The sequence below is a fragment of the Cricetulus griseus genome, chromosome 6, assembly GCF_003668045.3.
Source record: "Cricetulus griseus strain 17A/GY chromosome 6, alternate assembly CriGri-PICRH-1.0, whole genome shotgun sequence".
NCBI classification, from domain to species: Eukaryota; Metazoa; Chordata; class Mammalia; order Rodentia; family Cricetidae; genus Cricetulus; species Cricetulus griseus.
In genome coordinates, this window is record NC_048599.1 from 14199535 (window position 1) to 14319534 (window position 120000).

Here is a 120000-nt window from a genome sequence, read left to right on the forward strand (position 1 = left end):
GGAAGAGAGGGAGCACAGGGAGTGGAGGGGAGGGGGAGCACGGGAAGGGGGAGGGGGAGAGGGAGCACAGGGAGTGGAGGGGAGGGGAGCACAGAGAGTGGAGGAGGAGCACTGGAAGGGGGAGGGAGAGAGGGAGCACAGGGAGTGGAGAGGGAGGAGGCATGGGAAGGGGAGAGGGAGAGAGGGAGCACCGGAGGAAATGAGGAAAGATGGACGCAATGACTATCTGTACAGTTCCAGACCCTTTGCTTGACACTCAAGGCCCCATTTTGTCTCCTGACATACGAAGCTCTTCACCTGCTGAGCCAGATACACCTGCCCCAGCTAGTGTTGCCCCAAGGTTGCCTTCCATCTACCAACTTTGCTGAACCCCTTCAGGTACTCCGAGTGTCCTACCCTTTGTGTCCTGTTGGTACCTGGAGGATCATCTCTCTTGACAGGCTGCATATTCACCACCTGACATTGGGCAAATCTCTTTGACTCCCTGAGCCTCAGTTTCTTCATCTTTACAATGGGGTTGCTGGTGTTACCCCAGGTAAATGAGGTGATGCATACATGGTGTCCATCTCTCACACAGGCACTGGGTACCACTTTAATGAGGATGCCACTGCAAGGCTTCCTGCCTTCCAGAAGAGCAGAGCTCCAGGCAGTAGTTATCTTGAAACATCACAGCTCCCCCGCTGAGGCCTGCTGTGTTCATGTCTGTCCAGGTCTCCCCTGCTGAGTCACGGTAGAGAGGTCTGCGAGTTTCAAGGCAAGAGCTAGTGGGAGGTGTCCTGAGAGAGGAAAGTGAAGCCCAGAAGGTTCTGTTTTATAAGTCATCCCTCCACCAGCCCCGCCCCACACAATGCCTATTTTCTGTCTGGAGGAATTAGGAGAACAGCCAAGAGCAAGAGTTCTGAAGTAGCCTGGTCCTCCTGACTGCCAGGATCTGCACAAGACACATGGCTGACTCGGTTTCCCCATCTGTAAGAGGACGTTGATAATCAGCCTTGATTATCAAGTCGAGGGGGAGTGATATTTGTACAGTGCTTAGCATGGTACCTGGTGCCTCTCTATGGGTTTGCTGATAAAATGGCAAGGGGGCGGAGCCACTGAGTAGACAGCAGGCAAGAGCTCAGAGCTCCAGTGAGGCAGCGGGTTTCTGCAGAGTAGGCATCCCATGGGCACTTTCTGATGGGGAAGCAAGGGTAGTCTCCAAGTCAGGGGCTCTTTTTTGGATCCTACAGGCATCCATCTAGTAAAGGCTGGGCTAGGGAAGGTGCCCACCCAGGTGGCTCTGAGAGAGAAGCAAGGAGTGGGGTGCTCAGAGGCCCCAGGAAACTCGCAGACTTCACTTGCCCTTCCTCTGGTCCAGTGGAGGTTCTGGCAGTGGGAGATGAGGTGGCCTGTGTGTCCTGACAGAAGGGGACCTCAGGGAACTCACCCAGCAGTGAGCAGGGGTAGGAGAGGTGTCCTGGGAGCCCCCTTGTCAATCAGAGGGTGCCGAGAGCCCTGTTCTCACTGTTTGTACAGTGAGCCAATGTCCTTGCCCAAGGGGACTCTAGTGTGCCGCTGTGTGTGTGTGTGTGTGTGTGTGTATGTATGTGTGTGTTTTGCAAGCATTTGAGTGTGCAGGTGTGCACACCTTTATGTGTATATGTGGAGGTCAAATCGGGCAGTGGGTGTGTTCTATTGATCTCCACTTTCTTCCTGAGACAGGGTCTGTCATTGAACCAGAAACTTTGCCGGGGTTAACTGGCCAGCAGAGCCTTTGGGAGCCACTGTCTCTGCCCTTCCTCCCTCAGTGCCTGACTTTTTACACGGGAGCTGCAGATTCAAACTCAGGTCTTTGTGCTTGCATAGCAAGTATTCTTACCCAGTGAGCATCTCCCAAATCTCCCCAGAGGCGATCTTATTGTCTCTTCTCACAGCCTCAGTTTCACCTTCTGCAGAGTCCTCCCACTGGTCGTTTGCTTCCTTTCTTTCAAACCTTTCCCCAAGTGGAGGATGGGAGGGGCCAGAGAGGAGAGTTTGAACAAACTGGGACTGCAGACAAAACTTTGGATTGGTTGGCCAGCACCATTCTTTTTCTCGGTTGCCATAGCAGCCATTTCCCGGGGTTGTCAGTGATGAAACTCATAACATTGTTTTCAAATAATCCGTGTAATTGAAATAACAATTGAGCTGTTAACTCGTCTCTCACACTCAGGCTAGGACAGCTCCTCCCTCCACACCCTCCTCCCCACCCGGAAGTCCCATCCCTTCCAAGCTCCTCTGTGAGGTTCCAGTCTTGGGGTTGGAGGAAGCATGGCTTCCTTGCTACAGTTAGAATCCTCAGAGCTTAGGACCTCCAGGCTGAATTAGAACTTGAAGATAGGATGCCCCTCCTTTTTTTGCAACTCGAGGCTAAAGGAGGAAAAGGACACGGCCAGGGCCACACAGGAGCATGGAGGAGCAGCCCTGAGTTTTGGTGCACATTGGAAGTGTTGTACTGAGAAGTGCAGACATCAAGCCCAGAGCTGCCCCTGATTTTTCATCTTCCATCTTTCTCCCCACTTTTCAGGTAAATAGACTGAGGCCTGCAGAGCTGTTCATACAAGTGTTTTTCTAACTTCAGAAAATAGTGGTCTGAAAGAGTGTATCTCCAAAGCAGGAACTGAGACCTGGGTCCTTAGTCAGGACTTCCTGGAGGAAGATTCATGGCTCAGAGTGAGAGGCAGGAGCCCCTCACAGAGCTGCAGGGGAAGGAAATGGCTGGACGTTGGAAGTGCTCATGTGGTGAGCGTAGGTCCCCAGAAGGTTCTGGGATGGATTGAAGAATGGCAAGTGTCTGGGATCATGCAGGAAGGCAGGGCCGACAGACAGCTCCCTGTGGATGCTTCACAGAGGATAAAAAGCATAGAAAAATGTCTGGTCTCCATCCAAGGTGCTCTCTGAGTCCGCAGACTATGTGGGTGGCTGGGGTGGCAGGCACTGGCTAGCACGGGGGTGGGGCAGTCCTCGGAATGCAAAACAAGGGACAGACAGCAAGAAACTGGCTTCCCTCCCTGGAGTCTTGAGGGTGGCACTGCCAGCCAAGGGCCTTGTTACTCCTCTGTCCCCCATCACTCTTTCTTACTCAGTAGTTACTATACCTACTCTGAGCCAGGAGCAGGGGCGTAAGGATCAGGTAGACTTACAGACTTACACCCTCAAGGATTCTTTCAGTCTAACCGGACACATGCGTGCATGAATACATACACACACACACACACACACACACACTGGAGCAAACGGCTTGGGCTCAGGCTTGAAGGTTGAATAGGAGTTCTCTTATAAGAACTTTCCACTGGAAGACCTGTAAAGAAAGGCAGGGAAGCACTCACAGTTTAGGGGACACCTGGAGGCCTGTGTGCCTGGAGGGTTGGCCACCTGACAACAAATGGCAGATTGAGAGGACTGAGCTGGTAGGGACTGGAATGTCATCTGGAGTTGGGGCAGCAGCCAGGACTGACTGATGAAACTTGGCCTGTCAGAAAACAGGTGAGAGGTACTGGGTTCAAAGTGCCTGTTTCCTGAGTGATTTTCTGTTTGTTTGTTTGTTTGTTTTTATGTACATTGGGGTTTTGCCTGTGTGTGTGTGTGTGTGTGTGTGTGAGTGTCTGTGTGTGTGTGTGTGTGTGAGAGTGTCTGTGTGTGTGTCTGTGTATGTGTGTCTGTGTGTGTGTGTTTGTAGGATCCTCAGGAACTGGAGTTACAGACAGTTGTGAGCTGCCATGTGGGTGCTGGGAATTGAACCCAGATCCTTTGGAGGAACAACCAGTGAGTGCTCTTAACCTCTGAGCCTCCTGGGCTGTTTTCACACTGCCCTACCTGGGCAAAGGACAGGCCCACCTCAGTCAGCCAGGAAGCCAGGGCTGCAGTGTTCCTGGAGGAGGAAAACCTGTGTGGGTTCCTGGACAGGCAGCGGGGGTGGCTCATATCAGTATTGCTGTGGGACACTTCCCTGGAGGACTATGGTTCCAGCAGGAGGCTGGACTGAGCACTTCACTGACCCCAAGTGACCTTGAGGAAGGTGCCTTCTCTCTGATCTGTGGTTCCCATGCTCATCTGTCACATGATTCTCCTCCTGGCCCAGCCTTGGGACCAATATTCCCGTTAAATCAGGGAGCAGTTTGTTCCCCACCACCATCCCTTGGCAATGTCTGGATACAGCTGGAATCATATCTAGCAGACACAGTAGAGGCTGGACAGCTGCTACACATTATTCTGGAACTAGCAAGATGGTACAGAAGGTTCCTTAGGCACCGGCACCTAAGCCTGGTGACCTGAGGTGGATCCCGAGGACCTACATATTGGAAGGAAAGACCTGAATCCTCAGGATGTCTTCTAACTCCACACATGTGCCAAAGCATGCACATACCAACACACACACACACACACCACACACACACACACACATACACACACACACACACACTACACACACATACACACACACACATACACACACACACACACACACACACACACACACACACATACACACACACATACACACACACACACACATACACACACACACACACATACACACACACACATACACACACACACACATACACACACACACACACACACATACACACACACACACACTACACACACATACACACACATACACACACACACACACACACACACACACACACACACCACCACACACACATACACGTAATTAAAAAAGAAATGGCCCAGCCCAACCAGTCCTGGGGCTAGGTGGAGCAACAGAAATCTTTGCCTGCTTGTGACAATCAGATGCAGCTGTGAGAGTGGGCACCGGTAGCTGTCATGCGGAGAAGCACAAGTGGCCTTGATGTTGGCCAGTCCTGGAGGTGTGGAGAGACACTTGACCTCTCTGGGATGTGGCTGCTTCATCAAGGATGATAATCATCGCACCTAAGCAGCACGCGTTGAGAGCTTGGCCAAGATCAGGCTACACATGGAGGGGAGGCGGGGAAGGCAGAGGTAGCACTGGAAATCAGGGGACCCTGACTGTGAGCGCCTGACCTGAAACCCTAGCCAGCTCAGAGCTAGCGTGCCACTCAGACTTTGGGGGCTCGCTGGTGACTTTCCCAGGCTCTCTGAACCTCCGTGGCTTCTCAGTGTGATGGGGAAAATAATGGTGCCCACCTTGTGGGCCTGATGGCAGTCATGTGATCCCAGCATTTGGGAGGTAGAGGCAGGAGGATCAGAAGTTCAAGGTCATCCCTCCAAGACATAGTGAGTTCATGGCCAGCCTGGGCTCCAGGAGACCCTGTCTGAACACAAAGGAAGGGAGAAACAGTGGGTTGTGAGGCTGAACTGGGCTGCAGCTATGCGGACGTAGACGGCTCTGGTCATGAGAATATGAGCCTCTTGAACTATGCTAGACGGGGGCACAGGCTACCTCGGACATCTCCCTGCAGGTCCCCAGCCCACAGCCTCATGGGCCCTGCCCTGTCCCTTTCTTTCTCTCAGCATCCCCTACTTGGCTTCAGTCTCAGCTCCTAGAAATGGCTCTCTCCTTTCCTTCCCTCCATTCTCTCTCCCCTCAGAGCCCCTTGTTCAACCATGGCCATGGATAATGGAGGGAAGATGAATCCATAGGGATCCAGGGACAGATGGCCTCCAAGACCCTCATACCCATAGCCCTGGCCCAGTTAGATGAACCCTTGACTACCCTTTGGAGAATGCAGGAATTTGGGGCTTTTTCTTGACACTGGAGTTGGCCACTGTGGGTTGATTAGAGCCACCCAGCCTCTGCATACATGTCAACATCAGTACCCTCCCTACCTACAACCAAGATGTTTCCAGACAACTGTTACCTAAGTGACAAACTCACCACTGTCACCTAAGTGGCCAACTTACCCTGGCAGACATTGTTGGCTATAAAATATGAGCCCTGTCCCAGTGTCCGACAAGGAGGCTTTGTAATCCAACCAGTGTCCTCCAGTTGAGCCCTTTGTCCTCTCTCTCTCACACTGGAGTTCCTGTCCCTGACAAAGCTTCCAAAGCAGCTAGGATGTCTTTGCTGTCCCAAACACTCAGTCCAGCAAGAAACTGAACTGTGCCCTCAAATCCCAGCAAGCCTCTCCTCATTTTGAGTTCAACTCAAACCCAGTCCTCAGCTTTCTCCCTGTCTTAACTTTTCCAGAACTTAACTTTTCTTTTTCAGGAACTTGAACAGAAATCCCAATCCAGAGGACTGAGGTATAGCTCAAAGGCAGAGGGCTTGCCTAATGCACCAAAGGCCCTGGCTTCAATTAATAGCAGGAAAAAAAGGCGAAAAGAAAAAAAACCCACAAACCCTCCAAACTAAAAACCTAACCAATCAAACAAACATAAACTCAAAACAAAATACAACAACAAACCACCTCCCCAATCCAAACTTTAATTCCAAAACAGACTCCTGGATCGCTCCAGCTCTGCTTCCAGGTCCCATCCCTGACCCTCTGGTCTTGGGGGACTTGGGGGCTCTGAAAAGAGACCGGGAAGGCCTCAGGAGGTCTGAACTCTCTGTCCTTCATCCATGTTTTTATCCAAACCCCTGACACGCTCCATGTTCCACTCTGGAACAATGGAGGAGTGTGGCCCCACTGTCTTCTGGAGAGACAGACAAGCAGTCAGGGTGTGACAACCAAAGACTCCCTTGTCACTTAAGAGATGAACACAGCAGTGTTAGGGAACACTGCCCTCCATGTGGGGTCAGTACGCAGCGAGGAAGGAGGAGCCTTCCTGAGTGTTTACTTCTGGCTTGCCGTTCTCCTGGGTGGGGAGAAGAGGAAATGCACCATAAGGGGACAGCTTGTGAGAAGGGACTGTGCAGGGATCTAGGGTGAGCCATTTAAGCAGACTCCTAAGGACTAGGAGAGCAGGAGCCAGGACGACATAAGGGAGCCTGGAATTCCAGGCCAGGAACCAGCAAGTGCAAAGGCCCTGGGGCGGGATCATAGCTGGTAGGTTTGGAGAGCAGCCAGAGCCTGCTATGACAGGAATAGAGAAGGATGTAGGAGGAGATAGCTAACTCTCAGGAGCCGTTTCATACCGAGTAGGACAAGAAGCCAAAGGACTTTCTGGGGAAGGAATATGGTGGTTTAACACCTCAGCTGAGAGCACGCCACAGGGGCAAGGGCAGAAGCAGGGAGGCCAGCCGAGAGAGTGTCTCACTAACCTAGGTGAGTGATGACTATCCTTGTGACCCAGCTGCTAACAACCACAGTGGTGGGATTGGTCAGATTCTGGCTCTATTTTAAGACTGGAAGGATTCACTGATGGATAGGATGCCGGTGTGAGATGGAACAAAGTCAAAAATGACTCCCAGGGCTTTGGCAGACACAGCTGGGGTAAGAGAGTCACTAGTTACCCAAGAGAGAACAGCAGAAGACAGACCTTTGAGTCATTTCATCGTCCTCTGTGTGTTGGGCATGATGACAAGGGTGGTTTTGAGCGTGCTCGCCACCTCTGCACTGGACAGACAGGTGACTACTGTCTGGGGCTTCGGGGAGAGATATGACATAGACACATGCGTGTGGCTACAGGGAGAACCTCTGGGGTTGCAGTGCAGGGGGCAGGTTAGACTGAAGAGAGAGAGGTGCTGGAGTCCCGGGTTAGGAGGCAGAGGGAGCAGGGCAGGGGGTGGGGTGGAGACCAGAGGGTTCATGAGGCCACTGGGTAGCCAGATGGGCTTCATGTACTGGAGGGGACTGTGGAGCCCAGAGTAAGACACAAAAACTTCATCATCAAACCAAATCTGGGTGGGTATTCTAGAGCAGGTAAACCACAATTGTCAGGGCTCAGAGGCTTATAGCCGTCACAGTGGCTAACTGAGGGCATGGTCCCCAGCCCTTCAGACTACAGCTTACCTTCTTTTTTGAAATCAGTGAAGAGGTCACCCCTCTCCCTACTCTCTGCCTAGAACCTTCTGATCTTGTCTTGAGGATTCTGCCTCCTGTGCATCCCCAGACACAGCACAGACACTCACTGCCCCCAGGCCACTGTGGGTAACCACCTAGACAGTAGCCTCAAGTCTTCACTGTTTCTTTCTGAGCCACACTGTGAGTCCCCAGTAGGTGGGGGAAGGATAGCGCTCAACGGCCGCCCATATTGTCCTTAGGATGAAATTTAAAATTTAACAAGACTGGCGGGATCCTGTGAGCTGCCCTCCCTGTCTTCCTATTCCCCTCTCTCCCACCTCAGCTTGGCTCCTACCTATCACTCAGCTTGCCTGCTCCTCTTAACCTGGTCCAATCCACCTGCCCTGGCCTTTCACCGCTGCTGTTTTCTCTACTTGGTGCCCTCTACCTCCCCAAACATCCTACCCCTAGTCTGAGAAAATGTCGCCTCCTTGGGGATCCCTTCACTGGACCCCAGACTGGCCCTCTGTTTGACACCCCTCCTGCTTATTTGCTAGGCATCACCGTGTGCATGAGCCCCAAGTTAATGACGGCAAGAGCTGACAGTTACTAAATGCTCCGCCGTGATCCAGAGCCTGCTAAGTGTTTTACATACACTGTCTGCTCCTTTATTCCTATGAGGGCTTCCCTCCGGCAGCAGAGAACACTTAGATCCAGAAGGGCTACAGGTGCAAGATCACGCAGTTAGTGAAGAGCTAGCCTGGGCTATGACTCCAGAGGCTCACCGACACTTGTGTTTCCTTCTTGATCCTTGATCCTTGATCCACGAGCACAAGCATGTCTTGCTTACTGCGGCCTTGCAGGTCCCTCAGACGACTCAGTGGGTATTTGTTGAATAAAGCCTCGACTGAGTGAATGAGTATCTAAATGGAGGTTTAAATAACGCTGGGCTCCTGGTGTAGGAATGCCAGCAAGAGGCCTGAGCCGCAGACAGGATGAGAGCCAAGGGCTTCCAGAGCAGAGGGATGAGTGGAGACTTGGCTCCAGGCCTTGGGAGCCACGGGGCTTTCTTGAGCAGAGGAGGGTAGAGCTTATTTGAGTATTTGAGTGAGAGCCCGCCGCTGGCTGTGGAGGAGGGGCCAGAGGTGGGGTCCTTCCCAGCCAGGCAGCCAGGCAGGCCTAGCACCCGCCCCCTCCCACTTGGCCCCATTAGCATTCTGCTTGCGGCTGGGCTCCACAATTAACACAAAGGTACAGTCATTCATTCTGACTGGCGGACTCGGGGGATCAGCCGATGGGGGCTGGCTGCGCGGGGCTTCTGCTGGGAAGGCATGTCACAGCACAGCGGCCACCGAAATGAAAAGCTATTAATAACGATCCCGGAACTTCACTCCCATCAGCTGTTTGTTTAAAGGTGTTCGGTACTCGGGAGCCGCCTGATTTATGTGGGCAATAACGCGCCCCGGTCGGCCCCGCGCTTTTTAAAGCAGTGCTAATGGGGTGCGACGGGGATCCCCGAGGGACGCTGGGGAATAAGGCCGCAGGGCCAGGCCCAGTGCAGCTCTGACCTCAACTCCCGGCCCCGAACCGCCTTAGAAAGGTCTGGAGGTGAAGAAAAAAAAAAGGAGAGCCAAAGAGTTCAACCTAGCTTGAGCGTGGCTCTTTCCTTTCTGACTCAGTTTCCCCATTTTTACTTTGGGTAATTAAATGCCTATGTTGCACAGTTGGTGGGAGGAGCCTGTGAGAAGCATACAGGCATCATTTGATAAAGTCTTCGCTTGTCTCTCTGCTCGTGTGTGTGTGTGTGTGTGTGTGTGTGTGTGTGTGTGTGTGTGTGTGTGTGTGTGTGCACATGTGTGAGAGTGTACACGCATGTATGTAGACCTGTAAAGGCCACTTGTCTACCTTGTGAGGTGTTCTTCCTCAGTGCTGTTGAGCTTGCTTTTTTGAGATACGGCCTCTCACTGAATTGAAGCTGGCTGAGTAGGCTAGGCTAGCCAGTGAGCCCCAGAGACCCCCTGACTCTACCTCTCCAGTACTGGGGTGTTTAACCCATGTCATCATTCCTGACTTTTATCTGGGATGCAGGGTTTTGAACCCAGGTCCTCATGTTTGTGTGGCAAGCAATTTACCTACTGGGTCATCTCCCTGCCTCCAGCCTCTCTTCTCTTTTCTTTGTAAAAAGTAAAAAACAAACAAACAAACACACTGTTACCACCATCTGCCCAGCCCTCTTCTGGAAGGAGAGTCGTTCATACCACACTCTGGTTTACCAAGCAAAGACAATTGTATCTGATTCTGAAATGACTGAAGGCCTACCAGCGATTCTGGGTGAGAGATGGTGTCGTGCCCATTTAATAGTTATGGAGACTGAGACTCAGAAAGAAGAGAGGTGTCAGGGCACCCAGCCTGAAGCCTGCTGTACTGTGAGGATGGAAGATGTGCTGTCTGGCCAGTGCTGCTTCAGGCACTTAGCAAGAACTGCATGCATGTTTGTTGATTGAAAAGAAAGAAGGCATCAGACCTGGATCTCGGTCTTGGGAGGTCCATACACACCCCGACCTGTCTTTAATCCCAGGCGATCCAGATCCTAAATGGGGCTCTGAGTACTTAAGGGGACACAGATTAGACTATTCTAGGGCAGGCCTTCTGAGCCTCAGTCCTACTGATGGTGAGGGTGGACAGTTTTGTGTTGGGGGCTTTCTGTGTGCTTTGGGGTGTTTGGCAGCACCTCTGGCCTCTTCTTACTAGCTACCAGCCACAGATTCCCAGGCATCACCAGAGGAGCTGTCTCTACGTGCAGCAGATGTTCTGTGGGCAGTTAAAGTCCCCCACAATGGAGGACCACTGAGATCAGAACAACGTCCGCCCAGGAGAGGTTTACATTGTGGTTGGAGCTATGGCCACTGACTTGTGTGTGTCATCTGGTCAGTGACCAGAGACCCAATGTCACATAATCTCACCTTCAGCCTCTCAGGAGAACTTCCTCTTTGCCAGAAGCAAACACCAGGTATCTCTGTAAATGTCACTGACCTGGTCTACAGACAGTGTAGTCAGAGGGCACACCAAGATGAGCTTCCCAGAATGTACTGCTGCTACGCATGAAGACAAAGAGTCCCACCTAGGTTCTGAGGTAAAGGAGAAATCTGAAGACTATGTGTGGTCAGGGCTGGCAGAGTGTTCAAGTGGAGGAAGGTGCAACCCAGGCAAAGACAGGAAGACAGGAATGGGACAGGGCAAGGAGATGGGGAATCGGCCTGTGCGGTCCTGAGGTGGATGTCCCCCACCCCCAGTGGGCCGTCCTTCCCATCTGAAATGCTCTGTTTCTGCAGAGGACACACAGTGCCATCTGGCCCCTGTTTCTCCCCAGTCAGCCTCCTCTCAAAGGACTCACTACATGGAGGTGGCAGAGACATAAAAGCCACAGCTTCCAGTCTCAGATTGCAGTTTACAGTCCCGTGGCCTTGGCAAGTCACACAACCCAGTGTGACATCCAAGGTACTTAATAGCAGAGGCATCTACCAGGGGAAGCAGGTGACAGGTGGACTAGCCAATGGTGCTGGCTGGAGATGGGCTTTCGGTCTGCACTTGAATTTTCACTGAGACCATGTAGCTTTAAACATATCCACCAGAGGGGTCAGTGGGTCTAATCGATGAAGAGCCCCAGTACAGCAATGTGTATACAGTAGGCATTCAATAAAACTTCCCAGAGGACTCAGTAGGTTCCAAGCCAGAATTCTCTGCATTAGGCTCCCAGGCTGGCAAGGACTTAGCTGTGTAGATGGTGAGGGCTCAGCTTCCTATAGAACTCAGGCACAGGAAGCTGAGAAGGGCTCCGGGTGCGAATCACGTCACCCACAACCAGAGTGCCTGGATCACCCACTCCACAGCTGAGGCTTCGGACCCTGTATCCCCATCCTCAGGATCTTCACCCTCCCCTGAGGTCCTGAAACACTGACTGTCACACACCAAGGAGGACCCGGATCCATCACTCCATCCTGGCCCAGCTAGGCCCCTCTCAGCATGTTTAGGCAGCTTGTCATTACAAAATCCATTTTCTTATCTCTCCTCCCGTATCTATTTTTTCTAATTCTTACTTAACGAGCTCCCCTGAAAATAAGAAAATCATTGGAACAATTTTCTTAAGTGTGAAAGATTAGTCTGAAATCGGCATTAAAGGGACTAATTGCCTTCATTCTCCCACCTTTCCGACAGCCGTTTGTGAGCCGCGAGCTCATTCGTCTGCTGCTCCTGGGAGTCCATCAACACTGGCGTGCCTGGTTTTGCTTGGGGAGGTGCTTGTGTGTGTCTGTGTGTGCGCTTGTGACTGAGAGGCAGGACACAGAGCAGACCACAGCTCTGACTCTGTGTGAAGTGACTCCCTAGGACTCTGGTTGTCAGGGTGCCAGGGCAGGGCAGTCTCGAGCCAGTCCATCTAGTCTGTCATGCTTCTAGAGGTCTGAGTTCCCAGTTGCTCACACTCTGAGTTACTGTAGGCAGCTCCCTCTACCTCTCCGGGTCTCGGTCTCTTCATCTGTCAAACGGGTAGAATATCTTGTAGCCATGGTATTAACTGCAGTGTGTGGCTGCTGCAGAAGGCAGGCTCTGTCCACCCAGTGACTCCAACCCCTTGATCCTTACTAATAGGTCCCAAGGCATTATTGCCATTAGCCCAGTATGTAGATGAATTAGAGGGTCAGAGAGGCTAGGTAAGGAGACTAGACCATACAGAGTTTGGTACCCCCAGATCACCTGGAGAGACACCTGGCTGGCTTCCCTCTGAGCCTCACTTTTTATCGGTGCTTCCTACGGTGACCTGGTGTGATGAAAGCCACACGCTGCATTGCACTCTAAACAGAACGTGACTTGCAGAAGTAAAGGAGAGCAATGGAGAAACTTGCTTGCTGGCTGAGGGCCTGGGAAAGGGCAAAGTTAGGCAGAAGCACATGGCCAAGTCTGGACAACCCTCAAAATCAGACCCCACATCTGTGCACCCCAGCTCTCTTGCATCTGGCCGGGTGCTCCCAACTCCTGCCGGAAACACGGAAGGACCTCCCTCCCAATTGAGACAGGGGAGTGGGTTGACAAATGGTGATGCCCAGCAGCAGGCAGGGATTCCAGGCTCCATACCTGGGCTCCCCGTCTCCCACCCACTCCCGACTCCCTTCCCCCGGGTGGGGGAACTCACTGGGGGAGGAGGATAAGCTCTGAGAAGACCACAGGAACATCTTCCATTTTCCATTTAACCACCCGATATTGAATTATAAATAATTCATACACCTGCCAAACATTTGATTAAAAGAACCCAATTCGCACTGCATTTGTCAAGGGGTAAGAATTGCATGTGGTGTTTTTATTTTAATCTGTCCTTTAACTCTTTTACGAATATTTATTTATACTTGGCTGTCAGGTTTTATTCTATTTGCCCTGATTTTATTCGGGCTGTAGCTGGCATTTTTTCCTTTCCCTTTTATTTTGTCACCTGTGCTTGGTAGTCGTGCATTTGAGAGCCCAGAGGTAATAAATAAGAAAGCAAGACTCTTTCCCTGCTGTGGTACACTCCTGCCCCACCCCCATCTCCTCCCGGTGTTTATAGACCCCTCTGTCCCTGGTGCCACTCCCCACCCAGCAGGCTGATCTGCTTGCTCCTGGGCAAAGCCTAGGTTTTTGGCAGTACCCATTTCTGTGCCCTGCCCTCACCTCTCCATGGCCTTCTCCTTCCTCCTTGCCAAATGCAGACTAGGTGCTCAATAAGGTAATTTTGCATGAATAAATGAAGCAGCATCATTAAATCATAAGGGTAGAGTATCTCCGGGGATAAAAGGAATATGTTGGTATTCATGGAATTCAATGTCCAGAGTGGACCCTGGTGCTGGAGAAGGTCTAAAGCCAGCAGTGTAGGCTTCAGCATCTTGCAAAAGTGCCTGTGTTCCTCGGTCCGCTCTTCCTCATCTGCAGAAGGTATGTGCATCGCGGCACCCACGTCAGAGATGGGCAGAGGAGTTAATACCTGTGCCCAGCACACAGGCAGCATTGAGAAAATGGTAGCTGCTATTTGATCGTAAGTGGTCGCCTCCCCTCTCATCTTGACAATAGTCTACCCGCCCTTCATGCTTCTCCCTGAGAGGGAAGTTTCAGGCATGCGTGATCTTATCCTGAATGCCAAGTATAGGTCGGCAGATGTGTCTGTGAAAAACAAGAAAGGGACCTGACCACCTCCCTTGTTGGCTACCTGCCTTTGCAATAACACGCACTGTTTGTCGGAGGGCTTACATGGGTCGGTTTGTGAGTTGACATAAAAACTTGTTTCTGCCAAGTGACTCAGGTGAGCTGGGAATTTGCTGGAGACCTGTGTCAACGCTGTCTGAATACAAAGGTACAGGATGTTGCAACCCAAGAGAGGCTGTCACAGTGACAGCAGCCGACCGGGCGAAGGGAATCTTTATTTTCCTTACAAAACATATTCTTTTTAAATTTTTTATTATTGTATTTTATTTATTATTTATTTTTTTAAGACAGAGTCTCTCTATTATGTAGCCTTGGCTACATAATATGTAGATCCACCTGTCTGTGCCTCCAAAGGCCTGGGATTAAAGGCATGCTCCACCACACTTGGCTACAAAAACATATTCTTATGTTTTTGGCTTTTCAAGACAGGGTTTCTCTATATAACAGCCCTGGCTGTCCTAGAACTAGCTTTGCAGACCAGACTGGCCTCAAACTCACAGAGATCTGCCCGCTTCTACCCCCACCCTCCCACCCCTCCACCCCCCATGCTCCCACCCTTCCATCTCCTCACCCCCCACCCCCGAGTGCTGGGATTAAAGGTGTGCAACGCCACCACTTGACTGCAAAAAACATTCCTATGCACATAGTTTCTTCCAATGCCTTGAAATCTCAGTGACACATTAGGTATGTGGCACACACCTATAGAACCAGCACCAGGGAGCCTGAGACGGAGGTTTAAGATCAGCCTGTACTACATAGTATCTCCATTTAAATTTAAAAGAGACTTCTGTCCAGTCACCCCACTGTCCCCTGACCCCTCCTCCAGCTTCCCAGATGGCTCAGAAGACTAGAGTGAGCTCAGAACCCCGTCTGTCACCCAAACTGGTCCCCATGTTCCTAAACACAATCTCCTAGCTTTAGGGCTGCCTCAAAGCCAAACTCCACCCAGTGTGAGAAAAAAAAACAACAACCAAACATTTGTTTGCTTATGCATTTACGGGTTTATGTGGGGGGGGGCACACTTGTGTCCAGAGATCAGAGGACAACCTGGGGGATTGCGTTCTCTCCTTCTACCATGGGGATTCCAGGGATGGAACTTAAGTTGTCAACCGTGGCAATGTGGTGTCACTTCCTTTATGTGATCTTCAGTGGCTGCCTACAGTCTTCCAGGCAAAGCTGAAGATGGCCTCGAGAGCCTGGCGTGGTAGTGCAGTTCTATAACCCCAGGACTCAGGAAGCAGAGCCAATATGATCACCAGAAGTTCAAGGCCGATCTATTCTACACAGCAAATGCTAGGCTATCCAGGGCTGCACAGCCAGACCCTGTCTCAAAACAAAACAAAAGAAAACAATAAAAGATGGTCTCCCCCAAAGATCTGACCCTAGGTACCACCCTTTGTCCTGGGTATGTCACCCACTTAGACTATGGTGGCTTTGGTCAGCCTTGGCAAATCTAACACCACAGATTTCAGAAGTCACACACTCCCGAGCCCCTGCTTCACACCAGGCACTGTAATTGGCTCAGGGATCAAGAGTGAGTCAATCTCTGCCTGGCATGACCTGGGTCTCGGCTTACTGTCAAGGGAGTTTGATTAAAGAAGGAGTAAAGGGGATGGGGAGAGCTCACCATGGACCCCCCTGTCCCCAGAAACCTGCACACTGGGCTATTTGCAGAGGAAGGAAGTCTCTTAGGTGGTGGTGGGGGAGCTTTCTGGTAAATGACAGGGCTGAGACCCCACTTTCCATCCCTCAAAAGCAGCTCTCCAAAGTCAGTACCACACTGCACTGCCTCCAGGAGACAATGTGTGAGAGGAGAGAGAGAGACAGAGAGACAGAGAGACAGAGAGAGAGACAGAGAGAGACAGAGAGAGAGAGAGGAAAGGAGGGAGGGAAGGAGGGAGGGAGGGAGGGAGAGAGCAGCCTAGACTATGCAGTGGAGTTTGGGAACAGATGAGGAGGATCGTAGGACCTCTGCTTAGGGACCACAGGTGTCCCATGAAGCAGCTGGGAGAATGGCACTTTGGCCACCATTATCCTAAAGACAAGGCCTTAGAAGGCCTTTTCCCTCCAAACTTGGGCAATAGAGCGGCCCACATAAGGAAAGGGACAGCCCCAGGTGTGAGTCTCAGTTTGTTGCCTGGGCAATTCAGTTTGCCTCCCTGATTCCTCCCCAATCAGAAATTATACTCTGTCACTCAAAATTGAGAGGAATGGGGCCGGCAAGATGGCTCAGTGGGTAAAGGTACATGCCACTAAACCTGAGGGCCTACCTCCAATTGCTGGCATTCATATTGAGGAAGGAGAGAACAGACTCTTGGAAGTTATCCTCTGACATTCACATGTCAGCCATGCGTGTAACTGTATGCATACATACATGTGCACACTAAAATAAATGTTATATCTTTCTAACATAACTCCGAACAGGTATGTTGGCACATAGCTATAATTGCGGCACTTGCAACACTGAGACAGAAGGGTCATTGTGAGTTCCAGGCTGCCTAGCAAGACCTTGCCTCAAAGCATAGAAGGCAAGGGAGGGGAGGAGGGAGGGAGAGAGGGGGGAGGGGGGAAGGAGGAAAGAAGAACTCATGAACTCTGAGGAGTGGAAGACTAGAAGCAACTTGGCCCCTTGCTTATCACCTCCCGGTCTTGCCTTGTCCCCACTTCCCCAGGAGCTGGGGCTGTGACAAGCTTGTGTGTCATTCTGTACCATTTTTAGACTTCAGCATGCATTCCGTGCACCCACAGCATATAAGTAGCATTGTTTTATGTTTCTTAATGTAAATGCATTCATCCTGGGTGTAGCACCATGCAATTTGGTTTTTCTCTCCCAGTGATGTTTTGAAAGCTATCTGTGTTGACGTATTTAACTCTCCCATCTCAGTGGCAATTTTGTCCTTGTGGAGACTAGGCTCCACCCTCTGCCCACCCACCACCTCACCTTCAAGGGGTGTGTTTTCCTTTCCCTTTCTTATCCACAGTGCTTTGGGGACCGTGGTTTGTGACTATCATTTGTGTTCAAGTTGCCAACACATGTCATTTTCTCCAGGCTCAGGGACATGGCTTTGTGTATTTTCTTGTGTATATGTGTGCGCGTGCGTGCGTGCGTGCGTGTGTGGTAGGGATAGGGGGAGGCATAGATTCCAAGGTATTTGTGTGGAGGTCAGAGGACTACTTACTGAAGTTGGTTCTCTGTTTCTACCATAGGCATCCTGGACATTGAACTCAAGCTTGATAGCAAGCACCTTTACCCCCTGAGCCATCTGACCAGCCTGACTGACTGACTGACTGATGGACTGACTGACTGATTCAGAGACTGGATCTTGTAGCCCACACTAACCTCAAACTTACTCTATATGTAACTGGGAGTGGCCCTGAACTCCTGATTTTCCCATTTCTACCTCTATAGTACTGATTCCAGGTATGAGCCACCTCCATGGGTTTATTTGGTTCTGGGAATCAAGCCCAGGGCTCTCTATACTCAGTAACTCTACCAGCTGAGCCACACACCCAGCCCATCTCTGCAGGTCTCAGAGGAGATCAAATGCTGAGACCAGCAATGCTGCAGGTCTAGGATAGTATCTAGGGGACAAAAGGTACAGGGGACAGGATAGTATCTGGCCCAGCCCTTGGCTATCCTCAACCCAGCACAGCCTTTTCCCCAGCAGACACCTCATCTTCAACTCCAGAGAGTTTAAGACAAGAGCCTCTAGGAAAACAAGCTGGGTGAGGTGTGTGGAGGACCCTGAAGGTCACAGTCTGTGAATGGATCTGCAGCATCAGGCAGCCACCTGGGCCCCATCTGTGGCCCAAAGAATTGAAAGAGGGACCTAGAAACATGGGCTGGGGTCAGAGGTCATCCAAAGAAGCAAAACTGGTCACTGTCCCCCAAAAAGCCACTCCCAAGAGGGAAGATCTAGAAGATGGTCCCCAGAGAACCCCAGGAGCCCTGTTCCCAGCATCCTGGGATTCTCCCTTTGCTCCTGTGTGCCACCTGTGCCCTTGGCCAGTGCCTCCCACCTCAGTCTGCTGAACATTGAACACTCCTCTCCCCCTCCCTCTGGGCCCCAAAGTCCTCTGCAGCTACATCCCCCCTCTCCCTCCTTCCCACAAAGCTTGGATTACCAAGTTGTCCTGTTTCTCTCTCCCACTCACTGCTCAGTCAGCCCACCACCATCTGCTGTCCCCACCCCCATCACAACCCTTCCAAGGTCACCGGCCTCCCTCTGGCTATCGGGAAGGCTCTGTGCTCACCTCAGATCTTTTCTCCCCTCATCACCTGGAACCTCCCTCTCCTCTGCACACCTCCCCTCCCCCTCCCCCTCCCACCCATCCCTCCTCTTCTTTGTCCACTCCTCTGTCATCTTCACCATCTATCTCATCCTCTACCAGCCCCTAATCTGTTTAACATTTATTACTTTAAAAAATACACAAATAAATATAGAGGAAAACAAATAAAAATTACTTGAAGTTCCGCCAACTTGCGATTCTCTCCCTAATATGTTTCAGAGCGCACAGACAGACGTGGCCTGTGCGACGCACACAGCACATTGGCACACTCTCTACAAGGAGAAAGGATGAGAGAATGGGTACCTCCCCGACCTGGCTAGAGGTGACCTCTGTTACCAGCCCTGTGTTCACTCAGCAGCATTCCTGACTGGCCGTTCTGTGTCCTCTATAGCAGTGGCTCTCAGCCTGTGGGTGTCGACCCCGGGATTGCATATCAGATGTTTACTTTATGGTTCAAGACAGCAGCACAATTAGAGTTACAAAGGAGCAATGGAGATCATTTCTCCGTTGTGGTCAGGGGGTCACCACATCATGAGGAACCGTGCTAAAGGGTCACAGCATTAGGAAGGTTGAGAACCACAGCTCTCCAGGGATCTTCCCGGCAGCCTCTTTTGGGGATTGACCACATCTCCATCTTGGGCTGGACATTTCAGTCTCCCCCTCAATCTGGCCCCAGTCCATCTTGCCTGCTGTTGAGCAGGCCCCAGATTCCTCCCCGCTGGCCAGGACTCCCTGCTTGCCTGACCTCTATCTGATTCTCTGTGGGGGTGCCTGCACCTCCCCAGCTGAACACATGCTCCCCAGCCCAAAGTAGGCCCCTGAGAGGGACCCTTTCTGCCTCCCCTGATCATCAGGTTGAGTCCTGGGCACATCACTCAAGCCTGGGGCTCCACTTTCTTTATCTGTAAAATGGAGGGAACAGGGCCGGGTGACGGCTCAGAAGTGAAGAGCATGTATTGTTCTTGCAGAGGAATGGGGTTCAGACCCCCAGCTCACAGCCTTTGTAACCCAGGTCCAGGGGGATCGATGCCTCTGACCTCTTTGGGCTCCTGCACACATGTGCACAAAACCCCACAGACGCTCATGCTTCGAAAATAAAATCAAGCTTTTACAAAATAAAAAAGTGGAGAAGACAATGGCCCTTTATTCCAGGGTGTTCTAGGTGGGCGGCTTGAAGGACACAGCCCTCTCCAGCTCCCGCAGCCGCCTGTCTAAGCATGTGGCCCCGCTCACTGTGCCAGCAGTGGTGTGCCGTTACCCAGAATCCCTCTTACTCCAGCCTCTCACATTAGATCCATCACAGCGACTGTCAGTTCTCCCAGCCTGGCTGACTTAACGGTCTCCCACCCAGTCTCCCTGGATCAACTCAGGCCCCTTCTAAGGGCTCTTCTTTGACAGCTGGAGTGGTCCTTTCAAAGGTAAATCTAATCACTGTCACTCCCCTGTTGAGGCTCTCCAGGGATCACCAGTGTGAGGCTAAAGCCCAGGACACCCGTGCTCAGGGCCCTGCAGACGTGCAATGGGAGCCACCCATATACATGCAGCCAACACCTCTCCACGGGTGCCTTGCTGAGCTGATGTGACTTGCTGCAATGTGCCAAGATCCTCTGTAGACCGGATCAGTGACATCTCTGTCCTGCGCCCTGGTGCCCTGCGCCAACTAGAACAGATATTTTTCTATCCCCCTTAAATTAGAAGACACTTTCTCTCTTGCTTCTGGTCTTTGCACAAGCTTTTCCCTCGGCCTGAACCCCTTTCCTCCCCTGCTCTGGGTTTTCAAGACAGGGTTTCTCTGTGTAGCTCTGGCTGTCCTAAAATTTGCTCTGTAGAGTGGGCTGGCCTTGAACTCACAGAGATCTGCCTTCCTCTCTCAGTCTAGCCCACACATCCCACAGATGTCACTTTCCAAGATGGTTTCCTACCCCCTGCTCTCAGAGCAGCCCTGATAACATTTGGCCCACCCTGATTTCTAAGTGACAGGATCTGACAGTCCCCTCCAGCCCTGTCCTTTTCCTAACAGGTAGTTTCTCTAGAAACTCATCCTCCCAGTGCCATGTGTTCAGCCTCTGGCACAGAGAATTTGGATGTTGTAGAGTTCCTCCTAAATTCAGATGCTCAACAAATATTTGTTGTCAGCTTTCTGTGGCAGTGACTCTTCTATGTCCTAAGAGCATGTGAGTGAAAACAAACGAACAAACCAAGATTTCTATCCCAGTGACACAATGTGCCATCGAGGAAGCACGAGGCAGACGTAGAGCACAGAAAAGGGGCCACTCAACAGTTAAGAGCACTTGCAGCTCTTCCAGAGGACCAGGGTTCAGTTCCCAGTACCCCCATCAGGTGGCTCACAACTGCCTGCAACTCCAGCTCTAAAGGATATGAGGTCTTCTTCTGGCTTCCTTGGACACCTGCTTGCATACACATGGTACACACACACACACACACACACACACACACACACACACACACACTCACACACATACACTCTTAAAAGCACTGTAAACATGGGAGTATAAGACAGGCCAGAAGGTTCAGGGCTGTATAAAAAGATCAGAAAAGAACAAGAGTATTGTGGGAGGCTTGGAGAGAGAGAGGCTGCTCTTCTAGTGTCTGGGTTCCGTTTCTAAAAGGTGATATCTGGACAAGGGTGTTCAAGGCCAGGTGCACTGGCATGCTGCAGATATTAAGGCAGAGCACTGAGCCAGAGGGATGCACTGTGCCAAGGTCCTCGAGTAAGAACAAGGTCAGCAAAGCTGGCCAAAGGAGGGAGGAAAGAAGAGGTGGGGCTGTGGTCACAAAGGTCAAAGGGCAGATCATGTAGGGCCTTGTAGACATTCTGTCTTTGATTCTGAAAGGAACAGGGCCATTTTCCCCTGACAGCTTTACTGAGTATAATTTACATACTATAAAGTTCACCCATTGTAAGTGCACACGTAATGATGTCCAGTAAATTACTCCCGGGCACCTGCCACTGCCATCTATCAGGCTGTCTCTTTACCCCTCCTGCCCATCACATCAGCCCCACCCCCATTACATGTCCCAAGCAACACAAATATGCTTTCTGCCTCTGCAGAGTTGCCTTTCTGGACATTTCTAGAAAGGAAGGCTTTTCGATTGGCATGGCTTTGTTCTGTCTTTTGGTTTTTCTTCCTTCACAGAGCTGAGTGTGTTAGAGATGTCACCATGTTGGCTCTCAGGGGGCCCCTTCGTGGGGATAGACCATGTTTGCCACACCCACCCACCATCATTACAGGGACATGGTGTGTTTCCACTCTTTTTGGCTGAACTGGGAGTGCTGTGTCTTTGTGTGGACTAAAGTTCCCTTGTCTCTGTAGACACTTTGGAGTGGAATGGCTGAACGGTATACAAAAATTCCAGTTGAACTTTTTAAGGCCTTTCTTTCAAACAGGCCACCATGTGGAGCTTGCTCTAAAATGAGTGGATGGGGGCCACCTTTCCTAGGCTTATTAACACAATTAAACAAACGTACCAGGCAGAGGACAAAGTCTGCCTGGCACAGGTACTCTGGTCCCATGCTTAGGCTGGCACTAAAGGCTTCATGGAAGACCTGGTCCAGGCCACCCCACGCTGTGAACCCAGTTTGCCCAGCCCTGGAAAGGAGCAGGGATGCCCGCCTTGCCGCCTCCCTCCATGGCGACCAATCATCAGATCGCTTCCACGTAGCCAAAGCGTGAAAACCTCCAGTTTCGAGAAGCAGCCGCATCAGGCACGGACTGTTGGAAGCTGTGGAGCCCTCTCCCCCAGGGAGATGACAAAATTTTCTTTGCAATTAAAATTCCTTTGAAACTGGGACCAAAGAAAACGCAGAGCAGAGAGCTTTTCAAACGGAAGGGAATGCTCCTCTGTAGCAATTACCATGCCTGCATTCCAACAGGCTGCTTCCTCCTCCCTCCTGCCAGCGGCAGCAGGGAGCTGCCCTGCCTGGGCTCTGCTTCTCCGTTCAGCGAGGCCCCCAGGCCCTTTTTCCTGGATGGTCCCAGCTTTTCTGCTCAGTCTCAGCTTCTACATCCCTCTCTACATCCCTCGGCGCAGGGTTTGGCTTACATGGTCCACTTCCTGTGAGACGCCCTTCCCGCCCATCTCATCTGCCAAGACCAAGCTCCATATGTGCGTTCCCCTAGTCAGTCCTCCCTGCTATCTCTGCCTGCCAGTGCCCTTCCCTCATCAGACCACCTTCCGGCCTCTCACCACCCACCAGCTCTGTTGGAATCTTGGCCTGAGCATGATGAGAAATGCCCTTAAGGAGTTGGGTTGTGCAGGGAGTTGGTGGCACACACCTTTAATCCCAGCACTTGGGGGGCAGAGACAGGAGGATCTCTGCGAGTTCAAGGCCAGCCTGGTCTACAAAGTGAGTTCCAGGACATTCAAGACTGTTACACAGAGAAACCTTGCCTTAAAAAACAAACAAAAAGAGAGCCAGGACGCTGCCATTCTAACTTCATGTCCTTCATTCAATCAACAAATAGTTATTTCATCCATTTTTTGAGACAGGGTCTCATTTAGTCCAGGCTGAACTATAACCCTCAAGGTCTGGCCCCACCCCCGGATCTATTTCCTCCAGCTCATGCCTTCCCTGAAGGTCACAGAGCTTTCCTGAAGTCCTACCAGCTGGGGACCAAGTGTTTAAACCTGCAAAGGACCTTCAAGTTTGCTTGTTTTTGAGCTAAGGTCTCATGTACCCCGGGCTGGTCTTGAACTCAGTATGTGGCTGAGGATGACCTTGAGCCTCTCGACTCCAACTTCAGGGTGCTGCTGGGACCACAGGCATGCATCTCCATGTCTCATGTGTACAGTGCTAAGGATCAAACCCAGGGCTTCCAGCAAGCACTCTTCCGACTGAACTCCATCTCTAACACAACAAATATTTATGAAGCCATTAAAATATGCCACATGTTGTGTCCAAGCCTTAGAGATTAGCCATCTCAGTGTTTAGAAACCGAGCACTGAGGTTTGGGGACAAACCCTTCAGCCAAAAAAGAGCTCAGAATGCTGGATAAAATACAAAAAGCATCTTATTAAAGCATCAAAGAGCTGACAAGCCAGCCCTTTGTAAGGAATTACCAGGAATTATTAGGTCAAAACTGAAGGGAAAACAGAAAGCCAGGGCACTAGAGAGCAGAGAATCAGCGTTCGCCCTCAGGACATGGGCTGATCTCAGGAAATGTGAATTCAGTTTTTAATGATCTCACTTGGAAAGGGAAGGGAAGTCCAAGTTCATGGTCCCAATGAGGAGGCAGTCAGGCTGGAGACCCTTCCCAGAACCACTGGGTCTCAAGGGCTTCGCCCTGGGGGTACCAAGGAAACAGAAGGAAGTAGCTAAGATTCACCTGAGCCACTCAGTCATCCAGCAAACCCAGGACTTTAGTTTAAAGTCGAACCCAGAGTCAAGTGCTGGTGCTTTTAAAAAAAAAAGAAAGAAAGACCACTGTGGCAGGCTTCAAGTTCTCTCTTAAGATAAAAATTAAAATAAATTGGTCAAGAGGAAGTTTAAGATAACCAGACATGTCAGAGAACAATACAGAATAAGCTGAGCAGAGGACACAACAAACCGAACATGACACCCTCGCCTCTCCTGAAGCACAGTCCACAGAGAAGACAGATGACACTCTTCTCCAGGACATCCACAGCACTGCTGTGCCTCAGTTTCCCCAGCCTCTCAGCAGCTCTGCTGTCTGCTCTCTGGTTAACCCCATGACTCAGTGTTTTGGGTGACCCTCAGCTCCCTGCTTCCTTCCCTTCCTGCTCCATCCCCTCTCTGTTTCCTCTCTTATGTGGCTGTGCCCAGAGCCTGCTGTGTCTCTCCTTCATGACCTCAGCATCCCTTTAGCTTTAAATGTCACCTGCAAGCTGAGGATGCCTTGATTTATGTCCCCAGCCTGGGCTCGTCCTTGGAGTTCTTTCCAGATCGTCCCTTGCACCTGCCTGCTATACGTCTCCGTAGGCACGTATCAGGAACATGTCAGGCATAGCCCACCCACATGCTTGCTCCCACCACAGCCTCTGTTTCTCTTGCTAAATGCTCCCACTGTCCACTGTGAAGCCATAACCCTGGATCCCTGGTTGGAATGGAATGGGAGGCAGAGATGGGCCAGGTGGTCATTCAGGTAGAATAATGTTCAGGTGGGAAAATGAAGGCTTCTGTCACGTAGAGCTCCCAGCCTTTTGGCTCAACCACAGGACACATATTGGGGTCATTCGCTGAGGTGACTTTGGGCTTGCTAGTGCTGAGGCTTAGTCGAAGCTCCTAAGTGAGGTGGCCATGGATCTTACCCTTCAACTTCAGACTCAAGACCAAAAACATTAAGGTTGGCAACCACCATGGTGTTGGGGTAACTGAGGCCATCTGCCTGAGTAGGCTTGGCCAGGAATGAGTGAAGCGTTTCACTGGGCACTGAGGAGGCTATGGTTTTGAAGGAGGGCCAGAGGCATTGTGGGAGAGGTGAAGGGTGCCGGCTGTTCAGTAAGGTTTCAAATACCATTGAGGATGAGGAACATGAAGACTGGGGACAGCTGTTGGACTGGGTGGTATGGCAGCCATGGATGATCTCAACATGCTGAGAGTGAACACTTGGTGGTAACGGTTTGACAAGAGCATGGGCTATGAGGCAAAGAGACAGGGGTCTTGCCAACCTGCTGAGTTCTCTAGCCAAGGGAAGAGGTTGGCCCAGGGAGATATGTGCTTAGTTAGTGCCTACTAGAAGTTTCAATGCTGATGTCCAGCAGGGGGCTTGCTGGGAGATACAAGGGAAAGATATTTCTTTGATTTCTGGTCTGGTCCAAGATAAAGGGGCCACTTCTAGTGATGATGGCCTTCTTGCTAGCAGGACCCAGAATAGCTCAGGACATTGTGGTAGGAGATGGGACAGGTGGGACCTAGGCAAAGTGACCCTGAGGCAGCCTGGGTTTCAGATAACCCAGGAGTCAGCCATATCCATTACTTTTCTCATAGCTGTGACCAAATACCTGACCTGAAGCAACTTCTGGAAGGATGGGTCTATTTTGGCTCCTAGTCTGAGGAGACATAGTCCATTGTGGTGGTTAGAGCTTCAGGGTGGTGACTCTGTGGGTTCAGACGCACAAGGCTCCTGCTTAATCACTTCTCTGAGAATTGGGAAGCAGAGACTAAGGAATGCCTGTGCTCATCTGACTTTCCTTTTTTTTTTTTTAAATTCAGTCTGGGATCCCAGAACACCGGAAGTAGTGTCACCCAAATTGATAGTGGGCATTTCTTCCTCAATGAATCATCTCTGGAGCCTCCCTCATAGGTGTATCTCCCAGGTGACTCTAAAGTCTAGTCAAATTGACAGTAAAGATAGCCATCACATCTGTTAAGATCCATCAGTATGATCATGAGGGCACACAGAACACCTTACAGGTCCCATCTCTTCAAATCTCATACTAGGGGACCAGCAAGTTGGATCAGTGGGTGGAGGTGTGTGCAGCCAAGCCTGACAACCTGGGTTTGATCCCTGGAATCCATATGGTGGGAGGAGAGAGCAAATTCTGTCAAGCGTCCTCAGACCGCCGATGATAGGTAGATAGGTAGGTAGATAGGTAGATAGATAGATAGATAGATAGATAGAATGTAAAGAAATCTAGAGAGCCTTGTACTGGGGTCAGGGTCAGTGTTTCACTGTGTATTCCAGAAGTGACTCACCATCTTTATAGGTAGCCACAGGGAAAAGAAGATCCTGGAATGTTGGGTGGGCTTCTGGGAAGCCTAAGTTCTTGAGGTGGATGGTTTTGCTACAAAACCAGGAGCAGGTGCTTGTCCTTAGACAAGACAGCACACATGCAGGGGCAAAGACAAGAATACAGGTGGGTTGTGTTACCTGTAAGGTCATGTTGCCAGGTTGTGTGTGGGGAACTCCTTAGTGAAGATTCACAGGGGGCTCCTCCAGGGGCATGGAATTGGAGGTGAACCCCCCCTCCCAGCAACCACAAGGCTTCCTGAGTGAGTACTCACAGGGGGCTCCTCCAGGGGCATAGAACTGGAGGTGAACCCCCCTCCCAGCAGCCACTTTGTTCCCCTTTCACTCTCAGACTCTGATTCTCTCGCCTGTGGAAAATAATAATCACGGCTCACCTGGTTCCGGTACTTGACTTTCCAGAGAATTACTTTTGTATTTGCCATCTACTCAAGCTTTAAAAGAAAAAATCTTGGAGGATTTATTTTCCCTGTTTTACTGAAGCTCAGAGAGGGGAAGCAACTTTCCTTAAGTCACACAGTTGGCAGGAGCAAAGTTAGGGACTCAGGGTAGCCCAGCTGCGACTCCCACATGGATCCTACCAGTCCCGCTCCTGCCTTCTCTATAGCAATGAGCAGATTTGGGGGCTACCCAAGCATCTCAGGCAGTCCTTACAACAGAGACCCATGTGTGCGTTAGTTGGCTTGCCATCAACAGCATCCTCCGGAGATGGCTACCCGTGACTGCCATCCACAGCTTTAAAGGCAGGAAGGAGAGGATTAAGCCTTGAAGGGAGTGCCAGGCTCGGCTTGCATTCTGGTTCCAGCCTGAGCAGGGAGATTAGGGAGAAGAATCCTTATCTGCCAGTTCCATCGCTTGTCAGGAGAGGAAATGGAGGAACACCCCTCAGGCCTGGCACCGGCATTGTCTATCTGTCACCCCAGATGGGACCTGGCTCACAGTCTGGAGGGCTACTGGGCCAAACTGGATTGCAACCAGCACTCCCAAGTGTCCAACCTGCAGCCATGAGACCTGGTGGTAGCACCCCTGCTCCCCTCCACCAACCCCCCTCCCTGTGCCCTTTGCCTGTCTGTTTGGGACACATGCAGGTCAGTGAGGCAGTTCCTGGTTCTGTGATGAAACCAAGGTGCTGGGTCTAGCCCCATCTCTCCCTCTCAGCTTTCCCTGGGCTGATACATCCTCCCCAAGACTTTACACAAGCTATTTTCTCTGCCCATGATTCCCTTCCCACGGCTCTCTATGCTGAGTTCCTCCATAACTTTCCACGATGCTCAAACGTCACCTCATTCAGAAGTCCACAGGAACTTGTATGTAAGCAGGCTGGACTGAACTGAAGCCTGGGTTAAGCTTCATTTGGGAGATGGACTGGATCCTGGTCCTGCCCTCCAGAGGTCCGGGGCTGCAGTAGAATAGGAATTTATAATCCCAGAAGTCCCCAAGGGTGTGGACAGGAGGGGACAGTCCCTGGTGGCACAGTCTGGGTGAGGGAGCACTTAACTCAGACCAGGCCCCAGGAGAAAACAGGCAGGGCATGTTCCCTGGAATGGCATCTGTTCTTGTGTCTCCCTGGCATGGACCATGGAACCCCAGGTAGAAGTGTGGCTCAAACATCAGACTGTGTGGTCTTGGTGAAGTCATTTGACCTCTCTGTGCTTCATATCCACAGCAATGGGGGCAGGAGCTGCCTCAGGGTGCTGTGTGAGGATTCAGCGGCTTTTCATGTGAGATACTCAGAGCGAGGGTGTTATGCCAAGGATGGCAGGCTTGCGGAAGCTCTTTGTTGGCAGATCCGAGCCGACCGTCACCTCACTCCGGGCCTCTCTATCAGGAAAGCAAGACAGTGATAGGTTTCCAATTCTGCTATCCTGTCATGAAGTGAAGGGAGGAGGTGACAGCAGGGGGTAGGGAGAGTAAGGGGATGGTGAAGAAACCCCCAGAACCAAGTGGAGAAGACCTGGATTGGACAAGGCAGTGTTTAGCAGAAGGCAGAGGGTCTTGAATGCTGAAATAGTGTCAGCAAGGGGCAGCTGAGCCAGGCCCATCATTAGGTAGCTGTGCTAATCATTGGAGAAAATGTTCTCGCTGCCAAGGGAGTGCTCTGGTCGCTAGAGGAACGTGAGCAGTGGCTGAGATCTACAGTGGCTGTCCTGGCCCAAGACTGCCATCACTGGTTCTGGAGCCCTGGACAGCAACTGCAGCTGTCCAACCTCACAGTCCAACCCCCAGGTGTTCATAAACATACTGCAGACAAGGGTGGCACCTGTGCCAGTAGTGAACAGGAGAGATAGGACGTTGGCTGGTGCAGCGGGTCAGCGACGGTGTCTGTGCTGTAGTGATGGGAAGACTGGGTAAGTGGACAGAATTATTCACTATAGCTAGTGTTTGTGTTATCCCAACCCCAAGTTTCTGGAAGCCACACTCCTGGCCTTTCCTCTCCCTGCTGAGGAGGCGGGTGGCCCAGCTGAAGCCTGGGGCTGCGGAGGCTCCAGCCTGCAGCCTCCCCAAGGAGCCTGCCATGGTTACCAGCTGCCTGCAAGGAAAGGCTATAAATCCTGAGCAGGCAGGGGTGGTGGGGGGAGAGCCACGTGGGGGGCGAGAAGGGGGGGCATCTAAGTGGAATTGAATCTTGTTTAAGGAGGAGACCCACGCCTCCCCGGGCCTGTAATTTACTGCGAGGTTGACAAGATGAAAGCGGAATGTTCAGTGGCATAATCGTCGGGACCTCAGGGAGCTGCGGGAGATGAGCCGCGAGGCCAGTGGTGGCGGCCTGGCTTTGAGAGAGATCTGGGGCGCTGATCCTGCTGTGAGCTCAGCAGGCAGCAGGCCTGGGGCTCCCTCCTCTGCGACTGGCAGGGCCTGGCTGGCTAAACCCCGGCTCAGGCTGCATCCTGCCTGCTGTCATCTTGAGAGCTGAGGTCAGGTCCTTGGTTTGTGGTAGATTTGATTCAGTGGAATGCGCCACCCTGCATGCCCGTGACTCACAGCTGCAGACAGTAGGTACTGAGGTCTTGATGAGGAAATGCTGCAGCTACAATGAGCTCCTGACCCCAGGCTGTTCATGGGGTGGGCAATCCAGCACCTGGCAGATTTAGAAGCCAGGCCTGGCCTGGCCTGGCATCAGACCCCCAGAGGCCTCCATGGGGCCTGCTGTTATCAATTGGCACACAGAGCTCAACTTCAGGGCCTGGTCCAGACAGCTGACCCCCCCTCCACCCTCTTCCATCCTCTGTGTGTGTGTGTGTGTGTGTGTGTGTGTGTGTGTGATGGGAACACTCTGCCCCACAGAGGAAAGAGACAGAGTATAGCCACAGAAGCCGGGTCTGTGACTGCCTGCTCCCTCATCCAGCTCCACCATTTTACAGAAGGGAAGAGTGAGACTCCGAGGGTTAGGGATGCAGTCCAGGCTGGGGCAGAGTGAAGGTGTCTCAGGAGCTGGACCCACACTAGAGTGATGGGCACAGCCCTTCATCCCATGTCTTAGTAACTAGAGATGCATGTCTGTCAAATTGTGTGCCAGTTCCCAAAACAATGATAGTAAGTTAGGCATGGCGACTCTTGCCAATGATTCCAGTATTTGGGGGGCAGAGGCAGGAGGATCAGAAGTTGAAGGTCATTTTTTTTCTATATTGTGAGCTTGAGGCCAGCCTGGCCTATGGAGATTCCATCTCAAAAAATAAAGGGCCAAGGAGATGGCTTAGCAGCGCTTGCCACACAGATATGAGGGCCTGCCTTTGTGTCCCCAGCACTCACAGGATGGGCCAGGCACAGCGGTGTGTGTCTGTAATCCCAGCGCTGGGAAAGCAGAGATGGGAGATCTCTGGGGCTTAATGGCCAAGCAGTCTAGTGAGCCACCATCTCCAGTTTTGCTGAGAGATCCTGTCTCGAAAGCATTAAGTGAAAGGGCTGGAGCAACGGCTCAGCAGTTAAGAGCCCTGGCTGCTCTTGCAGAGGACCCAGGTTGAGTCCCCAGCATATACATGGCAGCTTACAACCATCTGTAACCCAGTTCTAAGAGATCCAATGTTCTCTTCTGTCCTCCACAGGCACGTGGTATGCAGACATGTGTTCAAGCAAAACAGCCATACACACTAAAAGGAAAAATAAAAGAATAAAGTAGAAAAAGCAGCTGAGGATGACACTAGACATCAACCTCTGGCCTTTATGTGCACTCCAGTGTGCGTGCACACACAAACACACACACACACACACACACACACACACACACACACACACACACACACATACACACACGCATACCCATACATATATACACATAAACACGCACACATAGAAATAAATAAGTTAATAAGCAGTAAGCACTTGCCCTGGTTATAGGAGTAAGCTGAAACGTGTACTCTTGGTTCAGAGTCACACATACAGTGGATGCTTGATGCCAGTTCCCTGCCCAGAGCTGCTCTGTGTCAAGAGCTGCTACAGAACCTTCCCAGGCCAGCCAGGCTGTGTGACCAGACTTCCTCCTCCAGGTCCTGGCTTCCCTGCTTCCTGGCTAGCTCTCACCCTAGTCAAGTGACTCTACCTCTCTGTGCCCCAGTTTCTAGAGGTGACCATCAACTCCTTGGTGACTTGGACAGCACCGGAAGCCCTGCGGAGGACTCAGCCCAGTAGGCAGAAAGTACAGGCTTTGACTTTCATGTCCTCCAATGTCCATGCCCCCAGCCTGTGGAAAGTTATAGAAGCACTCTGTGTCCTTTACTGATGTGATCGTCACAGTCACCGTTTCAGATGCTCCGGGGCTGGGTGGAGGGCTGTATGCTGAATAAGCTCCCCATATGTGGCCACCATGGTTCTGAAATGAACCCTGGGAATCAATTATGACCTTCTATTGTAAAGAAACCCAGAGACAGCAGAGACTGGCCCGAGGTCACACAGACTGGTGATATCAGAGCCAGGCTCCTGTCCCATCCTGCCCCACCTCCCAGCCCATGGAGCTTTCTCCTCTACTGCAAAGGCACAGATGCCTTAATGTCATCTGCTTGGGTGGCAGTAAAAATTAACTACCCTGAATACGAGCCTCATCATGCAGCCTCTGAGCCCAGGGAGGCTGACAGGAATGTGCCACATGAGCCCCTGGGGTACCCAGGTGCTCCCTCCATAACTCCTAGGTTCCCCCACACACACACCTGCAGCTCTCCCTTGCCTTGGCTTGGTGAGACCCTACTCAAGGACACAGTGGGCAGTAGTTGAGACCTTGAATGGCAGAGCTAAGGCGGGGCTAGGCTGAATTTGGCTGCAAGGTCCCTCGGGTCCCCCCAAGTTTTCTTCCAGTCTGGGAGGTAGGTTTGTTTTGGGGTGACACTTCTTGGATGGGGACCTCTCTGTGCCCCAGGGGACCTCCTCTGGTTGTAGCTACCTATTCCAGCAGCTGTGGAAAGGAGAGAGCACCCATGGGGAGGCATCAGGGTTCTAGTGGCATGGAGAAGCTGGAGCCACGTGTATGCTCAGTAAGAGTGTACAGAGCCCTCAGGGGTAGCAGACAGAACACCAGGACACAGACAGTCTAGGAGGTAAGACAGGAAGAAAAAAAGGGAAGGAATAAGCAAGTCAGAAGGCAGAGCAGAAAGGAAATGAGGAAGAAAAGGAAGACAGCAAAGGGATGGAACAGGTAGAGGAACCGTGGCAGGCTGTAATGCGGCAGTGTGCAAGAGTGGAAAAGTTCCATATCCGAGTAAAGGGGACGCTCGTAGCTACAGTGTGGAGGGAAAAAACCAAAAGAATGTATACAGAAGGAGCTCAAAAGAAAGTAAAACAACAAAGGAGCCAGTTGCACAGAAACGTTTAGTGAAGTGATCCCAGACAAGCAAATCAAAGGGCTATTCTCAAAGGCAGGGCAGGGGGACCTGTTGCTGGGTCTCAGAGGACAGAAGGCAGGGCTTCTGGGGAGGGTGTGGCTTCCAGAGTTTTGATCGAAGGGTGGATCCATTTTTCCATTTTGTAATTATTAGTTACAGCATGTGCTAATGATTTGTGCCGTTTTCAGCACTGAGACTGAAATTCAATTTTAACCGATTATGGAAAGTCCAGAATGGGGGGGGGGAGAGGGAAAGAGATGGCAATCCACTGTGGGGGGGACAGCCTTCTGGGGCTTTGCTCGGCTGGCACCTCAGCGGGTCCCTGCCCCCCATCCAGCCACGTTTGTAAAATGGAATAAATATTGACACGGCCAGGATGGTATTCAATTTGTCCTGATCACTGGGCCGCGGTGAGTTCTGACGGGGCGCGGTGTAAAACAGCAGCCGGGATGTAATTTCTACTGTCAACATGATGTACAGCGAGGCTGTGCCTGCAGCGCTGAATGTGGGCAGGGCGGGGGCGGGGCATGAGGCAGGTGTAACCCCAACACCTGGGACAGGGGTGAACACGCTGGCCCTGGCAGGTGAGCAGCAGTCAGACCCAGGAAGTGCTTGTGTGCGCATGCCGGTGTAAAGTGACGCACCCTCGGAGCTCCTAGCTGACTTCAGGTCAGAGAAGAGTATGGTCCCAACTCGTGTGCCCTTCCCAGCAGCCACCGCAGCCCCCTTTGCCCATCTGTATCCGTCTTCCCATGCCACAGCCTATGGGAATTCCAGATCGACCCCCAACTAGCTGTGTGACCTTGGGCAAGTCCTCAACCTCTCTGAGCCACTGGCCCTCCTTTCTGTAATGGAAATTTGAGAGACAGCTATTTGGAGACTGCAGTGAGAGGGTGGATGTGGAATGTCCTGCGTTTATCTGTCACCCCTTATTATTAGCTAATTGGATGACTCTGTGCCTGGCACGGAGGAGAGGCTCTGTGAGTGTGGCCCAGTCTGCACTGACTCATGCCGCCTGCCTGCTTGTCTTCCTTTTCTGTAGCCATGACCTGCGCAGGTCGTTTCCCCAGAGGACCTGGGTCCTGGTTCCCACAGCTCCTTCCCAGGGAGGAGACCATCAGGAGGAGGAGGAAGAGGAGGAGGAGGAGGAGGAGGAGGAGGAGGAGGAGGAGGACTGAGTTTATGGGGTTACGTGAGAAACAGAGAAGGTGGTGCTTGTGAAGTGCGGGATGTGCCTGGCTCTTAATAGGTGATCAATAAATGTCAGCGAAAACAGAAAAATAAAACCGGGAAGCCGTCCTCCGGCTGCCTCCTCCCACCTCCCCTCAGGTCAATCCATCATGGAGTCTGCTCTGCTCTGCTTCCTAAATATTTCAGAGCTGTCACTTTCTCTCACCCCACAGCGGCCTCCCAGATCTGAACCACCACCGCTGTCTTCTCCAGACACCACCTCTGCCTTTGGACATTGTTCCTCAAGCCCAGGCACAACCACGTCTTTAAGCACAAGCTCACTCCCGTCCCTCTACTTAGGACCCTGTCCCATCTCTGGCTCTCCAGCTCAGATCCCGAGCCCTGGATCCCCTCTCCACCATAGCTAGTTAACTTTTTTTAAAGACAGGGTCTCCTGTAGCCCAGGTTAGCCCCAAACTCACTAAGTGACTGAGGATGACCTTCCAGATCCTCCACCCTCCCCACACTAGGATTGTATGAGTGCGTTGCAGCATCAAACTAGGATACTTATTTTATATTGCATCCTGGCCATGACCTTTCAGCTCACCACCTTGGCCTAGAATGTTCTTTAGACTGTCCCTGATTGTATCTCATGGGCCATGGAGAGTTTTACCTCCAAGTCCTTCCCAGGGGACCATTTTCTAGCCACTTCTCCCACCCGTGATGAGGTCGTGTCTCTTATACACATGTGGGGTGCCTGTGTTTATCTTTACAGCGGTTACTCCAATTGGGAATTTTATATATATTATATATATATATATATATATATATATATATATATGTAGAATCAGTGCATGAGTGAGTGTAACATATACATATATACATACACAGAGTGGGGGGGCAGTCATGGGACACAGACCGAGCTCAGTGGGCTCCTCAGCCTTCAGCAGGGGTCTGGCGTGTAGTAGCTACTCAGTTAATATTTCATGAATGGAAGAGACAGCAGGAAAGGGAACTGCAGCCCTGCAGTCTGGGGAAAGAGATTAAGCAGCAACCACCCTGCCTTTCCTGTCCTTCTTACCCTGGACCATGCAGCCAAGCAGCCATGCCACCTTTATCAAGCCCCCATGTCCCGAGCCATGCAATAAAGTAGAAATGAGGGGCAGAGGGCAGCTTGTGAGGCCCCACAGCCAGCAAGCTAACACTGAAAGCCAGATAAAGCCAGTTCCTGAGCTCTGGGCTCAGGAGACTGTGAACTCCCTAGGCTAGGAGGAGACAGGGGGATTGAATGGGGAGAGTCTCTCTGGGCAAGCCATGCCCAGCCCTAATGACAGGAACAAAGGCCCTGAGGCATGAGCGTCCTAAACGGCAATGTCGGGTTAGTTGCTGTCGGTCAGTGCTTCTTGCTGCTGTGACAGAACACTTCGGCAAAGGTTGATTTGGACTCAGAGGCTTTCCGCCATGGTAGGCTGGTTCAGAGTGTCATGTCAGGGAATGGGTGTGAACCACAGCTGTTCACTATTCAGGGAGCAGGAAACAGAGCAAGGGGAACAGAGGGAAAGTATGTCCTACAGGAAGCTTTCTGAAATGTAGTCGGACTTTTCTTTGTGGGACTGCCAGCTCCCCATGACACAGAGACTTAATAATAATTATGAAAGCTTGGTCTTAGCTTAGGCTTTTTCCCAACTAGCTCTTATAACTTAATTAAACTGTTTTTGTTAATCTATGTTTTGCCTCATGGCCCTGTTATCTCTCCTCTGAACTGTATGTCCAACTTGCTCTACATCTCTTGTATTCCTTCTCCTCTTCCTCTCTCTTCCCTGGAAATTCTGCCAATCCTCTCTGGCCAAGCTATTGGCCGTACAGTGCAGCTCTTTATTAAACCAGTTGTAAGGTGCCTTAGGCAGAGACACATTTTCGCAGCGTACACAAATATCCTGCAATAATGTCCTTCAAAGACATGCCCTGGTGACCTGTCTTCTCCCCACAGCCCACTGAGTTAGTCTAGCAATGACTGGTCACTAAGGAGGTCAGAGCACTCATGATCTAATCGCCCCCCAAGGCCCCGCCTCTGGCCACCTCCTCACTGAGGTTGGAGCCTTGCACACGTGAGCACCTAGCAGGAATTTCAGATCCAGAGCACAGCCAGGGTATCTGCACCTGCAGATGGGCACCAGGCAGTGTTAGTGTATAGAGAATGTAGGTTTGGGTCCTGAGGGGGTGGCCACATGTGTGGTGGCCAACAGTCTGAGCTTTTAGAGCCAACTGATCAGAGTTCAAGTCCAGGCTCCAAAGCAGGTCAAGGTGTGACCCGAGCAAGTCACATAACCACTCTGTGCCTCAGTTTCCTTACCTGAAAAACCAGTGGCCACCTCTAAAGGTTGGGGGTGAGCAGACAAAACCTGTGATCTACATGGGGACAGACGAGCCCATCTTGACTCCACAAGAAGAGGCTGGGGAGGTTTTGAACTCAGTGATTGGTGGGGCACGCTCAGCTTAGAAGAGGTGTCTGAGATCCTGGGCAGCCTTTGCACATGTGAGGTGTGTGTGTCGGAGGGTGAAGGCCCCAGCTCTGACACACTCTCCCTGTCTCTCATCTTTCCTCACTGGGTACATCTGGCTTCCAAGCCAAGAAGTCCTGGAAGACCCTGATCCCACACTAGTACATGCCAACACCACGCCAGCACCACACCATTACATGGCAGCACCACACCAGCCCACCATTACATGCCAGCACGGGTGCTGGGCATGTGACCCTACTCTGGCAGTATCTAGTACTGCCCAAGCTCATGCTCCATGTGTAGCAAGCTTACTAAGGGCAGCACCAGCTGGGTTCTTGTTTACAGCACTACATTGCCTTCTACCTGGGATCCTGAGAGGGGAGCGGGCACAGTGTGGCTGGCGCAGCACCCTCCTGCCTAGGGCACTGGGAACCATTCTTCCCAAGGGCAAGAACTGAGCTGGTGGAAATCATGTCCTCCAGGGAGCAGGCTGCGCTGGTGGACACAATGTGCTCCAGGTCCAGGATCCAGCAGGCATTGTGCCCTAGGACTCGGATAGGGCAGACAGGTGCCAGCCTGCCAGGCAAAGTGCCCACTGGCAACCCTGGGAGCCCTGAGGGCATAGAAAAAGGACACGGGTGAGCCTGCAGTGCCAGGTGGAAGGAGAAAGGAAATGAATGAATGACCATCCCCACCCTGCATCTCCCTGCCCCAAACACCAGCCCTTCCCTAGGGCTCGGGCAGCTGCCTTCCACTCTGTCAATCAAATCTCATCTCCACTCTCCTTGGCACAGGACCCCAAAATCGGTCACATTTGGGCCTGGCTAGCAATTGTTCACAAAATATGTGAGCAAATGAACGAATAAGTGTATGAATAGTCTCTCTGAGCCCCCTTTCCAGCCAGGATGTCTGGTATGTAACAGGAGTTCAAGGGAAGCCCAAAAGTGACCAGAAACAGGTATTGCTGGCCCTCTAACATTACTGCTCAACACCAGCTCTCTCTCCAGCAACAACCTCAGCATCCAACCTTGTCCCCCTAAGGCCAGCACAGTTACTCCCAGTTCCAGATAAGAACAGTGAGGCTCAAAGATACAGTGGGGTACCCAGGCCCCTCACAGTCCAGCCAGATGTCAGGTCCCAGCCTGGCCACGTAGCCTCATGGGTGCCAAGGGTGTGACTCTACCTCTCCAACCTGAGCTGGAAAATTACCTGGAGTCTGGAGGAGCAGGCTGGTGTGACAAGCCACAGGCTGCACCATGAAGTCTCTTCCACTTTGTCCTGCCTGAAAGTCACTGTGCCCAGCCCTCTCCTGGCTCCTGGCATAATGACCAGTTAGGAGACAAATGTTAAACAGGCAGGAAAAGCCCTTGTCTGTCCCCAGAGAGACAGCCAGATGACAAAGGAGAGCTGGCACCCTCGCCTTGGCAGTGGCAGTGCCAGGGTACTGAGAAATCCAGACAGGACGTGCTGGCCACTACTGCAGAATGCAGGTGGACAGAAATAGCACAGCAGCAGTGGTTATGCCCAGAGTACAGGCAAAGCTGAGGATGGCCGGCCGAGTCAGGGCTCCTTTGCGATGGGGAGGTCACCTTCTCCCAGGCAGCAGCTGAACTCTAGAACAAGCCTCTCCTGAGACCTGCCCAGGCCCTAGTATGTGCTTCACTCTGGAAATGAGTGCAATCTTTGTTGCTGAGACCCTTGTCCTCACAGCGGACAGCAAGCCTAAGATGCAGCCTCTGCTAGACAGATCTAGGGTGCTGTGGGGAAGGGAGAGTGGGGATCTAAAGGAAGCAGGCACTAGACTGGGGTCCAAAACCAGGGCAGCTGGATGGAGTGGTTCCACAACACCATTCGAAACAAATTTCTCCGTCTTTTCTTAGCACAACTTTGCAGCTTGGAATAGCTCTCTTTCTCATTCCAAAATGGCTGCTGTTGCTCCGGTCGCTGCCTACACACTCAGAAAACAAAAACTTCCTCCTCAAGGCTTCCCCCTCTACTAGGAGTAGGAATATTTTCCAAGAAGCTTCCCAGAAGATAGCCCTTTATGTTTTATTGGCCAGAATTGTGTTACAGGACACTCTGTAAACCAATTACTTGTGGGGAGGAGGAAAGGGGCTTTTGCTGGTGTACACCAGTCACTGCTCACAGAGGAGAAGTTGAGCACAGGAGACCCCAGTAAGAATGGACGTTGAAATGAAACAAACAGAAAGGACAGGGGTCAAGTCAGTGCTTCCCAGCCAGCTGTGGCTTTTTACTCCTCTTCATACTTTTTAGTCACCACAAAAACCAGCTGCCATGTCCCCTGCCCCTGCCCCTGTCCGCAGGCTCTCTCTTTCTGTGACTTCCAGCCTCCCCTCCCATCCATGCCTAAGTCCTCCGTTTGCTCCCTCGCTCATGTGGCCTGATCTCCATGCTTTGTTGTTGTTGCTTTTTGTTTCTTCTAAATGCTCTCTGTTACTCATGCCAGGGCAAGTGCTTCTAATCCACAGGGCTTGGCTGGCAGTCAACAGTCAGCACATACTGCTGAAGCAATAAATGGGAAGTGGTACATTTCCCTGGTGCAAGGAAAATGTGGGAGAGGACTCTAGCACCCACATGGGGACTTCTTAAGGGAAGGAGTATATCTTTATGCCATCATTGTTCCAGGAATCTTGAGCTCCTATCTGGCTTGGGGGTGGTGTTCAGAGGGTTTGGGGTAAGCTGGATAGATGGATGGTTAGTGTACGGATGGATGGATGGATGGATGGATGGATGGATGGATGGATGCATGGATGCATGGATGGATGTGTGGATGTGTGGATGGATGGATGGACGGATGGATGAGTGGATATGTGGATGGATGGATGGGTGTATTGATGGATGGATGAGTGGATGGATGGATGGATGGATGAGTGGATGGATGGATGGATGGATGGATGTGTGGATGGATGTGTGGATGGATGTGTGGATGGATGTGTGGATGGATGGATGGATGGATGGATGGATGGATGGATGGATGGATGTGTGGATGGATGGATGGATGGATGGACGGATGGATGAGTGGATGTGTGGATGTGTGGATGGATGGATGGGTGTATTGATGGATGGATGAGTGGATGGATGTGTGGATGGATGGATGGATGGATGGATGAGTGGATGTGTGGATGTGTGGATGGATGGATGGGTGTATTGATGGATGGATGAGTGGATGGATGGATGGATGTGTGGATGGATGGATGGATGGATGGATGGGCAACTCTCCCCTTTGGACAGTGATTTCCCTATGGCATTCCAGAAGCAGACTACAACCCCTTTCGGTGTCCTTTGGTCCTCCCTTCTCTAGCCATGCTGTCTAACCCTTGGCTTTCCTATCCATCTCACCAGAATTCCTTGTCCAAATCTCAAGCTCCCCCTACAGCGGGAAATCAACCCTGAGCGCTTGGCCCTCGTGCAGCACAGTGTTACTTTCCATAGGCTGCCAGCTGTCCAACCAACAAGCTGACACACCACATCCAAACGTGACTGTAAGGCGGCAACACAAGCCTCCTCCCTCCCTCACACCCTCTCTTCCCACAGTGTCTTCAGCTCCAGCAGAGGGCACCACACCGTGTCACATACACCCCTTTCTGACCTGTCCATACCCCCCCAGTCAAGCGTACTTCTCAGCACCTGCTTACATGCTCCTGGCTGCCATGACTCTGCATATGTACACACTTATGTCTGTGTCAGTGTGTGCTCGCCATACTCCTATGCTCAAACCTACCTAGTGTCCCATCTCACAGTAAAAATTGGAGAGACCCTACAGTTTGACACCCCTACCTCCTCACTCTTGCCCCTACTTGCTGCCCATGTCACCACACCAGGCTCTCTGATGGTCCCTCACTTCCAACATGTTTGTCTCTAGGGCCTTTGCTCTTGCCTCTCTCCCACAGGCCAGAATGCTCATTCTAGTTTTATGGCATCTCCTCTCTGCCTGAACAGATCTCTTTTGAACATCTTAATGACAAGGCCTTCCCTAGCCACTCTGTACAAATTATCATTTAAAATGATTGATAAGTTGAGAGATGACAGGTAAGTAGATGGATAGATGATAGAGAATGCATAAATACTCCCCAACCCTGTCACCCTGCTTTGTTTACTCCACAACACTTGACCATCACCTAATACAATTTTCTGTTACTATAACAGAATACTGGAGACTGAATAAGTTATAAATAAAAGAGGTAGCCGGGCATGGTAGTGTGTGCCTTTGATCCCAGCACTCAAGAGGCAGAGACAGGCAGATCTGTTAGTTTGAGGCCAGCATGGTCTACATTGTGAGTTCCTGGCTAGCCAGAGCTACAACAAAATACTCACCACAGTTTGTTTCCATCTATGGTCCTAGAGGTCGAGAAGTCCAAGGATATGATAGAAGTGTTGTGGTGGCCCAAGCTGAAAGAGCAAGCACGAACAAGGCTTTTGGGATTGCTTCACTTCCACTGTCTCCTAAGGAACTGGCCACAGTCTCTAGAGATCCGTATTAATTCACAATGACTCAAGCCCTCCTTTAAGGTCCCACATCCCAACACCCCACAGTGGCTCTCAAAACCAAAGCCAGACTGTGTCAGACAGGCATGCCCATTGCTCATGTCTGTGTTTCCTCTTCACGAAACAAGGGGGTCTGCTGAGCCTAGATCAGCGACCAGCAGATCTTTGTGACTTAGGGCAGCTGCCAAGTATGAAATGGTGTATTTGCATCTGCACTGAGTAGATGGATGTGCTGTGACAGGCCAGGCTGAAGAGCAAGTAAGGCAAGGCCAGCATTAACTGAGCCTAGCCAGGACTCAGTTTCTTAATCCCATTTGGGATTAAATAGCTCCACGCAGGAAGTTGAGCCCCATGGCCAGGGGAAGGCCACCCACATGCCCTGAGGCTCACACAGTCAAAGGAGAGTTGGATGGAGCCTGGGGCTCCACTTCTGTCCTCCTGGTCAGACAGAACCCCAGGGCAGGGTCTTGCTGTGGGTGCCCTCAGGCAAAGCTGCAACAGGAGAGGAGGAGGAGATCAGGCTGGCAGGCTATGCTGAGTGCAAGTAGCTGGCAGGCAGGCAGCCAGGGAGGCTGGCCAGTGGCTGGAGGGAGGGCCTGGAGGCTGAGGTACCATGGCCCAGGTCAGAGGAGGGGAAGATGGAAGCAGGGAAAGGGCCCGCCACATGCACCCAGTGGGAGCCTTATCCCCCAAGAGGGGTACCTCTCCCTTTCCCCTTGTACCAAGGAGAGCCCAAGTCCTGGGTTCAAGGTTTGCTCTGGCCTGCATAGCCTGTGCAACTTTCAGGTAGTGCTTTGGAACTCAACTTGCCCCCTCTCTGAAGTGGGAGCTTGAGTGAAGGCTTCAGCAGTCTTCTGTCAAGTGCACACCCCACCTCACCCCCAACTCCACCCACACAAAATCACCCAGTGATTGGACTTCAGATGAGCCTCTGCTCACTCCGGACCTTTGCATGTCCTGCTGCTCTGTGTCTGGCTGGCTTCCCTCAGCCTTCTAGACTCAGCCATTGTCACTTCTCTGAGAGACCCCCACACACACACCCATAATTCTCCACTCCCTCCTGCCTTTCTGCCATGTTTTTGCCTTCTTTTCACCCCTACTCTTTTGTTGTTGTTTGTTTTGTTTTGTTTTTTGAGACAGGGTTTCTCTGTGGCTTTGGAGGCTGTCCTGGAACTAGCTCTTGTAGACCAGGCTGGTCTCGAACTCACAGAGATCCCACTGCCTCTGCCTCCCGAGCACTCCACCCCTGCTCTTAATACTTGAGTGATGTTGTGGACCCTTTGCGCTCTGCTCCCCTCCCCAAATACCTGAAGGCCTAGACTCTGTTTATTGCTGTGGCCCCAGTGTCCCACTAGGGAGCTGGCATCAGGGAAGTGCTGGTAAATATTTATGGGGAGAGGAAAGGAACAGCCAGAAACCGAGAGTCTCTCTCCTAGTAACTGGTTCCATCCCGCTGCCTCACGCAGATGTTAAAAGTGTACCAAATGAGTGAGAGAATAAATGAATGAGATTCTTTTCTGTCTCCCAGATGCATTCGACAGTGCTGTCTGATGAATGAATGAGTGACTGACTCTCAGGGTGCTGCCCCCACCCCCCTTATAGGAGGTGTTATAAACAAAGAAATAAAAGGAGACAGAGCCATCGGCAGCCCAGTGCCTGCAAACACTAGGGGAGCTTCCCCTGGCCCACACCCACCAAATGGCCCCAGCCTTCCTGGCATCTCTGTCCCGAGGCCTCAGCACCACACACCCCTGCACCGCCCCCTCCCCCACATTGCTGCAGCATCGTGGAGCCCTGCAACTGCCTGTCGGAGCCAGGGGAACAGTTCCCTGAGGCAGGCGAGGCACATGCAGGGAACTCATAAGCTCCAGGAAATGAAGGCTTCGGAGGGCACCCCCTCCTCACCCATAACTCCAGCCTCATTACCACCAGCCAGGCCATCATGTCAGGAGGAACCAGAGCCAAGGCAATAGTGTAGCCGAAGCAGCAGGGACACCTGGGCCCTAGAAGTCATACACAGGGCACAGAATGGGTGGGCAGGGACTATGGAGGGAGCTGCTCACACAGGGGACAGAGGCCCCATCTTGGTGAGATCTGGGCAGGGCCTAGAGGGGCAGAGGGGACAGCGTGTCACAGCCTGTTCCCTGTGTTCCTGTGCACTGTGGCTATTCACCTCTGGCCATTATCTTCAACCCTTCAACTCACCCTGGAGACTGCAGCACTCAGAACCTCCGGAGTCACGGTCACCCCACCCCGACACAGAGCCCCAGCTCCCAGGGTTGCAGTTCATGTCACACGATAACACGATAGCACGAGACTCCCCACGGCAGTACTGTTCAAAGGCAGCAGCCCACATCTGCCGTCCCAACCATTAGAGTACTTCCTTGGCCTCAGAAGGCCCGCCCCTACCCTCTGCCCAGCCACGCCCTCCGCAGTTACTGTATCCTTCCAAAGCTAGCCTGCACTCAGGGCACCACCCCTACGTTCCCAGGTGCCTCTTCCTCCGGGAAGTTGCCCTGATTGCCCCCCCAAAACATTCACACCCCTCAAGTCTTCAGTCTTCTCATGACACCGGCCACATGCCCCTCATGTCGTGGGATGGTCTCTTCTCCTGTGACCCTGAACTTATCTACCTTGGTTCCTCCCAGCTAGCCTGGCTGGGCGCTGGGACCAGGGGCAGGAAGTTCTTGAATGGAGCTGAATTCTCTGTCCCTGAAATTCCTGGTGGGAGTGTGGCCGGCCCACAAACACCCGCATTAGGTGGAAGCGTGGCCGGCCCACAAACACCCGCATTAGGCCGTTATTCCTCATTATGGCCCTAGCAGGTGTGAGTGTCTCAGCTCCTTCCTTGCTGAGCGCAGAATCTGAGGGAAGGAGAGGTGGATGGATCTACAGCCAGCCTGTACTGGTGGGGGGGGTGGAGGGAAGGGGGAGGGCTGAGTGGGGAGGGGAGACTAGCTCGCGGCATGTGTCTACCCAGAGTCACTCGGGTGCTGCAAGCAATGCCCTCTAGGACTCTGGGGATCCCTTTCCACAAAGGGCATAGGGGGCAGCTGCCGGCAGGCTTCTCCTGTTTTTTTTTTTTTTTTTTTTTTTTGGCTGCTAGGGAGAACTAAGGAACAGCCGCAAGCTGCGCTCTGGAGACCTGGAGCTTCCGGCTCTGGGAGCCCTTCTAGAAGCTGCCTCTGTGGGGACTCCAGAGTATCCCACTGTGCCAGATAACTCAGCAGCCAGGAGCAGGCAGGCAGCCACTGAGTCTGCTTTGGGGGCCTGAGGGCTGGAGCAGCAGTTGGGGGTGGGGGTGGGGGTTGGGGAGATGAAGGAAAGGACCAGGGGAAGGCTGGCCCACTACCCGGTGAGCCATCCACGGTCCCCATCGCGTCTGTCCTTGCAAGGGCTAGACACCCAAAAGATGTTTAGTTTGTTAAAGCAAGACCAGTGACAGTCGCAGCCTGTCTCCAAACAGCCCCTCCCATGTTTTCTCTTTTGTCCCACAGGCTCCTGATGGATCTGGATGACCCCTAGTCCCAGAAGGGCTTCAAGACCCCTTTGCCCGCACTGACCGCATCGTCTGGGCACAGGGACCATGACACAAGCCCTACTCAGGGGCAGCAGCAGCCGTGCTGCCTGTTGACGGCGCCAGGGACCTCAGCGAGGGGGGCGCGGGCCAGGACCAGGTGTCCATGCCCGGGTGCGGCCGCGCCCCCTCTCCACCCAGCCCAGCATCCCCGCGGCTGAGGTCACCATGTGACGCAGCAACGCTGCGGTGCCTCCCGTCCATGCTCCCGGGCCTGGCCCGCGCTGCCAAGAATGAGGCCACGGCCCGACGGGGCGCTCCGGGCAGGGGCTGCGCTGTCGTCTGTTCTGCTGCTGCTGCTGCTGCTGCTGCCGCTGCTGGGGCACCTGCGGGCCGCGAGCACCCCTGGCCCGTCCTCCTCATCACCTGGGACTCAGCAAGACAACCAGCTGGGTGCAGGCCGCGTGAAGCGTGGTTGGGTGTGGAACCAGTTCTTCGTGGTGGAGGAGTACACGGGGACAGAACCCCTGTACGTGGGCAAGGTAAAGCGGGGCCCACTGTCCAGCCCCAACTCTGTCCCCGCGCCCCCCCCCCCAGCTATCCTGTCGCCGCCCCATGTTCTCTCCACAGCGCCCTACCTTTCTACTTCAGATGCGGGCGCGGGGCGGGGGGAGCATCACAGATCTGATCATGTCCCGTGTGTACCTTGACCGCTCTCCTGGACCTCAATAACTTCCCTGGGGTCACACCCGAATTTGATCCTGCTCTCTGCAGAGCTGTGCCCCTGCCACACAGTCACTCTCCTGGTGTCTCATCTTCTGTTGTCCCTCTCCCGAAGCTCTCTCCTCTCCTACCTGCTCCTCTCTCCTCCTACCAGGTTCCTGATACTGACTACACATCAGCTCAAATGCTGCTTCCTCAGAGAAGCCCCCCCTGAGTACACCAGGCTCGGACACACACACACACACACACACACACACACACACACCTGTGCATTCACCCCGGAGGTCCCCCTTATCTGTCCTCCAATTCTACATGTGTTTGTTTGATTATGCAACTGACACATGCCTCTTTCATCGAAGCATATTGGCTCACCATTAAATCCCCAGTGTCTGGTGCCCATGACGGTCACACACTGTTCTGTGAATGAGTCAAAGAATGAATGGATGGATGAACGGTCACACACTGTTCTGTGAATGAGTCAAAGAATGAATGGATGGATGGATGGATGGATGGATGGATGGATGGATGGATGGATGGTTGGGTGGGTGGATGGATGGATGGATGCTGTCTTCTCAAACTCTGAGCAAATGCTGGTTATCCTGGCTGAGTTCAGGCTCTAGGGCTGTAAGGAAGTGAGGTCCTGTGGTCATCCTTCCAATCCCTGTCCCCCAGGCAGCCTGTGTGTGCTGCTGGGGACATAGCAGTGTGATCCAGCTCCTGCTATCTGCAGCTCTCAAGACTTTACACATCACAGACACCCTGGTGTGTAATAATCCTCACAAGCCAGCCCTGGAAGCCAGTAGGCACCGGTTAAATGGGATTGTTGGCTAGCTTCATGGTAGAGAAAAAAAAAAAACTCCACCATAGCGTAGGAGTAGGAGCTTACCAAGCTGACGGAAGGAAGCTGCAACCCATGCAAAGACTCGGAAGCCTGGAGAGCATGACTTATTTGGAGATTTGCCAGCAGTGGAGATGGTGAAGCCGAGGTGTTTATAGAAAGAAGGTGGTACCTGGGGCGGATTCTCTGGGTTTTGGCAGGTCGGCAGCTTTCCAGCACACTTTGGCTGGCAGTGGGGACTCCAACTCAAAAGTGTATGTGTGCAACCTGAGTCTGAGAACTGGCCAGCGCAGGTCTGAGATTCAGAGACTAGCCTGACAGTGACAGGGAAAATGCCATGTAAACCTGTGGATTTGTGTGTGGGAAACACTGCTCTCCTGACACAGGAGTCCCTGATGCTCAAACACCATTCTCTATGCATGGGCTGAGAAGGGTTCCCATAACTGAGCAAAGCCAGGATCTGACAGATGGGACTGGGGCAGGCACAGGCCTTGCTTAGGATGGCCCTGCCGGCCTAGTGCAGAGGAGGACCGCCAGCTCCCAGTCAGGTCACAGAGGAGTGTAGATGTAGGAGGGGCAGGCACTTGTTCGGTAGCAAAGAATACAGGCTCTGGAAGCCTATTCTGGCTAGCCTGCTCCCCACATAGCCTTGAACCCCAATCTTTACACACACCCAGACCTCTCTCTTCACCTGTAAACAAGGAGATCTGAGAGACCCTGTGCCCAGATTCTCGATTAAGAAAGAAAGCAGAGCCCATCAAACTCTCTCTCTCTCTCTCTCTCTCTCTCTCTCTCTCTCTCTCTCAGATTTATTTATTGTGTGTACAGTGTTCGGCACCAAATCTCATTACAGATGGTTGTGAAACACCATGTGGTTGCTGGGAATTGAACTCAGGACCTTTGGAACGGCAAGCAGGGCTCTTAACCACTGAGCCATCTCTCCAGCCCAGCATTTCTCTTTTTTGTAGATAGAAAAACCAAAGGCAGAGGCCACAAGACAACCGCAGCTGCCATACTTTCAAACTGCATCCTTTGTGACAGTGTCTCTTGCTGGTCTGGAACTCTTGAAGGAGCCTGGGCTGGCTGACTAGTGAGCCCCAGGGGTCCACCTGGCTCTGCCTCCCCTGGCTGGGATTACAACAGCATGGTACCAGGCCTGGCTTTTTATCTGGATTCTGGGGCTCAAATTCAGAACCTCGTACTGTTGGGCAAGCACCTCACCAAGCTGTTTCACACCTTGCTGTAGTTTCTGATGCCCTGGTGAAGACGCTAGTCTGAGGCTGAAGGCCCAGAATTGGAAGACTTAGACAAAAACCTGGACCTGCCTGAGATCCCCAAAGAGACCCCAGAGGACTCAAATGTCTGCTTATGGGGCAACTTGTCCAGATAATCACTGGCCCAGCAGCTAGATTCTCTGCAATGGGCACCCAGCCAGCCACTCGGGCTCTAAAAACAGAAAGTGAAGCCAGCTAAACAGGAAGTGGAGCCACTAACTGGCTGCTTGCATCTTTGCCTGGCCAGCCTTTTGGGTCTCAACAGCATGAGTAAAACCAATGCTATCACCTGAACCATAATTTGTTATCAGTAGGGTTCCTAATAAATCTTTTCACTTTAAAAATGGGGAAACCAAGGCCCCGGGGATGGAGAAGCTTGTGCCAAGGCCAATTGGCAACACAGATACAGGATCGGGCAAGCCACCAGGTATCCAGACACCACTTCAAGTCTAGAGTTCATGTTAAGCATTCTCTGTGAGACAGCACCGTACTGACCCATCCGCTGGACAGGTCTTCACCACTGTTGTGGATTGCCAGCCTCCTCCATCCCCTTTGCATAGAGCTTAATCCCCCTGCTGCTAAAGCCACCTCCCAAAGGCACTATACAGGGAGCAAGGAAATGGTTCCATGGCTTTGAAACACTTGCCTGAGCCTTCTCGCCGAGGGAGACACATGTGTGACCAGTGAGCTGACTGGAACCAGATTCAGATACCCAGGTTCTAGTAGCCCCCTTCCACCCACACACACTCGGTCCCAAACACATTTGAGCTTCCCATCACTCATTGGAGGGAGGATGTAAATCTTAAGAGTGTGAACTTTGGTTGTTTTTGTTGGTGGCGTTTTTTGTTTTGTTTTGTTTTTTGTCCCTAGCCAGCCAAATCCACGCATACAGTGCTTTCATGTATGCACACGCATGTGAGAGTGTTCCTGTCATGCCACACCCCTCGGTCTGCCAGGAGAAAGGACTCCTCCATGGTTCCAGTGAAATCACTGCTTCCTGGTCCCCCACCCCAGGGAATCACACTGAGCATCAGTCCTTGTCGAATTCTAAAGGTAGCTTAGCAACAGAACCAGGCAGTGAACCCCGTGTGCCCAACGGTAGCCGATTTCACAACCGCCTTCTCCATCACTCACCGCCAGGCTCCTGTCAGCACCCACAGGAACCACCAGGCCCTGCAGTTGTTAGGTTGTCACCAGGCCCCAGCAACACCAGCTCCCTGCACAGCCCTACCCAGTGGCATTCCCAGCTACCTCCTCTCACCTTCTCAAACACACACCCCCAAAGCAACCTCCTAGCATTTCCATAAAATCTGGGGACTTTCACTAATCCCCTTTCTGAACTGTAATTTCCCCCGAGGCTCCTGTCAGTCGAATGTGGATTTTGTAGGATTTTACATTTTTTTTTAAAAGATAGAATTATGGGGTCAGCACTTATGACCAACTCCTGTGGGCGGTAAGATCTATTTTAGATATACGGCAGGATTAGAGTGGGGAGGAGAGTGGATTTAATTAAGTTGCTAATATTTAAAGAAAATTGATGAACTCTTGGCTTACGAGTTGTGCCTGCGTGAACAGACCCCTTGCATTGGGGGAGGCTCTTTATTTGATTTGCTTTCTGTTTAAATCCTGGACTCGTTTTATTTGCGTAGCCTCGCTGTCCGTTTAATTGTCTTTAATAAGGAAACCCTACCTCTGCTCGCATTTAATTTTGATTTAATTAGGAGGAAGTAATTAATGGCCCCGTGAATCCCATTTGCAGCCCCCTGGGATGAGGCACCATCGTGCTCATGTTTTTGGTGTTTATGATAGAGGTTGGGGAGGAGGTGGGTTGGGGGTTCCTCCTCAGAAACAGGCCACCCTGCCTGTGGTAAAAAGAACAGGGACATGGTGTCTCAGTAGCTTTGGAACTGCCTGCTGTGAGCTGTGTGGCTTCAAGGAAGGATGTATACCTTCTCTGGGCCTCAGTTTGCCTATCTGTATAATAGGAGAGAGTTCATGGGAGGAGGATGTAGCAGGCAGAGGCCATGCTGAAGTCTCTGGTATTGTGCAAAGTACCATAAGAGCCCTGTGACTATCCTCCATCGTCTAGCTCATGTCCCCCTGAGACTGAGAGATGAGAAAACTCTCTGCTTCCCCTGGGAAGTGGGTGACTCTTAAACTTCAGGCTCATATGGGGAATATGTAAGAGGAGGCAAATGGGTCCAGAAATCCCAGGCAGGTAGGAAACTCTAGCGACAGTTTATGTCCTTAGTCACATATTCAATGTGTTTACTGTCAGACCCTGTGCTGGGCACCATTGTAGAGATGAGAATGAACTCCCTGCTGTACCCTCTAGGAGATTTTGATCTCACACTTGGTGTGCATGCGTGCACTGACTGAAGCACGCACACTCACTCACAAGTGTGCGTACTCAGCTCTTCCACACTCCTGAATTTTCTCTGCAGGCACCATTAGTGTCCTAGTGTACGGCCAGCCTGAGGAGCTCAGACCCAGCAAATCAACCTATCCAGTGCCCCAGGACCTCGGTGCTCAGGACCCCCAAGCACAACACTGAAAGGCTCCAGGGAGTGTGGCAGGGAGAGGCCTGCATGTGGAGGAGGGACCAGGCTCTTCCACCAGATAGGCCACATCTGATAGGGCTTCCTGGAGGCACTTTGAACTGAAAAGGCACTGGGAGATGTCCTCTAGGCCTCCAATGAATAGAGATATCTGAGGGTCATCCTTGTGTAGGGAGGTGGGGAGGGTGAATTAGATGACACTCCCCATCCCAATGCTTCCTGAGTCCAGAGACGGGAAAGGGATGCTGACCCACAGTAAGAACTTGTTGTGTGCCACCTATAATACCTTATGAATCTGCTATTAGTAGCAATGGCATTGGGGTCTACAGCTGAGAAAGCCGAGGCTCTGAGAAGGGCCGCCACTCACCAGGCCGGTCAGCAGCTGGCTGGGGCAAAGCTGGAGCTGGTGTGCCCTGCTACTGACCTCACAACCATCATCCTTCCTGATGGTACGGTTTTAGGCCTTTTTCCAAATGGTAGAACTGAAACTCAGGGAGAACTGCAGGGCAAAGACTGGTGTCCGAGACCCAGCCAGTGGCCCCTCCCCTTGCTCCCCAGCCTCTCCTGGGGGTATTGTGAGCTGACTGATGCACCTCCCTGAGGCTGCAGAAGGACAGAACAGCACTCTATGAGTCCAGTGGACCCAGGCCCACCTTGGTGGGAGCATGCAAGGACATCTGCACACTGTGTGCTGAAAGCCTGTAGCGGGAGTAGCACAGTAGGTGCTCAGGGGTTGAGAGCATTGCTGTTGCCCCCCCCCCCCCAACCCCACCCCAACCCCACCCCAGGGCTGCCATGCACAGCTGGGGTTCTTAAACTGTCTTCTAGGGTTGAGCTAGAATATAGCCCAGCCTGGTCCCTCTGAGCTCTTAGCTCCTCCCTCTCTGGCCTGATTGGCAGTCTGACCCTGTAGTCCCTGGAGAGCAGCTGCTAGGCCCCAGTGCGAGCGAGCGCTATGTGACACTTCATAGAACATTGATGACATCAGTACTGGGTTCCACTCCCTCCTCCCCATCCCTCATTGAGAGTGGAAGGAGAGCTATATGAAAATATCAGGGTGCAAGCCGGGCGTTGGTGGGGCACACGCCTTTAATCCCAGCACTCGGGAGGCAGAGGCAGGCGGATCTCTGTGAGTTCGAGGCCAGCCTGGTCTCCAGAGCGAGTGCCAGGATAGGCTCCAAAGCTACACAGAGAAACCCTGTCTCAAAAAACAAACAAAAAAAAAGAAAGAAAAGAAAGAAAGAAAGAAAGAAAGAAAGAAAGAAAGAAAGAAAACACCAGGGTGCTAGGCTGTAATGCTAACACTGGGGAAGTCAAGGAAGCAGGAAGAACATGAGTTCAAGGTAATCGTCAGATACCTAGTGAGTTTGGGCTACCTGAGACCATGTCTCAAAAAAAAAAAAAAAAAGGGAAAGAAAGAAAAAAAGAAAAATGTCAAGAGATGGGAGACCTTGTACATCCTGCAACTCCAGGATACAGAGGGGGGAAGGAGGCCACCATGGCCAGGGGCTTGGGTCATGGTCAACATGTGTTCATTGCAGCTTTGTGTGTTGGTATTTGGCCTGAATGTATGCCTGTGTGAGGGAGTCAGATCCACTGGAACTATAGTTAGACAGTTGTGAGTTGCCATGTGAGTGGTGGGAATTGAACCTGGGTCCTTTGGAAGAGCAGCCAGTGCCCCTAACCACTGAGCCATCTCTCCAGCCCTGAGTGTTTATTTAGTCTTTACTGTACCAAGTAGAGAGGCTGGAATGCCTCCGGTGGGGAAACGGGACTCAGGAAGGCAAAATGAACCTACTATAGCTACAACACCTCCAAGCTTAGCTTCCACATGGGTCATATGACCAAGATCACTTCTTTCTCTGTGTGCTAGTCTCCTCATCCAAGACATATGATAGCCATTTCACAGGGCTGTGGCAGACACCATTGAAGATGATTCTCATCTCTTCTGCCGTGCTGCTCCCAGGTGTTTGCTGATCAAATAAACAGATGCCAGGTCATTTTGGGAAGTCAGCAGAGGCAACCTAAGAAAGGTTGTGTCCCCTCTTTCCCACTGTGTCTCCCCAAGGAAAGGTGATAGAAGAATCCAAACAAACATAGACAGGCCCCCTCATCCTAGGCACTGCCAATGATTCAGGGCCGACATCTGAGATAATTTTATTGGGGGCATTAAACTGAGTTATGAGGTTTTTACAGTCCAGCCACTTATGAGAAATCTATTAACAGTAACTGGACAGGAAGAAGGAGCCCAGGACGGGCATTAATTGGGGCAATCTATAACAGGACGGGGACCCGGAAAGGTTCCACCAGACGCCTCCATTTACTCCCGGCAATTTCTGCTGAGAATCAGCAGAGTCGCCCAAAAGAGAGAGATGCCCATTAATCGGCTAATGAAATATGAAAATGTTTATGGGCCATTCAATCTTCCAAATGGCACTTCTACGATCTACCTTTCAGACACGAAGTTCTACCACAGAATTTACACCCTGCTCCTCCTGCGTGGCTGGGTGGGCCCTCCTCCTGATGATGATGGCACCTGTTCTGAGGGTGAGGGGGCCTGCCACAGTCGAGCTGTAGGGACTGTCTCCTTCATGCCCCATCTCCACGAAGGCTTAGAGACAAGCAGCGGCTAAAATCCAGATGGGTTTTCTTCTGCTCAGGGCTGCTTGGAGATTTGTGCATTGGAGGGTGAAGTCTTCGGTGTTTCTGTTTGCAAGAGAACAGGTTCTTGCTGGTTCCTACCCCAAGAGATGCCAGTGCAGTGGAAAGAGCCCAGGGTCTGGTGCCTAGCTGTACCGGAAGAACATCCCAGTTATAAATAGTGAATGCTTAGTATAATATAATCATGGCTTCTGTGTATCAGACATTTACGTGTCTCAGGCAGGGCTAAGTTTTAGCTAGTGCTAACAGGTATATTTGTAGCAGATGCTAAGAAAGGGAAAAAGCCTCCATACCTTCCCTAAGTAGTCCCTCTTTGCTCCCATCTCCCAGACTTTTGGATCTCTTGGTGGTTCAGTAGCCACAGGCGGCATGCACTGCTCAGTGGGACTGGGTTCCAGCCCCAGTTCTTGGACAGCACCCTGCCTCCTGTGCTGCTGGTGCTGGGCAGCTGGCAAGGGCCTTAGGGGATGGTTAACCCAGCTCCAGATGCAGTGGCGATCTCAGAGAGCCACAGTGATTTATGTAAGACACATGGGCGATAATGCTGGAATCAAGGCCAGCCTTTGCCTTCCTCTGGAGCTCTCTGCAGAAGCTTTATAATGGAGTGGGGGAGCACAAGGAGGGAGCACAGAGAAGGAGCACAGGGAGGGAGCACAGGGAAGAAGCACAGGGAGGAAACACAGGGCAGGAGCACAAGGAGGGAGCATAGGGCAGGAAGCCAGGTAGCTACTCAGTGGTCTGGCCTCCCTAGGAAAATGAAGAAGAAGAAGAAGAAGAAGAAGAAGAAGAAGAAGAAGAAGAAGAAGAAGAAGAAGAAGAAGAGGAGGAGGAGGAGGAGGAGGAGGAGGAGGAGGAGGAGGAGGAGGAGGAGGAGGAAGAGGAGGAAGAGGAGGAGGAGGAAGAAGAAGAGGAGGAGGAGGGAAGGAAGGAAAGGAAGGAAGGAAGGAAGGAAGGAAGGAAGGAAGGAAGGAAGGAAGGAAGGAAAGAAGGAAAAAAGACTTGCTTGACTGGAGTCTGTTCTAATCTTTTTTGTTCTTATCTAGAATCCTAGTCTAGATAAATGTGCTCCTTGCCGTGCAAAATGCCTGATGGTGCAGGTGCCTCTGCAATCACACCTCCCTTCCCACTCCTGGTCCCCACAAAGTGGCAAGGCATGGGCTCACCTTCCATTTACAGAGATTTGTGATAGAGCCAGGGGGAGACTGAAGCACAAAGTGGGTCACTGAGCAGCTCAGGGCTTGTGACCTGGGAAACCCCACCCCACAACGGGTGGGCCAGGGCCACCTTTAAAAGCTGCCTGTGTCATTTACATGCACAGGGAGGTCTGAGAAGTGCTGGATGGTGATTCTGCAAGGTGGGACATGATGATGATGATGACGGTGATGTACTCGGAGATCTTAGAGGGAGACCCGGCAAAGCTTTCCAGGCGAGGTGGCAAATGAGCAGAGCTTTTTAGTGGATGGACTTTCAGTAGGCAGAGAAACAAGGATGAATGTTCAAAATAGGAGCTCCGGGACTAGAGCTCAGGGATAAAGGAATAGCTCAGGGGTAAAGGGCTTGTCTTGCAAGTAAGCATGAGGATGTGAGTTTGATTCCTCAGAACCCACATTTGACAAGAGCCAGTGATGGTGACATGTACTTGTAACTCCCCAGAGCTGGGGGCTGAAACAAAGAGATCCCTGGGGCTAGCTGGTCTCAAAAATAAAATAAAATAAAATAAAATAAAACTATAGAGAATGACATCTAAGGATGTCTTCTGACACCCTCTCCCACAACCCCTGCCATGTGCACACAGTAGGAGCTGCAGGGCTATGCAAGCTGCTGTCCAGGACTTTGTTTTAAAGGCAGCAGGAACCATGGGAGTTTTTTGAGCACGGGTAGGGTGGGGTAGTGGTTATCACATCTAAAGCTGATGGTTTTGGGGGGCTACAGAAGGTGGATTATGGGGTGCAGTCAGAGTAGGGTGAGTCCCAGATGAAGGGGGCATGGAAGGTGTAAAGCTCAGACAGGCACAGACACACCTTCTGGGCCTCTCTGTGCTCAGTTGAAGGAGAGATGTGCTTAGGAGCAGGCCTCCATGGGACTCTGCGGGGGGGGGTGTCAGAGAAGAGCCCCCACCTTCCCTAGTACCCACCCTGCCTTCCCCCGTCTCTGCAGATCCACTCTGATTCCGATGAAGGCGACGGAACCATCAAGTACACCATCTCTGGCGAGGGTGCGGGGACCATCTTCCTGATTGATGAGCTGACAGGTGACATCCATGCCACCGAGCGCCTGGACCGGGAGCAGAAAACCTTCTACACTCTCCGGGCCCAAGCCAGGGACCGTGCCACCAACCGCCTGCTGGAGCCCGAGTCGGAGTTTATCATCAAAGTGCAGGACATCAACGACAGTGAGCCCCGCTTCCTACATGGCCCCTACATTGGCAGTGTGGCCGAGCTGTCACCTACAGGTGGGCTGGGGGCATGGGTGAGGCCTGGCGTGGGGATGCTTCAAGCATGAGCTGATTGAGTCCTGCTGGGAGGGACAGGAGAGGCAGAGTGACTATGCCTAGGGCATAGAGGGCAGACAGGAGCAGGGCACACTCTCAGCTACAGAGCTGGGAAAGCCCATACTTGACCTCAGCTGCATCTATATACCCAGACCCCATGTGGGACGTGGCCTGTCTGTGGACTCAGTGGCAGCTGAACGCTCAGACACAGCTGCACACCCAAACCCATTTGTGCATGCAAGCTCAGCTAGGCACGTGCACACTGTGTGCTCAGAGACAGCCGCACATGCCAGCCATGTTTGACATGGTCGCAGCTCTTCTTCAAAGTTCAGCTGCACATAGATGCTGCCCCTGAACAACTGCTGGATTTTCTCCAGGCTAAAATGGCAACACCCAGGCCAGCATGGATCCTGACACAATCTCACACCTGCACATAGCCACCCACAGGAAATGGCCCTCAAATAAAGCAAGCTGTTGGACAAGCTCAGTCTCCACCATGAGCACAGGGGCAACCTCAGCGGGTGTCATCTTGCTGGGGGTGCTCTTCTTTCTGGGGACAGCTAGGGACAGCTTCATTCACTTGACCGGGATGTCCCAGCTTAGAGGCCCTGCTGCCTGGGAACTCCAGCCCACAGGAGACACTGAGAGAATTAATTGCTCTTTGCTGGGTGTGGCTGCAAGCACCCTCGGGCACTGCACACATGGGTATACGTGCATTTTGTTACCTGTGCAGATAACAAAAGAAACCACACAGCTGCCTGTAGATGTGAGACAGCCCTGTTCAGAGCACATCTGAATAGAACAGTGCTCCCAGACTGAACACAGCATGCCTCTGCCCCACCCACCCATGGTGACATCAGACAGCCATCTGAACACCAAGGCTCCACTTAGCCCGGGCTCCTAAATCTGAGTTGTGGGTTGTGGGTCTCAAGCTGCCACCCCTACCTCAGCAAATTAGCCAAAGAGGTCTGCAAGCCAGGCAAGCAGAGAAGAGCATCCTGGGTCCTAGGCTATCCTCTCCTGAAGGCGCTAACTGGCTTGGTCTTTCTGTGGCCCTCTCACCCTTTGCCTGTACATTGGAAGCTGGAACCCTTCGTTAGGTATTTGGGCGAGGGCATAGTCAGCCCCGGCGTATCCAGGTTGGGTCAAAATTGGCTCAATAAGCAGATTGCTGGTATTCAAAGGGGAATGTGAGCCAGAGAAAATGGGGGGACTCTAAGGAATGGTGGGGAAATAGAGCAACGAGGAGTGAACCCTGCAAACGCACACATACATGTGTGTGTTTGATGTGTACATGCTTGCTAACTGAGTAATGCACCAAAACTTGTGTGTTCCTATGACTGGCCACGTGTTTGCTGACATATAGTATTCATCTAAAAGAAGTTTGTTGAGGACCTCCTATGTGCTAGCCACAGCATGGGAAGCGTAGCTATGTATAGACAGAATAAGAGCCCATACATTCACAAATAGCATGTTCTGGCTAGAGATGGCAGACGCTAATAAACAGAAGAGTAATTGGTGCAGTGAGGCCTCTCAGCAGTGGAGTGAGAGAGATGGGCGCTGTGGGGGAAGAGCATGGAGAGCAGAATGTGCAAAGGCCCTGGGTTACGTTCCCCGAGCATCACGCAACCATCTAGCTAATAGTTAGGGTTTGATCTTTTATCTGCACAGCTAGGCAGGTAGAAGAATGACAGGGTCTGGCTTATTTTTAACATGATCTCATGACTGTTCCATGAAGAAGTGACAGGTCTGGGGAAGGCAATGCCGGGAGCTAGCCGCTCTAAAGGGGGATGCTGCAGTTATCAAGAGGAGGAATGGTGGCTCTCAAGGTGGCACTAGAAGGGATGAAGAAATGCGGTCGCTGGTGCATGCATTTTGAGAGCTAGGCTGAAGGCGTTTGCTAATGGATTGGATGTAGGATGTAAGAGGCAGAACTCAAGGCTTACGTTTGGGATTTTGACCTGAGTGGTGAACTTGATGGAATTTCCATTTCCTGAGCTGGAAGAACAGCTCTGGGAGATGAAAGGAAAGTACGAGCTTGGTTTCTGGGGGGCTAAGATGGAAGGGCTCATTTGGAAACACAGCAAAGATCCTTAAACTATCAGTTGAATAAACTGATTCATGGAGGGCGGGGGGAGCTCTGGCTGGGAAAATACCCGGGGGGTTGTCCGTGGTGAAGACCCAGGAAGTTCCAGAGTTGCCAAACGGTTAGCAGGAACTGTGTAAATGGAGAAACTGGGGCCCAGGGAGTGGTGGTGTCCAAGGTCACAAGCAAGCCAGAGGCAACTCAATTCCCTGACTCCCCAGGCCCAGCAGCCCTCCCGCTTTAATCTCTGACCCAAGAGTACATGGTCTTGTCTACCTTTTCCCCAAAATGATGTGTAGGGTTTTTTCATTAAAAACTTCATTATAATATTTATGTATATAATGTGCTTAGGTACATGCAAGGCAGGGGTATATGTGGAGGTCATTCAGCAACTTTGGCAGTGGCTTCTTTCCTTCCACTGTGGTTCTAAGGATTGAACTCAGACCCACATAGCTAGCATCTTTATCTACTGCACCAGTTCATCATTCCACCTTGCTTTGAGGCAGGGTCTCTCTTGTTTCTCTGGCTGCGCTATGTACTCTAGGCTAGCTGGCCCTGGGCTTCCAGCAGATTCTCCTGTCTTTGCTTCCCACCTTGTTGTAGAAGTGCTTGGATTACAGCTGTGTGCTACCACGCCCTTCTTTTATGTTGGTCCGAGGCTCCAATGGAGGTCACCAGGCTTGTCTGTGCAGTGCTTTCACCTACTCAGCCATCTCTCTGACTTGTATGCTCAGAAAAGACCAGAAAGCTGGAGAGAGCTGATGCTATACAGCTAAGTGACTTTCAAGAGAGACTTAGGAAAGTCCCGTCTACCATACGGCAGTGAAGGGCTGGGGCTGGGGCAGACAGAAGAAGCAGGCCACATTGCCACGCTGGCTCTGCCATCCCCACCTCACTCTCGCCTGACTAATTAGCATGCATGCCAGTTCTGTTGCCAGCACCCCACTGAACACAGGGGAGCACCAGGGCCCAGAGGGAAGAGGAGGTACGTAGCCAGTGAGTGCTCAATTGAACCCTGCCTTCAGCTTCCAGGCTGTCAGAGAGGCGAGGGTCTTGCTTCACAGATGGGGAAATTGAACTCAGGAAAAGAACAAGAGTGTATCTCAGGTCTCAGAGTGTAGGAGGCACTGGCCAGAGTCCCAGCCTGAACTCACATAGCACTCAGAAGAAAGGAAAGCAGGGTGACTCACTTTGGACAAGCTCGGGAACCAAGGAGGGGGCGGGAAAAGGCAGAAATTAAATTAGTTGATTTATTTGAGTAACTTTTTGAAGAAGCTGATCCGGCCCTGGGTGCTCACGGAGACTCCAGGCAGCTTTGAAAATCAGTCACAATTAACTGAGCCTCCTGATCCGGGCTGAGCAGGGCGGGGCCGACAAGCAGCAGTGGATCGGGCAGCTTCAGAGATCAGAGGGAGCAGGGACGCAGCTTGCGACATGAAAGGCAGCTGTGCTCGCAAATTAAACCACTCAGAGCTTAAAAGAGAAGGGAAGTGCACCGGGGGCCAATGAACCACGCTTGGGGGGAGGGGGCATGCCAACCCACGCTGAGGCCGGTGCAGCAAAGCAAGTCCTCAGCAGACAGTTGGCAGGCCTGACCCCCATGACCTTGAGCAAGCCTCTGTCCTCTTCCAGGGGTCAGAGTTACTTTCTGAGCACTGGGGGCAGGGGTCCATCGGACCACAGGCACATGCCAGGCACTGTGCCCTGCATTGGGGATGGCCAGAAGGGCACCTAGTAGGGCCAGGGAGTGACAGGAACGGGACCCACTAGAGTTTGATAGGAATACTTCCCCTTTTTAGAAGTGTACTGGGTGTCTGTGTGTGCATGCTCGAGTGTGTGAGTGTGGGTGTGTGCGTGACACAGAGCACGCACACAGATCGCAGGGCATCCTCCAGCGTTGGCTTTTGCTGTCCACCTTGTCTCTCGTTTGCCACAGCATGGTTAGGCTGGCTGGTTTGTGAGCTTCTGAGGATTCTCCTGACCCATCCCCCATCCCGATGTAGGAGCCCAGGGACTATGACGGTGCACTATCTCATCCACCTTTATGTGGGCCTGGGGAGTAGAACTGAGGTCCTCACATTTGCACAGCGAGCGCCTCATCCACAGAGCCAGCTCTGCAGCCCCGGAAATTCTCACTTTATGAGAGTGTTGAATCACACACTGAAGGAAGGGAACTGAATGAACGAAACAGGGCTTTCCAACTCTGGTGTGTACCCAAATTACCTAGAGAGCTAGTTAACACAGGCTGCCACATCTATCCCCCCAGGGCTCCTTCCTTCCTTCTTTCTTTGCAGTGCTGGGAATCAAACTCAGCGCATGCATGCTAGGTAAGCACTTTACCTCAGAGCTCCACCCCAGCCACACTCCCAGGGTTACCAATCCAGCGAGCCTGACTGCTAGAAATGAAAACAAATGCCCAGGAGGTGCTGCTGGGTTGGGTACCACACTTGAACTGCCACCACATCCAAAGGACATTGTAGGCACAAAGACCCTGGCACAGTGTGCTAGTTGTGATTAAGGGTTGCTGGAAGAAGAGAGGAGGCAGCGGACAGTGCTTGGGTACCTCAGGAAAAGGGACATAAGATTAAGTATATAGAACTTTGTGGCTGCTGGAAGGTTTTCAGTGGCCGCTGAGTGAAGCAGGGATAGATGTGACATGATCCAGTGTATATTTTAAAAGAATGACCTGGCTATTTGTTGATCATGGACCACGGAGGCAAGGATGGAAAGAGGGAGGTGAGGGAGGACTCTGGCTGGACAGGTGAGAGGCAATGGTGAGGACAGCGGGAAAGAAGAACCCTGGTGTGTTTCGGAGGCAGAGTGTCAGGGCATGGGTGGGCGTAGGGGAGAGAGGCAAGAGCTCTGAGCAGTATTGGAGCTGCCAAGGAAGGAGGAACAATTCTGGAACAGAGTTCATTCTCTGACGGGTTAGAACTGGTGTATCCACCATAAACCCAGGTAGAGATGTGTGAGGGACGCCCAGCTCTGAGTCTGGTCACAGAGAATCCCAGCTGTAGACACATCAGCAAAGGAAGGGATGAAAGTTTGGGGCTTCATGAAGTTGACAAGCAGTGGACTGGACAGTGAAGTGCTTACCTCTCTGGTCTCTCAATGCCGGGGCTCAGGCCCTCCCCTAGGGTGTCACAACCTGGCTCAGATACAGAGAGAGGATTTGTCCTCTTCCTGGGCTTCCAGGCCCAGCCCTGTGTCTTCAATCACTGATACCAACTGTATGCAAGATACTACACTGGGCGCCATTGAAAACACCTCAGCTGGGCAGTGGTGGCACACATCTTTAGTCCTAGCAGTCAGGAGGCAGAGGCAGGCAGATCTGAGTTCAAGGCCACACTGGTCTACACAGAGAGAGTTCCAGCACAGCCAAGGATACACAGAGCAACCCTGCCTAGAAAAGAAAAGAGAGACAGACAGATGACAGAGACAGAGACGGAGACACACTCACACACACACACACTCACACACACACTCACACACACTCACACACACACTCACACACTCACACTCACACACACACTCACACACTCACACACACACACTCACACACTCACACTCACACACACACTCACACACTCTCTCACACACACACACACACACACACACACAAAGCCAAGATTCAATCTGTGTTTATTAGCACTACTTTATTCTGAGCACTGCAGAGAACAATGAAATCCCCCAGTAAGTATTAGCACCCACTGTGTGCCTGGCGTCCAGCGTACTTGACTCTGAGAGCCTGTAATGAGTCATCTGAGGACAAGGACATAGCTAATGTTTGCTGGAATTTACTTTGTATTGAGACCCACAGATAGAAAATGAGCAGACACTTTGGATTCCTGGCACCCACTTCACACACTGCACTGCGTGTGCAGGGTGCACAGATAAAAATGATACCATCCCAACCTCAGAATAGTGATGAGTCAGTTTCATCTCCTGCATCTACCTCGATCAATTGGTAGTGACTGGAGAGTCTGAAGGTTTCATTTGGGCTCAGCAGAAGGGAGTGCCACAGTAGATTAGTGATGTCTGCTGTGAGGGTAGGGTGGGGGACGTGGTGTACGACACAGTAGGACTGGTGTGGCTGGACCATAGGATTGGGGTTGAGCCAAGTGTGGACGTTGCAGCCTCTGCCACAGTCCCATCCCCTCGGCTCCACGTCCCCCTGTGAGCTGCATCTCTAATGGGCAAAAGGAACCTACTTTGCAGTACAACCAGCACTTCTTGGGATATTCAGTAAATAATAGCTATCGGCTAACACTGCTTTCACAGAGCCATTCGCCTTTATCCTCCAATCCCGGGAATAAGCAGGGCAGGTGTTACTGTCTTCATTCTGCTGACGAGGAAGTAAATGCAATGAGAGATAAAGTGGCTTGTGTGAGGCCACACAGAGCTGAGACGGAACCTGGAACCACAATTCCTACTTCCTGGACTCAGCATCCACGGCTTCCTTCAGGGGAACAGACACGACCTGTCCTTGCACAGCACCTCACAGTCCTTCATTCTCCCTGGGCTCTCTCCTAAGTGCTGACACCCCCAGTTTGCAGCTAAGAGCAGAGTGGAAGTCAAAGTGTCAGGGTTTGCGGTCTGTCTCCCAAATCTGGGGCTTGAGGGGGTGGTAACAGAGAGGAAAAGAGGAAAGCAAGAGACGAGGTGGTTCCCAAGAGTATCCTTTGCAGGAGACAAGCAGTAAGCGGGGAGTCCCGACTGTCCCGTCTGCAGCCAGAGTGTGGCTCGGCAGCCCTCGGGCCCGAGCCAGGAATCAATCGCTGGCCTCGGCAGAGACGACTTCTAAAGATGTTTTTAATTAAAGTCCAGGAAGATCTATATGTGCCACATCCTCTTGCCTAGCAACAGCAACAGCTCTTGCTCCCCCGCTGGAGGGACAATGGAGCAGGAGGTTTCTGGTGGGGACAGGTAGCAAAGAGGAAGGACCTAGGTAATCTGGACAGAGAGGCACATGCCAGTGCACACCTTGTCTCTCTCATCAACAAGCTATTCAAAGGTTGGCAAGATGGCCCGGCGGGTAAGGCGCTTGCTATGGAGGCCTGATGACCCAAGGAGAAAACCAACTCCACAAAGTTGTCCTTTGGCCTCCACGGGCATGCATGGCATGGCACACATGAATCCCCCCAATACACACCACACATACAAAAATGAATAAAATTTAAAACTAAAACTAACTAAATGAAACATAAACAACCTATTCAAGCATGAACAACGTCTCTGCGCTAGGCCCTGGGCCAACATGGCACCCGGTGCAAAGCTGATAAAGCCACCTTCCTGCGGAGGCACAGATAATGATTCATGGGGCTAGGTTCAAATATAGGTTAAATATAATTTATTTCGGGGAGAGGTCATTTACACAAGAAGCAGATGGCCGCCGCAGGTCCAGCTCTAAGGATCCGCACAGGCTGCTCCCGGTGACCAGACTGGACACAAGATAGAGCCTGTCCCCACCCCAGAGCTAAACCCACGCTGTCATGTCTGCACCTGTGACCATGCCCATTTGGGTGTGGTCAGTGCTACAGGTGCGGTTGGGGTGGATACCTCACTACACCATCCTTTCCTGTGTGTGTGTGGGGGGGCTCTTAGACACTGGGGCCTTATAGGTGTTGAGTGAATGAACACAGGGAACTTACAGGAGGAGCCGGCTCAGTGGGGAACGTGCTTACAGTATAAGCATGGGGACCTGAGTGTGAATCCCCGCCACTCGTGGGAAACCCAGGAGCAGTGTTGTACCTCCCAAGTCCTGGTGACTGCAGAAACAGGAGTGTCCCCATGGCTCGCTAGTCAGCTAGTCTAGCTGACTTGGTGAGCTTCAGGTTCCATGAGAACCTTTATGTTTTGTCTGAAAACATAAAGTGGATACAGTTTTAAAAAAAAAGAAGACACTCTGTGTCAACCCCTGCCCTATTCCTTTTACTGCCTTCTGCCACTGGCCAGTCGGTTGTGGCAGATATTGACATTATCAGTATCCCAAACAAACAAGGCCACCTGACTCCATGATGATGGTCTCCCTGAGTTCTGAGAGGGCTGTTGTTCTTTTGGGCCTTAATGTGGGGTATCAGGAAAGTCTTTTGGGGGAACCTATGCGATACACACACAGGGTTTGCCTAAATGGACAAGACGGTGACGGATCCATAAGGGAAGGCAAGGTGAGGGAGCCTGTTCAAAATCTCTGTAAAAGGGTCCTTCATCTCTTAAGGCTGGACCTCACCCTTCTGTCCCTTGCTACACACCATGTGGCCCGTTTCCTGTGTAGTGCCACCTCCATTCCATGCCCTCTCTTTCTGAGACTCTAGCTCGCAGCGTTCCTGTCTCTACCTCTTTCTGCTATGGCAGCTGTTCCACTTTCCGTCCCTAAGTACCCGTCCCTCATCTCTCCATCCTGACCCACTTTCCTGCCCCTCCTCTTCTATGTCACCTCCCCTGTTGCTAGTCTCTGACCCGGCCTCCTCCTCTGTCCTGCAAACTCCCCTTCCTTGGCAGCCAAACCCCCGCATCCCCTGCGGATCATTCATCTACATTAGGGCGCCCCAGCCGGGCAGCTAGAAGCAAGGTCAAGACCAGCCCAGCCAGCCCACATTATAAGTGATGATCCGAGAGGGAGCTGAGAGGGGCAGGAGGGCGGAGCTGGACAAGGGATTGTTTCCAGTGCAATCTGAGTGTTCCCAGGGACTCGACAAGTGGTTTTTAAATTTTAATAGAAAGCGTTCCACATGGTGCTGGCAGCAGCAGGGGTGGGATTCTGTTTTTATAAATGTTGGGAAAGCTAAATGTGAGCCCAGGGTATCCCCAGGCCCAGCAGGGTAGCAGAGGAGGTAAGAAGAAGATTCAGGACGACAATTAGAAACATCTTCATAATAATGACACTTGGTTGCCTCAGCCAGGGGAGGGCTCTGAGCTTTGCCAAAGCACTTAATCTCTTTAATCTCATTAAGGGGTCTCCACATCCTGGATGCGTGAGGGATAAAATATTAAGGACTCTTCACAGAGGGGGAACCTCTGGGGTGGGGGAGTCCTGCAGCCACACGTGGTTCCCAAAGAGGGGCTGCAGTGAGAGTTTATCTGTGCTGCCTTCCAGCTCCACCCCACACAGCGCCACCTTCTCCAGGAACCTGCTGGGACCTCCTGTATTCCTTGGATAGCCTGTGTTAAGAGACTACCTGGATGAATGGCATCAGAGCCATCAGGGTAAATCAGATGAATTTCAGGCAAGTCCCCTCTCTAGTGTTGGTGCCCAGCGGTCTCCTACTCAGGGCCAAGAACATAGCCCTAAGTGCCTCCTGGCTATCCAGAGAACAGAAAATGAACTCCAGTGAAACACACACCACACATTTGGCCCACTGGCCTCTTAAATCCATCACCTCTAAACCCCAGAGTCTCAGATTACACAGAGGGAAACAGGCCAAACAGAGGGAAGACTTGCTTTGTATGTAAGGGTGAGGACATACTGGGAAGTGACCCAGGACTCTGATGCCAGAGCCTACTACCTACACTCCCTGGAAGTATGAGGGACATCGTCCCTTAGAAGGTCCCACTTCTCTCATTGACCTCGGCTGGGAGGAGCTTTAAGGACCTAGGGGTACAAGGCAGGCTTGCTGTTCTTCCTGGTGTCACCTTCAGTGCAGACCCAGTGTGTCTGGAGGGTGACATCCTGGCCAGGAAGGTCCCTGTTGGAATTGCTCCCTACTCTGTACTGGAGAAATGACCTCAGGATGTCATTGAGCCCTTCTGTTACTCAGTTTCCTCACTGGTTCAGTCGGGAGCCAGATCCACAGTGCACCCATTCCGAGCCCTGCCAGGAGCTTATAGGAAATGTCCTTGCCTGGGCTCCACCCCAGAGCCCTCTTTAATTGGTCAGGGAGGAGGCTCAGCATCGGTTTTATTTTAAAGCTCCCAGGGGATTCTAATGTGCGGCCAGGCTGAGCACTGTCGGAATCTGTACTCTCCAGGGACCAGGTTCCCCATATTTAACATTCTGCATGGATACCTGAGCCCCGAGATCCCATTTATCCAAGAATCAGGCAGGTGGCCCTTTCCAGTCCATTCTCGGCTTAGGCTCTTAAGCAGCTCTCAAGCAGGAGGATCGAGACAGTACCTTGGACAGCAGCTCTCCCGCCTCCCTGCCTGGCCCACTGGAGACTTGGAAAACCTGAATCCCAGCCCGGTCTTCCTCTCCTCTCCCCTTCCACTTTCTCAGAGTCTTCCTCTTTTATTTACTGGTTTACCTCAACTTCTGTCAATCCCCTGCGTCTACCTGGATGGCAGAAGTGACATCAGATCCACCCTGCCCTTAAGTCCTGCCTCACTGGCCTGCGGGCCAGTTAAACTTGGATTGCTGTCCTTGGCGCTGAACACGGGAACCTGAGTTTTTGACAGGATCCCAACTGGACAGAAAGTGCTCTTAATTTCTGCTTCCCAAGTGAGGAAATAGAGGTGTTTATCACCCAACATCCTCAGTTTCCTCATCTGGAAAGTGGATCTGTTTGTTTGTTTCTTGAGATAAGACCTCACTCTGGCAGTGGCGGCTCACACCTTTAATCCCAGCACTCGGGAGGCAGAGGCAGGCGGATCTCTGTGAGTTTGAGCAAGTTCCAGGACAGCCTTAGCTACACAGAGAAACCCTGTCTCGAAAAAAAATAAAAACTCACTGTAGTCCAGCCTGGCCTCAAACTCAAGGTAACTTCCTGCCTCGATCCCTTGAATGCTCGAATCACAGGTGTTAGTGATCTGGCTCTGGAGACCCCAACAGCTCTCACCATGAGGCTTTGGCATGGTTTTCATTGGATGATGTATGTAAAGGGCTCACAGCACAGTAGGTGGTATGACGTAATTATTCTGTATGTGTAATGCTATCATTGTTGTTGAGTATTTATTCTGATCATGGGTTTACACTCACGAAAGCTACACACTGACTTTTAGAAATTCTGTGGGCCATTTGACACCACGTTGGTGATTTGATGTTGGGCCATGGTGTGAATGCTCACACAGAAAGTGGGATGTGTTCCCACCCACCCCTACACCTGTGTCACAGAGTTAACACGAGGTCTTAAGGACAGAAAGTGTGTGATGGTGCATTGTAAGCTGCTTGGCAGAAGCTATGGCCATTGACGGGTAGGGACAGACCCAAGGAGATCTTCCCGCCACCTCCAGCCTGGCATCCTTCTGTCTGCCAATTCTGGGGAGCTTCTGGGGAGGGGAGTGGGTGTGGCCTAAGAAAGCCCGTTCTTCGGGGCCTGGGGGAGCCGTGGTGAATCACTGACCCTTCACCATCCTCATGTGATGGCATTAACTGTAATGGCTGCCATAAAGAATCCCGGATTGGGGTAATGATTCCAGCATCCCCAAGGGAGTCCCTGGGATGCAGTCAGGGAGAGAGAGAGTGAGCTCAACCATGTCCCCAGGGAGTCACTCAGCCCAGCATTGTGACTTGCCTGTGGGATGGAAGGAGCTGGCAGGGAAGAGACAGGGAGGCTCTGCCTCGTAACAGTTACAACAGCCCTATTTATCGAGCACCCATCTCAAGCCTGACACCCAGTGTATCCTCTCCCACTCCAGTGCCTCTGTGAGGGAGGCCTGGCTACACCACTGTCCACAGCAGTAGGGAGCCTCCTGAGACTGCCACCTGCAGTCATTTGGTTCTTACATCTGCTGGGTGCTGTTCTTGGTTCTGTAACAAAATGATTTGTATTCTCTCCATGATCTCGGGAGCTTGGGAGGGTGTTGGGGCACAAAGGAGTTCACGGCACTCACGGCGTGTCTCACATCAAGGTCCCTCAATGGTTATGGCTCCACACCCCGGACCGCTCTCCCCAAAGTCACTATGCCTGTGCTGACACTAGAACCCAAAAGGTCTTTGACAGTGTAGTCCTGTGTTCAAACCCTACCATGTCATCCATCTCTGAGGTGCTGTATGAACCTAGATGGGATAAGAAGGTTGTGACTCAGGTGTGCTGTAGGTGCTCAACAGGAAGTTATTAATTTCCTCCTCTGCAACCGGGCCTGTGCCCTTGGCCTTGAGTTGGTAACCCGTGGTCATCAGCATCGGTAGGAAAGGGCTTGTTCTCTCTTTTCAGCTTCTTAGGGCAACTGGGATGTGGTTGGCATGGAACTGTAGCTGACAAAGAGAGGCGCATTGCAGGGCCCACTCAGGAGGCTTTGACTGGGAGGGGGACCCAGAGAGGAAAATGAGAAATGCAAAGGAGTGAAAAATAAATACATGTGTCTGTCTGGAATGATGGAGGGCCCCGGGCTGGAGGCGGGAGAGGCGGGCAGCGGGCTGGGCTCAGCAGAATTGCTGTACTAGCACTTCCAGACTCCCTCATTAGCCAAGCAGTGAACTGGCCTCACCTCCCAGCAGGCTGCCTGCTGGCCCAGAGAGCCCAGCTCAGCCTCAGGAGAGTCTCGTCCAGACCCCCTGCAAGGCATCCAGGTGAGAACATCACCCAGATGTTGGGTCTGAGTCACTGTCCCTTTGGGTCATGTCCTGAGCCCCCCAAACTCTCTCTAGATCTTCCACCTCCTGCAACCCTTTTTTTTTTCTAGAAAGGTTCCCATGGTCTTCCTGTCTTCCCCTCCCCCACTGGTCCAGCCTCACGTCCCAAGCCCTGCTTTCGTCAAATTGAACATGATGTCAAATTAGAGCCATCTCTGGGACAGGCCGGGAGAAGCTCCCAGATTAATGAGGCAGCGTCGAAAATCAATAACTTAATTGCCGCTGTTTGATGGACTTTTATCCAATTTATGCTCTCCCCAGCAGCCTACGTGCAGAGCATGAAGAAAAGTGTGTGTGCCTTGAGGGGGGCAGCGCTGTCTGGGCATCAGGGGGAGGGGCAAAGGGCATCATGGCCTATGGCTAACCACTTTCCAAAGGGAAGCTGGCCTCTGCCATCCTCCTGCCCAGGGGCCAGGAGATGCCAGCCTCTGAGGCCTAGTGAGCTGTGTTGAGTTTCTGCTCTCTTTGCTGCAAAGGAAGACAGGTGGCAGAGTTCAAAATGAATCCAGAGGGGCTGGAGTGACTAAAAGCCCCCCAGGGCCTGCTTTCTAGTCCTAGCTCTGACTGTGTCTCCTCACTGTGTAGATAATGACTGCTCCCCTGCTTCTGGCTTTGAGAGATTGCCCTTAGCTGCACAGTACAGGGAATATCAGCTCCACCCTCCCACTTGCCCTGCAGGCCAAGGACTGGCATTCTGCCCATTTTGGAGGAGAAACTGAGATTCCCTTGCTAGCCCTACCTCTGGGAACCAAGGGGTACCTATTCCAGATATGACTGCTTGGTCACTTGTGTCCCTAGGAGGTCCATGGGTCAGGTTGGGCCTCCATGTGAGGACAGGGTTGTGAGGTGGCTGGCCAATGACCTCCAGTAGATTCACAAAGAGTCTCCTCTCATAACTTCCCTAGGGTGGGGTGGGGACAGGACCACAAAGTTCCAGGTGACCGCTGTATGACCATTGTCTTGCTTGGTCCCCCGGGTCCAGGCACGTCTGTGATGCAGGTGATGGCCTCTGATGCGGACGACCCCACTTACGGCAGCAGCGCCCGGCTGGTGTACAGTGTGCTAGATGGCGAGCACCACTTCACAGTGGACCCCAAGACAGGTGAGGGGTGGGGCTGGGGCAGGGGGGTGGGTCCAGAGAGGTAGAGCCCATGGCAGATCACCAAGCCTGCTGACCCAGCAACACTGAGTAGCACAGAGCATGTGTAGGCAGGCCTCGTGGGTTCCAGGAGACTCTGGGGATGTGAGGGGGTGGGCAGCCAGGCAGGAAGAGGAGAGAGCATGGAAAAGTGGGTGGCATCTCCCATAAGGACAGGGGGGAAAGGGAAAGGCAGGAGACACAGCTATCTATACCCATAAGTATCTCGTGTATCTGAACTTGGTCCCCTTGTCCTTGGGACTAAACCGATCCGGGTGTGTTATGGGGTCACAAGTGAGTTCTTGGAGGAGACCCTTTTAGGTGTGTACTAAGCTCTGTTCCCACAACAGCTGTTGATCTGATGGGAAGTGACACTTCCTTATTTACCCCTCACACACGAATGCACCACCGAACAACAGTACAGCACCCACCGTCCCCCTCTTCACTCACTCTGAGCTTAGATGGTCATGAATCTCTGAGATCCCTGGGAGAGTGCCAATGAAGACAGAGGCTCAGAGAGGCAGATGACTAAGCTAGAGGTCACACAGCTGGGGAGAGCTACTGACGCTTTACTGTCCCAGCAGCCTCAGGGCAGCTGTCAGATGCCATGTGTGGCCCATGGGACTGTAGGGGTGGGATAGGCGTTCCCTGGGACAATCAGTTGAAGTATCCAACAGCAAAGCATAGATGGAGAGGTGGGGGAAGGCACCCAGGGAGAGGTGCAGGGAAAGCTAGGGGTGGGGACGTGGGCAGGCAATGTGTCCAGGCTGGCAGAGCTCAGGAGCTCAAGTCCATTCTAAGGGCAGTGTGTGTGGGTGTGGGTGATGGATCTGGCTTTGGTTATTGTTTGTGTGTTTGTTTTGTTTGGTTTGGGGAGGAGAGGGAGGAATCCAGTCTATGAGCTCAGTTTAATTGTGTTCTCTTAAACATAATATCTTCATTATTCTTACCTCCTTGCAAAAGTGGTATGTTTGAGGAAAACATTCAAACATTAAAGAAATGCTAAGGAGAAAGTGCTCCACTCCCTCCCTGTCCCCAGCTTCCATGGCCCCACAGGTAGCAAGCAGCTGATGTGTGCAGCCTGGACAATCTCAGACTCGTTCACTTGAAAAACATTAAGTCGTTTTGGAAATAGATAGAACATCTCATCTTAGGGTTCAAAATTCAGAAAGTTCAAATGAGTATTTAGCAGCAATCCTTCACCTCGTCTGGTCCCCAAGCCACCTCATCTATGTCCCCAAGGCAACCAATGTAATTTTCTTGTGGATATTTGCAGAGCTGTGCTATGCATGTACAAGGAAACAGGGCATGTGTGTTTATCTTCTTTGCTTTACACGGAAGGTAGTTATAAATACGCCATACATATAGCTTGCTGCTTTTGCTTAACAACACGTCTTGAAGGTGGCTCCATATCAGTCCACAAAGAGCGCCCTCATTCTTTTATTTAATGCCTGTTATGGATATACTGAAATTTATTTCACCTATCCCCTCCTGATGGACACATACCCTGTTTCCAATCATTTGCTACAACGAACAGTGCTTCCATGAATAACCTCGTACATGCATCATTTTCTGCCCGTGTGAGTGTGTCTGCAGGGTAATTTTCAGGAAGTAGAAATGCCGGGTCACAGGACACATGCATTTGGAATCTCAACAGATAATGCCTAGAGGTGCCAGAGTACACTCCCCACCCTCAGATTGCCATGCCCGAGTCCCCTCCTCCTCACCAACGCTGTGGGTTCATTGATGATGTCTGAGCGGGGAAGTGACATGTTCAGGTTTTCATTTTAACAAGATCCCTTGGGTGGTAGCAAGTGAGCTTGGCTCTGAGACAGGAATTGGAGGCAGAGAGGCGCCAGAGCCCAGGTGTCCAGCACAGAGCCCCCAAAGACAAAAGTCAAAAGTACTTGCCCAACACCTACCTGGATTCCTGAACACCTGACTGGTTGGGAGGCTGGAGCTGATGAAGGGTTGAAAGTGAGTGTGCTGAGATGCTAAAGAGAGAGAAAGGTGCAGTGAACCCCTGCAAGGGGCAGACACTGGGCAGGCTGCAGCCCCTGAGTCCTCCCTTGCCCTATCCCCCCCCACCCCCGTAGTCATGTAGGGCGGGGCTGCCTCCCATGGAAAGAGGAGGAAGTGAGTTAAGAGACATCTACAGGAGAGGGATTGACCAACGTAAACCCACCCCCCCCAAAAAAAACAACCTTAGAGACTGGAGAGATGGTGCAGCAATTAAGAGCACTGGCTGATCTTCTAGATGACCCAAGTTCAGTTTCCAGCACCATGTGGCTGCTTACAACACTCTACAACTCCAGCTCCAGGGGATCTGACGCCCTCTTCTGGCCTCTGCAGGGACTGCATGCACGTGGCGCACATACATACTTACAGGCAAGCATTCATACCTATAAAAATAAACAAATATTTTAAGATAATAATTAATCTTTAACTATGACAGAGTTATAAGGGAAGAGAAGAAAAGAAACTTATAGAAGTTTTAGCCCTCCATCTAAATCATGGACATGGAGCCCTGAGAATGGTTGAGGCTTTTGAAGTCTCCTGTGACCACGGGAGGAGTAGCATAAGGGAAGACTCAGGGGCTCCAGCCTGCCCAGTGTCTGCCCCTTGTAGGAACTCACTGTACCCCTTTCTCTCTCTTTAGCACCTTCAGCTTTAATGTGCACCCCTCACCCTGTACTCATGAGCTTGTGGGAATGCAGAGTGAGACCTCCTTGGTTCATTCAGGTCCTGAGGCAGAGTGGTCCCCACAGGTCTGGGTATGCACTAGGCACTAGGGAGACAGCACCAGGGTCATCCAAGACAGCACTTCTGGAGCTTCTAGCAGAGAAAGAAAGAGAGAAAGTAGGGGCTGGAGAGATGGCTCAGTGGTTAAGAGCACTGGCTGCTTTTCCAGAGGACCCAGGTTTGATTCCCAGTGCCCACATGGCAGCTCACAACTGTCTGTGACTCTGTTCCAGGGGATCTGATACCCTCAGACAGACATGCAGACAAAACACCAGTGTACATGAAATACAAATAAATAATTTTCTTTAATGGAAAAACGAAGAAATACAGAAAATGAGCTCACTGGGCAGCAATGGCTTCCATCAAGAAGTGTAAAGGGTTAAACGGAGATGTAGAAATTGGATCAGACTTTTCTGTGACCTTGGAGTCCAGACCCAGATGAAGTGAGGGCCGTGGGGATGTCTAGGGATAAGCAGTGGGGTCATGAGGACAAGGAGTATGTGTTGTGTTCAGCACAGCTCTTGGTACAGGGATCTCTATGAGTTTGAGGCCAGCCTAAGCTACATAGTCACAGGCAAGAGTATGATTATGTTTGTTTTGGGAGAGGGTGAAGGGTTAGTAGGGCTAGGACCGAATCTTGGGAGGTAGCAAGGACGGGGGCAAAGTTAAATGCAATGAGAGTGAAGAGGCTTCCACTTTCTGAGAAGCAACCACCATGCTCAGAGGGGCTGTGATGGGTAAGAACCCAGTAAACAGAAATCGTTTATTGGAAGCCAGAAAGGGGGCTCGTTTCAAGCCAGGTGGAGGAATGCTAGTGGAGTCCTTGTTTGAATCTCCTCAATTTCCGGGTCTGAAAGGGTCCACTCTGACATTTCCCAGGATGCACTGGATTTTCCCTCTGTACCCCTGCACCACTGCCACAGTCACCCTGGCACTACTGCCAGCCCCAGCCCGTTTCCCCAGCCAGGAACACTTTGCCAATGCGGGGCTATATTTAGCTGCTACTGCGAGGTACAGTCTGTTCTCGATGCGCAGCTAGCAGGGAGCAGAGCCACAAGGAGGCCTGAGGGGAAGGTGTGAGTAAGGGGGGAGGAGGGGCTGCGCCATGGGGCCGAGTGCCAGAGGAGGAATTAACTTGTGTGTTTTAAAGGCCAGGCCTGCCAGCCAGCCCCCCACAGGGGCGACAGGGATGGCATTTGGAGGCTAATGAGGCATCACACAGGCTCCTGGGCCCCCTCTGAAGCATCTGGAGGATAGAGGGGTTGGTGAAGACAACAGCTGGAACTGGGGGTGCTGGGTGTGAACACAGCAACGGGGCAGTCATGGAGTTATAATTGAAAGCCCCTACCCACCACCACCTCAGCATGAACATAAAGACTCCCTCAAAGATGTCATAATCATGGCTAAAAAGTCACACCTGTGTGCCAGGGACCGCCATTGGTCCTAAAGGGGATGGAACTCAGACTTGCTAATCATCTGTTGTGTGCTGGGTCCTGGGGTTGGGTGGTGACCCCAACTCCTCTTCTGCCCTCGTAGATTTCTATTCTGCCATCTGGGTGAGGGGGATAGGCAAGAGGCGGAAGAGGCCAGCCACTTAGGCAGTCCAAGTACTGAGCACTCATCTCAAGCCATGTAGATATCCTCATGCTAACAAAAGATCACTGGACCTCTGCCCCCCGTGGGGCTTGTCCATGGGGGTGGCCAACCCAGGATGGCAAGACAAAGATGTGTGGGAGCCTCTAAAATGTGAGGCCTGGTGGCTGAAGAAATGGCTCTGTGTGTAAAATGCTCATTTTGCAAGTTTGAGGCCCTGAGTTCAGATCCCTAGAACCACAGAAAGCCAGATGTAGTGGTGTGTGTGTGTTACCTCAGTGGGATGAGAGGCAGGGACAGAACTCCCCGAAGCTTGGGATACGGAGTGGTAAATGAGTGACCTTGTCTTTTTAATTTTATTTATTTATTTATTTATTTATGTACTCATTTTGGTTTTTCAAGACGGGGTTTCTCTGTGTAGCCTTGGTAGTCCTGGGACTCACTCTGTAGACCAGGCTGGCCTCAAACTCACAGAGATCTGCCTGCCTCTGCCTCTGAGTGCTGCATTAAAGGTGTGAGCCACCACCTCCCAGCCTAGTGACCCTGTCTTAAACAAGATGGAAGGTGAGAATAGACACTCAAAGCTGTCTCTGCCCTCAGCAGGTGCACTGTGGCATGCGCATGTCCTTAGCTAATCCTTAGCTACTGTGATAAAACATCATAACCAAGGCAACTTACAGAAGGAAGGGTTTATTTGGGCTAACGGTTCTAGAGGGTCAGGTTCCACAGTGACCTGGCAGAGGCATGGCTGCAGAAACAGCTGAGAACTCACATTTTGTATCGAAGTCAGAAAGCAAAGGGCACCCCCAAAACAGTGACAATCTTTTGAAACCTTGAAATGACACACCTCTTCCAGCAAGGCCACATCTCCTAATTCCACCCCCAAAGAGCCACCAACTGGGGACACAGTATTCAAATGCCCAAGACTTATGAGGAACTTCTCATTCAAACTAACACCCATACACACACACACACACACACACACACACACACACACACACACACACACAAACATATACACATATACAAAAACAACTTTTAAAAACAGTTCTTAAGAAGTCGGGCATGCTTTTTGAAGCCCTGTCTCATCTATGCCTCAGCAACCCCCAGGAGAGCTATCTTCATCTCTTTTTCCTCTTGCTATGATAAAATGACTCCCTCAAAAAAGAATAAAGAAAAACACCAGAAAGGGTTCCATGCACAGTCCATCACAGCAGAAAACTGAGGCCCCCAGATCTCCAAGTGTCTGGTCACTTGCATCCTCAGTTTGTAACCCGAGAAGGATGAATGCAAGCTAGTGTTCCTCCGCTCCCTCTCCCTCTGTGCAGTCCAGGAATTGTCCCACCCATCATTAAGACGGGTTTTCTAGTTCAATTAACATAATCAAGATAATCCTCCACAGGTGTGCCCAGAGCCCTGCCTCCTAGGTAATTCTGCATCCTGGTGAGAAGCTACCAAGGTGGATAGCCTCATTTTATGGAACGGGGAACAGACTCAGACAGACCTGAAAATTTGCCCAAAGTCAGGGCGTGTAAACCGTGGAAAGAATAGCCAAGCCCGTGTCTATCTGACCCACACTGATTCTTTTTACACTCCTCATAGCCAATGCTTCATGTTTCCAGCATATCACAGACCCTCAGCGAGTGTCAAGTGAATAAATGAATAAATGAATGAACAAGAGTGTGAGCTGATAGGGAATTTTGCACCTCCTCCCTGTGCACCACCACTGAGGACATTCATCTGTCGGTGTCTGACAGAGATTGGCTCCAAGACTCCAAAGCTGTGGGAGCGTAAGGTGGTGTGGTGCCAGCATGTCACCTCACGCATCCTTTCATGTACTCTAAACCACCCCAGAGGACTGATGACACTGCACATGAAGGGAGGTAGGAAATCCGTGCCTCACGCTCTTGCCCGGGGAATAACATTGACACACGCAGCGCAGCCGAGGTTATTTCCTTCATGTTGTCCATATGTAGTTGGCTGTATCCAAGCAGGATGAACCTGCAAATTTAAAATCTGCTAGTGCAGATACAGAAGGCTCTCTGCGGTGTGCCTTGTCATCGTTCCTCCTATCCTGCTGTCCCCACTAACTATTGAGACATGGAGTCCACTTCCCCACCCTTGAATCTGGTGGCTCACTTTGGCCCAATAGAAAGTGATGGAAAGATGGTATGCGGATGTCATGATTAGTTCTTAAGAAATCTTTCATTAAAAAATAACTTTTTTAACATTTATTTGTGTATTCATTTTGTGTGTGTGCATGTGTGTGGGCATGCATGTAGAGGACAGTGTGTGTGTGTGTGTGTGTGTGTGTGTGTGTGTGTGTGTGAGAGAGAGAGAGAGAGAGAGAGAGAGAGACTTGGTTCTCTCTTTCTACCATGTGGGAACAGAACCCAGGTCACCAGACTCAGAAGTGGTTCATTTACCTACTGAGCCACCAGGCCAGTCTTCAACCTTCAACTTTTATTCTAGAACACAGTCCTGAGGTCTCACAGAAGGATGCCAGCTTCCTGGAGGGAGAGGCAGTCCACGTGTCCCCACTGACAGAGGAAGGCTGAGGTCATCTTGGGCCTCTCAGACTAACTGACCATCAGTTAGTCACAGTTACACGAATTATCTCAGGAACAGCTCAGCTAATTGGATTTCTCTAGTTACCTAAGCTGTACCAAGCAATCTAAGCCAAACTTTGTGGATCAAAGGTTTATTCTTTGTCATGGTTGTGTGGGGCCAGCTAAGAAGTTCCTTCTTGGGGGTCATTTGTGGAACAGACCTTGGCTGTCAAGCAGCCAAGGGCTGACTCTGCTGGCAGACATAGGCCTCTCACCATGTCCCTTTCATTCTGGGTTGCTTCAACGTAAGGGGCCTCAGAATTCGCAGAGAAAAGACCACAACACTCAAGACTTAACAGTCTTCTGACTTGTCCCCTAAGCCAGAGCACATCACATAGCCAAGGCCATATTCAGTGGGCAGGAATTATCCAAGGTTGCAGGTACTGGCATTTGTGTTTCATTGGAAACTATCTCCATAGCAACTTTACATGGTGCATGACTCCAGACAATGTCCAGAGACCACATGACCCCTGTTTCCCACTCCAGAATGCCCAAGGGCTCCTGAGCCACATAGATCATGAGCTATCATGTCCCCAGTCTCTCTGGAGTGGGGCCAACAGGGAAGCTAGCTACATGGGGTCTCCCTCCTCACCTACTCAGGCAGAGCCAGACTTCTGCTCCAGACCCCACACAGAGCTGGGGGTGCGGAGCTTTGAGATACACAGTGACCCTAAATCCTGCTACCAGACTGTCATTCAGTGTATTCCTAGACATAAAGTGTCCAGCTACTCAGCTCCCTGCCAGACATGGTGGCACATATCTGTAGTCCAGCACTTGGGAGGTTGAGGCAGAGGGTCAGGAGTTCAAAGCTAGCCTGAGATACATGAGACCGTCTCTCAAAACAACAACAAAGTCAGCTCTCTTCCTTACCTTCCTGCCCTGGACCTCACCTGTAAGCCTGGTGGCCACTATACCTATCTGCCATTTGTCCTTGCTCCCTGGTGCTGGTATTAGCCACCTGCTCTGGCTCTGACAAGCCTTACCCTTTTCTCTCCCCTCTCTCTGTCTCCTTCTCTCTTCTCCCTAGTTCTGGTTCTTTCCCTGCTTCTCTTCTCTCCTTTTCTGTCTCAAGAGGTCTCCCCTCCCCAAATGTCTCTCTTCCCTAGTCTCTCCTCCCATGTCTCTCTTTTTCCCAGGCTCTTTGGCTTCTCTCTCTCTCTCTCTCTCTCTCTCTCTCTCTCTCTCTCTCTCTCTCTCTCCCTTTCTCTCTTCTTTCTTCCCTCTGTGTTCCTTCCTTCCTCTCCCTGTGATCACAAAGGCAGACCACTCTGACTACTCTGGTCACATAAAACACACCACATAACACACACACACACACACACACACACACACACACACACACACAGAGAGAGAGAGAGAGACAGAGAGAGAGAGAGAGAGAGAGAGAGAGCCTCACCTCCTGTCCCATTACCTTTACTGGAATCCAGGGACTTGGGGACATCAGGAGTTGGAGCACAGGTTTTATGGGGCGCATCCTGGGGCTGCTGGTGCATGACTCCACCTGGTGCTCAGGCCCAGGCACCACCTGTCACCACCTGTGCTTGGCAGGTGGGAGGAGGTGTCAGGAGAGGCTCTGAATGCCTCATCAACTCCCCCTCCTGACTAGGGTTTGTACACTGGCAGGAAATGAGGCCTGGCCGTCTTCTCTGCAGAGTTAACCTTCAGCATTCCCATTTCTGCTTCTACACCATGGGAACTTGGAAGATGGTCTTCCCAGTCCTTCTCTGTGGCCTGGACAGAGGACCCAGGCTTGGGGTGTGGGAGGGGGCTGGGGGATGAGCAGGTGCGCACATGAACACTTGTGTGTCTGACGGCAGTCCATATGTATGAAATACACACCTGTGCAGGAACGAGTGCAACCCTCAGTGACGGTTGTCTAAATGTCAAACACCCAAAGCAGTGGCTTGGTACCAAGTTCTACACATCACTAACAAGCCAGGCAGATGCCCTGCTCACATATACCAGATCCTGGGGGAAACAGACCCACCATGGGACTGGCTACCCAGGCTGGATTCCCAGGGGCAGATATGGTCCACAAGCCTTCTGTATGTGGAAGTGTGTGCACTTGTGTGGCAGGGTGTTAGTCTGTTGGTGTGTAAAGGGGTGTGTGTGTGTGTGTGTGTGTGTGTGTGTGAAGGTGCAGAGAACTCATCTGTCTGTGATTGTGCACTGTGGGGATATGTGTGAGGTGTCTGTGTGCAAGTATGTACTGGGCGATGAGCTCTGTGGAGCCCAATGGCAGCACGTCTTAGATTACTAAGGGCCTCCTAGCTACTGCTCGGTCTCTGACCCAAGCTTGCAAAGAGTTGTTGAAGGCTCATACTTATTTTATTGCTGTAACAAAACACCATGGCCAAGGGAAAGCATTTAACCAGGCATGGTGGATGCATACCTCTAATCCCAGCACTCACGAGGCAGAGAGCAGCCTGGTCTGCACAGTGAGTTCCAAGCCAGCCTGATCTACACAGTGAGACCCTGTCAAGCAATCTCCACCCCAAGAATGTAATTGGAGCTCGCAGCTCCAGATGGTTAGAATCTGACCATCATGGTGAAGACCATGGCAGTAGGCAGGCAGGCATGGTCCTGAAACAGTAGCCTAGCTGAGAGCTCGTCTGATCCACAAGCAGAGGCAGAGCTAAGCTCCAAGCCCACCCCCAGTGACACACCTCCTCTGACAAGGCCACACCCCTTAGTTCTTCCCCAACAGTTCCACAAACTGGGGACCCAGCATGAAAATACATACTCTTTGGGAGTCATTCTCAATCAATTCATAACTCCACACATGTCTTCTGCACCCATGGCTCTCCCTTGACTGTCAATACACAGCCTAGCACAGCTGAGCCCTGCCTCAGCCTGACCAGAGCCTAACACCATGTCTCCCTCACCCACAGGTGTGATCCGGACAGCTGTGCCCGACCTCGACCGTGAGAGCCAGGAACGCTATGAAGTGGTCATCCAAGCCACAGACATGGCAGGCCAGCTGGGTGGCCTCTCAGGCTCCACTACAGTCACCATTGTGGTTACTGATGTCAATGACAACCCACCACGCTTCCCACAGAGTAAGTGCTGTTGTGTGTATCTGTCTGTCTGCATGGTCCAGCTTCCCTTAAAGCTTCCTGCCTGAAAGGGGACTGTCACCTGGGTGCTGTCCCCACTCACCCTGTCCTCATCCCAGCCCGCCTCCCACAGAGGGAAACCCCTGCCAATCTGGCTTTGCAGATAGAACAGCCGTAGCCTCCCATTGGAGAAGACCTGCCCACCCTTGGTCCATCCATTTTCACTCTTGCTGGCCCTGAATTCAGGGCCTCCTAGCTACTGCTCAGTCTCTGACCCAAGCTTGCAAAGAGTTGTTGAAGGCTCATTCACAAGGGTCCAGATTGAAGGGAGCAGCCACTGCTCCCAAGCAGAGGGACACCCATACCTAAGCCCAGGATAACTGAATCTGAGGACAGGGTCTCCCTCCTCTGGGAGCCTGGAAGCTAGCAGTCTGTGCTGATGAATCGGGTTGCTTGTCTATTCTGGCACGAGTCGGCATAAGCGGCTTCTCTGGATCAGGCCCCCACCTGTCTGTCAGCCTGGCTAGCAGGGCTGTCCCAGGCTCAGGCCCAGCCACCACAGGGAAGCTGCAGCTGCAGCTGGCAGAGACTAAATGCCGCTGGGAGCCAGCTGATTCCTATCAGGCGAGTCATTACCCGAGGTCCACTGCTCTCATATTAGGCCCCGCCACAGGGGACTGACCCCCACAAGATAAGCGAATGCAATCCCTTAGCTGAGCTCACAGCAGCCTACTACCCCAGCCATTCAGCACAGGGTGTGCCCCAGCACAGGCTACAGACACTGGGCCAGAGGAGGCAGGCCCCAACACTCCTGTTCCCAAAGGGAAAGCTTCAGGTCAGACGATAAATAGTACCAGGATTGGGGCAGCAGGCTCTACATGAGGGGCAGAGCGGAAAGGAGGCCCAGCCAGAAAGGCTGCTAGGTGCATTCCTCGCTCCCTCTCTCCTTCCTTCTGTCTTCTTTACTTCCTCATTCCCTTTCTTCCTTCCTTCTTCCCTTCTCTCCTGCCCTCTTTTCCTTTTTGTGACTATAGAGGACAGAAGGACAAAAAGTAGAAAAGCCCAAAGCCGACACTCAGCCCAACCAGCAGGACCCAGAGTGCCCGGTGTACCTTTCCCAGCCACAGCGTCTTCCTTCCCCAACATTACCAGTGACGGCTCTGCCTGCTGCCATCATGTCTATGCTTTTCTGAGAGTCTGCCCTCCTCTCTCTGTATCACCAAGCACTCTCATCTAGTCCCGCCCCTTTGTGAAACTCAAATAAGTGAAACCATATGATATAAACGGCTGTGTGCCTTTGACTTTCAAAATTTCGTTCCTAACCTCAGGCTGTTTCTTCTAGCTGGGTTCCTTCTCCTTGCTGTATAGTATTCACCACGAATCTATCCTGCTAGATACTTGGCTTTGTTTCTAGATGGGGCTATGGTGAACTTTGAACCTAGTTGCCCATATCTCCTCGTACCCTTCTGCAAACACTTCTCTAGTATTGCTGAGAAGTGTTTCCTCATGAAGAAATGTGTGTGTCCCTTGTACCACATCCCCACCGACACTGAGTGTAGTTAGACCCTTTACTCTGGGAGAACCTGAGACTGCCCATTGGTAATTGCAGCTGGCCTTTATTTGGTTACTCACCTCTCCTTACACAGCCCACCACAAGACAGCTTGCTGTGCCTGGCAAATGAGTGCCACGACCCTGGTCTCCCACAGCTCACATTCTGCCCAAAGGGGAGAGGATTTGAGAGATGGGTAGTAGCATCTGCTAGAATGTTCTTGGGCCCCCGAGGAGGGGGACAAAAGCAGCTGAAGAGGTAGGGATGGTCCCCAAAGGGTAAAGTGAGGAGGGAAGGTGGGAGCCAGGTACGGGCAAGCCCTGAATTGTGCTATGGTCACTGGGTCACCCAGCAGGCTGGACCCACAGCAAGGGAGTGATTGGCTGGCAGCGTACATGCTGTGAGCTGGCTGAGGGACTTTCCATGTGCACCCCAAGGGCAGTGGGGAGCTATGGAGACGTTAGAGAAAGGATCCTCTCAAGGTTGCTATGTGAGCATGAGAAAGAAGCAGCTACTCCACGCAAAGGTTCCCGGGCATCTGAGGCACCAAGAGGCAAACTCCCAAAGGTCACCTGGGCTGACCCCTCTTTTCTTACCTTGACCTTGGTTCTGATTGGATAGGAAGATGCTACTGGTGTATCAGCTGTCTCCCCTTCAGTCATGGGGCCATCTCTGCCAGAGAGCGCCTGCTTCAGTGTTCACGCCTGCCATCTCTCTCTAGAATGTGTCTCCCTAGCTACCTGCTGCTCTTGGCTCATCTCCTCACCCCTTCGTCAGTGAAGCACGGTCCTCCTCTATTGTACACTCTCTGGAGCATCAGAGATGCTTCTCGGAGGTGACACAAATGCCATCAATGCCACAAGCCAGTCATTTCCATACAGTCCAGTGCACGGCTCCTCACACCTCACAGGTAGCCGTGTCTGCGTTGTTATAGTAACACGCTATTAAGAGTGTGCTCTTCCCATTTCACAGATAAGGGAACTGAAGCTCAGGGGTACAGGTCAGAACTGGCTCCAGAACCTCAACCCTCATCATAATCCTCTTCTTTCCCTCTTGCTGGGCAGGTGGAGAAACAGGCCTCAGGGATGTCAGGGATGTCCCTATACTGTCAACCAAGAAGCCAGGGGGTGGAATGAGAGACTTCTAATCACATGGCCTCTGCACTTCTTCAGAAGACAGGGCCATTGCAGTCCAAAATTCCCACCTGGTGGGCAGCCCCCCCATGCAGATACAATTCCCCCGGGCATACCCAGGCCCCTCCTCCTCTCCCCAGGGCTGGCAGAAACCAGGGTCAACCTCCTGGCATGTCCCCCACAGAGATGTACCAGTTCAGCATTCAAGAGTCAGCACCCATCGGCACGGCTGTGGGCCGAGTGAAGGCCGAGGACTCCGATGTGGGCGAGAACACAGACATGACTTATCACCTGCGAGAAGAGAGTGGCAGTGGAGGAGATGCGTTCAAGGTCACCACAGACAGCGACACTCAGGAGGCCATCATAGTGGTGCAGAAGGTAAGGCCACCTTGCACAGGGTGGGAAGGCAAGTGCTGGGCCAGCTGGGGCCGCGAGGGCATCTCACTTCTCCCACCTCCAGGGTTGAGAGGAGGACTTGATGTCTCATTACCAACTCACAGGAGGTTCAGAGAGGATAAGTGATCTACCCAAGGTTGCACAGCTACTTGTGAATTCAGGTTCGAGTCCATGCTCCTAAACATCGTAGTGGCCTGCTTCAGCACGTTCCTGGCCCTTCGCAGGACGGCCTTTTCCTTTAATCCCCATGTGTCCCTCTGAAAGAAAGGTCATGATCCCCATTTCGACTACTGAGAAAGGTGGAGAACGAGAACGGAGCTTGCTGAGACCACATCTGGAAGAGACAGAATTGGGATTTGAACCCAAGCCTTTCCCCCACTACATCTAGCAGTTATGCTTACCCCTGGCTGACCCAGGAATCTCAGCCTAACAGACCCAGTGCTCCTGAGAGGATGGGGAAGGGTGTCCCAGAATAAAGCAAGAATCTCCTTCCAGGACTTGGCCACAGCTGTGATGACTCAGGGCACCAAGCCTTGAGGACTATGCCTCGGTCACACTGACCAGTAGAAGGCCCAAGTCCCCTGCCCGAGTCCACACGTTGTTGCAGGCCTCTGTGTGCTCCAAGGGGTTCAGTACCCTGCTAAGGTCACTCAACTGGGACAGCCCTGTAGGAACACAAGCTCAGGGCTCTAGCTGTAGAATCCAACTACTTTTCAGTCTTTTGATCCCCATGTGCCCCAGCTGTAAGATGGGCCGCTGTCATAGATGGGAAGTCAGAGGCCCAGAGCAGCCTAGTAGCCCACAGCACTACAGAGTTTCCTAGCAGTCCATGGCATCAGAATTCATCCCAGCAGGCCCGTTTTCTCTCTTCCTTGGGGACGTGTCATCCCCACGCCCTGGAGTTTGGTGGCTCCAGTAGGCGCCCGAGGTGTCTGTGGAGTCAGCAATGGCTCCAGAGCCTGGCAGAACCCCGCCTGATGAATGGCCTGCCTTTAGAAGCCATCATTCATTCGCAGGCAACACCCAGCTCTCTGCATCGTGATTGCTCAGGCAACAAGAGGGGGGTAGAAGAGAATCTGTGCTGTTAGGGAGGGGCCCCATATGCCAGCAGACATAGGCTTAGGAGCTCCAGAAAGCACCCACCACCACCACCACGTGACCATAGCAACTAAAGCTCTGCCATTGATGTCATCTGCACAAGGAGGCTAGCACCAAGCTCAGCCAAGGTGCTCTTCCCTTGGGGAGCACCTCCCCCAAAGCTGAAGAGGTCCATCTGATTGATCACAGTCAGTTTGCAGCTAGCTGCAGACAGCCAGGGCTGGAACCCAGGGCTGGCGCCTGCAGATCTTTGTCCCCTTTTTCTCTCCTGGTTTGGGAGCCACAATGGCCTGGCTTTGATTCCTAGCTGTGCCAGGGGCCACCTGCTCAGGGTGTGGCTGTGACCTTCTGGCCCCAGTTTCCTCATGGGTAAAAGGGAGATCACTGCCCTGTTGGTCCTACACGTGGCTATTAAATGGAGTGACTGGTGAAAACGTCCTGAGTGGAGATGGAAGAAACCTGGGGATTGGGGCCTTTTTAAGTGGTGCCTTGTGTTTCCAGGCAAAGACAGTCCCCTAGGAGGCCCCTTTACCTGGGAAGGGCTGGTCTGGGCCCCTGACAGCCAACTTTGTGGTGGGCTGAGCCAATTGTGTGTGACCCCCCGGTTGCCAGCCTGTGACACCATCTTCCATCACCCGCCAGCCCCATCCCTGATTGGCCTTCTCTGCCTCCCCCAGCACCTGGACTTCGAGTCACAGCAGGTACACACGGTAGTGCTGGAAGCCCTCAACAAGTTTGTGGACCCTCGCTTCGCCGACCTGGGCACATTCCGAGACCAAGCAATAGTGCGCGTGGCCGTGACTGATGTGGATGAGCCCCCCGAGTTCCGGCCACCCTCCGGCCTCCTGGAGGTGCAGGAGGACGCGCAGGTGGGCTCCCTGGTCGGCGTGGTGACGGCGCGGGACCCCGACGCCGCCAACCGGCCCGTCCGGTGAGACCCCCGCCCGGGGCCACGCCTGCTGCCTGCTGTCCTGCCATGCACCACCCCAACAGACTGAAGGCAGAGGGGAGGAGGGGTTACTGGGAGCCAGAGAACCCAGGAAGGAAAAAAGAAGGAGCAGTTCCAGGAAAGACAGGGACAAAGATGCAGAGCCAGTGCCCAGAGAGCCAGAGGAGCCCTCTGATGGCAGCTGGAGAGGTCCTGCTTCCTCCTCTTATCGGCTCACCTCAGGCCTCAGGGGACAGTCCCTCACCATGTTCAGAAGGAGCAAAACCAAGCAAAACGGGCCCCTGTTTCCATGACTCATTCCTTCTATAGGGTTCTCCTGTCTTTTAGGCCACATATGTTCATTCTCTTTCTCTGCCTCTGTCTCTGTCTGTCTGTCTCTGTCTGTCTCTCTCTCTCTCTCTCTCTTCCTCTCCTGCTCCCTCTCCCCCTTCCCATCTCAAATCCATCTACATATCTCTATCTTAAAATGTATCCAGACAGCTGGGTGGTGGTGGCACACGCCTTTAATCCCAGCCCTTGGGAGGCAGAGGCAGGTAGGTGGATCTCTGTGAGTTTGAGGCCAGCCTGGTCTATAAGAGCTAGTTCCAGGACAGCCTCCAAAGCCACAAGAAACCCCATCTCAAAAAATAAATGTAGCCAGACTTCTCCCCTAGCAGTGGTCACAGACTGACCCAGGCCAGCATGTCCCCTGGTTGGCCCTCCCGGCCTCTGTCCTCACAGAAGACAACCAGGTCTTGCTGCAGTGTGGAGTTAGTCCTGGCCTCCTCTGCTCTTCACCCTCCTCTTGGATTCAGTTAAACTTCACCTTGACTCTCCACATGACCGTGAACATCCCAGAAACTCCCGGGCCTCCCCGTCATGCTCCCCTCCTCTCAGCCCCCTCTGGGGCCTGTGCTGCAGCTGCTCCCAGGCCCAGGTCCCCAGATCTCTAACCTCTAATTCCCTTTGCTCAACAGTATTCCTCTCTAAAGGCCTTCCTTGGCCCCTCTCCCCAAAATGCTAACCCCGTGCAACCCAGCCCTGCACGCCCTCATCCCTCCCTCTATATTCCTCCTCCACCAGCTCACTCACACTAGGTCCTTGGGGCCCTGAGACTCACAGGTCCAGCACCCCACACACTCCCTGAACAGCTAGAGCATGCCCGAGGAAAGACAGAGAAAAGAGACAGGGAGACACGCAGTGATAGAGCGGGACCAGGTGAAGAGCCTGGAAAGAGAGAAGGCCAAGGGACCTGTCAGGCAGCACAGACAAGAGGAACTCTAGAGAGAGGATGGGAAATCCAAGAGCCAGACTCAGACAGGGTGAGGCAGAGGCAGGGTAGAGATGCAGGGGGAGGGATGGTGCTGCTGGAAGGACTTGTGAGAGAGGCCTTGGTTGGGAAACTCAGATAGGAAAAGGAACAGCAGTTGTGGCAGAATCAGACACAGGGAAAGGGCCAGGTGGGAGGATTAGCCAGGGTCAGATGGACAAGGGGAGGTTCTGGGGCATGCTGCTTCTTCCCCAACCTCCCTGCTACACAGCTGATGGGCCAAGCTGAGCTCGGCTGAGTACTGAGAGGGAAGGGCTGCCTTGTGCAGTTCCATCATCACAGGGCCAGCCTGCACAACCTTACATGCCAGCCCTAGACAACAAGATGCAAAGATCCCATCTCACGTAGCTTCCACAGTCTGAGAGACAGCCTTGGAGATCTGGGAAGAGTCCTTGGAACTGGTAGGAATGGGCCTGAGATGGGTCCATTCTGGGTAGATGAAGGTTTGTGCAAATGTCAGGAGCTTGGGGCTATAGTTTACAGAAAGGGGTATGGCACCAGGGCCTCACCCTCCAGGCAGAAGCCTAGGATGCAGCCCCTGCCCTTTGTCTCTCTGCCACCAGGCACAGCCTTTAAATACTGTTTGGCCTATGGCTGGCCCCCGCCTTCTTTGGAGAGGACACTGTCACCCCTGTTTCTCAGTAAACTGCAGATCTGAGCAGGTTGGCTTCTGCAGGCAGGGTGAGGACGAGGGGGCGGTCAGTCAGGTCAGTGTTCCTGTCTGCAGCTCCCTCCTCTCCGCTTTGCTCTCCCCCTCTTCTTCTTTCATCCCTGCTGAAGGGACAGACTTTGAAACCAGCGTCTCACCCTCCTTCATCTCCCTGTGCCGGCCCCGCCCCCTTCTGTGGTGCTCCTCAGATGTGGAAGAGCCCGCGGGGAGCTTGAGACAGGTCCAATTTAGCACCGCAAACATTCACCCAGCTTCCCCTGCACGGCTCAGAGCCAGGCCTGGGGATATGGTGGTGACTCAACCAAGGGCAGTTTCAGGGTGGAGCTCCCTGACTGTGGGGCACAGACCTGAGAACCAAGGCCAGTACTGGACTGTGTGCAGCAGAGAAGGGTCTTCAGGCCACCTAAGAGTCACTGTTGCATGTTATTAAGTTATTAAGTGTTGATACAGGCTATGGGGAAGCTTTCTTGAGAGGGTCTGGGGATTTGTGGTGGGGGGGGACACTTTACAATGAGTGGTCAGGCTCCTGAGGAAAAAACAAGGGGCAGAATGACCGCGCCAGAGTGTGGAGATGTGGGGAGGGCATTCCAAGGAGCAGGAACAGCAAGAGTCCTGAGGCAGGCAGACAGGGAGCCAATGTGCCTCTAGAATGGAGACACGGAATAGGTTCCCGGGAGAGCCCCTGGCACAGCATGCTGAGTGTGGGAAGTGACCTGTGCCCGGTCACAGAGCCAGGGTGGAGCCAAGGGTGCTCAAGCCCTTGCTGTTCCAGCTTCAACACACTGTCACACACATACCCCACTCACAGTCACACTGCAAACATACATTCCCACCACAACTCACAGGACACGTGGCTGCGTGCATGTATGTGAGGTGTGCCAGCTTCCCCTTCCCTTGCCTGCCAGGCTGTTCTCCCACACAGGGAGCCCTTCCCTCCCACTCACTCACTGGCTTCCGAGGCTAGAAGCCAGACAGTCAGGGCTGAGGCCTGTTGCCTACCTCTCAACTGGTTAAAGGTCTCCCTATAGGGTCCCCACCCCATGGCCTTGGGTACAGGTGCCAATTCTGAGGCTCCAGCCTCTATCATCCCCTCTAAAAGGAGCAAAAGAAAAGAATAGAGGAGGAGGGGGAGGAGGAGAGGGAGGAGGAGAGGCACTGGATCTTAGGGTTGCTAACCCCATCAAAGGGTTCCTCCATGGTGAGTTCATAGCTCAATGGGTTATTGGAAAACACAAACACACATACACACTTTTAAAACTCCACTCCGCCCATGGCACATCCCTCTACAGTTTGCCACATGCCTTCACCCCACCCCCACCAGCAAATAGGAAACCACCTCCCCTGACTCCTGTGTCCTTCAGCACCCCACCTCCACCCCTCCATCTGCAAAGGGGGCAGGGCTCTCCAGGGCAGCTGAGCAAACTCCCAGAGGCCTGTCCTACCCTCTTCCCATGCAAATACCTGGCAGGGTCAGGCTGGAGACTGAGGCTCCAGGCATTGAGGCTTTTTGTTGTTGTTGTTGTTAGTTCAACAAGCCCAAAAGAACTCTGGGTCTAGAGTCCCACCTCTGGGTGCAGAGGCTAACTCTACTGCAGAGTAATTATGGGAGGGCCATGGTGGATCCACAGAGCATCCTGATGTAAATAAAGACAGGCCTCTTGAGAAGATGCACTCAAGCCTGGCTGGTAGAATAATGTCCTGTTCGTGACACAGCCACACTCAGCCGAGTTTATCCTGGTGGCCTCAGTAACCTCATCTGCAAGGTGGGGGTAGTGACGGGAACTCATAGGCAGCTTGGAGGGTCCTGTTCTCTTACAACCCCGAACAGCCCAGTTCAGCACTTGCTTGGTGTTCAGGTCACTCAAGTCCAAGCAGGGGATGGCTGGGTAGTGTAATCTCTCCCTTGCATGCCAGAGGAAAGAGGCAGTAAGGACACTCAGCAATCCAGGACAGGACGAGATGATGCCTGGGGGTTGGGGAGATGGCTCAGTGGGTAAGAGCATTTGTTGGGAAAGCCTAAGGACTTGAGTTCAAATCCTCAACACCCATGTAAAAAGACACGTGTGGCCATGCACGCCAGCATGGCAAAGCAGCAAGCTCCAGGTGTAAGTTTGTCAGAAAGGAGAAAGGTAGAGAGTAGTGGAGGCTACCTGATGGCCCCCATGAGCACAGGCACAGCCAAGTGAGTACATGAGCGCGCGCGCGCGCGCACACACACACACACACACACACACACACACACACACACACTAAAAAAAACAAAAACAAAAACTCCACTCTGCCCATGGCACATCCCTCCACAATTTACCACATGCCTTCACCCCACCCCCACCAGCACATAGGAGCTCACCTCCCCTCAGTTCACCCAATCCATACCAGGTGGCTCTGACTTAGTTACATACACAGCCTAAGGAGGTGGGATGCTGGTTCAAGGTCACTCAGGTCGAGCAAGTGACAGGAAATCCAAACACGGTATGCTCAGACCCCTGCAGTTGCCATTATCTCTGTGGAAGAGACAGGTAAACTGAGGCCCAGAGAGGTTTGATCCTGCATGCAGCCCAGGCCTCTCCAAAGGCCGTCTTTCACGACTTTGAACCCTGCAGGCTTTGCTTGCCTAGACCTCAGTTTCCCTCTCTAGGATTGGGGGAAGAGCAGAGACAAGGGCTTTCCTCCCTGCCTGACTGCTTTGTCCTGGCTGCACAATGCGCCTTTGCCTGCATGCCAGGCCTTTGTCTGTGTGTAGCCACGGCACCCCCGCCTGTGTTATCAGTGCGGAAAGTGGCGGCGGGCGCTGGCGGGGCCTCGCTGGGCCTCCGCCGCCTGAGACATGTGTTGGACACGGGCCTTTCAGGCCTGGAGCCGAAGCACAAAGGCCTGGGAAGAAGGCGGAACAAAGGGCTTTTCACGCAGCAACTGAAAAGCTGCAGATTAGCAAGTGCGCTGTGCAGGCAGGAGGAGCAGGGCCAGCCACAGACCCTCCCGACCAGACTCGGCAGCCCTGGCTCTGGGGTCCACCTGGCCTCCAGAAGCATGCTAACCTGCCTTTACTCCCTCTCCTGCTCAAAATTCTCCAAAAATCCCAACTCCTGGTCCTAAATTCCTCTCCCCACCCGCAGCTCAGCCATTTTATATCTTTCGCTTTTCCCTGAACAGTCAAATCCTCAGCCACCTCCTGCCTTCCCTAAAGCCTCCTTAATCCCCCTCACACCATGAAGACCGATTCTGAGGTCTCCTTTTTAGGAAAACAAAGAGGGAGACATCTGTGACTCTGTCCCAGGAATGTGGTCTTCAGGCCTCTCCACAACTGTAGGGTACAAGTTCATAGCCCCACTGACCATCCAAGGGCTCAGAACGCTGTCCCTGCCCCTGAGATCCAGCAGTCACCAGCTCCAGGGACATGCTAAGCCTCTGGGTCTCTAGCGGGTGGTCCTTCTCTCGGAGTAGGGTGGAGTAGGGAAATCATGGGCACAGGCTCCTGACACTGGGCACATTTGATCAGCCCAACCCTGCTCCCCACGCAGGTACGCCATTGACCGAGACTCGGATTTGGAGCAGATCTTCGACATTGATGCAGACACTGGCGCCATCGTGACCGGCAAGGGGCTGGACCGTGAAACCGCTGGCTGGCACAACATTACCGTGCTGGCCATGGAAGCAGGTGAGTTGGGTCGTGTGAGTGGAGGAGCAAAAATGAATAGGCAGTGGCTGGGGCAGAGCTAAGACTGAACTGTCAGTCAAGGCACGTGGGGGCGGGGCCAAGGGTTGAGGCTGCAAAGAATAAGAAACTAGGCAAAGTTCCTACCTGGGTAGGTAGAGGTATAGGAGAAATCAGATTTCCAGGGGAGGGCTTTGAGCATTAGAGGACCTCTGTCGATGTCTGAAATGGACGGGAGGGGGAAGACGAGAGGAAGTGGGGAGCTTGGTCAGAAGCAGTGGTGTGGGGGGAGGGGTGATAGCCCAGCTTGGGCCAGGAAGAGTGGGAATGAGAGTAAGCTGCAGACCCAGAGGCAGGGTGCTGAGAGAGCAGGGTCAACAGTTTAAGGGCACAGATGTCAAAAACACTAGAGGGATTTGACTCTGCTGGGGAGAAGTTTCTGGAAGTGGGGGCCTAGCTTGGAGCCACTGAGTTGGGGTTGAGGTTGAGCTGGGAAAGAAAAGGTGGGCCCTGAAATACGAGTCTGTGTAAGTAGGGCTGTGGAAGTGGGAAGCAGAGGGAGGGGTCTCACGGGGCACCAGGAGTGGGCTGAGCCAGCCAGACCCAGCCAGTGCCAGCCAGGCCTCCTCTGCTTCCACCTGCTCTCCAGTGTCACATGTCACCTCTACAGGCCTCCTCTGCAAAGCCAGCTTGAGTGATTCAGGAGGTCTCTGAGCCTCTCTCAGCCTTAGGGCAGCTCAAACCGACCCCTATCCTCGAAGCCCTCCTGCTGGCCTTCCCCTCCTCCCCGTGCCCGCCTTCCCTGCCTCCTCCTACTTCGGAGGCCCCACTGGCCCGTGGCAGGGCCGAGGAAGTCCCTAGGCTGAAGTTCCCTTAGTCTCTTTCAACTGCAGTTTAAAGGAAAACACAAAGCCGGCTCAGCCCTCAGTGCGGCGTCTGGGAGCCTTTGAATCCACTCCTCCTCCGCTTGGAAGAGAGAACAAAGGTGGCTGGAGAGGAAGTAGCGCTGGACTGGGAGAAGGGGGGAGAGTTCCTCCACCTTCTGAGCCTCCCTCCTGCTCCAAGGCAGCTGTCACCAAGGCTCTGCGCATAGAGAAGGCAGAGGCCTGACTGACAGACAGAGGTACCTCCTCCCTTGGCCCGCAGATTGTCACCTGTCTGACAACCTGCCACTAGAAAGTCCCTCATTGGGTGAAGCCCAGCGCGCTCACCTTGGGTCTCCCTTCTACATGCTCATCTGGCACCTGTGGCTATATGACTTCCCTCTCTGCCTTCAAAGACTCACTTATCCCACCCAGCTGAGCACAGGGATGGGGGTGAGACTCTGAGAGGAGAAATCTGGCTTGAGGTGCCCCCTGAGCTTCAATCCACAGTACCTGCCCACTTCTCACCTCTGTACTAACTAATAAACTAACTAATAAACTAACTAATAAACGGAATACTCCACATCTTAGTGCAGAGAAATCAGGGTTATAAGCCTTCATTCGTGCTTCCCTGACCGCCTTGACTGTGCATTTGGCTTCCCTCCCAATGGAGGCCAGTCCCTTTACAGTGATTATTAGGTCACCGGATCTCCACGTCTAAGGAGTGTTGGTTCCACAGCTGGCCCCTGTGTGTAGGTGAGGAAACAGACTCAGGTGAAATCCTTTGTGGACGTTGCCAGCCCGGCCTGGCCCACTCCAGTGCTCAGCTCTCCCTGGGTTGTGCCCTGGTCATATTTCCTTGGTCTGGGGTTGAGGAGACGGCTCAGTGTACAAAGTACTGGCTGAGTTCTGGCCCCCCAGTTTCTACATAAAAGGCAACCATGATGACATAATCCCAGTAACAGAAGGTAGAGACAGGCAAATTCCTAGAGTCACTGGCCAGCCAATCTAGATGGCAAACCCTAGGTTCAATAGATCCTGTTTCAGAAATAAAGGGCTAGCAAGATGGCTCAGTGGGTAAGGCACTTGCCTTTAAGCCTGATTACCTGAGTTCAGCCCCTGGGGCCCATATGGTAGAAGGTGAGAACCGACTCCCGCAAGTTGTTCTCTGACCTCAGTTGTGCACCATGGCGTGTGCGCACACACACACACACACACACACACACATATGTAATAAAAAGTAAAATAGGAAGCTAGGGAGATGGCTCTATGGGAAGAGTGCATGTCATGCAAACACGAGGACCAGAGTTCCAATCTTCAGGCAGGAATGGCAGTCTGGCCTGTAGCCCCAGTTGCTCATGAGGAATAGACAAGGAATCTCCAGAGCAAGCTGGCCAGCTAGACTAGCCAGCCTGGCAAACTCCAGATTCAAGAAGGAGACCCTGCCTTGACATACATGCAGAAAGTGATAGAGAAGACATTGACATCAACCTCCAGCAAGACACATAGACAGACAGACAGACAGACAGACAGACAGACACACACACACACACACACACACACACACACACAGAATCTATGGCAAACAATCCCTACCCACAATATGTTCAAGCCATCTCTAATGAAGATAGAGATGCCATATGTATTTTACAAATGAGGAAACGAAGGCCCCAGACCACAGAGCGAGTCCATGTAAGCCCAGGGTGACCCAACACTTCACACCAGAAGTCTGCCTGAGCCCCAGGAACTGAAACCACCCCACCAGCTCTACCCTCTGTGTCCTCCTGCTGAGGTGCCCTCATGGCTCCCTCAGAAGCAAAGGGGATGAGCAAGGGTCCCACAGCCCCACCTGCTCCCAGGTGGAACAAACAAGAGGTGACAAAGATCAGAGGGGAAATATTTATACACGATGCAGCGCTCTGTGAGCCCCTCAGAGGATGTCACCCTCAGCCAGAGCAGCCGCCTGTCACGCTGGATTACCTCAAAGGCTTGGGCCCACTTAGTATGCTGGCTCCTCTCTCCCGAACCTGTGAGTCATCCATCCTGCCCATGCAGACGCGCCTTCCACTGACATTATCTTTAACGTTTTGTAATCATGAAATATTAATGACCAATATTGAATTTAAAGTACAATTTGTGTCTGGATCCTTCGGTGGAAAGGGCAGTTGTAAAGGGATAGTCTTGGGGGGTGGGGTGGGGGCTGGAGAGCCAAGGATGGGAGAGGGGACTGAGATGAGGGGACTCAAAGCATGCTCCTCCAGGGCCAGCAAGTGTCCATGATAGGGAGTTGCCCAAATCAGTTGAAATCTTCCCACAGGGTCAGCCTGGGCCAAGTCACATCTCCCTACACCCCAAGTTTCCATTCATACAGATGAGTTTGTGTGTACATCTAGAGACTGGCTACTGTTGGTCGGCAAACTGTACCCCCCTTCAAGGGCAGGCTCTGGTCTGCACTCTGTGGCCAGGCACTAGGCGGGTGTAGGTAAATATGGGAGCAGGAAAGAATGGGCTTATAGATGCACTAGGAGAAAGGGGCAGGGAGGGGAGAAAAGGCTCCTTTTGTGTGGTCCCAGCTCTGTGAGCTGGCAGGTCACTCCTTTGCTCTCCCAGTTGCCCCTCTTTACACTGGCTGTGACTTCCCGCCCTGTTGCGGGGCAGAGGGACAGAGACTGCAAGATGTAGTGGCCTCTATTTAAAGGCATTGGTCAGTGTCACACATAGAACAAAAATCCCCCATTCGGATGGGAATCACATTTGTCCGGTTCTGGTGAGGTGCCTGACAGACACTTAGCGGGTATTATTAGTAGCCAGGGAAAGAATCTGAGGCAGGGGCATGTCAGAGATGGTGGCCCAGTTCCACAATACTCCATTTTACAAGAGGAAATGGAAGCCAAGGAAGGAGCTACCGACTTCCTGATTGCCTCTGTCCAGTGCTCCTTGGAGAACTGTGGAGAGAGGAACAGCTGGGGAGGGGAGGTCAGAGTGGGGCTCCAAGTCTTCTTCCAGGGAGTCCTCCCCTGTGTCCTCCCAACCAGGGACTGCTTATCTCACACCCCATGGGGATCCCTTGCTGAACAAGTTTGGTAGAGGCTTTCCTGAGCAAGGAGAAGCTAGAGTGCAAACTAGGTGCTCTGGAGAGACCTGAGGAGCAGGGAGGGACTGGCTCACCACCGAGGGACAGAAGGGACCCCAAGGTGGGACTCTGGTAGAGGGAGGCTTTTTAAGAGCTAAGATTTTTATCTCCCTGTGGGCCAAAGCTGAGAGGTTTAGAGACCCCTCTGAGAATAGAGAGATTCTATGACTAGAGCAAGGAGCTGAGGAGGGAGTGCAGAGCAAGAGCCTGCAAGAAGGGTCTTGAATGTCCCCTGGGCAGTCAGATGTTGGGGTAGCAGGGAGCTAGTGCAGGTCTTTGAGCAGAGGAGTGCTATGATCAGATATAGGGTGTTCATGGTTTCCTTGGCCTGAAGAAGGGTAGACAGAAGGGAACAGAACAGACTTGAACTAGTAAGATAACTCATGGTAACTTTCTACGGGGTATCAAGACAGGGCCAGTGACCATGGAAGCCAAGGTGGCTACATGGTATGGGCTGCTTCGAGAGGTGCTTATGTCCTGTCCTCAGAGGTGTGTAAAGCATTACTGACCTTCCCTTGGGCTGAGTGGTGCCTGCAGGACCCTGAGCACTTGGCAGATACCAACAGGGCCAGAGACCATGATGTCTCCGGAGTCTCAGGAGGATAACCCACTCTGCCCCAAGGGAAGGAAAACTTCTCCCAGGACCCAGATCCCAGGGATACTGTTTTCACGGCCTCTGCTCCACCTAAGAGGAGTCAGTCCCACCGCAAAGGCAGAGCCCATACTCAGCACACCGGAGCCAAGGAGATGACCAACATCCTTGAGAGAGACAGAGAAGGCTGCCCGAGTCTCCTGTTCCAACAAAAGGGGCATGGGGACCGGGCAAGAGGTGCCAGGAGGCCCCCTCCGGGATGTCTCCACACCCTTTGCTGGCTCCTCTTCTGCTCCCACCCTCCTCCTCCCACGCCTGCCTGGGCTGTGGGTAATTGGGAAGATCAATCTTTCTGCCCAGCTGGCTGGCTCTAATCAGAGCCTAGGGTAGGGATGCAATCTAATTCCCAGGGAGAGGAGGGTAGGGCTGGGCTGGGGGCCGTCAGGGAGAGGGTCCCCCCACTCTGTTCCCCTCCCCTGTCCACCGCACTAAGTGGTACAGAGATGACCTCCTCTGGCCCCCTCCCCACTTGCCCTTCTGAAAGCCTCACCTTATCCCTTGTCTCCGGGCTCCTCTTTCTCTGTGATGCCCAAGGAGAATCACAGCATCCACCCCTCTAATTCTGCTAATGTGATATTGGCTTCCCGGGTCCATTCGTGGGTCCCTGGAAAGGTGCAGCCACACCATGCCCCAGTCCCTGCTCAGACTCTCTTCTGAACGCAGGCCATAGGATGCCGCAGACAGGGAGAGCCCCTCAGTGTACACAACTGTGTTAGTCATCTATTACGGGATGCGGTGTTAGACAAAACTTCTACTTACAGAAGAAGTGAGTGAGGGCGGCAAAGAGAGGATGTGGTCTCTGTGAAGCACTTGCTTTGAGAGCTCAGAGACCCAGGACCCATATAAAAGTGCTAGGCATGGTGAGAAATTCTTATAACCTCAGAGCCAAGGAGGAAGAGACAAGAGAACCCCTGGGATTCACTGGCTAACCAAAATAGCCTAATCAGCAAGTCCCCATGAGAGAACCTTCTGGAAGGAGGTAGATGATATTCCTGAGAACGGCAACTGAGGTTGCTCTCAGACCTCCAAGTGAACATTCTCTCTCTCTCTCTCTCTCTCCTCTCTCACACACACACACACACACACACACACACAGAGAGAGAGAGAGAGAGAGAGAGAGAGGGAGAGAGAGAGAGAGAGAGAGAGAGAGAGAGAGAGAGAGAGAGAGAGAGACTTGAAAACAAAACACACAAGGTACCCAGTAAAAGCCATGATAGCCAGTATCAGGGGAAGCCATGCACACAAGGCAGTGAGAACGTCAAGCCAACCATCAGGAAGGAGCTGAAGGGCAGACCCGGGGCAGAGGGAGGAAGGGAAAATGGAAAGAAGGCCAAGGCCACCCAATCCAAGCCATGAGACCTGTAGGAGAGAGTGCTGGGCTTGACCTGAGGGCAGTCAAGGAGAGCTGCCTGGGGGAGGCAGGACCTTTGGGGCCTTGAAGGGTTCTGGCAGCTGAGATGTTAAAAAAAAGACTTAGTTAGAAATGCTCCCTTTGAAATGAGACCTCAGGGAGGAGGCTTCACCTCTCTAAACCTGTTTTCTTATCACAACACAACATTGGTTCAGGTTCCCACCTCGGTCCACAGCTGGCAGTATGAAGCTGAGGCACAGACTCTGACAGGGGCCTTTCTTAGGGAGAAGGGGACATATTCCTCTGGTCACTAGGCCACACCGCATGTCCTCTTCCTTTCCCACTGGTCACATCCATCTCTGCTTCCGCTCAGTTGGGTCTAGATGCCCCATGAGCGACTCTTTTCCTTGGAAGAGATCAGAAGCCTCCCCAACACTCTGACCAGGGCCTTTGCATAACCAATCACTCTCCCCAGAGCAATATCCCCTCCCTCCACCCCCTCCTCTGGTTACTTCCCAGTTGGATCTGCTCCATGGAAAAAGTCCCCACACCCATCAGGGCAGGACTCCTTGCTGCATACTCTCAGTTCCTGAGCTTTTCAATTCTTGTCACACAGTCTGGAGTGGTGTCCGTCTCTACCACTACACCAAAGGACCGTGTTGTTCTCGTTTGTTCCTGTGTCCTTGGTACAAAGGAGACTCCCATTCCACAGTCGTCAGCAGAAACCACAAGCCTCCTTTCCAAAATGTCCAATCTCACCCCAGCTGCTGTGCTTAGGGAACCTCAGGGCACCAGGAGGGTGAGAGACCAGCCCAGCAACTCTGAGCCCCGAGTCTTCCTTCTCTGCCTCTTCCAACCCCTGGGGCTTCCACCTGCCACCTCCCCAGATGCACAGCCAGCCAACTGACGAAGGAAGCACCAGGCCAGAGCACGTTTAATTTTAATTTAGGAATCGGTTAAGGCTGCAGGCCGGCTCAGCTCTGGGCTGTCAATCAGCCTTCCTCAAGGCTGCATCAATTAGTTTAAAAATATTGAATGTAATTTTGCCTGACACAACATATTGCAGCTACTGCAAAATATAATTTATTTTAGAAGAAGAAATAATTAAACTAATTTGCATGTCAGTCAGCTGAACTGAGATGGCAATTGGGGGAGGGCCGTGGGGGACCTGGCCTCTGGAGGGGGCACCTGCCACTGGGCACTGGGTGAGGTCTGCTATGCCTGGGTGAGTCTGAGCAGCTGCCACTGGATCGACAAAGACCCAGGCAGTAGGAGGGCCAGACATTGTGTCCGGACCACACACACTTAGTTAGGAGGCTTGGGGACAACTCCAGGGATGTTCCTGACCCTCTCCCCAGTTTCCTCATCTACAAGACAGGTTTGATATCACCTTTTCATGGGTTGTATGGAGACCCACATGAGGCCACGACAGGAAAGGGTGCTGTAAACTGGACAGAGGTCAAGGTTAAACACTGCTGAGTGCTTTGTTTTGTAACAGACCCCTGGAAAGAGCTACAGGCAGGCCTTGTGGTTATTAGTGATTATGAGTGACACAGATTGACCAGGCAGGACTGGAAGGTATCAGAACCCTGCCATTCACCCCAAGGCAGAGTTGAGTACACAATGAACTTCCTTGGGCAATGGCCAGTCTTCAGCACTGGTATTTTTTAAGTCTTCCCCAGTGAATTTCTATGGGTGAAGAGCATGTAATGTTGAGGACAGGGCAGTTGGAGGGGGGGCACGCCAGTCAGGAGCAATGGTGAGTCCAGGCCAGCTCCCATTCCCTGGAACAAACTCTACAGGAAGCAACCTGGGCAACTTGGAGGCACACCTTTTAAGTAGGTGCCCTCAGCTGCCTACCTCTTGGACCTGAGACCCTTACTCGGGCAAAAGAACTCAGGGTTCTCTTAGGAGAGTGCCCTATGTGTAACATGTTGAAAAAGGAGGCCAGGAAGGTACAGGTGTAACCCACAACCATGGTGTGACAGCAGGGGACTCACTCCCAGTGTGACAGCAGGAGACTCCCTGGGTAGAAGGTGACTACCCTTCATGAGAGTGCTGTCATGCTCACAAATCTTGCCCACCCCTCCTCTAGCCTCACACCCCCATTACAGAGGCAGGCTTCCAAGGAGGACACACAGGCCCTCACTAGCCCCACCATCAGAGGGAGACAGAGACACGCCTGCCTCCCCTCCCCCACCGCAGAAGCACTCCATCTGTGTGTGGAGGTTTTCTGGCAACATGCTCTTAAAAACAATGGCTCACTCAGCATCCCCAGTCACGACTCCCCTCCCTCGGTCCTGGAGGAGCCCCTGTAATTGCTGAGGTGGCAGGTCTGGGTAAACTGAGGAGATAACCTGCCCTCCCTCCCGGCTGAAGGGAACTCCAGAGAGGTCAGCAGTGCTAATGAAAGACTCTTGCTTCCCCTTGTTCCCCAGAGGTGGCCCACCTGCCTCCCCATCTCCAATTCTGTCACCTCTCCAGCAGCTGCAGTCAGTATCCAGCGGCCTCTGAGTTCAGAGCAGATGGGTCTACTCCCTCCAAAACTCATGGGGTGCCTGGCTGCCTGGGAACTCCCAGACTTCCCCCAAAATAGTTCCCTGCCAACCCAGCTGGAGACTCCCACCTTCCAAGCATCTGCTTGGAAGTGGGGTGTCATGCCCTCTCCTGGGGATGCACCTGCAGTGAGTAGCAGGTAGATGAGGTCAGTAGTGAGCATGCTTGCTGAGGAGGGGGTAACAGCAGCACTCAGGTAGTGGGAGATAGAAGACAGTGTTCAGGGACCTGCTGAGAGAGGCCAGGCTGAGGCAGCCAGTTCTCGGATGTCTGGCTTCTTACTCGGTACCTGTGTGCCGGTCTTCTGTGCTGTGTGTACAGTTCTAAGCACTTTGTAGCTATTAACTCTTAGCTGATATGCTCTGCAAGTAAGCAAGAAAACAAGCAGAGAAGTCAAATCACTTGGTTGAGATCACAAAGCTCCTAAGTGGCAGAGGTGGCCTCAGTCTTAACCACCATGCCCTGTTCACCTTCCAGGTATAGAAACTGACGTCAGGATTTTGCCCAAGCTCAAGGTCTAGGTCAGGGTTTCAACCACACCTGAAATACAGGCATCTTTGCCATTCCTTCAGATTCCATTCATTTGCCCAACTGCGAAAGCTATTCTTTGCCGTATGTGGAGACCCAGAGCTAAGAAGACAGCAGCTTGACCTTATGAGCATCCAGTTTGCTGACTGAGTCTGCCTCCTCAGACTCATCTGGACCTTGCAGGACCAGGTTATTGAGAGCAGCAATTCGGGGGTTCAGTCACCAGCTGACCCATTGCCTAAAAATGCCCGCATACTTCGGTGTCTCCTTTGCAGTGTGGGGACACAAATTGTAGTGAACCACAGGATCCACAAGGGCAGATGAGTGATGGTGTGTGTGTTCTGGGAGCATTCAGTGACAGGGCAGAGATAGGAGTGGAGGTGACATGGCATTGGAGGCAGAGGCTTACCTGAGTGTACCAGGGATGATTACGGCAGAGGTGATTGTGGCTACATTGGAGATGGTGCTAGTGCAGCTGACGACAGAAGTTAGAATATTGGTGGTGGTGACAGAGGGACAGTGGCCATGAGGATGATGGTTTAGTACTTGGGGTGATGGGGGAATAACGAGGATGGAGCTAATGGATGCAGTGATGGTGTTTTGCTGGGATGATGGACACGGGCTGAGGATGCTACTGTTCATTGCCTGCTAGAGTCAGGGAAGACTGTGTTGCTGGTAGTCATGGTGATGGCTCACTAGCATGAATGGTAGGGGAATGGTGGTGGCAGTAAAAGCAGGAGTGGTGCAGATTGCGGTGGTGCTCCTGGTGGTGGCGGTGATGTGGATGGGTGGCCTCGCTGTTGTTCGTGGCCTCAGAGGTTGTGGTGGTAATGGCAATGGGATTGAGGCTAATCTTAATAGTGGGTGTGGAGATGGCGGATTCGGTGAAGACTACGGTGGGGATGGAGAGGAGGATGGTGAAGATAGCTATGGAAACGGTAATGGCAGAGATGGAGCGGCCATGGTGAGTGGTGATGGGAGGGCTGGGCGTGGCGGAGAGGATGGCGGTGGGGATGGGATGAGAATGGTGAATATATGATGATGGCAGAGGTTGTTAGAAGATTGGTGGAGATGCTTAGAAGATTGGGATGGGGTCATTGGTGACTGGGTGACTATTCAATCACAGATGTCCCTCGCCCTGGTCCTTGTCCCCATTTGGAAAATGCACAGTGTCTGTCAGTGTGTCACCACTACCTGCTCCTCTAGAAGCAGGCAGTTGTCTAATCTCATCCCTGAAGCCTCTTGCCCTCCTCCTCACTCTTCTTACAGACAATCATGCTCAGCTATCGAGAGCATCCCTACGGATCCGAATCCTGGATGTGAATGACAATCCCCCGGAGCTGGCCACGCCCTACGAGGCAGCTGTGTGTGAGGATGCCAAGCCAGGCCAGGTACCCGGAGGGACTTAGGACCAGGGCTGCTGTCATGCCAGAGCCCCCAACTCCCTCTCATTATGTATCCCACCCCTCCCCACCCTACAGCTTATCCAGACCATCAGCGTGGTGGACAGAGATGAGCCCCAGAGTGGTCACCGCTTCTATTTCCGCCTGGTACCAGAAGCACCCAGCAATCCTCATTTCTCTCTGCTGGATATCCAAGGTGAGCCACCACCCCCAGGGTGCATAAGGGAGGGGCCCGGTGCATTGCCTTCCTCCTCTGTGGAAGCAAAGACCCCATGAGAGCCAGAGCTGGGTCTAAGGTCGCAGAGCATGAGCCAGGTCATGACTGAGGAACCAGGGTGTGGGTTGGCAGAGAGAAGGGATGCATCCCAAGGGCAGAGAATGGCAGTTGGAATGATCCTAAAAGAGCATCCAGAGGAACAGTGGGGCAGGCATTAGAGACAGTCCCTGAGCTGAGTGACAGAGGAAGGCAGCATTGAGCACACACTTGCACACCTGATTCAAAGTGCCCCCAACTCATGTCCCTTGTGGCATCCTCACAGACACAATGAAGGGTGGTCCCCCCAACCAGTGGTCTCAGAGGAAAATGCCCTGCGTGGTCCTTCATGGCCCATTCCTACTGAACCTGTCTGGTCAGTTCACATATAAACTTGGGGGTTTCACACCCACTCCTAAGTGTACACACACACACACACACACACACACACACACACACACACACACCTGTCTCTATATAATATAGGTGTTCTTTGACTCAGTCTCCCCGCTGCAGAAGCAAATTGCTCACGTGCCTGAGCTGAGTTCTTCATGATACCGCACTCCACTCCCGCCACGTTCCCGTGAAACTGACATTGAAATCTTTAAAAACAAAGCTGAGGGAGGCAGACTGTCAATGAACAGGAGTGAGGACCCCAGGAGGCAGCCCCGGCTCAGCTAAGGGCTCTCCACGACTGCCTGGCAGCTAGCTGTCCCTCTCTAAGCCTCAGTTTCAGTATCTGAAAATGGGGCTAATACACACCACCTCAAGTGACCGAGTCCCCCGAGGGAGGAGGGCTCCTGGGATGGATGGCAGACCCCGAGCTCTCCCTTTCTCTTAAGCACTGTTGAGACACAGTCTCTATGTGGCAAGCTCTGCTCTGGGTCCTGGAAATACAATGACAGATGGGAGAGAATCTCCGCCCTCGTGGAGTTCATGTTCCATTGAAGCAAGTCAGGAATTAAACAAATCAATAATACGTCAGGCGTGATGAGTGGCCAGGGAGGAAGGACAGCATAGCCGTGTTCCTCAAGACTCTGGGCCTTGCTTAGTTTGTTGTCAGCCTTTGGGTTCCCAGAGCAAATCTGGCACCTTGGAGGTGTTCAATAAAATGTGTGGCATGAAGCTGTCTTCGAAAGGTACTGTAGGGGAGACTCTCTGAATAGGCATTGAAATGGATGAGGAGCTGGCTCAGTAGGTAAAGTGTCTGCTGTGCTAGAATGAGGACCTGAGTTCAAATCCTTGGTACCTGTGTAAGCTGGGCATAGTAGCATGTTTCTATAATCCTGACACTGGGAGGCAAGGACAGGAGGATCCCGAGAAACTTGCTAGCCTAGTCTAATCAGCGAGTTCCAGGCCAACAACACCCTGCCTCAGAAATTAAAGTGGAAAATGATAGAGGAAGATACGTGACACTGACCTCTGCTTCTCACGCACAGGCAAGTGCACCACATATACGTGCTCACACAAGTATATACCACACACACACACACACACACACACACACACACACACACACACTTACACATACGCAAATAAATAGAAACTAAAAGCAACTGGGAGTGAGCCACACAGATAACCAGAGTGAAAACTGGTGGCAGAAACAGCAAGTTCCAAACAAATGAAAAACAGGACTGGAAAGGGCTAAGTCAAGAGGCATGGTGTGGGGGTGGGGGTGGGTAAGATCATGTTGGCTCCTTCTGGTCTTAGAACAGGCCTGGGGCCACTCCCAAGAGTTTCAGACCCTACCCACTACAGGGAGAAGCCTTAAGGCCTGAAGTCAAACCCATCTGTGTTTCCAGGGGCCACATTAAGAATCTTTACCACCCAGTGCCTCTACTCTGACACCTGACCCCAGAGGACAATGATGGCAGCTAGAGCTGGACCCTGGAGCCCCTGCCGTGTCTTGCATTAGCCCCTCTACTAAGGGCAGGGGCATGGCTGTGATAAAGGCTAAGGCTGTAGGAGGAACTGGGCTATTTAAATCTTTTTGGAAGCAATTCAACAACCAATACAGCTCAGCCCACACATCCCTCTCTTGGTTCCCTGAGCTGGCACCCATGGACATAATCAGTCCTGTACCTGCCTCTCCAAGTTCAAAGGTCTTAGGAACTCTGGGGCGTGAGGCACCACCCCTGCTGCTCCTCCTAGTTAGGGGCTTCCAGAGCTCCCTTTTGGGGTGGTCCTCTAGTGCAAGCTTTGGGGACAGGGTAACCTTAGTCTGATGAGGTCAGAGAAGCCATGGAAAGTCCCTTCCTCCAGTCCTTCACCCCTTACTTCCCTCAATGTGCCAACCCCCCACCTCCTCATCATATAAATATCTTAGGTGACAAGCGGCTACCCCAACCCATCTGCTTCTTTGTACAAATGTGTAGCCAGTTTGGAAATGTGATTTATAAATATTGCCTTTGCAGCCAGGGATTGACGCTGATGGATGTCGGGCCAGATGGATGGATGCTACTCCCGGGCACAGGTCCCACACAGAAGGGTGGGGCAGGCCTAGGGTGGTCAGTGGCTTCCCAGAGAAAGGTAGCTGAATGGGGTCAGGACAATACCCCGGGAATCCCCCTCCACTGGGCAGAGGTATGGCAGGGCTCTGAGCGCTCAGAACATCTGGCTGCATAGTGGGAGACAGTAACCCTGAGACAGGATCTCTGTCTTGCTTGGCAGTTGGAGGCTGGGCCAGGGCCAGCCGCTCACTTCTCAAATCTGTCTACTTCTCTCTGCTGCCACTACTGCTATTGTCTCACAAACACACCACCGCTTCCAACCTGCAGTCCATGTCAATGCCTGCATTTTCCATTATAAGTGTCCTTGGCTACCAGGAAGGTTCAAGCCAGGACAGAAACCATGTCTATCTTATTCACAGCCATGTCTCCAGGGGCTGGAATAATCCTGACATATAGAGAGTGCTCCGTTCAGATTTACTGTGGAATGAATGGGTGATGCTTCCCTGGGTCACTTCTTGATTTAAAGCCCACGAATCAATGGCCTCCTGTTGCGTTTCAGAAAGTAGCTCAAGTTCCTTACGAAAACTGGCCTGCTAAACTTCCCAGGACGGGCTCTGCCTCCCTCCAACCACAGGCTGTGCCCCGGCCTCAGCACCAGCGCACGGGCTGTTCTCATTTCCTGGACTTGGACTTGTCCACCTAGGATGAACTTCCACTGGGACATCTGTCACTTATCCCCAGAAACTCTCCCAGAATCCCCAAGCACGGTCAGGTCCTCTCAGTGTTCTTCCTACACTGGCCCTTCCCAATGCTCCCGTGGTTTGTAATCCTAGACAGCAGAGCTGTGGGCTCCTTCACTTAGCGTTTGCCTCACACATTAGCGTCTGAGCTCTGATCCAGGCAATGGCTGATTTAGCTCTCCTTTGTTTCCCTTCAGCAGCCAGCAGGCAGCCTAGCTTGCAGCAGTTAATGAAGAGCTTCCGAAGGAAGAGAGACAAAGAGGAAGGGAAAGAGGAGGGGGAGGGAGGGAAGGAAGGAAGGAAGAGGATTGGTAGATGGAAACGAGGGAAGATGAATGAATGCTGTTGATGGTGGCGGGAGGAGGGTGGGTGGACAGGTGAGGGGTGATGGGTGGGTGGACAGGTGAGGGGTGATGGGTGGATGGACAGGTGAGGGGTGATGGGTGGGTGGACAGGTGAGGGGTGATGGGTGGGTGGACAGGTGAGGGGTGATGGGTGGATGGACAGGTGAGGGGTGATGGGTGGGTGGACAGGTGGGTGATGAAGAGTGGATGGGGAGGTGAAATACAGGGGGCGGAAGCATAGATGAATGGTGGGTGGGTGAGTGCTGGAGGATGGAAGATGGTTAGCAGACAGAGGGTAGACGGATGGACGCTGGAAGGGGGACGAATGTTTGAGGACTAGGAAACTGATGGGTAGATGGATCTGTGAATGGGTGGTAGAGGGAGATGTATGTGTATGGGTGGACGGATGGTGGAGAGTGGATGAGGTCTAGAGAAGGACGGATCTGTGGGTGATAGAGAGTAGATGGATGAGGGAAGGTGGATGTGTATACATGGACGCTTGAGAACGGATGGGTAGGTAGTCTGTAGAGGAATGATGGAGGAGAGAGAGATTGATGGATGGCTCTATACATGGGTGCTGGATGAATGGACGGGTGGGTGAATAGGCAGACAGATGGACAGATGATGAAGAAACAAGTCTCTATTCTTTTATTTTAGTGTGTGTGTGTGGTGTGTGTGTGTGTGTGTGTGTGTGTGTGTGTGTGTGTGTACATGAGTGCAGGTACTGGTGGACATCACAGGCATGAGATCCCCTGGAGCTGGAGTTACAGGCAGTTGTGAGTTACCCATTGTGAGTGCCGGGAACACCGGCCTCTACAAGAGCAGTATATGTCCTCTTAGCAGCTGCGCCATCTCTCCATCCCCATAGTCACTTCTTTCAGAGTTTTTAAAGTGACATTTATTTATTTTGTGCCCTGAGGGGAGAGGGGGAGGCAAGCCACATGGCGTTAGAGGTCATAGGATAACTTGTATAAGTTGGTTCTCTCCACCCACCATGTGGATCCTAGGGTTGGAACTTGAGTCATCAGGCTTGCTGAGCCACCATGCCAGCCCCACAAGTCACTTCTAACTGAGACTCAGTTTCCACATACACCAAGGGAGACCCTTCCCTAGCCCTGACTAGGGGAGCTAAATGTGTGTTTCAAATGCCCACAGGCTAATATATGAGAAGCGTCCAGCTGGTGCCAATGCAGCCCCACCCTCCACCCCCTTCTTCGCCCTCTGCACTTAACCTTCTCTCTTCCCTGGCGGTAGGCAGTGTTTTCTTAGCCTGAACTGCCTCAACCTTCAACAGAAGACTCCAGAGGCCAAGCCAGAACTCAAGGAGCTGGCCCATGGCTGCCACTTAGCCCAAGAGTTGTGGTCCCTTCAAACTTTGTTCTTTGAGACTAGCATAGGGCCAGGCTCCAGCTGGCCAATAGTGGAGAAACAGGCACACATTTGCTTCTTACAAGGTAACAAGTGCTGCCGCAGAGCTGTGCGTGGCATTGGAGCCATAAATCCCTCCTTCCCAGGGAAATGGAGAAGAGGTGATACCTTGCTGGAACATGATGGATGGGGAATTTGCCCAGGCAGGAAGGCAGAGAGGATGCCCCAGATAGCAGAGCCTTGCAGAAGCAAGGCAGGGACATCCAGACAGGGAGTAGGTGTGGGGTGCGGCACGTGGGAAAACTATTAACCAGCGTTTATGAGGAATTGTGAGCTGGAGATGATTGTATTCCAATCTCACTGCTAGGTAAGACCCTGGTTCTGTTTGCTGATGAGGGCATTGAAGACGGAGCAGGCTTGTGCACGATGCACACGGTGTTACTAACACTTGCATGGAAATGTTCAAATGTACATAAGAGTGGGTAGAATAAGACATTGAACCTTGTCACATCTGGACATCTGCCCACCTCCTATGTGTGTTCAAGGTCATGAATCAGTCTTCCCAAGGGCTCTTTCTTCATCATTGTGTCCATGGTAAAGAAAACCAAACTTGTGGAAACCATTGGGGAGCAGGGACTATTGAGAAGCGGTGGCAAGGGGAAACTGGCTCTGTCCTGGGCTGAGATTTCCTTCCAAACTAGCCCCAGGGAGATCTCAGGTTGCCTTGCCACACAAGCATAGGTTTTGTCCAGCTACCTGGGACTCAAAACAATGAGAAGGGACTCTGGGCTCCCAAAGTCTCAGGTGAGAACCCATGGTGACAGCAAAGTTAAGGAGAGTTGGGCCCAGCAGACAAGCAGTAGGTCAGACACAGAGATGGACTGTCAATCCTGGGGCTCTCAGCCCTTCAGACCACCACACTGTGCAGGACTGAGAGGAGTCCCAGAAAGCAAGGGTCAATGCTGCCTGGCACATGTGTGATAGATGTTGAGGAGACAAGAAAAGGAGAGGAAGTGGGTACCATATGTCACTCTATGCTGCCAGAGCAGCTGCCCTTTGCCAGTTTTGCCTGGCCTGTAGCAAGCTCAGTCTGGGCAACAGGCACCACTGTGTGGTTTGCCCCTCTCTCTGTGTAAAAAGTAAAATGTTGGTTAGGGAGACTGAGGCTCTATGGTCCCCTCATGTGACCATGTAGGCTGTGTCCCCAACCTGGAAGCTCAGCTTCTTAATGAGACCTCACACTCCAGAACTTCTGAGTAACACAGAGGGCAGAAAGGCCCCTCAGCCATAGGCACGTACCAGCCCATGTTGCCAGCCACCTCTGATGACCTTGAATTTGTCAAGGTCCAGCAAACCACAACCAAGGACCACAGGACTCCTAAAAGCAGACTGCATTTGAAATGGGAGTAGAATCTGGGACAAAGCAAGCTGTTGAGATCAATGGGGGAAAAAATTGGCATGGCTAAGGCCAGGACCTTGGCCCAGCTGGGGACAGAATCTTGGATTAGCTGAGGACAGTACCTTGGCACAGCTGGGAATAAAAACTCTTAGAGTTGATGAAAACACGCTTAAGACAGCCGGGAACTGAATCCGGGGACAGCCGAGGACACCCATGGGCTCTGGGAGCTCGAGGATCTTCAGCAGCTTGGGCAGAATTGGAGGAGATAAGGGGACAGGTGTGTGAATCCTTGGAGAGGCAGTAGTTTGGGGTTGTGAAGAGGCAGGCCTCAAGGTGGGATCAGGGTGTGGCTGCACTGGGGTCTGGCCCAGCCCTGAGTCACGCACTGCCCATTTCTCCCAAGCAGATAACACAGCTGCGGTGCACACACAGCACGTGGGCTTCAATCGGCAAGAGCAGGATGTGTTCCTCCTACCCATCCTTGTTGTGGACAGCGGGCCACCCACCCTGAGCAGCACGGGCACCCTCACCATCCGCATCTGTGGCTGTGACAGCTCTGGCACCATCCAGTCCTGCAACACCACCGCCTTTGTCATGGCTGCCTCCCTCAGCCCTGGAGCACTCATTGCTCTCTTGGTCTGTGTCCTCATTCTGGTCGGTGAGTCCAAGAGCATCCTACCATTACTGGACCTGGGAAGGGAGCCTCAGTCTGCTTCCACCGCATGAGAATAGGCTGGCTAAAACCATCCCCAGCCTCTGCTTGCACCTTCTGTGGGAAGTCTCTGAAGTGCAAATGGTGGCCCACTTGGGACAGTTCATGCAATGCTCCTCCCTGGTGTTAAAAACCACATGTATAGCCCAGGCTGGTGGCTCATTCCTGTAATCTCAACACTTGGAAAGCTGAGGCAGGAGAATTGCTGCAAGTTAGAGGCTATCCTGGGCTATGTTTTAAGTTCCAGATCAACCTGGACTATAGAATGACACACCTTTTTTTAAAAAAAAAAGAAACAGGGAGCTGAGGTCTGGCCTAATTGGTAGAGTGCTTGCCCAGTGTACAAAGCCCTGGGTTCGATCCCCAGTACTGCATAAATCGAGGGTGATGGCACAAGGCTGCGATCCCAACACCTCAGAAGTAGAGACAAGAGTATCAGAAGTCAAAGGTCATCTTTGGCTATTTAGGGAGTTCGAGACAAACCTATTGGACATGAAACCTTGCTTCAAAGAGGCGGGGGTAATGGGGAATAGCAAGCATATTTTTTCAATTCTCTTGTCTAGTGCCCTTATTTGTTCTCCATAAAGAGAAGCAGGGTTGAATGGCCAGGTGTATCAACCCATTTCTCAGATGAAGAAACTGACACAGGTTAAGTCTCCTTAGTCTGTGTCTCCACCTCTAACTTTGCCACCTGCCAGGAAATAAAACTGGGACACCTTAGGGCACCTGGGACAATGTCTTTAGACACTGTGGACACTGGTAACAAAAGCCATTTGAACCCATGTCCCTTGTGAAAAGAGATGTGAACAGTCTTTGACTGCTGTCACACCCAAGTGCTGACTGTAGACAGAACAGCCAGAGCTGGGAGCTCTCTGGAGACCATGCTCGCCAGCCCTGCCCAGTCCATCAGGAGATGACAACCCCCATTGTGCTGCCCATCCTCCAGTGACCTCTGCACCCCTCAGATCCCTGCAGAGGCTCTGGACAGACTCTGTCTAGCCAGGAGTGCAGCCCCCTCCCTCCCCACCACAGCCCAGGGCTCAGAAACCCTTTTTCCAGAGGGTGCACTTTACAGCGGTTTCATTTTCCGAAGCAGTGCAAACAAATTTCTGCCTAATTGCCCACAAACGAAGAAAGTGCACATCAGTGCTCTAAAGGTGACGGGCGGAATCACTGATCAGGGCTGGCACATCTGTTGCCCGCCGCCCGCAAACCCCGCCATCTGCTCTCATGGGCATCCCCTCCACAGCCCCAGGTCTCCAGCTCCAAACGCTGTCCATCTATCTTCCCCACTTCTCTCTTGATGCCCTCTTTCCCTCCAGCCCTCCCTCAAGGCCTGTCTCCAGCCCCCACTCCCTTCCCTGTTGTAAGCTACCAAGTTAGGTGGTGAGCTCTTACCCCTGCTGTGGCCCTCACAGCTGGCTCTGGCCACAGGCCTGGCTGCATCTGTCAGGAGCCCCAAGAAGCGTCTAAACCCTGCCACAGTGCTTGGCATGTGTCTGTCCATCCATGTATCCACCCATCTATCCACCATCGTTTATTTACAGATCCATCCATTGAATCCCTCTCAGGTGCCGGACTGTTTCCACAATAGGATTCATCACTGAGCAAGAGATTTTTTTTTAATTCACTCTTGGGGCTGGAAAGATATCTTAGCAGTTAAGAACACTGGCTGCTCTTCCAGAGGTTCCATTCCCAGCACCCACATGGCAACTCAAAACTGTCTGTAACTCCAGTTCCAGGGGATCTGACCCCTCTTCTGGCACTGACCAGCACTGCACACATACAGGCAAGCAAAACACCCAAACATAAAACAAACTAAAAATCATTTTTTTTTTTGATTTTTCAAGACAGGGTTTCTCAGGACTGGAATGTGGATGAACCTCCAGGCTGGAGGTGTTAGAGGGAAGTTAAAACCATGGGCCTTCGGGACAGTGGCAAGCAAGCGAGGGAGTGTTAGGGAGGAACAGGTCTTGAGAAGACTGGGAGCTGGGGGACCTGGCTGTTTGGAACTAGCTCTTGTAGACCAGGTTGGTCTTGAACTCACAGAGATCCGCCTGCCTCTGCCTCCTGAGTGCTGGGATTAAAGGCATGCGCCACCAAGGCCCGGCTTAAATAACATTTTTTATTTCACATATGTATATAACATATCTGGATTGCATCTACCCACAAACCCCCAGACCTTCCCTACATGTCCCCTTCCCACCCTCAAGTCCTCTTTGTGGCTTCACTGTAATAACCCAGAGTCCCGTTAGTGTTGCCTGCATGTGTGGCTGTCTACTGGGGCCTACCAGTGACCACACCCCTGGAGAAAAATGGCTCTTCCTCTCTCAGCTCCGGCAAATGTAGCTTTAGGACTAAGGGTGAGACCTTGCTGGCCCCGCCCTTATCCTTGCTGGAATGTCTGTCCACTGGTTTGATCTTGTGCATCTCACGGCAGCTGCTGAGAGTGACAGCCAAGTCTAGAAGACAGCATGTCACAGCGCCCCTCCCTGTCATGTCACAGCGCCCCTCCCCGTCCTCCGGCTCTTACATTCTTTCTTCCCCCCTTTCCATCAATGTTCAGCCCTGGTGGAGGGAGATGACCAGAAGGGTGCCTTCAAGGCCTGGGTGGATGAAGAGAGATTCTGAGGTCAGCCAAGGGGACTGGAATGTGGATGAGCTGCTCCTGGCTGGAGGTGTTAGAGGAAGAAATGGGAAGCATAGAATTTCTGGGTGGACAGAGGAGGGCAAGGGAGGAAGATGGGTGGCCTTCAACCTTACAGCGTCTAGAGCTGGGTGGCCCCCAAACCGGGTGTAAATCTTAGGGAGCTCTTCTGGGCAACCCCAGTGGGAAGCCCACTGGGTGCCTTCAGCCTAGTATGTAAATCTTACAGCTCTTCTGGGCAGTCCCACTAGCCGTGCAGTTTGCATGCCTCCCGAGACAAATAGCTCACCACCTACCCTGAGTGTCACAGCTCTCAGTTCTCACTGTAAGAAATAGGAAACCTGGGGAACTTTGAGGGGCTATGAAGCTCCGCTGTCGGGTTAGGGGGATGGAGGGAGGCCAGGAAGCGCGCTGTGCTGAGTTCAGCCCTCACCACTCTGTCTCCCGCCCCCACCCCCGTCCCCGCAGTGCTGGCTCTGCTGATCCTCACCCTCAGGCGTCACCACAAGAGCCACCTGAGCTCGGATGTGGATGAGGACATGCGAGACAACGTGATCAAATACAACGACGAGGGCGGCGGCGAGCAGGACACCGAGGCTTATGACATGTCAGCGCTGCGGAGCCTCTACGACTTCGGGGAGCTGAAGGGTGGCGACGCGGGCGGGGGCGCGGCCAGTCCCCCCCAGGCCGCTTCCTCCTCCGAGCGCCACTCGCTGCCTCGGGGGCCGTCGAGCCCCGAGCCGGACTTCTCGGTGTTCAGGGACTTCATCAGCCGCAAGGTGGCGCTGGCGGACGCGGACCTGTCGGTGCCGCCCTACGACGCCTTCCAGACCTACGCGTTCGAGGGCGCGGGCTCGCCGGCCGCCTCGCTCAGCTCGCTGCACAGCGGCTCCACCGGCTCCGAGCAGGACTTCGCCTTTCTCCGCGCCTGGGGCCCGCGCTTCCGACCGCTGGCCGCGCTCTACGCCGGTCACCGCGGAGACGACGAGGCCCCGGCCTCCTAGCCCCGGCCCTGCCAGTCTGGCAGCGCGGCCCGACGGGAGGGGACCTGCATGGCCCCCGCGCCGCGACACGCCCCCAAGGGGTGAAGCCTGCGAGGACTCAGGGGTGCGGGGTGGTGACCGACGTCAGGAGAAGGGAGGGGAACCTGGCCTGCGCGGCCCTGGGGTTGGAAGGGACCGCGGAGGGGCAACCCGGTGCTGGGAAAGGACCCGAGAGGAGGAGAAAGCAGAGGAGGACTCTGCTGCCATGCCCGCCCCAGGGCTTTCTGGCGTCCAAGTAAAGATGAAGGAAGGGCTGTCCATTTACTAAGCGCCTACTGTGTGCTGGGAGCTACCCAGAGAACGATTGCATTGTTGTTGAAAATATGAGGCGGAGTCCCACAGGTGCCAGATGGGAAAGCCCCAGAGAAGTGGGTGTGACCTGCCCGGGGACACCCAGACAGCAAGTGGTGGAGCCTCTGGCACTGACCAGCTGCCTGGACAAGTCACCTCATTACTCTGGGCCTCAGTTTCCTCATCTGTCAAATGAGGTTAATAACAGCGCCTACCTCGAAGATTTGAGAGGATGAGAAGGGGTCATGTGTCAAGTTGTTGGGCAGGGCCTGGCACAGAGTAGGTGTTCAATAAATGTTCGCCTTTGTTACTATCCTTATCCTTGTGGTTACCGGAAGCCGGGTGTCTGAACTCACTTTCTCACCCTTCCTCTGCTGCATTCCACCATCTCCAGGGGAAGAGGAATTGATCCCAGCTGTCAGCCCCTGGCCCTCTGAAGGGAAACAGATGTGCCTAGCAACTGCAGAATCTCCCTGCTTTGGGGGCTATATCAGAATGAGCCCCCTGGCAAGGATGCTAAAACAAGCTGAGCTTGGGTAGGAAGAAAAGGCTGTGCACAGTGGTGGTGTTACTTGTTGTGGGAGCTGGGTTCCTTCCCTCTCTAGGTTCCAATTTAAGATTCCCCTGAACTGGGCATAGTGACACAGACCCGTAATCCCAGCAGGAGGAGCAGAAGCTCAAAGACACCCTCAGCTACTTGATGAGTTCGAGGGCAGCCTGGGCTACATGAGACTCTATTTAAAGACAATGGCTGTCTTCTGTCCTCCCTGCCTCCCAGCTCCCCTGGGGTGGGTGGCTCAGTGATTACCCACAGGCCTGGTGTGAATTCCAGCTCCTGAGAGCTGGCCACCCTTCACCCAGGCCCTCTACTGCTGAAGCCTCAGTTTGCTTAGCTGTAAAGCAGGTGGGGATGGGGCTAAAAAGGAGATGGTGGATGCTGAGCTCCAATCTCAGTGCCTCCCTGACATGTAAGAAGTACTCAGTAAATGATCCTTGGTTACCTTGTCACCTTCTCAGGGAACTCGCTCCCATTCCTTCTCACCAGGCCAAAAGGTCCATGGTGGTGATGCAGAGGTAGCTGGTGTGACCTGAATGCCACCACGCATTCTGCCCTAGTTTAGAGATCAGGTAACAGGTTCACAGCAACAACATACCCAAAGTTACACAGATAGGTAGCTCTATTGTTGTTGTTGTTGTTATTGGGGGTACATTTGTGTGTGTATGTAACACATCCCACATACAAAGAAGACAACTTTCAGGAGTTGGTTCTCTGCTTCCACGGTGGGTTCCACCCACTCAGGTGGCTAAGCACTTTTACCCAATAAGCCATCTTGCTGGCCCTGATAAGTAGTTCCTGCCTTCCAGTAGCCGAAGGCCCAGGAGACAGAGACAGAGGCCACTAGCAATAACACCTTTGATGAAGCAGACTGAACAGAGCAAAGCCCCCGGAGTACAGGAGGGAGAGTGGATAATTCCTGGGGCCTGATGGGTCTTGAAGCATGAGCCTGAGATGGATGAGGTGGCCAGGCAAGCGAGAGCATCCCAAGGGGCACACAAGCATCTGCAAAGGCTGGGTTGGGTAGGTTGCAGAATGAGACTGCTTCAAGCAAGGCAGATGGTTCCCTGAACTGGCTCACCAGGGGGAGGAGGAGGCTGAGGCAGAGAAGGCTGTGAGAAGATCCTGAAGGCTGGACTAAGGAATCTGCAGCTTTGCTCACCTTGAACCTCCGTGAAGGAGGCCCAGCCTGCAAGAGCTGGAATTCACACCAGGCCCATGAGTCACCTAGGAGACTGGGAGGGAATTCAGGAAGCCACTATTGTCTTACAATCACAGCTCTACAGACATTTATCCACCTTCTGAGGACCACTGTGGTGGCTGATGGCAGGGACATGGGTGGTGAATGAGGCAGGGATCTGAGAGTCACATTCTTCCTACAAGGGACCCTCAAGGTGACTATTTCAAGGTCACCCAGCTGTTAACAGCTGAGACAAGGCAGGACCTCTCACCCCAAGCCTGTTTTGTACACACACACACACACACACACACACAGTTGCGTTGACTGATTCTGATCCTCTCAAGCAGGGAGATGACCTGTTTAGAGGGATACAAAGTCACGGGTCCAAACCCTACACATGACCTGACTAGGTCACAGAGTGAAAGGGCTGGACAGGAATAAAGAATCCCACTGATCCTGACTCACCATCTGGGCCTCCTGCTCTGCTTTCTGCCTGCTGTGTGACTTTGAACAACTTGCTCATGCTCTCTGTACCTCTGTCCTCTTACCCATCAGAGCGCACGAGTTGTTCAGACAATGACTCTACCAGGTGATGGTGAGGTCAAAATGCAATTGTAATATCCAACAATGAACACTTCCCCAAAGTTAGCTCAAACCAATGGGGTAACTTCAGTGTATAGATGAGGAAACCAAGGCACAAAGAGAAGATGACTTGGTCCAAGTTGAGCAGGTTAAAATAAGTGAAACTGTCAGGCTTAAAGATGTGCACTCCGGCTGGGCATGGTGACACACGCCTTTAACCCCAGCACTTAGGAGGCAGAGGCAGATGGAGCTCAATGAGTTCGAGGTCAGCCTGGTCGACAAAGTGAGTTCCAGGACAGCCAGGGCTAATACACAGAGAACCCAGTCTGGAAAAAACAAAAACAAAAAACAACAACAAAAAAAAAAGAAAAAAAAAAAAGGTGGGTGCTCTGGTGTGGTACCACCTGGTGGGCAGCCCTGGAACTAATGCCACATCATCAACCCTCAGCATGTCCTGACCTATCCAAATGTCACCATCCATGTAACACTGCCAACCTACCCAGTCTGTGGTCCTCAAGCCTCTGGTGATTTCTCCTGGTTCTGGGTTGGGGTTGCAAGGAAAGGTACCCCCAGCCCCTTTATCCCAGCTGCTGCCTAGTTCTTGCTTCCCCAAGACCCCGAGGCATCCCATGTGTTCAGTCCCTTCCCGGGGTCTACAGAGTGCTCACACCAAGCACCCTCTGAGTGTCTCTGACCATCTGGGATGACTGTAAAAGATCTCATGGAGTGCGTAGTCTTTGATCGTTTGTCTCACAAGGCCCCTAGGAGTCCCAAATTGTCTGTCTGTTTTAGGAAGAGAATAGTGCCACCAAGCAAGCACCAGGCACCAAAAAATGGCACACCCAACTGGGCCTGGGAGCTCAGAGATGAGGGCCTTCTCATCATAATGTCTGCCCTCTGCACAAGGCCACTAGGAAAATGAAAGACAAACAAAATCCCCTTTTGTTGTCATCTACCTTGTCTCCAACATCATCGTGAGAAAAGACAGTGGGGGTCTTGAAAGAAAAATGGATGTATTAATATAATTGACCAAGAATTCCAGAATCAGGCTGAATGACAGTGATGGTACTGGCCATAGTGATAAGAGCATGCTTATGCAGTACTTGCTGCATGCCTGACTAAGCAACATCGAATGATAAAATATGAATCCATATGAGACTCACTAATTCTGGGCCATGTTTAGCTCTTTACATACCGTGACCTGTTCCATTTGAAAGTGTGGTTCTTTTGAGCCCAGTTTTACAAAGCTGATATAAAGAATCCCAAGCTCATGAATGAGGAAAGCTTACTCAAGCTTAGGTAAATCCCGGGCAGCACATGTAATTCAGTCAATAGGGTGTTCACCTGGCATGCACAAAGTTCATAGTTCTATTCCCAGCACAGGCCTGTAAACCCAGCACTTGGAAGGCAGAGGCAAGGAGGGGATCAGAAAGTCAAGATCATTCTTAGCTACACAAGAAGTTCAAGGCCAGCTTGTGCAACATTCAGACCTGTCTCAAAAGAACAAACAAAAAGAAAAAGGGAAGAAAAGAAGGGAAGGAGAAGGAGGCAGGAAGGGAGGAATTAGTTCTGTACAGGAACTAGACAACGTGAAACACAGGACAGAGAAGCAGCCGAGGTGAGGAGATGGTGCTCCAGAAAGAGGGCAGGTCTAGGAGCAAGATGGAGGTCCACCACCATCCACCACTGGTCTGAATCTCTGGTGTATTACCACTGTTTCCTCACGTGGCCATGAACACAAAGCAGAGAGAGAGGGAGGCAGCCTGAGCACCACAGGTCAAGATCCAACGCCTGCCTCCCTGACTCAGGCAACTCAGAGAGCCGGCTGCTGTCACAGGGGGCGGCTCAGCACGGCATCGCATCCGTCAGCCAGCCGTCATCACCGCCCACCCCTGGGTCACGATTCAGCAGCTCCACTTACCTCCTGCCAGCCAGCATGCTCCAGCCAGCTCTGTCACTGGCCGCTGAGCATTTTGCAAATGTGGCCCTGTCAGCCCTGGGTTGAAGTGTGAGTTCACGCTCCAGTGGCTGCAGGAGAATGCTGGCACAGGAAGCTCTCACACAGTGCACCCTAAGACATGTTCCTGCCTGTGTCTGCCATGCCAACATGCATGTGCACCACTGAACACACAGAGGATGTCCTGTAGGTCTGCAAATGCAATCACAGGCCAGCATGTTATGTATGCCGTGGGGGCAAGCATTCATGTGTGCATTTGTTTACATACAAGGCATGCAATGTATCCACATTCTCAAGCTCATGTGCACTTGTGTGTCACTGGGTCTCTTCAGCCAGTGAACGCATTTTCCCATTCAGGCCACACCCCGCATGTATGTGTCACCTCCACAAGCTCCCATCAAAGGCATTGTATATGTTGCCACATGAGGAACACATATGCCCACTTGTCTGTGTACACAAGAAAGCATGTGCAGGTTTGGGGCCTCAGTTACAGGCCACAAAGTCAACCTCACAGTATTAGTTGTATTGATGTGTGAAGTGAGCATCATACATGTGCCTGATCACATACATGCCCTCCAGGTACTCAGAAGGACTCTAGGCATGCACACACCCCCAGTCCCACATACCTGGGGTCTCTGCCACCCTGTTGTATGTCCCTCACTTTTGGATACCTCATTCTCATATACCCAAGCTCCTCTGCCCATGTACACTTTCAAAGGTGGCCATAGTTCATCCACAGCCAAGATCCTCAGCTCCTGCTCCCAGGCCAGTGTGCCACAGGCAGACACGTGCCTCCGTGGCTCACCTCCCCCACACCACAGAGGCAGATCCCTGGCACATGGGTGCTCACAGCGCCCTGCCCTACCCCCTTGTGTAGCCTGCCCCAGCCCCAGATTGTCAGGTGTGCCTGGGACAGCAGGAATGGCGCCCACACGCAAGAATCACCACTCACGCAGAATCGCATCTGCCGAGGATGCCTCATCTGCTGTGCAAATGATGATTAAATGTTATTGTGTGAGAGAAAGCAGCAAGGAGGGACTCATTAGCTTCATTGTCAGGAAGGGCTACACAGGCCCACCAGCTCCTAACTCTGGGGCTGGCTTAACCCGATGCATGCTGGGGAAGCCTGGGTCTCACGTAGGAGAGGATGACAGACAGAGATCCCAGCTCAGGACCCACATGGATCACAGAGAGCACTGTAGAGGGAGTCCTGAGGCTCAAGAAGCAACTCCCACCTTGTCCCTGTTTCCTGTATGGCTCTATGCCAATCGACTCCTTAGTAATTCCTCAGCCCTACCATGACCCCAGGAACACAGAGGTTCAGGTGCCATGGACCTTCTGGGAACACAGGCTTCCCAGACACATCCCAGAAGGGGAAAGGCTCAAAGTCTGTGGGTTAGTGAGTGCTTTTGGGGGAGGCAAATGCCTGTACAGGCTGCCAAGGTCTGGGCAGCTCCTATGAGGAGCCTTTTATGGAGGATGGGGTGGAGGTGGAGGCATTGAAAGATGTGTGCCGCCGGGTGTTGGTGGCACACACCTTTAATCCCAGCACTCGGAAGGCAGAGGCAGGAAGATCTCTGTGAGTTCAAGGCCAGCCTGGTCTACAGAGCGAGTGCCAGGATAGGCTCCAAAGCTACACAGAGAAATCCTGTCTCCAAAAACAACAAAAAAAAAAAAAATAAAGAAAAGAAGGAAGGAAGAAAGAAAGGAAGAAAGAAAGAAAAGTGTGTGCAAGTGTGCATGCATGTATGTGTGTTGATATGACAGGCATGGCACCAGTGAGCCCTGAATTTCTGGTAAACACGAAGGGCTTGTCTGGCGTTGGTGTCTACACAATGTACTCGGGATAGACTCAGGTAGAAACATTTGCTCCTTGTTTCTCTGAGATGCACATTACACCAGAGCTTCATGTTTCCCTTTGAGAGATCTAGCGCTTGTACACAAATGCGCACTTTTAGAAAGATCACTGCTACTGTGTCTGGGGAAATTAGAAGAAGGGGTTGCGCAGTAAGGATGAGAGGTAACAGGCTTGCCCTCTTCCTTATCAGACAAATCTGTATTTTTTAACCAGTCATGTGAATATCTCTTAACCAAGATCATTACTCCCCAGCCTCTATCACAGCCATTCTTCCCACAGCAGAGTCACAACCAATACTCTATGCAAAACTGACAAGGAGCAAATTCTGGCCATTGTCTAAAGACTGCTGACCCAGGCTTTTGCCTCTTTTTGTCTATGTCTGCCTCCTTTCTGCTGGCTGAACGCAGCTGACATGACCAAAGTCTAGCAGTCACTTTGGGTTGAGGGGACAAAGAGCATATTCAATGACTAGCCAGACTGAAGTAGACTTGGTTCTTTTGAAACTCAAGCCAACCTTCCCATCTCCAGACTTGTTAACCTGAGAGAGAAATCAACCTCTAACATGCTGAAATCACACTGTCAGTTTTGGTGTCTTGTCCCAAACAGCCAAGGGAGACAGACATGCGGATCTCAGAGTGATGAGTTGAGGCTTAAATGGCGTCAGTAGCAGTGGGTGTGAGAAACATTTGGAACAGCCCTGGAGGAGTTCACAGTTGATTGGATATGGGGACTGCCAGAAGAGGAAGGCAAAGGCTTGAGTGACAAGGACAAGGAAGCTGGCTATGAGCCAGGGAACCCAGGACAAGCCTCCCACAGGGGTCAAAGTCAACTTAGTTTGGTTGAGCTAAGTCTGAGGGCCTGCTGGCCAAGAACACAAGACCTGAAAAGTTCAGTGTTGGGGCTCAGCAGAGGGATCCGAAAAGGCAGAAGCTGCCCACTGTATCCACACCTGCGCTCAGTCTGTGAGAGACGTTGAGGGCAAAATCAGAGGCTCTGTACCCTTAGGGACTCCAGGGTCAGGCGGAGGGAGAAGTGCTATTTGGACATCAACTTCTCATGGCTAGCAGAGCAAATGAAGAAAAACAAATGGCAGCACTTCGGATGCAGATGAGGAGGCATGGCGTGTGGGGAAAGGTGGGTGAGGCAAAGCTCCTCTTTCAGAGAATAACTGGGGCTCCTCGTTCTAGGTGAGACTCTCAGAGGCACTGGCTGCTTGCAGGAGAGCATGCTGGGGAAGGAGGGAGATGAGGCAGGAAGACATTCTTGCCTTGGAAGAGAACGGAGTCAGGACTTCCCAGGTACTCGAGGAGAAAGTTAGCCTGGCCATTGTGGAGCCTGGAGAGGGATGGCTTCTGGAAGACTCCAGGAGGAAGCAGAGGAGCCAAAGCCTCCAGTCAGGGAGTTAGGAACTGCAGTCTAAGGGCAGCGGCCACCATGGAACAGACCCCTGTGGAATGGTCTTCCGGGTGAGAAGTGAGCTGAGGGCAAGGCACATCCACACTTCTTGGCCACTGGACACTTTTGCTAGGCTGGTACAACAGAGCCAGTGGCTTAAAAAAAATAGGGAAGTGCCTCATGGCCCTGTCCTGGAGGTCTAGTGGCCTGGAATCCGGGACAATGAGAGAAGCTGGTCCAGGCTTCAGAGCTGCCTTGCAGACAGCCTCTCCCTGGGCCTCTTCCTTCACATTCCTGGACACATCTGAAATACATATGCTTCACACACACACATACACATACACCATATACCACACACACACAACACACACTACACACATATACATACCACACACATATAGCACACATGCACATACCACACAAACCATAGACATATACACTGCACGCATAGGTGCCACATACACATACCACATAGACCACACAAAAACACAAACACACCACATGTACATACACCACACATACCATATACATATAACTCGCCACACAATGCACCTACATGCTACACACACCACATAATATACATACACATACACACAATACACATACCACATATGTAGACACTACACAGACACATACACAACACACGCACAACACATACACAGCATCACACAAACACATTCACTAGTAGCTATTAGTGAACACATATATGCATACAACATGCTTCACACACGTGCACACACCACATGCATCACATCCCAAAACCAAGGGATTAGATGTCCCCTTCCTGACTCTGTAGGGATCTTTACACACATGTACATGCACACAAACACACACAAATATATTACTAAAACAAGCTTTGCTAAAGATTTTTAAGGACTGGTTACGTAGCTCAGTTGGTAGAGTGCTTGCCTAGCACACACAAAGCCCTGGGTTTTATCCCTAGCAACATAGAAGCCAAACATGGCATGCATGTCTGAACCTAAAACATGTGTCATGCACACACACAGATTGCTGAGAGTGTGTACACACAGTCATGCACTGTGCTCACAGGCAATGACGGAGAAGGCAGGAAGCCAGAGCACACGGAGGCAGAGAAGAATGCCCATGTCAGATCGTGTAGAGCTGCAGAGAGACACACAGCCCACGCCCCCAGCCTCATGGAGGGACAGAGGGACAGTAATGTGTACATACCATCCCATGGGTCCTCCAGCACTTGTAAACTCCCAGGTGCACAGTTACATCCTGAGACAGACAACACACCCACACAGCACCTGCCTGGTCCTCCCCAAGGTGTCTATCCTGAGGTGTCTTAGCTTTATGTACCTCAAAACCCAAAGGACAAGGAAGAAAAGATTTCAGGGCACCAGAGCACAGGTCACATTCATGCACAGAACACTGCAACCCACAATGGGTCTCCACCCAAACCAATGTCCCCCCTGCAGAACCCGGAGGTAGCCCCGCTTCCTGGCCAGCCTGCTGATTTCCCAGGAGAGAGGGCTGTGGCCCACATGTCAGCCTGCTGTTTGCCACCATCACAGTGCACTGACATTCAGAGCAGGCGCCGAGATGATCGCATTTAGCTGTAATGTGCCACAGACTGCACTGACATTTGGAAAATATTCCACCTCGGGACCTATTCGACTTCTAGCTCCTTTCTGGGAGGGAACAGAGGCAGTGGAAGGGGGGGGGCAACCAGGGCATATGATGTCTGTCTGTCACGTCCCCAGACCACAGGACCTGAAAACCCTAGAGAACCCCTACTCTCGAGACCCAGGAACTCTGACCACCTACTCTACATTCACCCCAGAGGAGCAGGAATGAGGGGGGCCCAAGGCAGAGATGCAGATTCAAGAAAAGAGGTATTTTCTCAGGAAGAGCTAAAGGAGTCCCTGGGGAGCAGCCACTGAGCACCAGGAATGAGACACATTTTTCCCTTGATGGTTTTGGATCTCAGAGATCAAGCAAGTTGTTCAAGGATTTGAGACCAACTCCACCTGGTTCTAGAACATTCCATGTTGGGTCAGGAAGAGGGTAGATGTCAACCACTCATGGGACCATGATTAGTCTTTTGTCCTTGTCCACCCCCCATCCC

The 120000-nt window shown here is 52.3% G+C and overlaps 1 protein-coding gene across 1 annotated transcript; it reads left to right on the forward strand.

Moving 5' to 3' along the window:
- The first annotated feature begins 43901 nt into the window (after nucleotides 1-43901).
- Cdh22 (cadherin 22) lies at nucleotides 43902-110050 on the forward strand. Its single transcript, XM_035447172.1, has 11 exons — nucleotides 43902-44150; nucleotides 53820-54114; nucleotides 67732-67851; nucleotides 77723-77890; nucleotides 80755-80948; nucleotides 82742-82995; nucleotides 88514-88650; nucleotides 99000-99121; nucleotides 99212-99329; nucleotides 106094-106345; nucleotides 109515-110050. The coding sequence occupies exons 1-11, from the start codon at nucleotides 43902-43904 to the stop codon at nucleotides 110048-110050; spliced, it is 2445 nt and encodes an 814-aa protein (XP_035303063.1).
- The last annotated feature ends 9950 nt before the right edge of the window (nucleotides 110051-120000 follow it).

Excerpts from the sequence above, each read along its gene's own strand:
- Cdh22 (XM_035447172.1), top strand. The coding sequence starts at position 43,902 with ATGAGGCCACGGCCCGACGGGGCGCTCCGGGCAGGGGCTGCGCTGTCG. Across the intron at positions 67,852-77,722 it reads CACAGTGGACCCCAAGACAG|GTGTGATCCGGACAGCTGTG; the intron begins GTGAGGGGTGGG and ends CCTCACCCACAG. Across the intron at positions 99,122-99,211 it reads AGGATGCCAAGCCAGGCCAG|CTTATCCAGACCATCAGCGT; the intron begins GTACCCGGAGGG and ends CCCACCCTACAG.